Here is a 144,179-nt window from a genome sequence, read left to right as displayed (position 1 = left end):
CAGCTAGACTTGTAGCTGGTTTTCAGTTACCTAATCTGGAAAACAGCTTGCTTCTATTATTAATTTCAATAATATAAGACATCTTTGTGTATTCATAATTTACAGGGATGAATGTGAGATTACATGAAGATGTCAACCTAAAATTATTTTTTCAATATATACAACAAATAGTTGTGTCACATTTTGTGTGTGTCTTTCCAAATAAAGTGACCCAACAAACACTGATGTTTAGAGACTCTATAGGCAAATCTATGAGATTTGGAAGATTTTCACTGTGAAATCATCTAGTGACCTAGTGAGTGATAGTGACTACAGACAAAGTGCCCTTTGTCAGAATATAGGTGAACTGCTTTTGACATTTTGCTCAATATTTCACTTGCCATGTAAATCACTTATGAAGTTAGGAGTTTTTTTCTTAAAGAAACACTAATTCATTCTTATTTTGTGTGGTGAACATAGATCTTCAGTTCACGTCAAGTGGTTTTTACTGTTTGTGCATAAGTGTAAAGTCAGAATATCAGTCGCATTCAGCCTCATTAACTTGGATTAAGATAGGTAATATATGTAATTCTCCTTTGAGAGCCTCAAGAGGAAATGGCTTCAAGCTGCACTAGGGGAGGTTTAGGGTAGATATGAAGAAGAACTTCTTCACCAGAAGAGATGTCAACCATTGAAACAGGCTGCCTGGAGAAGTGGTTGAGTACCCATCTCTGGAAGTACTTAAGCCATGTAGATGTGGCACTTAAGGACGTGGTTTAGTGGCGGACTTGGCAGTACTGGGTTAGTGGTTGGACTTGATGATCTTATGGCCTTTTCTATGCTAAAAAATACTATAATTCTTAATTTCTTCACATGTGTGCATATGTGAAGATGAATTCTTTATTACTCCCATAATTTAGTGGGAAATTTTCTATGTAGTGATTGTATCAGTGGTTCCTTCCATGTAGTGTGCAGTCTGTACCTTTTTTTTTTTCTGAGTCCTATCAGAAGCTTTTGTTCTCTTCTGAATAGTGAAAGGTAAGGTTGTGAAGCCAAGAACAGCAGCCTCAGTCAATTAAATCCTACCTCAGCAAAAGCAGCTGCAAAAGCAGCTACACAAGCAGAGAGTTCGACTCTGATTAGTATCAAATTATTTTAAACACATTTGTAAGAAAAAAAATTTATAGTAAAGCATTCATAGGTTAGCCAAATCTGACTAACTTAAGAAGGATTGTACTGGTATATTCACAAGGATATTCAATTTTTTAAAAAAAATATTATTTGGGACATTATCTCCCGTCTGATCCTGGCACACAATAAAGACCCATCTAAACCCTGAAAGGACTTATCTTTTTTGATTTGAAGGTAAAAGATAAATGCATTTTAAAAGACTCATGGTAGATAATGTATTTAGTATTTAAAAAAAAAAAAATATATAGTGCTTTTATTTTATGCTCATACACTGTAAAGTACACTTATGTGATCTATAATTAAACAACCTCACCAGCAAAAGTCATTTTATCACAAAAGGAAAAAAAATCTCCTCCTCTCTTAAGATTACAAAATATCCATGTCTGTTTACTTTTAAACTGTACCTCTTGTGTTAGCCAATAAGGTTTTCAGCCTTCTTTTGTCTGACTTCAATCCAATTTACTTGCAGCTATTTTCATGCAGACGACTAATTCAGAAAGAAGGGGGAAGCTGAAACATTATCGATTCTTAACAACACGATACTCCACTGTTGTAATGCATCAAGATACATTTTGTTTAAATAATAATGACTTTAAAAGTGTGTTTTGTGTGAGAGTGATGGTTTCCTGCACTCTGTCCAGTTCTGGTAATACAGAAGTAAGGTTTAAAATTACCTGGAATTTGATCACTTCACTGGAAAATAGGTGTGTGCATTCAGAATACTATTTTCATTCATTTCTATCCAGAAGAAGCTTTCTTCTGCAAAAATAGTACAAAACCCTGTTACTCAATAGTACTTTATAACAGAAAAATGTGTTTTCTTGGGGCAAGTTGGAGGGACCTAAGGATAAAACAGAGAACCCAAGAACTGGATTATAACTTGACATGGTACTTAAATTCACTCTTCTAATAAGCCTAAAATACCACATCAAGGAGAATTTCAAAGACTGCCTTTTTACAAAGTCTGTACAGAAGTCTCTTTTTCTCAGTCTCAAAAGATTTCAAGGGCAAAAAGGCCAAGACATGAACACTGTCTTGTCTGCAGAATTCACATCAAACATAGCATTTAGGAACAGCTTTCTATTCCATGTTTTATGAAAGAGATTTAAACAGCCAGTGGTTTAGATTCCATTTAATTATTAAAGAAGACATTCAATCTTGAGTATTTTTTATGAAATCCTTTTGACAGAAGGAGAGCCCACTGAAATTCACTGATTATCAGTTTAATATTTGTGTACTGTGAAAAATGACTTTGCTTTGTTGATTATTACTATGCAATCGTGATTTTTCAAAACAACACTTTGCTTGGTTAGCCTTAAGGAGGAGGCTGCAAGGTTGACACCAGTTGTTACCTACAGGCCCAGAGTGCACTGATCTGTAAAGATATTACCAAAGAAAAATCTATATGATTCTATTAAATTAAAACTGATATCTACCTTATCATCATCATGAAAAGAAAACAGAAAAGGCCACGGAAGCAAATATCTCATTATCAAGTGTGGCAAAGATTTAATTGTGGTAATTTTTCAAGAATATTTGCTTACTGGGCTGTGGCTTTTATATGTCTCTGATTCTTCAAATATTTAAAGTCTGTGTTGCCTCTACAATAAATGAGCAATAAGTTCAGCAATGTCATCACACAACTTTTTTCCCTTTTTTCCCTCACATGAAGGGGGAATGCCCAGATTCACTGGAGCAGAAGCCGTTCTTTGTTCCGCTCAAGTAAAAGCTGTTGCAGGAACGGAGTTCAGAGCTGTAATCCAACCACATTTTAATGCTAAATTTCATTGAAAACAGGAAGCAGGTCTTGGAATTCTGAAACTATTTCTTTTTAGATGCAGTTCTTGTGTTTCTTGAATTAAAATAAATAAATAAATATTTAGGATACCCATGAAGTTGTAATACTGATTTAGTAAAGAAGTATGATAAAAACTTTGTTGATTAAGTCCTCTAAGTACTCCTCCACTAAGATGTGATGAAAAATGGAGATGTAGTCCAGCAAATACACATGTCCACATAGTGTCAAGATGGCCTGAGTTCTTTAGTTACATTTATTAAAATAATCATTAAGTTAGTGGGATCAAGGGTTAATTACTGCTTGTTGATATAAGAATGCTAATTTTATCAGATAGTTTGCATTATAAATATTGCATACTTTTATAAACATAGAGATTTATAATTATAAATTTTATGTATAATAGCTGCAAGTTTATAGTTACAATTTTTGTTTTTGTTGCCTATGCCCAAGTTTCTCTACTCCTTTCCCTTCCCTTCCCTTCCCTTCCTTTTTTGATAAAATATCAATACCAGTGTTTCATTTACTACTATTAGATTTACAACCCTTTTTCTACAGGGAAAGGAAAAGCAGTTTTTCGATGGTTCCCTAAATTTGCTGTGTATTGCATGTACATTTATTGTAATTCTGATGTATACTTAGTTTCTTGGTAATTTTCATCAAATAATGTCCCCAGACATAATGCAAGCTGAGCCTTTATGGCAAATCTCGGATCTGTGTGCTTTGCTTTGTTTTGTTTTGTTCAGTCACTTACTGACAGAGCATACCTTCAATTGTCGGTGAAGTGCAGGGTATTTCCAGAAAGCACAGCTGATTTTGCTTTCCCTACGCATAGCAGTTAAAATAGATTGCCAGCTAAGCTGGTGTGTCTTCAGGTGCTACTTCCATGACCATAAAGAGAGCTAAAAATGTCACAAGACAAAGTGCTAAGCAAATGCATTATTTAATGTGGATCCTCAATATGAGACTCTCGAGCGAAAAGGTTACACACGCAGAAGGCCATTCTAAAGCCCCCAGGTGGACCGGCCAGAGGAATCCTTCTTGAATGGTCCCTTGAATGGGGAGCTCTGGGGATTAAGTCCTCTCTTTCACTTGGATAAGGTCTGGCAAAGGAGCTGACTCCAGTGGAGAATGTCAAACCTGTTGGAGGTTACTTTGTGTTGCAAAGCAGCTGCATAAAAAGAAAGTTAATTCTCAGCTCCCCAGAAGTCATCTATACTTAGTTTCAGGAACATAAGCTTCATGTGGCCAAAGGCTAATGATAAAGTAAAGACATTTCCCAGATGAAAAGTAAAGGGCACAAACTATCTGCCAATAAAAATGAAAAAGAGTGAAAAAAGCTGAGAAACTTAGAGAGGTTTTAGTATTTCTATGAAGTCTGTATAGTTTTCTTTTAGGAACTTGCATCCAAAGAATTAAGTGTTGTTTTGTCTCCATTGCTAGATGTAAGCGAAATGCAATTTTTTTTAAGCAAGTGAAAATGTTTGTCTTTTTAAGCTTTTTCGGTGTAATAATGTGCAAGAATCTGTTACAAATGAGAAAATGATCAATAGTAACAGCAATGTCGAGTCTCATAGTTGTGTCTTAAAATGAAAATCAGTCTCCATATAGAAGAAAGAGTTGTCAAGACAATTCTCCTCTCTGGCTGTGGAATAAGTACATAAATAAGATAAAAGCATTGTAAAAAAATAAATTCAGTCCAACAACCATGCAATTTATTCTTAAAGTACCATAGTGAATGCAGAATTTTACTACCCTAAGCTGCCATATAAATGACTTTAAATCATATGGCTATCTTCAAGATTAGTAGAAAATGCTTCTTCATGGCCAGTTAAAATATATATTCGTGCATGTGTGTGTATATAAGTACGCATATTATTTCTAAAGTGATAAACAGCTCAAACTCATAGTATGAGTTAATTATGTTGATTCTCATGAGCCCAAGGAAAGCAAGTGAATAAACGATGAAATGTGAGGAACAGAGAAGGTAACAGGCATGATGGAAAAGAAGGAGGCAAGAGATGTGATTCTTTAATTTAGGAGAGTCTTCTATACATAACATTCTCATAAGCTGATGCAGTCTAAATTAAATTACCGTAAAGTAGGTTATGATACTGGATACTATTTCTTTATATCACTATATATCACTGAAATGGTATAGGAAGAAAAAGACACTGTTTCATAATCTGCAAGTCTGGACAATGTATTTTCTGTGGTTACATAAAAAAGAGTTGTGGTTCACATGCCATGTGTATGTTTTCTATCAGGTTCTTAAGATGCAAGTCTGAACCACATGTGAACAAATAGTGACAAGCTTCCTTTATAATTATGGAGAAAAATAGGTGTTTGTGAAGGCAGGTAATTATTTAAATTATTCTGACCAGTTTAGCACTTATAAGGCCTCAGAAGGATTATTATGCTAAGATCTACACGCCAAAGTTGAAGTTGTAGGAACAATGGAACAAAACTGAAGAGGAAAAATAATGATGAGGGGTTTAGGAAGAACAACCTGTGAAGAAAGGCTAAAATCACCACTTCATTTAGTTTAGAAGAGACCAAGAGAAGACTCTAAAATAATATTCAAACATGTGGATGATTATTAGAAGGATAATTCATGACCTCCACTTTACCTGAGGACAGAAAAAATCATAATTGACTTAATTTGCAGAAAGAAAGACTTAAATTAGTTACTAGGAAAAAATATTTCTTAAACTGTAGGGATAGCTAAGTGCTACAACAAGCAGCCCAGGGATACGGTGGAACTTCTGTTATTAGAACTTTTTAATGAACATACTTTAAAAAACTCTGTCTTCTACTACCTTTTTTGTGAATAGGAATGATTTCTGCATTCTTAAAAATGAGATTATTTTCCTTCTTGAAAAACTATACCTACATGCATGGCTTGAGTTATTTTATCTGTGAAAATTTTTCTCAAGGGAAATGAAATATTGTAAAAAAGACAATAATATTAAAATCAGAAAGTAGATCATGAGACCACTGAGACAAAGCTTCTAACAGGGATTTGGAGAGCACATTCTGGAGTTTGAAGAATTCAATTGTTCTTTAAAAGGTTCTTGGCCACTACTGTAAGATCATTCTTAAAGAATAAAATGACAACAGTCTATTTAGAGTTGAACAATTTTTATAATGCCAAAGATGAACTTCAGTGCCATTTTTTGTAGCTTTTCAAGTGAGCATTTAAGATTTTTCTTTCTTACTAATATGACATGTAAGTTTTTCTTGTTGTGTTTTATTTGCGTAATTGAGAAACTCGAGCTTTTGTTAAATTTATTAATTTTTTATTAATACTGAGTCAGAAATGCTCGTCAGTCTCCAAAAATTTCCAAGGGGAGCTACTGATATAAGTGAATTTGAAAAGCACATCTCACATGCACAATAATTTACTGGAGAGGAAAAAAAAAACCGCTCTGTTTTGTATCAATTAAGCTTATCAGTCCAGATGTGGTATGCAAGATAAACATACCTTTGTGCTATCTTGGCACAAAGCAATAATTCATTGATTGTGTTAATTATTGGTATGCTGTGCAACATCTCTCTTGGTCAGATAACCAGCTATGCTATTCAAAATCTCCCCAAGTATTCCAGGTCAGGTAATTGTTTGAAACTACTCTGGTGATAATATTTCATAGTTGTGTAAGAGATGAAAGCTTTGTGGGCTAAATTTGAAAGCTCATATCAGCCTTCTAAGGAAGGTAATTCAGTTGCAGTGCCTCACAGAGCTTGAGCTCAATCTTGACTTCCTGATGATGCAAACTGAGCAAGGGCAGAACAGAGAGATTACTTTGGAAAGAGAGAGCACCTGGTGTAGTAGGGCAGCTTTATGTGCCCCAAACATACAGCCTGTGAGAGAATAAGGGTAAAAGAAAGGAAATGTCCCACCCCCACCTTGTCTTTCCTGTATTCTGTGAAACAGAATGGGCAGAACAGATTTTCCCATTATTTGCCTTGTACTCTGGACAGTACAGCATTATAGACACATTTGGGTGAATTCTGTAAAAAACACCAGTAGTTTTCACAAAGAAATTCACCATTTTCAACCTATTTTGTTGCTGTTAAAAATTTTACACTGTTTGAAAAGGGTTTTTTATGCAATGTCTTCTCTTCATATTTTGTTTTTCTTTCCCTTTGTTCTTTATTACCTTCTTTTCTTTACGGTGTGGTTACTGGGTGTCTTGCTTTGTTTTTTTCATATCCCGCTGCCTGTTTGACATGAACTATGTCAATGATCAGATACTGGAATACAATATACATTCAGCTTGCTCATATGGAAATTGCTAATTTCAGCACAACAGCATTAATGGAAAATGTGTAAATCTGCTGTGTATACAGCTAATACTCTTATGTATAACCCATTCTGCACGAGAATCTCAAATTCTTTCAGGGCAGAAACCTACAAAAACAATAGCTTGTACACAGAGCAGAAAGAAAAAGGGACTGAAAAAGGAACAAAGAAGCAAGACGAAAAAATAATTGAAAAACAAGATGTTTTAAGGGCCAGATTTAACAAGTCTGGTTAGATCTGGAGTTCTCTTTTTTTGTTTGTTTTCTCTTCTCTTTATGAATGCTGTCCATTGAACAGTGTTTATCTTGGTTGGAGAAAATCTTAGCTAGTTTTCTACAAAGAAATCTGTTTCAAGGAGCTTGGAAGTTCTGGTTTTCTCTAAACACCAGCTGGCTTAGTACTAATCTTGCCTTATACCCTCACTTATAACCTACAACTACGTTTCTACTGTGTAAATGCTGATTACATGTCAAGATTCCTATTCTGATACATTTTTTTTTTCAGGAATATATTTTGCTCAATCACACTGTAAAATAAGTTGTACAGAAAAGGTCTCCTTAAACAAAGTAAATTTGTTGTTCTTGAAATTAACCAGCAAACTTAAAAACAGCTAGAGTTATACTTCAATTTTGAAAAGTATCACTGAAGAAACTAAACATATCTTTTCCCATCAACTTGAAATGCTATAAACTGGGAAAAAATTAAAAAGTACTTAATGAAATAAATGTCAAACTGTTTTTCCAAGATGAAGGGAGACATCACTGTTACTATTTTAAAAAGAAGACTCAAAAAATTGTCTATGCAATCTCAAAACCTAAACAGGACACTGGGTAAAAACCTGTTATTTATAAATTTTCAAAATTCTAATTGGTGTGGTATTTATTTGTCCCGACAGTATCTCTGTGAACAGTACAAGCACTAACAGTCCCACTGAAGTGACTTAGAGAAAGCTGAGGCTCAGTGCAGTTGACAATAAACCAATATTTTTATGTTGTCAACTTCAAAGGATTCAAAATTAATACAAGGTAAAAAATACGTTCCTCTTAATTTTCAAATAATTCAAAATTGGGCATTTGAATTAAATATAAATTATTGAATTAAAAAAATCCAGGTTTTTAAATTTAAAAAGCAGGTTTTATTACTTCCTAACTGTTTTTTTTTTCCTTTTTCCTTTTTCCACCCCCAGTGAGATTCTGCTCTTGATCCAGAAAGGTTTTATGAGAGTAAGTTTGGATTTCTAGACTTCTGTCTGCTATGGAGTACCAAAAACCAATGTTGGGCTATATTATCATCTCAGAAAGTTATATATGTAAGAGTCTCTTCATACAGCAGCTTCTCACTTGCAGTTCCCTTTGACATCTGAAAAAGAAATATAGTTCACATATCTCACTGGAGCAAAATGAGAATTCAGTGCATCACACCTGATAACTAAGGCAAGTCAAGCCCATGTACACTTCTTCAACAGAACAGATTGAAGAAGAAAGCAAAACCTAATTAGAAGAAGTTTCTACATCAGTTTTCTACAGATGGTCATTTATTATTAAAAAGAAAAAAGAAAATTATTGGCATTAGAGTGTAAATAAGTTTAGGTTGGTGTCTCATATTCAGAAGTGTCATTAACAAAATTAATGTCTAGCAGGGGTATTTTCCAAATGTTCAGATTAAATCTGAAGTTTTAATGAAGGCTTATCAGTTTGAAAGTGCTATGCTTGTGTGGTCTTGTAATGGTAATTACATTTCTCTTCCAAGTCAGACAATGGAAAAGAAAGAGAAAACAAAATAGTATCTAGGGTAAAAGACTTCAGATCTCCACACAAAGGAATCATCACTTACATTAGAACTGTCTATACCATTCACAAAATACTGATGCTGCTAATCTGCCCTAAATATTCAGCCTGGATTTATAAGCTTTTCTCAGAGATCTAAGAAATATCAAACAGGAAACAAATCCTGTTAGAGTGGGGAGGAAAAGATGTGCTGGAAAAGCTGCTTATCTCACCAAATTTATCACTCAAGGGGAAAAAGCTGCACCTCAGCTTTTGACAAAGAACCTATGCATGCATGTCACGCCAAAGTGCATGCACACACCATCCCCTCAGTTCCTCTGTGCCCTGGTCTCACTGGAAGAAACACCAGCACATGAGAAAATCCAAGCAGATGAACACAGGTGGAATCACAATTACATCTAACAGATCCCTTAGCTCAGATTACTGATCCAATAAATATATCTACTTTTTTTTCTTTCAACAAACCTTTATTATTCATTTTATTTTCCTGGACTCTTTTTCCTTTTGTCAGTTCCCAGGATCAGTGAAATCCAGAATTGATATCTAAAGCTATTGCCTGGGAGGCTGAAAAAGAAATTTTCTATTAAATGTTAAACTATGCAAGAGCACAATAAAATTAGTGCAATGGAGAAGGAACTGGTGGCTGTGTGCCAAAGGCATTTTATTAGGATCCTACATACATGACAATGACAAGACTGCCTTTAGACAACAGGGCTGCAAGTAGAATAGCAGGTTGGAGATGATTGGGTAGTTTTGGCTGAAGAGTCAGTCAAAGCTCACTAGATATATCACTTCCTCTCGTGAGAGAGGACTTGGGGGACCAAGAACTTCCATCCATCTGAAATGGAGTGGTAGAAGAAACGGGTGGACAGCAAAGAACATAGATGCAAGGAGAAATTAAGTCAAAAGACAAAAATTAATATGAAAGAGAGAGAAGTCAAAGAAGAATACCCAGAAGAAATGCTAACAGTAGTCCATAGATAAAGAACATGCTCTGGACTAACTCTGACAACAGGTTTCAGTGTAGAAAATTGCAGTACCAGAATCAACTACTGGTGCAGGAAATTCTGGTAGAAGGAGCATAAAAGGGAAAAAGGTCAGAAACATAAGTTGGCCAGAGAGAAATGATAGCAACGAAAGGAAACTTCTAGTCTTTTTGCTCTTCTATAAGGAATAAACTTAGAAAAAACAGACCAGAGGTCCTTCAATGAAAAATGCAGAACATTATGGAGTTAGCTCTGTAACAGGAGGAGTTTCTTCTGTGAAGGCAAGCTAAAAGTTAGGGTAGGAGCTATTCCTGACTCTGAATATTGGCAATGTATCCCAAGAGCAACAAGGCTGTGGAAGATAGAATATGAGTATGAGGAAAGTAACATTGATTAAAATATAAGGCAAGTAGTAGTGAAAGCTTGCAGTGTACTGCAAATTTTTGTTCCCGTGTAAGCCCATGAAACAAAATTTACTCTTGTAATCAGACTTGAACAGCAGGAACAACCCACAAAGTTAATGATGGACTCAATTTCATTTAGTCTATAATTAGAAACAATAATTATGATAAGCATGCCTGGGCTTCACCTTTTTCTCCCACCTTGTCCATTTATGCACTTATGTGTATGTAAATAGCTGGGTGCCATGGAGACCTGCTTGCTGCCTTAGTTCAATCCGCTCCTGCCTGGCATTTTATCAAACTCATAAGTTTATAATAGAAAGACATTTGGCTGAATCTCAGAGAGGAAAAAATTACTCTGACATGCACACTTCTCATCTTAAAATATGTAATCTATCGTACACTAAAAAAATACTATTTTTACAAACTAAACTGATTATTTAAGTATGCAACACGCTTGAAAGTTCCTTATATGGAGCAAAACTATTATAATAAAATGTTCTGCTGTAACTCTCTATTTTCATAAACTCTTTGGGTAGTCCAGCAATCAAAAAAGAACAAATTTATGAAAATCAAGCTTCCTTCACAACAATAGGGAAACAGAAAAGAAATAAAATTGAAAGATTCATCAAATAGAATGTTTGCAATAGTTGAAGCCAACTCTATTCACAGAAGATGATAATCTGTCCATTAAAATCTCCTTAATTTCTTATTATTTTATCAAATTCCAAAATATAATGTTGAAAAGGCAGTTTGGTGTTTCTGATATTTGAATTACAGTGTTTTACATTTTACCTTATAGAATCAATTAGAAAGCAAAAATGTTTCAGAAGTGACAGAAAGTAAAAGATTAGAAAAAAGTCTTGCAAAATGTGTGAACTTGGCTTATAGTCATGTTCCCCAAAATTGAATTGAAGGTAAAATGTTTCCGTGCTTCATGTATTCTCTTCCTAAACCTTGTGTCCTGGTTCTGGCCAGGATAGGGGTAATTTTTTGCAGTAGCCAGGAGGAGGATGGATAGGACCCAGAGGTTGATCTACACCACATCATTTTCCGTGAATGGGGAAGGGTTCATTTCTGAGTTGGAATTACATGGCTGCGATCAGGCTCCACAGTGAGCATTTTGCATGTGAAGCCCTTGCTTTTGGGAAATGCTCCCAACATATCTGACATAGAGGTCCTAGGATCATTTTTGGATTAGCTGGCAAGCCTGGCTCTAAAACACACAAAACATTCTACAATCAATTAACTCCTGAGGGATTTTATGAGAATGGTGTTATTTGGAGATTCAGTGAATGGTAATAGATGTTAGAAAGCAAATGGTTGACATAGTTTGGAAAATATGTATTTCTCAGAATGAACCTACTACAGTGCACAAGACACCTGGTAGTCACTGATTCATCTGTGGTTTTTAATGTGAGTTTTGTTACTATTCACTCATTACCATTTTGGAAAAGATTTGAACATACCTTCAGGGAAAACAATAGAATCAGAGCTATTTAAGATAGAATTGGGAACTACACTTGGGGTAAAGTGAGAAAAAACATGTGTAAAGCAAAATGAGGTCTGCATGAAAGCTGTTAGGCTCAAAGTGACAAACTGAATCTGCACACCGTCCATGTACTTTAAGTACTACTATCTTTTAGGAAACCCCTGTTTTGCACATCACTTATTCGGCATACAGGGGCTGTTTATGCTAGACAGGCTGATGTTAAAAAGCAAGGAGATAATAAAGATCTCTAAAATCCATATGTAGACTCAGATTTCAGTTTAGCATTTTCATGAAGAAAATTAGCATTCAACAGAAGGAAGATAAAGAAAGTTATGTAGTGGGCAATGTAATATTACTCAGCCTGAAGTTAAAGAAATTTACATATTTATAGCCTACTTTTCCAAAGTTTTCATGGGTAAGCTTTTACTCCAGGCACAGCTAGGAAGTCAGGAATGTACAAGAGAGCATCTTTTGAGACAAAAAAGACAGATGATCTGGACCTGGACAGTAGAAATGAAAAGTAGAAATAGTTCAAAGTGGAAATTCATGTCCTGTAAGAGGCATTACCATAACTTGAGCTGCCTAAAGATGAGGAGACTGATCAAATAAGCCATTCAGCCATCCTTTTCTTTTACAGAGGGTAGAGAGAAAGATGGAATTCATCCTTCTTGTTTAGAACACTCATTTAGAGCAGAGTGTATTAATTTTCCCATAAAATATAGAGGGACTACAAGCTGATCAACTTAGACGCAATGTTGTAACTTTTAGATACATATATATGTAATTAATGCTTTCACAGGAGTAAAAGTCTCACTTCACTTATGTAGTAAAGCCCATCATCCAAATGACAACTCTGGTTTCAATAGTTCAGGGGGCATTTAAAAATAAAATATCCACTCAATAGAAAATAAAATCAGGTATATTTTATATTAGATAACTTTACATTGGGATGCCCTCCAAACAAATCTATTAATGAGGTGGAAATTTGTGCAAGATTTATTTGAACAGCTGGGTCGGCAATGCACTTGCACTGGACATTAAAACTATATTCCTTAGCTGAAAATGATGAATTCATACCTTGATATAAATCAATATTATTTTTAGCTGTCGTAATGTCTAAAACAATACCACTTCCTTTCCTTTGCTGTTGTTAATTTGGTCATTTTAAATACTTGTGTAACAAGTGCTTCAAACTGACTAAATCCTTGATTAAGTTCAAGTCAAGAAAGCAGTATTTTTAAAAAAACATACAATACTACTAAATTTTTCCAGCAGTGGACACTGCTGGTATCAGTTACATTACATATCTGTGCTATGGGATTGTTTTGGAGACAATTCTACAAAGAATAAAAGTTTATACACTGTTCAGGGTTCATTAATCTCTACTGTATAAAACATTGAGCCAAATTCTGACACAATCAAATGTCTGGATGTTCATATCTTAGAGTCTGAGGACTCAGGAATATTTTCCCTAAGGGACTTCACGTAATTTTCATTTTCTGTGCACGTGTGTTATTTTCAGAAATAACTAGTGTAAATTAATTGCATTAAGTAGTTTGTTCAGCTCCCTTTCGTAAAATTTCAGGGAGTAAAGAGAGACCAGAGCCTCAAAATCTCCTGTAAAAAACTGTTCATAGAGTGATTGCTGGATAGCATAAGAAGTTTGTGGAAGTGCTCGCATGACCCACAGTTGGGATACCCCAGTGGCCCCACTGTCCCCAGCTGTTACAGCAAGTGTGTGAGTGTGCATGAAGCACATGTGCTCTGTGGGCCTGGGACCAGAAACAGAAATACCAAAGGAATCAGCCTGAAAAGAGGCATGAAGGCAGCAGGAAGAGTTGACAGGCAGAGGAGACCCTGGAGGCAGATGGGCAGCAGCAGCACCCAACCTCTGCCAGTCTGCCATGTGCTACTCCAGCAGAGGGAGTCTTTGTGACCCAGGGGCTGGGAGCAGAGTGGGCTGCCTGGGATCTGGGAGCGCTAGTGGTGTGTCCTCCTGGGGATTAGTTACAGGGCTGGGAAATGTGTAGCTACTTAATGCTCTGTAACTGTCTCGTATCGTGATTTATCACTTGTGTTGGTATTGATCTGCGTTGTTCATAAATCAATGACCTGCTTCGATCCTAATGTGGTTTGAACCATGCAAACAGACTGTTTCCCCCCTGTGACAGGATCCAACACAATTTATTTTTATTTTGCCCAAGGTCAGAAACATGGTTATTTTTACCTAGGCTCTACATCTTGGACACCTTTCCCTTCTTTCAGCATCATATCTTTAGGGAAAGGGACTGTAGGCAGAGCAGACAATCCAGAACTCATTGTTCAAACAGAGATCAGAAACTCTACTGAAAACATCAAAATTCATATTTCTTTCCAAATAGAAATTTGGAAAATTTCTAATTTGCCCACTAGCTAATTTGCCCACTATTCTATTTCTCAGTCTTCAATTTCTCACTTCACCTTTTTCTTTGCTTATCCATTTAGAAATTCCCTTCTTTTTTTCCTGGCAAAACAAGAAAACAAAAACACCACTTCAGAGACAACTTTGGCAGGAGCGACTCTTAAGTTCTGTCCGTTCTCTTCTCTGTTGACCTGATCATCTTTGTACAGATTACAATCTCCTTTAACGTGCAGCAATGTTCTAATTGTAATTTTTTTTATGGTAGAATCACTGTCATTTAACTGAAACACAGGTATTCCCATACCAAAAGGTGTGAAAATGTTCTTACAATAATAATTTACAGAACAACGTTGGTGAAGCATTATCCTTTGAGATGGAGGACCCAAATATGAAAATCCCTAGCTTGACGATTAGACCACATTTCTCATTTCAAAGGCAAATTGGTCTGCTACTAGACTAATATATAAAATATTATAATTCCTCTTTCTTGTTTTAAAAGAAAGAGTATTTAAATTTGTATAAACAAATCTCAATAGCTTAAAATTTCCCAGCTGTTCATCTCTTTCTACATATTTATCTCTCTGAGATGAAGGCAAACTGTTTAGTTAAGGTAGTTGATTGTTGAAAATTGAAATTGAATATGATACAAAAAAGATGAAAACAATATTATAATTTTTCTCACTCTTTTTCAAATAGCTGGATAATCAGGGAGAAGGATGGAGGAAGAAACACCCAGATTACATGCTCTCATAAAGCACATATTCAAGTTAAAATCAAGCAGATACTTAAGTGCTTTGCCTAATCAGAATCCAAATCTCTCAGAAGGAGGTAAGTATTTAGAGCAGGTAAGAGATTAGATTAGGATAGTAGACAAGTAAGACTGTTTAATTATCCCTTCATAGGCCACCCAGCACTTGCTTCAGGCTCTTTTCTTTGAAAAATTATTCATCTGGAAGATTTATTAGCTATTTTCTGAGTTTAAATTTTAAAGCTCTCCTGTCACTTTCCTGGAAAGTAACTGCATATGCAGCAATTGTTATAAACCGGCTAGTTTTTTCAGTGCGTCCATTCTAAAATTTTGCTGAAGGATTGAAACCTATGCTTTGTCAGCATCCTCTGGTATATAAAATCTCCATGAAGAATTAGCCTGCATTCTTAAAATTTGCATTTTTACAAGTCAAATTAGCCTCCAAGCTGCACCAAGACTAAAATTTGAAGGATCACGAGCAGAGGCAAAACAATAAATTAATGTATATAGGCAAATATGCTATGTGCCTGAAAAATATTATTCTAGCTACAGCTATAATGTCTTATTTTATCTTCTTTTTTTTAATTTAAGGCTTTGTTTGTTTGTTTGTTTTTTCCTTTTCTTTGCCTTAACATGCAGGTATTGTTCTGGTTTGTAGAGCTACTTACAGATGTTGGCACCATAGCTGGCTGGTCAAGCCAGTGGCTATGGATCAAGTCTATATTGGTATGGTTACAAGAATTCCTCTGATTTCAGGACAGCAGTAAAAAATTCTAAGAGATATGAGTTATAAAAATCAAAGTAAATCTGTATTTAGATTGTGGCATGGACAATGTAGTTTTGGTTCAAAAATATATGCATGCATGTCCAGCAAGAATAAGACCGAAAACAAAAGTTTCTGTATTATTTTCTTCCTTCTGATGTGGAAGAATTTGACACTATACCTGGTTGCAGAAAATCCAAAAGCCTCATTATTTAGATCTGCAAGACTTTGGCAATGGGGTCTACAACCACATGAAATGATCTCACTCAGATGACTCATAAAATGATTTCATGTGTCTTACAAGTACCTAGCAGAGGTAAGGACTAAAATCCATAGTTTTCCATTGACAGTTTACACAGGAACACTAACTAAAATGTCTTCTAAGCATCACCATCTCTATTGCTTCCATGGGTATTACGCTGTGTGGTAACGAAGAATATCTTTTCATGTCATATGGCATTCTGAGCAGCTTAAAAGGATATATTTACTAAATGGGCTCTTATTTTACCCTATATATTGAACAGTTGAATTTACAGGAGTGGCTGGTATTTTAGTGTGAAATTCCAAAGGATTTACTATTAGGAAAAGAACTATCATTTTTCTAAGATGACAGGATGGCCTGACAGACTGCCCTCACACAGACAGATCTGAGGAGCCTGGAGCTGATGGACCTTTTTACTACTTTGTCATAATTCAGATGAGCAAGTTTTAGAGTAAGGCTCAGAAATTCTTCTCTTGGCACTAGAGAGCAAAATATTTTCATACATAAGGCAAAGAAATATTGATTTATTGTCTATTTATAAGATGAGCATCACCTTAATTCTATTTCAAGAGTGTTCCTACAATGGACAAAGCAGTTATCTCCAAATCTGCTTCATGTCTGCAGAACCAGACATTTCACTGAATGTACAGACCACACAGAAATCCCACACAATAAAGTAGCTATCTAATCTTCCCATAAAGGAATACATACAGATAAAAATTGTCCCAGTAAGATTGATCCAGATCACATAAAACATTAATATAGTCAAAATCTTTTTAAGAGCTAGTAAAATACTGCCTAATTTTCCCAGAGATGAGCAACTGAATCAAGCCTCAAGTCCTTATTGGAAAGATTCAGTTAAAAATACACTCCTTTGATCTTGCATTTGGAAGTAGCTAAGCAAAAGAACAACATGTTGACATAGTATCCAGCATTAGAGAAAAGTAGAGAGATATCTCTGCTGGTCTCATAGGTTCTCTTTACAAAAAAAAAGAAAGGCATTTTCTCTTTATATCAGATTTAATTTGATTTTGTCAAAAGCTCTTTTTACTCACACCATTTAACAAATTTACAGGTCAATCATTTTGTGCTTTGTCACATGCAAAAGTCCAGAGTAAAAGTCATCTGTAGGAGACCTGAATATCAGTGTTTACTTAGAAGCCAACTAGATGAGAACTGTACACGCTCACTTCCACCCCTGAAACCTGCAGGGAAGTTGCTGCTGGTTTTGGATGGTTGGGCAGAAAGCCATGTGGGTTCAGTTTCCTATCTCAGGTGTCACTGGCCAAGGTCTTTGGGCATGCACTGTCATTTGTCTCCATGCATCTTTCGTCTCCAGAACCTTCCTTCATTTGCAGGATCCTTCCATCACCCACAGTTTTTGCCACCTTCTTTCCAGGCCCCTTTATTCTTTCTGAGACCAGCTCCTTTCACAAACTCTGTTTACATCACCAAAGGACTTTGTTTTCCTAACCATATTAATCTGCATACAAAAGAATAATATGTGATCATCCTTCCAATCAGTGATTCTTTCTCATGTTTCTTTATTAATTGGAGGCTTCATAATGTACCATTTTTTTCAGTCCAGATGATAGAAAAGTTTGCAGTCTACACAGGGTACAGCTAACAAGTAGGAGGTTTGTACTTGGGAGTTCAGGAGTCAAATTTTATATGTTAACACACACACATGCACATGTATCTACCACTTGTTAGTGTCCACAATTTCACTGTTTCATCATTTGCTTTGTGTGCTAAGCCTTTTATCTAACACTGGCTTTGTATCTTGCTTGTCAGAGGATGATCTGGCACAAATAATGAAAGACTGATCAGGAAGAGGAAGGTGCTACAACATTTCAGCATCTAGGCTACTCTGCAATGCCTGTTAACACCATTGCAGATACGGTTGCTTCATGGGAAAACACACTTTCTTGGAGAACCCTGCCAAGAGCATACATACATATAAAATACAGGAAAATTAAACCAATTAAACACCCAAACCCAAATCAGACCAAACCAACCAACCAAAGAAAACCTAAACAAACAAACGATAAACCTACAAACAAACAAAACTAAACAAAGAAACAAACTCCAAAACAAACTAACACTGGAATCTTTTTCCAGCATGAGTTCTAACAGAAACAGTTTTACTTGCAGATTCAACTCTCCAAAATCAATTTCTCTTGTGAAAACTAGGTGCAAATATTGGCTTTTGTGTGATGAGGGCTTATGTACTTCATTAAGATGCTGAACACTGTCCCTGAGTGCCAAACACCTCCTGTGAGTGATTTTGCGGTCACAATCTCACAGGATTTAGTACTACAGGCTTTACATTAACATTTGTCTCAATACTATGAGTCTTAATCTGCTGAAATTAAAAAACTCAAGTTGACTTGACTGAGAAAATGACAGGGCTTGAACACAAAGAAACAAAAGACTAGAGGAGCATAGCTGGTTAATTGAACACAGTTGAACACAGTAATCTGAAATTTCAGGGAAGAGATGCTTGGATTTGTAATCCAGAAGAGGAACATAAAATCTTTTTCACCTCTCCTGCACCCTATAGGCCCAAAACCCCAGAACACTCTTATAAGCTTGAGTCCTACATTAAAATACTAAAAGCCAGAAATTATATTTTCCTACATTGAAAGAACTCTAGAGACTCAGGGATTTCTTTTACATTTTTGAAATAACAGTTAGTTTGCCCAAACAACCATGGTAAGTAGATTGTGTCCTGCTTTGATTGTGAAAGCTAGGGGAGAAGGCATAGGGACAGGAGAATAAAAATTAAAAAAAAAACCCAAGCTAAAATAAAAGCTAAGAAGCAGTGCTTTGAACATAAGGGCAAAACCACCATATAGTCACCTAAAATGTTTTTAATAACCTTGGAAAATATGTCAAGATAAGGATCAGTGATGATCCTTTAGTATAGATCACGTATAGTTTTGTTTTACAATCAGAATTAGTGTAGAAAAAGGGGAATAAGAAGGCAAGGTGTGCCACAGAGGGGAAAAAAGTGAAATATGATCAAAAAGGAGAGCTCAACATTCCTTACACTTCTCTAAATGTATGATATTTAAAATTACATGTTTTAAAGTGAAAGTGTATAATAAGATTCTTACCTTCAAATTAGTCTTTTAAACATGAAATAATTTTCATTAACCTCTATGAGAGTACCCTGGAAGAAACCAAAGCTTGGCAATTCTCACAAAAAGGAATTATAGAGGAATGCAACTATAAATTTGAACTGTCACAAAAACAATTATCAAGAAGAAAAATAATAAAACCCCAATTATTATAATTTTAAGATGTATATACCTTGCTAATTTTTAAGGAAAAAAAATAGTACTAATCTCAAGAGAGCACCACTGTATGTGTTTGGTAATAGCCTAGAGAAAACACAGAGATAACATCTTTGCATGAAGTGATCAGCTCTAAAAAATACTTTCTCATGTTAGGAACTATATACACATGTCAAGTAATGTGCTAAATTTGGAGGTTTCACTTTTAGATGCCTGAAATCAGAGCGTGTCCTGTACCAAATGAAAAATCTGAAGATGAGCCATGAATGTGTCCAGCAATCGCCATGGCAGAACTAACATTTGATGAGAAATTATAAAGCCTAACATTATTTAATGCTGAACTGAACTGTCTTAGTCAAGGCACTAAAAATTTAGAACTGAAAAGTCCCTCCTCATTATCTTGTGGTAGAGTAGCAGTGGCATGATGCACAATGATTCCACAACACAAGGAGTCTTTCAATGTAATTAAAAGTCAGTAGAATGGAACACAATTACACGAATTTAATTTTTTTTAAGGCAGTGTGTTATCAGCCAAGGAAGTTCACTGTCAGAGAAAATCATTGAGACGTCATCTATGTCAAAACCTGGAGAAGACTACGAGAATTTTTTGATCAATTATAATATCTGTGGGTATCCACTGTAGAGAGAAAAGAAGATGCACTGGACGTTATACCACTATGTGTACATTTATCAAATGTACATGGAGTATTGCACACTGGCTAGACCCCCGAATAAATTCAAAAGGTATTGTGAGAGAGCTTCGGTGGATCGATGCTGCGTTTGTCCCTAGTGGGTCCCTCGCGCACCGCTCAGGCGGAGCTCTGCCAGCGCCCACGCGTGCTCACGATCTCACCTTCACAGGTGGCTGTGCACAGCCGCTCACACCCCCAGGCTGTGCACGAACCGGAGACAGAGAGGCGAGAGGGGCTCTCTGCCTGCAATTCCGAGGCGTTTAATGGCAACACCCTAAAGGGAACAGAGGCAAGAACGAACAACCAAACCAAAAGCCCGCGCCGGTTTTATCCTGAAAGCTCCCAAAGGCGGGCAGAGCATCCAAAACCAATAGTCTGAGGGCTAGGGGGCAGAGGCAAGGCTGAGTGACATAACAGGGGCCAGTGGGAAAAGGGATGGGAGGGGAGAGAGGGCCAGTGACCAGCAGAATCTAGACAAAGGGAGAACTTTCTAGCACAGTGTTGTAAGGGGAGACCACTTTTAGGGGAACTTGGGGGGTATAAAGTGGACTTAGCCACCGCAACAAAAAGGTAGGCACTAGTGTTTCATAAATTACGTACCCATAGGCATAATTGCTGTTAAGTAAGGCATTCACATACCAGAGTACTCATTTCACAAGTATTTAAATATCTGTAAGTTGTTTGTATTAGGTAGTCAAAGCTAGCCTTACCTTACACTAACCAGAGAAAGCAGCATTTCCAAAAAACACTTCACCTCACAGTTGCAATGTCTTAGGCTGACATTCTCCTTGGATCTCTTTAACTCTTTATTCAGAGAATCTAGTGTAATTATCTTGAATCTAGTCAATAAACTTTTTAGTGGCTGATAGGCATTAGACTAATATTGTCCTCAGCATCTGTGTCCTGTCTGCAGAAAGAGACAGACATTTCCAGAAGAATTTATCCCATTTTAAAATAGTTGTGTAAAGTAGATGATAGGATTTGCCCTCTCAGAATTCTTAGTTCTCTCCATGAAGCACAGGAATAGCCAAAATAACCAATTGTCATTTCTAAACTCTTAGAACATAAACCTTGCTAGAGAAGATCCCCACTCTTAGATGATTTGTTGAAATTAGATATCTTTGCTGACTTCGCAGACAAATGAACTTGTGTGAGGTAAATCAGCTATGATTTGACAATGAGACATGAGACCTGATCATAGTCTGGGATGTGAGATGTGGTACCTGATAAGTTAATGAATTACAGTCCCTGAACATTAGCATGCTGCCTACTTTGTCTCTATGCTGTGAGGTGAAGCCTCTCTGGAAGCACCTTCAGACACCATCAGAAGAAAAAGGGGAGTAGGACAATGATGAAATCAATTTTCTTGACAGTAGTAAGGAGTGCAAGCATATAGCTAAAGTACAGGCTCCAGTTTCTGTAAGAATTATATTCATTTTTGATTTATTTTCCCCTGCCCAATGAAGAAATTCAGGGAATGCTCTGTGGTGCACAGCACTGTGTATCAAATTTCTGATGTCTCACTATGATAAGTGTTCTAGTTTTTTCACGTATCTAAAAATAATGTTAAACAATCCTTAAAATACTGATAAAATGCCAGTCAGCAAAAACTGAAAGTAAAAATCTAAGTCAATTATTAGGTAATAGGCCCTGAAGATTGCAAAATGAAAATTTAAATCTATGTAATGCTGACAATGCCTAAAACAGACGGAGTCAAAATGACAATAGCATTGTTTTGGCGATTTTGATAGCTGATAAAAAATACATAAATATCTTCATAGAAATGTTACACTATGCCAGATCAAGATGGCTGAAAGTAACCAGGATAAGTAGGCTAATAAATTACTTAAAATTATATTGTAGCCTTACAAAAAGCAACATTTTCTTTAAACATTTTAATTTGCGTAGTAGAAAAGGAAAAAACCCTTCCAAAATGAGTCAATAAAAGTACAAAAAAGTTCCACCAGTGTAATTTCTAATACACATGCACAAAACAAATCTGTTGTGTCACAAAACTGAAGAATCAGTAGCACAGTGGTGATAATATAGAAATGTTTTTGCTATTGCTGAGCAGGGTTTACACAGTGCCAGGGCCTTTTCTGCTTCTTGTACTGCCACACGGGGGAAGAGGCTGGGGTTGCATGGGAGGTTGGGAGGAGACACAGACAGGACAGGTGACCCCAACTGACCAAAGGGATATTCAAGACCATGTGACATCCTGCTCAGTACCCAAAGTGGGAGGAAGAAGGAGGAGGAGGGGACATTTGGAGTGATGGGTTTGTCTTCCCAAGTCACTGTTACACATGATGGGGCCCTGCTCTCCTGGCTGAACACCCCCCTGCCCATGGGAAGCAGTGAATTCATTCTTTGTTTTGCTTTGCTTGTGTGAGCAGATTTTGCTTTCCCTATTAACCTGTGAGTATCTCAACCAACAAGTTCTCTACCTTTTACCCTTCTGATTCACTCCTTGATCCTGCTGGTGAAGGAGTGAGTGAGCAGCTGTGTGGGGCTTGGTTTCCAGCTGAGGTTAAACCACCACAGCCTCCTAGGTCTAAAAGCATCTGAGGTATGTTCTGAACACATGCAAACTGGTTAGGTGTTATCCAGAAGGAATCCAGCTTGTGTCCTTTAATCTAGCATTGGGAGAATGGAAAAATGGTGGTTGTGCTGGTTTGAGCTGGACAGAGTTAATAGTCCTCATAGTAGCTAGTATGGAGCCCTGTTTTGGATTTGTGCTGGAAACAGTGTTGATAACACAGGAATGTTTTCGTTATTGCTGAGCACATTTGTGCTTGCACATATCCAAAGCCTTTTCTGCTTCTCACGTACCACCCCAGCAAGGAGTCTGGGGTACACAAGGAACTGGGAGGAGACACAGCCTGCACAGATGACCCAAACTGATCAAAGGAATATTCCATATGATATGATCTCATGCTCAGTATATAAAGTGGGGGGAAGGACAAGGAAGAAGGAGAACATTTGAAGTGATGGAGTTTGCCTTCTCAAGTCAGTGTTAAGTGTGATGGGACCCTGCTTTCCTGGGACCCTGCTCTCCTGGAGATAGCTGAATGCCAGCCTGCCCAGGGGAAGTGATGAATGAATTGCTTGTTTTGCTTTGCCTGTGTGTGCAGCTCTTCAGCTAATAAACTGTCTTTTTCTCAATCCATAAGTTTTTCTCAATCCATAAGTTTTTCTCACTTTTACTCTCAAGATTCTCTCTCCCATCCCACTGGGGGGAAAGTGAGTGAGTGTCTGTGTGGGACTGAGTTATCAGCTGTGGTTAAACCTTGACAGTGGTAGATCAGCTTGAAAAGCTCAGTCCTGGGCCAAAATAATATGCCAGTGTGGGAACATCCATGTACCCTGATGGAACGGTCTGTTAAAGTAAGAGCACCAGCTCCTTACTTAGTTTATTCTTTTCAGAGTCCTGCATTAGTTCAAATATGGGACTGAAAGGTCTCCACCTTAGGGGGCATGTGGCATAAACCAATATTCTCCCAAACTCCATAAAACACCACTATTTATACGTCACTTAACACAAGCTAACGGGTAACTGAAAGAAACTAGACTGACCCTAATCTGTTCCCTCCAAAACACTGGTGTGAACTCTGCTACATTAAAGTTCTACTCAAGGAGTGCCAAGGTCATAGGTCTCTTTTGAAAAAACTAACAGTTGCCACATGAGGTCCCCTCTGGAGGCTATTGCCTTTGTTCCTTCCTTTTTAGGAACAGAATTTGCTTTGTGGATTTTATTGGCCCTAACTTCAGTGCAGCAGCACCCAGACATTTTTATGGATTCTGCACGTATCCCTTGGAATATTTTTTTAAATCTGTCCCAGTTTTGAAATGCAGCTTTAGCTTAAATCATCAAAGTATCTTCTCATTCACATATTTAAAATAACTTTTCTAATGCAAGCAAAATTAGCCTCTTTCTGTTAACGTACAAAGTGAAATGCAGGAAAGGGACAGATGAATAGTGAGTCAATAACAGAGTAGTAACTAGAGCCTTGGTTATCAACTTACCTCCACTGTGGAAATGGTTTTGATCAAGGACAGTTGAAACAAACCTACAATTATCAAGTAGAGAATGCAACTCACACAGAGAATATCTGGAAACATGGGGGAAATCACGCGGGCTATCAATTCTTTTATGTGATGCAGATAAAAAGTATCAAAAATATACACAATATCAGCAGCAGCAGAATAAAGCAGATAAGGGTTTTACAGATTCTTTCTGAGATGGATGCTGTCAAAAATCATAAAGTTTTGGAGAGGAAATGAAAATATCTAAGATCTTTATAATTGAAAGCAAACGTGGAGCACTGGGTTAAGATTTGATCTGGGACATTTAGTTTGCCTTTTTCTAAACAATTTCTTAAAAAGTACATGGAGAAATAATTTTATTCCAGTCAAATTAGGACTCATATAAGACATAAAATAAATTAATATTAGAAGAAATATATTGTCTTCATAGTGTATTGAGATGATTAAGTATTCAAATAATAGATTCTGAATATTTGGAGTTTTATATTGGGTTTTATAACATTTTTTAGAGTATTTTCATTATCAGATAGAAATATATATGCAGACTATATAATTTGTTGAGGTTTACAGTACTGGCTACATAATATTTTCTCCATATTTTTACATAAAAATAAATCCCCCCAAGTACAGTCAAATGGCATATAACTCTGATGCTATAATGGTGAAAGAGAAGTATATTAATGGCATCCAGAAAGGTCAGCGTGGCACTGCTAAGAAGGAAAGATGGATATGGAAACCTGAAGATGGGTTGATTCATTTCACAGAGGCAAATACTCAGTGCTGCATAACTGTCTCCTTTTAATTAGCTTGTCAAAAGATTTTGACAAAGACCTCTGGTGGATTACTGAGTAAACCTGAACTGCAGATTACCTCTACTGAATCATTTATTGTCTTTCAGAGCTTTTAATAGAATTGATCTAATCAAGCCAGTCCTGTTTTCTTATCAATTTTCAGCTTTTGGGGGGTTTTTTGTTTGTTTGCATCATTAGTTACTACAAGATTTTCCAGCAAGATTTCTTTTTTTCCTATCAATTCATCAGAGAACATAGTGTTTCCAAGCTTTTTACTGCTTTTTTCTTTCTTTAGTTTTAAATGTATTTTTATCTGAACGGATGTCGCTTCAGTTTAAGGCTATAACGTTAACCCACGTTGTTCTTGTAAGTAAACAGGCACTTACAAAGGAACCTAAAAAGTGTTAATTGTCTTCCTCAGTGCTCCATTTACTGTATTTTACATTATATTATCACCTCTGTAAGCACAACTTCATGTCACCAAAATTCACTGCAATTAATAATCCAACAGACATACACACTTTTGTTAGCTGGAATTTGACAGATATGGGAAGACAAATCAGGAATATATATTTATAAATTTTCTGACTTAGAATTCCAAGGACTGGGAGGAGTAGGGGAAAAGAGACTGATTGTCTTTCCCCATTGAACTTCTCCAAATACAGGTACTATACCTGTTACAGCGGGGATTATTGCAACAAGCATATATCAAACCAGGGGTCCCATGGAAAAGAAGTAGATATGGACAGATTCGTGGTAGATGTTTCAGAGATGTTTATTTCTCCAGCCACATGGCTGGGGCTCAGCTCAGGAACTCCGCAGTCACAGGACCCCAGGGTCCTTGGCCACACCAGGGAACACAAACCAACCAATGGGAAATGAGACTGACCAGGGGCAGGGAAACCCCGTGCCTCCCGCCAGGGCCCCTCTCCCAGGACTGCATGGCAGGGGGAGACCCCAACATATACCTACTTGCTAAAGTCATTCAGATAGTTACAGTCATCCCAAGGAACAATCAGAATGTTGGTGCAACTATTTAATATTGAGGTATTTTGCTCATCCTAAAGAGTGTAGCTGGGGGACAGAGTGTCTGTTGCTTCTTTCTGCTGCCATGCCTATGTGCTGGTTTTGTAAGTATCTAAAAGAAGGTTAGCACTGGAAAAATTACTGATGTCATAACAAGGGATGGTGCGACATGACACTTTCTGCATTGAATCATGGTCTACATGGACTGCGTATGAAAGCCCCTAAAATGTGCTGCTATCCACATCATCCGAAGCAGACTCTGAACTTTACAATTTAGAAATGTTAAATAATGTAAATCAGCCTCATCTCCAGCATAGTAATAATAGTTTGCCACATTAGGCATAAGAAAAAGAGCTTATCCCCTTGAAGAACATTTTCCTCAGTCTTGAATTAAATTGTTTATGTTTGGATAAATAATTTATTCATTAAAAATGCAGTTTTCATTAACTAAAAAAATAGTTATGTTCAACCTATTTAATATTAAATATGGGAGAGACTAGAAATTCACAAATCTTTTACAAGCCTTCAGCTCATACCATTTATACTTGGGAAACAGTTCAACTCTCTCCTGTGACCAGACAATTTGGGTCCGTGCATACTGTCACATGTTATGGGCCGTCCAGGGTGACAATGATGAGGGAGCCTTATTTTCTTTTTAGCAGTTATTCAAGGCACTGGGCAAACATGCCAAGACACTGAGGGATGTGTGTTCAACGCACACATCCTACACTTTGGAACATCGAAAGTGTGAAGAGTATAGAGAATTGCCAGCGGTATGAAGAGAGTAGACTAAATGAATGCTTCTCTTTCTGCATTTGTACTCCTTAGCATGTCATTTAGAACTATCTTTTGATCGGGGTGAACTGGATTCAAATTTCAACAGAGAGAAGAAGAAATTGAATTCAGTCTCCTGCCGTCTGGATAGGGGCCGTGACTGCTAGGTTATTCAATCAAAGAAGGGCATTGTTCTCACTGTATTTGTTGTATCTGAGTTTTGCCCCTCATTTCCCTTTCTCTCATTAAAGATATCATTTAGTATAACATAAATAAGACATTTTGCTTGTGTTTTCACTTTGAATAAAAAGCATGCACACAAATATTTATGTGCATGTATATACACACATATGGATACAGGTGAAATGTTTGTATATACTTGTGTGTATACACAGTTTTGTTGGTACAGCAGTAACAGCTCCTTTGTTCTGGTAAATTTTTAAATTAGCGAGGAAAGCAAAACGTCACTTATATGCACTTGTATACAAGAGCAGCACTCTTGTATATCCAATAATGAACACCGTCCTAAAGTTTCCAGTTGCCTAAAGAGTTTATAAAATTATATGTTGTATAACAAAATTATGTGCAATTATTGTGGTGTCCAAAGCCCCTAAGGATTGAATAATGAATTTTTAATCTAAAATATTTATAAAAAACAGTTGAAAGAAAAACCTTCTAGCATAGTTTAAGGTAGATAAGGAAACCTCTCTGAGGAAAAAAAAATCTGATAAAGTGAATGTATTTGGGAAAATATGTTTAGTGCAGCACTACAGTCTAAAATAGATGCTGTATGCAGCACATAAACATATTAATTTGTCAGCAGTTTCTCAGTGCCAAAATACTTGGCAAAGTTTTAAAAGAGCTATACTGTAGTCTGAGTGGTATGTTGGCAAGATGCCTGCGCTTGTTCTACTATTTCAGTATAGTTTTACTTACCTCATAAGGAAATAAACATGATTACTTTTTCAGTTATTGTAATGTCCATCTTGTCCTTTTCAAAAATGCCTATACTATTTCTTCCAAACATCTAGGTCCTGTATCAGCAGGTTAAATAAAAAATAAAAAATAAAAAATAAAAAAAAATCTGTCAACACCCAACCCATATTCAGAGTAAAGCAATTAATTTGATGGGTTGACAGTTGAAAAAGGTAGCTTCTGACAGAGATCCAGTGTGATGCCAGCCAGAATGATGTACAGTGTAACACTTTCCTTAAAAGGGAAGGTAAATCAGGCATCCCAAAGGCAAGTCCTTTGTATTCCATTGAAGCTTTTCAGTATTAGTGTGTCTTTGTTGTGTATTCCTGACAAGCTGTAAAGAGTTCTACTGTACCTAATATGTATTTGAATAGAATTCACAAAGGGCTGTATGCAAATCCCACAAAGGAGAGCAGACGAGCCAGGCAGAGGGCAAGGAAAGCAGCAATGCATTGCTCAGTCCCAGAACAGCTGTGCAGACCTCTGGAGCTGACAAGGGCAGTGGGGACAGGGAGCAGGTTAGCAGAGCAGCATTCAGGCCATTATGCTCCCTTCAAAGTCTATTAGTTACTATAGTAGTTAAAGCATCATAAATTAGTGCTGCTATTCTATTTTGTACAAATGCTTGTGTGTGAAAGGAAAATTATCACAGAGCTGGTAACCTGTGTTTTTTGGTTGAACTTTGGTTGAATACTTAGAAATCACACAGACTGGAAAAAACTCACTACACTCTTACTATTTGCATCTTGAAAACATCCCATATCTACTTTCTTGTGTCCAGTTCTCAGGAGAGTGAAGAGAGTAGTATGAACAGCCACCTCAAGGACCTGTTTTCTATGACAGACACAAGTCTTTAAGGTATGGAAGGGAAAATTTGTATGTTTTTCAATTGAGGGACAAACATTAGCCAGTATTCAGTGTAAATGCTTTGTACAAACACCGTCTTATATGAAAAAAACAAACCAAACCAAAAGTTAGACATGTGCTTTAAATGTCTCTGCTAGAAGACAAAACAGCTAAAGCTCTCTCAGAAATTGTTGTGGTGCATGAAGGAACGATTTTGAAATGGAATAAAGTTCACAGCCTGTTAATATCTCTGTCTCCTGTCTTACCAAGAGAATATAAATTGAGAGACAGTTGTGTTGCCCAGCAGATTCATGAAGAACCTACACAGTCACTCTAGGATGACTTTTAGCCTTTTGGAGACCATGCACTACCTCTTTTTGGCATAAGAGCAAGAACATTAGTGGAATTCTTTTATGGAGTCATCCCAAATATACTATGTTTCCCTTTCATGACAGACGTAAAAGACTATAAAGTAAATGGAATTTTAATTGCACAACGTCAAGCTGCATTTCAGATCTAGCCAGGAATAAATCTATTCCCTAAACTCTTCAGAAATTATTTCCAGGTGATAAACAAGTGCACTAAAATACTAGCTAACTATAAGATTTGTGTCTTATTGCAACTATGTTTCAGTTTACAGTATTCATTAGGAAGACTTAGCAAGATAGAGCATTGAGACTGATTTTTGCTAGCTTAGTTGTTCCTAGTCGGCAAGCAACCAAGGTTCATTAGAGGAATCATGGATGTACATGTTAATTGTTCCATACAATTGCAGATCCATGTGTAGGAAGTTACAATAACAACTTCATCTTTACAGATAGTATGCCTTCCACACTGATTAATGTTCTTGAATATATAAGCTTTGTGATATTGGAAGCTTTTGCATTGGGATTTTCCAAAATTTATACTTTGTCTTCCTAAAGTCTGGAGTGAACCCTCCTCTAAAGATTGTCTCCCAGGTCCATTAACTCAATGGACCTTGGGTTATACTACTGTTACAGGTATTGAGATTTGACTCAAATCATTTAATAAACCAAGATTGAATCAAATTCAGTATTTGAGTCTTAATTCCTTGGGATATTTGGCAGTGTACCAAGACAATATCCTTTTATAAACATTAGTGTGACAAAACTTTGAATGTATTTCTGTAGGGATTTTGATTGAGATTGTAAGCACTGATGGTCCTCATTTAGCAAAGAACTTAAACCCATATTTAACCTCAAGAACCTGAAAAAAGAATTTGTTAAAAGGTATGAGTCCCTGTGCACACAGACACACATATGCACACGTGTAGATACACTTATAATTTAAGGTCCTTGTTGTCTGTGTGTATAATCCCCTCTACAGATCTCAACACTAAAAAAAGTTTAGAAAAGGTTTACCAGACAGTGAATTGCTCAAGTTCGTACAAAGTTACCCAATACTCAACTATTTGAAAGTTAGAACATTAATATTGAAGACATCATACATCTCACACAACTGATATAATAAACCTCTGCATTACTCTCATCCAGGAAAAAAAAGAAGTTGTTTAGCAACCATCAACCTTAGCTCCTGCCTCCATGTATATATTTTTAACAAATTTTTACTTTTGCTAAACAAGAGTACTACAGAGGCTAATATAATTGCTGAATAAGTCAATCAACAGATACATTTTGGAATAAATATCATTCCTGTTTTACAAGAAAATTCTTGTTTAATCTGCAGGAAGATTCTTATTTTTATAATAGACTTGAATATATGCATAAACTTTTGGCCAAAGCTTAGCAGTCAACTAAAATATATATTTGATGATTTCTTTCTTCCTTCCTTTCTTCCTTCCCTTCTTCATTCCTTCCTTTCTTTTTTCCTTCATTTCTTTCTTCCTTCCTTCCTTTCTTTTCCTTTTTTTCTTTCTCTTTCTTTCTTTCTGTTCCTTTCTTTCTTTCTTTCTTTCTTTCTTTCTTTTTTTCTTTCTTTCTTTTTTTCTTTCTTTCTTTCTTTCTTTCTTTCTTTCTTTCTTTCTTTCTTTCTTTCTTTCTTTCTTTCTTTCTTTCTTTCTTTCTTTCTTTCTTTCTTTCTTTCTTTCTCCTTTCATTTCCTTCTTTCTTTAGCTTGCTTGATTGCTTGCTTGCTTTCTTGCTTTCTTTCTCTTGCTTTCTTGCTTTCTTGCTTTCTTATCCAGGAGAGTGTTATACTGGTTTTATCCTGCAGATGTTAAAATGTGCACATTCATTTTCAGTTAGAATGCTAATAAATATAATTTCTAGATAATACAGAGATTTTAACTGGTTTATTATTGAAGTTAGGTAAGTTTGCACATATTTTGTAATACCAGAATAATACACTCCATGGTAAAACTGTTTCAGATATATGCAGTGACTGCAAAGTAAACATTTTGTTTTGCAGTGTTTTAGAGAAGATGAGTAGTTGATTCTTCAGTGCAGTGCACAAAATAAAAGTACAATGATACTTCCATCATTATATTATCTTTTTGACCCCACTGCCTTCCTCTTATCTTGTGAAAAATCACCAGTTTATGGACTTTCTGACCTGGATGTTTAATGCTCAATATTCTGATTAGCAGACTTTAATTAACTTTGTTCTGTGAATTTGCCTACTCGCTTTTCATGCACATTTCAGTTTGGCATCCAGTGTTCATCACATTTTAACTATGTGCTATGTGAAACAAGCTTCACTTTGTTTGTTTTAAAGTTTACACCTGGTGACTTCCTTTGTGTGCCCCTTGGGTTTTCTGCTATTAAAATTTTTAGATAATAGTTGTAATTCATCATCATTACCCATTTCCTTCTCTGTGTGTAACTACCTCCTTCCCCTGTTGTCTTCCTTCCACTCTTGGAAGTATTACATTAATGCACTGCTCCTTGTAATGAATCTGTTCTTCAACTCTGATAGCATTCTGTATCTTTCTCAAGTTCTGCTGTATAATTTTTGTAGAACTGTAACCTGAGTTCCTGTGTTGTACAATGGAATAATAAATTGACAAAGTACTTTTTTCCATGGCTTTTCAGGTTTTTCTTTGTTTTTTCCTGCTAATCCCTTATACTGTATTTGTCCCTGAGCACATCAGCTCAGTATCTAGTGGTCTTGAAAAAGTAAATATCCATTGTGAGTATAGAGTCTGTGCCTAGGTGACACCTTATGTCAGGGGCTTTATGGTGTATGTGTTGTACCTGATGGTTTTCCTTAAATTTATAGCTTTGAATTTGTCTACGTTGATTTTTTTTTTTTTAATTCATTTTAATTCTTCCTCTTTTGATGAAAATTTTATATTTACTTCCTCCAGAGAAAGCCCTCAGGGACATTGGCTCAGACCATGACTACATTAGGTCTTGTCCATCTCTGCCCATGAACTGAGGAGATTTGATACACTGTCTAAATCTCAGAAGGCTTATTAGATCATGTCAGGTTTATGGTTTTTCAGGTACACTTCTATTCTGCAAATACCTTGCTTATGATCACTTCAGAGTGTAAAGTGAGGTCACAGTCAACAAAGTACAGCTGGGCCACTGTACTCCACCACTACCATTTGTGCACTTTTCTTGGTTTATAGTAGCATACATCCTATTTCAGCTGTGTTGCCATAGCAAGCAACATTACATATCCTTTGTTCAATTCACTCTTTTCTTATCTTTCCTCTCTCTCAAGCCATCAGCTCTGGAGAGCAATTTAGCAGGAATATAACCTTGATTGTGCTTGTGTTGCTGACACTGATAGGAGTGAGAAGAGTAGCCCCATCCTACCTTGTTTATTTTGGCACTTAGACAATACATGTGACAGACAAGCTTTTAAATTTCCCTCAAATGTTTGATATTATATGATTCAGTGCAGAGCTGCATGCTCACTTTTACATTTTATATTAGTTGTATTATTTATGTTCATAAGTCCATGTTTGTCCTAGCTGCTGATGGAATCTTTTGGATAATCATTTGAATGAGAAATTGGTTTGTTTGGCTGGTTGGTTTTTATCTCAGCTTTTAAGAGATATATATTTGTTACAAAGTATTTCTTTTCTACTTTCTGCATTGGAAGCTACTCGCACACATTTCCTCAGCATAAAGAATTGTTTCAGTGGGGTCACGGCGTCGGAGTTCAGCTGGCTGTCAGCATTCCAGCTGAATGGCATCTGCACTTACATCCTGCTTCAAGGGGAAATGCAAACAATCATGCTGCTTCAGGAACAAAAATCTCAATATTTATGTTAAAATCATTTTTGATTAAAAGCCAATTACACTGAAGATGATGCAAATCTGTCCTGCTTTTGTTTGGGCAAACCCAGAGATAAAAGCGCTGGATCGAAACCCACTCTTGTGCTCCTCATTGAACTATCTGTAGTTTTGAAATTTTAGCTGCTCTCTAACCCTAATCAGCCACACAGGATGCAAAAATATATGACCATATGAAGGAAGTATGCAGAAGCATGGACTGTTAGCTACCTCTAAACTGCCAGCTTCCATAATGACTGTCTTGGGCAGTTTTAGGGAGTTCCTGGTTGATTGTGTATCAGATTTGCAAGGGGGACTACACTTTAAAATCTGTAAATGATGTGATTTTGCCATTATCTGAAGAATAAGGAAATAAAATTTTCATCAGATCTATGAAATAACTACACTTTCTTGTGGTACATCCTAAACAGAAGAAAAAAACATAGTTTGGAGTGGCATCTCCATGAGATTTGTGTGGGGATCTACTTAGCTGAGTAATGAGTAGCATTCAAATAACATGAAGGATTTATAGCTTGGTCCTTTCTTGACTTAATAGTGTTGCAACTTACTCTTACACACAGAATTTCCCTATATGTCCATGTTGAAACTGTATATAGTCATGTTGCAAGGAATATCTCATATATAATAATAAAACAGGCTAATATACCAATCTCTGTATATTCAGTACATATTTTATAAAACAATACCATTTTAATAACTGAAAAAAAGTATAATAGAACACTCATGTCTGTAAAACCAAACGCTTCAGTATATAATTAACTTACTCGAATGCTTAAATACCTTTAAGTAAATTATTATGAACAGAAATGGACTTAAGCATAGATTGAGACTCAGGCTAAAACAATACATTCCTTAGTACATGGGAAATGTGTTTCAGTGTTCATGAATAAACATAGCATGCACAGTATGATACCACAAGAGAAAAATGATATAAGAGGAAAAGTTCGTCCTGCAAAATAAATGGCCTGTAATGTAAAATAAACACAAGACAGCAAATGGAAGAAATAAAAAATAAGCAAACTACGACTATTGTGTCACTGAATCAGGCAGACACATAAGGCATTATATTCTGTTTACATTTTCATGGTGTGATTTAATCAAGCTATCTACATAGCTATCAGAGTACTTTTATTTTTTCTTCATTTTTGCTATTAAGATCAGAAATGAGGGCTCCTTCCCTCCTACCTCCCCCCATCCCCAAATCGAATTGAGATTCCCATGTGGATCAGTTCTGTTTGCCATAGGACATTGTGTGTAGGCTAAAAGAATATAATGGCGAAAGAGATGTACCAAGATTTTCTTTATCTGATTGCTTATTTCATATGCCTATTCCAGAGAGCAAGGTCTAAATTCTTAATATATCACATTCAACAACCTGCAAAGAAGTTCACTGAGAACAAAAGAGAGCAAGGGAAGGATGAGACAGAAACCTTTGCAAAAATCGTTTTTGTAGGTAGTTCATGCACATACTAATTTCTGTTGTACCTCTCCTGATTCTCAGAGGCAGATCAAACTTGAAAGAAGACTGAATTCAAGTACTATTTTTGCTACTTGAACTGAGCACATTGCATGGCTCTTATCATCTTCAAAGGTTGCCTCCTTCTTTATGAATAATATGTCCTTAAAGCAATGTTGTCAAAATATAAAGGCAGGTAAGTCACTGCACAGTTATAATTGTTACTAGTAGTAAAGGGCAAAGGTGTTTGGGGTTTTTGAAATAAATTTTCAGATTAAATGGATAAGCCTTGGTCCAAGAAACAATTAGAAATTTTAGTCCAATTATTCCAATCACAAAAAACCTCTCTAATTAGAATTGATTATAAACTGGAAAGTTGAATTCAAATGCACTCAAACTTCATGGCATTCAAAGGTTACTTGAATATCAATTCAGATTAGATATTTCAGGAACTTCTCTGATAATGTTGTGAGAATTTCAAGCCATACAGATAAAAAAGCTCTTGCTATCCTCCTATTTCTTCTTTTTTTTTGCATCAGTTAAATTTGGTACTACATATCAGTGTGTGCAATATTTGCCTTGACTATTAATGCAGAGCTCTGGGCAAAAATAGTCAAATATAATTTTTTCTGGATTTTTCCTCTAATTATTTTCTTTTTCACTTGAAAAAAAAATATTTTAAAAAGCTGAAGGCTTAAAATGTCATCAGTAAATCTGCTGTACTGTGAGGCAGTAAAAAACCTAAGGGATAGTTTTAAAGGTATATCTGGGAACCTTATTTTCCTTTTCAGTGTGAGTTGGGATCCTAAATTCCTATTGGCCAAGATCTTATTCATATGCACAAATTTAGAATGCAGAATCAATCTCTTAAAAATGTCCAGGTCTTCTGAATTAAGACTTATAGAGCTATTGAACGTTGAGCTATTTTGTTTTAATCTTTTATGCAAACCCAGAATTTTTAAACTCTCTTCACATAAGTACACATTTACTTTCAATTAACCTGAGAACTCTATTTTCCATGACCAATTCTAATAATTAATATTGCCCTAAACATAATTTTCCTGCTCTAAATTTAACCAAGATTTCAGAGGCATTAAATTTAAAACTAACAGCCCAATCTCAGAAAAGGTTGATTACCTTTTCTGTTCAAGAGTTTTAGAATAGATATGTCATAAGAATTAGAAAGAAAAATTTAGATAAACTAGTGGCATGTGAAAAACTGAATATACAGAACCTACAGTGGTTTTCATCTTGTAAAATAAAAATAAGGTCTCATTTACAAAACAGTATTAGAGGTGTTTAAAATGTATTTGATTTCAACAGAAGAAAGCCCTCATCTACAACATAAGGACAGTAAACAATCCTAGATTAATGTCATGGTTTAACCCTAGCCAGCAACCAAGTACTACATGGTCACCCTCTCACTCCCACACCAATGAGATTAGGGACAGAATTGGAGAGGTAAAATGTCACAGTGGGGAAACTGCAACACACATATCAATCAATGAGGCCCATGGAAAAGAAATATATATGGATGGATTCTTGATAGATATTTCAGAGATGTTTATTTCTCCAGCCGCATGGCCGGGATCTGCCGAGGAACTGCGGCAATCACGGGACCCGAGGGTCCTTGCCCGTGCAGGGGAACACAAAACAACCAATGGGGAATGAGGCTGACCAGGGGCAGGGAAATCCCGTGTCTGCCCCCAGGGCCCCTCTCCCAGGACCACATGGCAGGGGGGAAGGGACCCCAACATTAAAAGGTAGATAACTCCTGGATTGAGATGAAGCCAGTTTAATAGAAAAAGCAAAAGCCATGCACACAAGCAAAGCAAAGCAAGGAATGAAGTCACTGTTTCCCATGGGCAGCCATGTGTTCATCCATCTCCAGGAGAGCAGGGCCTTGTCATGGGTAACAGTGACTTGGGAAGACAAACAACATCACTCCAAATGCCCCCCCTCCTCATCCTTCTTCCCTGACTTTAAACACTGAGCATGATATCCTGTGGTCTGGAATATCCCTTTGGTCAGTTGAGGTCCTGGCTGTATCTCCTCCCCGCCTCTCATGCACCCCAGCCTCCTCACCAGCGTGGCAGTATGAGAAGAAGAAAAGGCCTTGGTTCCGTGTAAGCCCTGCTCAGCAATAACAAAAACATCTCTACATTACCAACCCTGTGTTCAGCACAAATCCAAAGATAGACCCATTTATTCCAGCCACTGTGAAGAAAATTAACTGTACCCTAGCCAAAACCAGCACAATTAAGCACTTTAATATCTTTCTCTTGGTCTGTTCAAATGTTGTTCAAGAGCAATGGTGACTTTCAAGAAGTTGGATCTCACATCTGTTTGGATGATACTTTGAGTGGTTCGATGGGAGGTCTCTGTACTGCCTCATGCCTGCTGTTGTGATTTATAAACAATGGCACAGCTTGTTCAAGTCATGGCCATCCTTTATGAATTGCACCTAGTGTCAAAACACAGATTCCTTTGTATGTATTCCTCCAGATTCTATTTGAAGGGGAAAACAAAAACTAAAAAAAAAATGTGTACGCAGCATCATGCAGTCCTATTCACATCAAATACTCTATTCGACTTAGTTATTACAAATACTTGCAAAAACCTGAGGCACCTTCTGGATAACCATAAGTCTGAGATGGGGGATGAAACTCTTAAATTTGCTGGAGAACTTATATAGGCAGGAGGCATGCACTCAAACTGCTTAAAACAGAGGGAATAAAAACTCGAATGGTCTTATTCATCTCAGTTCTGCTTAGATAGCTTCTGCACAACAGATATTTAATAACACTCCACTCAGCTTTTCTTCAGTACATTAGACACATCAGAGCCAAGTCAGACTGTCTGTGAGCCCCTGGAAAGTGTTAATTGACAGGAACCTGAAGAGGTGAATCCTTAAGTTCACAATGCATAGCAGATAGCCTTTCACTACAATGAAGGTAAAGTAAAATTACATTTAGTGTTTGTGTTAGGTCAATCAAATGACTTCCCAATGGATTGTAAAACACTGAATGAAGCACTATGAAGCAATACTATAACCTCTTTGTTAGTGTCAAATTACCCATAGTTCAAAGAAGAAATGTTTTCAGAATGAAAAAGTTGTATATGCTGCCTGCCTCCTTTAAAGAAATAGAGTATAAAATAATACACATGGCAAAACTTGTTCTGACTAGTTTTTATTTTCCTAATTTTTAGTTTTGTTGCTATTTTCAGAATGTTGATGACTTGAACTTTATTTTTCTCATTTTTACATGATGCAGAAAGAATAACTCAAAGAATGAAAGCTGCTTTGCATGAGGTCTAAATAGAGAAGAACAAGGAATTACAAGTTGAACAAAGAGATTAACATAGGATAACTACAAAATTGAAAGAATAAATGTTTAGAAATACTTTCCACAGAATTCTTAGTCTTTCTGCCAAGTTTTGCTGGTTTTATTTTCATTTTATTTATTTTCTTTTATTTTGAAAGTGATCTCCTGACTTTTTAAGCTAATATTAATATTTTATACTTTTTATTATGGTCTTTAATTTTTTTTTTTTAGAGTTGTTATTATTAGGGTTATATAGGGTTATTAGGGTTATTTTATTAGGGTTTTTATTAGGGTGGATGCTGCATCAACCCATTGTCTGCCAGGGGACAGAACAAGGCAGGGTGTATTTAGGACATGGATAAATCCAGCCCTTCTGCATCCAGTCTTTACCAACCTGTAGGTCTGGGGACAGCTTCTATGCAGAAATGATGGTAATTATTATTCTATTTCTTCTTGAAATTATTCCATTTTTTTATTTGAAAAAAGGCAGAAGCACAGTGAAATAAGGAATCTCACACATGATTTTCATTTCAGGCTCCTTTGCCCGATGCTATATTGCAGACATCTCTAGTTATTTTAGCTGTTTTAGGTATGAAAGGGAAAAAGAAATGAGAAAAAAGGCAAAAAGTTTACCTTTAATATTTAAAGAACTTATAATTAATGTAAATAGGGAACAAGTAAATGGCTAACTGTAATAATAGAACATAAAACCTTGATTGTGCAAGAACTTGGATGAAGGGTTAATTCATTATTTACCTTCTATAGTTTAATTTGTATGGTGTAAAAACGAAGTCCAACACCGGCACCATGGCCTTCCCTGAACATGCATATAGTTTTTCCTATTGGTACATACAGGGTACCAATATGGACATTAGACTAGGGAGTAGACAGTCCTGGATCATGTTATGTTATGCCCCAGGAACCTGATACTTTGGCAGGGACTCAAGGCCTGTTCAAGTTCTCCATCAGCTCAAGGACACATATTGCATTTGTGTATAAAATGGGGTGAAGGGAAGAGCCTGGGAAATGAAGAGCTAGGTCCATGATGTGTCAGCATTTGCTTATTCTTTATATAGCATAACATATGGCAAATTCTGTTTTCTTCCCCTCCCATTCTCTGTATCGAAATTATTTTCTACAAAATGGTGAAAGGCATAAATACTCTTGGCTGCAAGCCTCCTCTATTGAAATGGGAGTGGTAAGGGGAGAGGAGGGTGATGACTGCAAAGGAGTTCCAATGTAAAATGAAGACATTATTTTCAATTTTTTTTTCTTGTCGTTAGAGTATAAAATATGAAGATTATTCAGGATGTCCTATTTTGATAATTATTCTCTTTGTTCATACTACTGTAATACAGCAGTAAGTGCATTATACTTCTTTCCTGATATAAGTCCATCTTTTATGCAAGCTAATAACTTCAATGTACAGTGCAGGTCATTCAAATCACTTTTATTATACAGAGCATATTCAATATAGCATAGAAATGTTTGCCTACTAAAGTCTCTTTTATAATGGATTGTATTGACTTTTCTGGTTTTAAACTAAATATCAACCATAAGGTAAGAGTGGGAGGGAACAGATGGAGAGTTCATTTCTCAAAATGTATTGGAATCAAAATACATTTTTTAAAATTCATACCCAAATGTGGCTCTGCAAAATTATAAATGATAACTCTACACTATTTTTATAGTGATGCATCTGATACAGTATTAACATAGTGATTGTGCAACAATGACAGTAAAGAAATAATATCTATGCAGTATTATTAGTGTCACTGTTGCAAATATATAGCTACTGTCTTACACAAGGAAACAGGACTGAATTTGAAAAAGGAACCTGTCTGTGTGTCATTTTTGAGGACTGGAACCACAATAGTTTTCAATAACCAGTGGAATATTTTATTAACTATGTGATCATTTATGTCATTAATCTTGCTCCCATTGCAGCGAACCTGTGTACATGTATTATATTGTTCCTAACTTATACTAACCTAGCTTTTGGGAAAAAACCCTTACAAAAGCATTTATTAATAAGTCTTTCATCTCATCTTTTTTCAGATGCATGTATCTTACAGTCTACACCTCAGATATTACTACTTTAGCCTCTTTTTCTACTCAGTGGAAAGAACAAGGCTTACACATATTAGGATTTGTTGCTTATCTATTTTACATTCGTAAACATATAAGATAATGTGAGTCACACATATAGTGTCAGTTTAAGTCCATTGACTCTGAAGGGAGTCTTGATGTCAAGCTCAAACAAAAATACTTACAAAGCAGATGCCTGTGTTGGATCAGATGAATTTGATCTTCTGCACCAGTAGAACAAGTCTTTGATAAGAAAATGGACAAATATGTGAGCCATTCCTGAAAAGGGCCAGCTTCAATGCTACATAAAACACTTTTTATTTATCCCATAGGAGTCTTATTTATGGAAACATTTGACTTATAGAAACTGATCTATAAAGTCAAGGCAAAAATTTATGCAGGAAATGGTGCATTTATCACAGAAATGGAGCAAATAGTTTTTGGCATCATTGCCGGGTTGAGGGATTCTGGGTGATATTTTTATTTAATTTTCATCCAACATCAAACTGAATTAAAAACATTGCTATTAGAAAAGTTAAAGGCAGAGATCATTTATGTGTTCCTCCAACCTCTGGATATAATCACCTGCATTTGTATTCTGTCAACAGATTGCTTCTCACAAATTATACATTCAGTCAGTGTCCAGCAATCTCTTCCAGTAATCTTTAGCATGAAAAATATACTGCACTGAGCTAAAAAATGGGTGGTTAAGTATCAAAATATCACATGGCATTTAGTGTCAATTTCATGATGCTTTGCTTGTATACATCCTTCATGCAAAGCCACTTGAATGAATTTAAGCTTTTTCTTTCTTCTTTAGTATGACAGTATCCTGGTTTTTTAAGTTATTTTTTAGGTGAGACTGAAAGGAAGGGTGCATACAGAGAAGCCAAAGAAATTTAATATATACTAAAAAATAACTGAAAGAGTTCCTACTCCTCCCTGGCAATTTGGTGGAAGGTACCATGTAGCAGCTTCCGAGATATTGTAAAACTGAGATACTGTATTCACGTGCTTCTACACAAGTCAGATACACCACCCGGGCTCCCAAAAGTATGTTAGACAGAAGTCAAGCACTGCTCTGAATACATGGCTTTCTAGCTGGCACACAGCATGGTTTTCCTTCTCTCCTAAGTGGGAAAGGCTGCCAGCAGCCCTCCTTGCCGCCAGTGCTGTGCGCACCTTGGTCACCGCCAGCGCACTCTGTAGAGGCAGGAGGCTCAGGTCCCCTCCTGTGCCTGGCTGTGTAAAAAGCAGCTGCCTGTTCTTCAGGGCAAGAGGTCTCACCTCTGAAATGTTCAAGTCTCTTGTGCTCCAGATATGATCAGAAAACCTGACAAGTCCTGAGATACTTTTTCTGATTAAAGTTTTATGAAATAGATTCATTTCCCAGAAATCATTCATTTCCATGATCAACATTCTCAAATAAAGAAGCACCTCGGGAAATTCCTGACCAGCTTCATTAGCCAATAGGCTTTGTCTGAATTTTGGAGTGATAACCTTGTAAATTAATTTTTCATTTTAATTTACAATATGTTTTTATTTTATGCAAGGAACAAAAGATGAGGTCTCTGTAGTTAATTTAGCACCTGTACTTTCTCAGAAATTATAATGAAACACTGCACGATTCAGCCTTTATAGGGCAGTGAATTCTAATCCTGTTAGGGTGGTTCTTTAATTAAAATGTCTATTAACTTTTCTGCAGTTAATGCAATTATAGATTTATTACATCTTGCCATTCTAGGAATAGGTTTTTATGATCCAATAATATTGAATTTACAAAATTCTACCTTAGGAAAAGAACAACTCAACTGAGTAACATATCTATAAAACTATCCACTTTCAGGAACAAAGTGTCTGTTTAAAACTACTTGAATAAACAACATGTAATTAAAGGACCTTGGCCTTACATCCTGGAATTACACTTCTCCTTAAAATGTAAAGAACTATATTATAATCTAATTTTCCATCATTGTATATCTTTTATCACACTTCCTGTGAATCTAGGATAGCTCTAGGATATTTTCCTTTACACAGTGTATTCTGTCATTTTAATTGTTAAGTATTCAGAGAACTTTCATAGTTGTGTTTCTTTTCTTTTAATAAGTGGAATACACCAACAATGCCCAACAAGTCTTAGGGTAATCTCAAAGCATATTTCTCTTTTCCTTAATTCTAAGAAAATCTTTAAAATTTTCTTTTGTCCCCATGCACTGTCATTTTATAAAGTACTGATCAAAAAGAGAGAAAATAGTGAAAAATAGCTAACAGGTTGTGCTACTCCCCTCCAGGATGAGGAGGGAAATTATAAAATCAAAAGCATCAAAGAGAAACATGGCTGAGATCTTACAGTGAGTGTACAATCTGACCTGTAATGCCCTTGTGGTCCAGTGTTTACTGTTAGCACTTTATACAGTATCAGCTGAGTTGGAAATTAATGTGTTAAAATGCTGGCTTTCAGGATTTTTATAGCTCACCATTTGCAGTTAATACATTTTGTATTAGTCCTCAGTGTGAAGAAATCATAACTCTATATACCAAAGGATAAATTCCAACTTAAATTACTGAAAACAGTACCTAGCAATTTGGATATATGCACTAAGACGCCTGTTCTATTACTTTCTCACAGAAAACTGAGCTTTCATAATATTTCTACCCAGACTCAAAACACTTTTTATTTCTAAAAATGTGATTTGAGGCAAAAAGGTGGGAAAGGGCAGCTCTCAAACATATCAGGGGCTTGATCCAATATAATAGTGAAGACAGAAAATTCTTTCACATAAGCTTTTAATAAATTTCCTGAGAGTGAATTGCATTATTTTATGAGTGTAATTTTTTCATGTTACAAGATTTAGCATAATATAAATACCAAGTTGTGCAGTACAATATACATGCCATGGCTGTGCAGCTAGTCAGAAACATAAGATTACACAGCCACGTGGAACCAGTGCCCAACAATAAAAAACTGATATTTTCTCATATTACCTAGAACCACTGTCTGGTAGATACTTGAATAGCTCTTATTCAGTCCAGGAAAGGAAATCTCTGATCAGATGTGTACTGAGGCTGGAACTGGAAAGACAGATATAAAGCTATATTTTATGAAGGTAAATTGGGGTTCTTTCCCTTTCTTAAAATGATAATTCAGAGTTTGGCAGTCACAATGTATAAAGTAGTTTTAGAGATCTTGAACAGGAAATTATTTTTAATGATAATTTGAGCTTTGGCCACCTTGGGATGTGTGCTTTTTGAAAAGATGTGTATTAATTTTTGAATACTTAGGGAAAATATACTCTCAGCTAAGTCCTTATAAATTGCTATGCTCTGACTGCAGAGAACAAATTAATTGTTCTTTCCCCTTCCTGTTTTTATAAGGGCTGAAATGGCAGAAAGTTTTCCTAAAGAAAAAGCAGAAGCAAAGAGAGTAGTAGAGTTTGAAAACCAGACAGAGTTTTTTAGCAATTGTGCAAAATGACACCATTTCAGTTTTGTTTTCAAGCAGAAAACTAAGAGCTGCTTTAGAATTCTGGAAACAGAACTACCCAAAATGAAATGTGTTCCCAGGGCTTTTTGTAGCAGAGGAATAGCAGTAAAAGACACAAAATGTTTCTGCACTGGGGTCTCTAACTTTGTAGTAAGGGAAAATTATTGAAACCTACTCCTTGATAGTGGGCAGGGTTACACAGACTCATGCATTGGTGGCTTTGAAAGATAGGGTCTAGCGGGAATGGGTAGGGAGTGGTCATGAGATTTTTCCTGATGCAGATGTGCTGCAGATGACATGGGAACAGGTACAGGAATCTTAAGTGTATGCCTTTGTTAAGAACTATTTGGTAATGCACTATGGTTTACAGTGATTTTAGACCATGGGATGTAGATATCGGAATTTTTTACAGTGGGGTAATATCCATGACAGAATCTTAAATATAATTCAATAAACTCACCATCTTTGTAGGCTGATGGAAAGAAATTACTGCTTACCACTACTTACACTGTGTCTTTTCCAGGAAGACCTCTCCTACAAAGAGATTTATCCTTCCAACATACTCTATAATAGCTCTGGATGTTGATGCTCAATGGAGTCCATAAGGACAAGCTGATAGGAAATTAAAGCATGATTAAGCTAGGTAGAAAATGTAGCTTAAAGGTGAATGGATTGAAATATCTAGCTACAGTGATCCTGTTCTTCTGCTTGCCTTTGTTCCAGGCTGTCACTAAATCAAGATAAGAAGCAGAAAACATTTCTCCTTTCTTTTTAATAAAAATCTTATAATTACTCTACTAGATTCAGGTGAGCATTGTCTGCTGCCTTTGCTTGTGAGTTAGGAGAAAGCTTGGAAAATCAAACAGCTCTTGTTTCAGCTGTGCAACACAGTCAACCCTACGTAATCTTTTCTGTGTGAATGATCTGTGATAGGTAGGAAACAGTGGTAGAGTAGGAAGAATGTGAGGGTAGTTGTGTATACAGTGTTGATTTTCTTTCCTCAACTTCATTTTACTGATAATGGTGGAAACCAATAACCAAATACCTCACCCATATTTCTTGGAAAACATCACACAAAAACTGCTAGTGTGGACTTTTTGTGATAGTACAGGTTTGTCATTTATGACTGCTGCAAATACACAGATAGTGCACTGCTAAGTGGTGAAAGGTCTTCTGCCTGTTATTACCAGCTTTGAATACTCATAGTGATGTGTTGTATTATCAGCAAAGCCATCTAATAAAACTTTCTATCACTAATTTTATAGATATACATTCTGCTCTTACATACTCCAATAGAAATGTAGTCTAATTCAATATATATGGAGCTGCCAAAGTTGTACAGCAGAATCTAATCTCCTCACAGTAATTAATATCTAAAATTAGAAACTAGCATTATCTAGGATTACAATATGATATTATTTTTTAGCTTTTCCCTTTTTATGAATAATTTCCGCCCCAATGCTTTAAAATGTGCAAAATGCCCATGAATTTAACTGAGTCAAGAGGAAAAAAAACAAGGAAAATGGTAGTAAATACTCATGCAAAAGACATCCAGCCTACACATGACAGCAAACTCATCCTGAGGGAAAGGACAAAAAAAAGAAAAATATATTAAAATCAGATGTTTTCATCTCTATGCAAAAGGTAAAAAACATATCCATATCATCCATTCTTAACGATCAGATTGTTCTTTCACTGTTGTGTGTGCTAGGTAATGTTTTTAAAGGCAGCATCATTATATTTAATTTTGCTTATGGCCATAGATAAGACTGATCAGAAAAATGTTAGTAACTTTACTTTTTTTTCATAAAAACATCAACAGGAAATTCTTATAAAACTTTGCTTCTTCTGTGACTTACAAGAAAAACAATCATCTCATTGACTACAATGTGAAGATATTTTTGTGTAATAAGCATATACAGAATATATTAGGTCTAAATTTTACTAGGTTTTAGTAATACTGTTAGGCTTTTCACATTTGTTTACCATAGCTCACTTTAATCTCTCTCTAACTTCTTTTTTTAATGAAAAATAGTAAGGAAAGGGGTTTAGAAATTCTGTAATTCTGTGTCTTACAGACGAAACATGTTTACCTTTACTCTCCAGAACACTTAGGACTTTTTTGATAAAATACTACAGGAGCTTTAGATGTACCGCCTCCATGGTGATTGTTTCACCTAAAAATCTGGATGATAATTGCAAATTTAAAATTTTGCCTATAGTATCCTGTGAGATCTCAGTGAAGATTTCTTCCCTGGCTTTGTAGAGAAAATTTAGTTCTAGGATATCACTAGTTCCTAAGTTACCTGTTGCAACTTGCATTTTATTCCTATTTCATTGCTATTTCCTATTTTTATCCTTCAGACTGTGGGTTGTGCATTGTGAAAAGACCAACTTCTCTTAGAGTTGTTGTTCTGTAGATTTCCATAATTTCATTTCTTATGTCTAATAGCTGCTCTCATGCTATATAATACATTTCATGTCTTGTATTTTTGTGAGAAATTTATCTATGCTTGGATTGCTCAACAAAAATTCCTACCATTTTTCTACTGCTTTCTTTGTTTCTGAGGGGAGAGGGTAAAAAGAAATTAAGTTTGCTTTGTAGTCTCTTTTTGGTGCTACTACTGATTTGTGTTCAGTGGGAATTACTTAACCCTTTAGGTCTAAATATTAGTAATTTACATACGAGCTAAACATTTTATTCTCTTTTTATAGTCAGTTAAAACAAGCTGCTTCTGGTGGAGCAAAATTCATGTCATGTCTCTCTGACAACTAATTTAGCCAAACCATCCTGGAGAGGTGCCTATTTTTCCCCATTGACAAAAAGAGAAGCAAAGTTTAGTAAGGTAAGATTAGGACAGCTCAGACTACACATATTTAATCTTAAGGGCTCACTTTTCTGTGGCATACTTTGTTATAATCTTCCTCAGATACATAAATATTTAATAGAAATTATCACATGTGGGAGAAAAGACTAAGGCAGATAATTAAAATATGTAGTGCATAAATGTTTCGAGTGGGTCAGTTATGGCACCCATAGCTGAGAAATGGAAAACCTCAAAAAAAGAGAAGAAATTCCAAATCATATTGCTATAGAATGCACAGCTATAAAAATGTGCCTATTTGTCAAAATAGTAAAAGTTTGAAGCAGAACTGATCAAATACAGAAAGATTTTTGCTAAGTGCTGAAACAGTTGGAAAAGTATTTTTTTCTCCCAAGTCCTGCTTTTAAGTTCCTTTGATACAAGGTGGCACAAAGTCAAGAAAGAACTTGAAACAAGCTTCACATTAATATTTGAAAAAGGGCACCCAATGTGTTTGATGTGGCGCCCTTCATGCAAATCATGCAGTCTGAGAGAAATCCCAATAGGAAATATGACTCTTTCTTCTTAGCACTCGCTTTTTTTTCTGGTTGATAATAATGAACTTTTCACACTCCCCTTGCAACCCCCCTGAGCTATACAGAAATGAAGTTATTACTCACTAGGTGATGCCTATTTGGGTAGGATTTTTTGTTGCTTTTTTATTGATTTTTTTGTTGTTGTTGAAAGTAGAATCTCAGTTCAACACATATTTTGTACTTATTTTTCACAGACTTCTGAACGATAAAACCCAGGTGCTTTATCAAAACAGTAAAATACCTGCTCTCTCCTATGATTTTTAAATGTGAGGAAATGTATACATGATCAAAAATGTCATGATGGTATAACATCATATATTGATTTGAGCAGGGGGGTGTTTAGGTATAGCTGAGAGTATTGAATATAGTGTAATTTTTAATCTTTAATATAATGGGTTTTTTCAATTTTTTTCAGTGTTAATTGTTCTAATAATAGCAAGTTACACCTTCCAGAATTCTCCATTTAAAGTATGGAGGTCAAGCTGATTACAACCCATATAAAATCCATAACAGTGTGGGTAGCAGCATTGATCACATTCCTGCCTTTTATTCTTGTTGTGCATACCTCATTCCTATGTATAGCAACTAATGTATCTCCCACATTACACCACCCACACACTTACTAACACTTTCTGAAGGCATGGGAACCTTTCTCTACAATTTATTTCCAGATTACATTTTTAAAAATGTCACAGATTGATTCTGGAAATTATTGAAAGCAGACCTAAAAAGGTCCAGGTTCTGCAAGAGACCCTAAGGGGAAAGAAGCCCCCCAGTGCAAGCTTCACATAGAAAAAAAACCTCATATATTTCTGATAACAATATTTTCATTGCAGATATAACTATTGTATTATGAGATACTGGCGTTCAGAAAAAATGATTAAGATGGTCTAAGAGATAAATGTACTCTGAAGTAGGTTTAGTTTAAGGATTTTTGTAATATTTTCTGAAAGAAGAATTTTGCCATGCCCTTGCAGCTGAGTCTGCAGGATTGCAGGCTTTGGTCCTCATGGGGAAATTCAGCCACCCTGGTGTCTGCTGGAGGTACAACACAGTAGCAGTTCAGAAGGTTTCTGGAGCACACTGATGATTTCCTGACACAGGTGAACCAATGTCCCGTGAAAGGACATGTTCTGCTGTAGTTCACACTTACAAACAGGGAAGGACTGATCAGGGGGCTAAAAGCCTTAAATGCAGTGATGGTGAGACAGTGGAGTTCAAGACACTGAGAGGAGGGATCACAACCCTGGACTTCAGGAGAGCACTCTGGTCTTTTCAGGGATCTGCTTGGAAGAATCCCATTACAGATAGTACTGGAAAGAAGAGATATCCAAGGATTGTCCTCTAGCTGGTTCATGTCCTCCAAGCTCAAGAACAGTCCATCCCTGTACACAGGTCACGGAAAGACAGTGTCAGGAGACCTGCACGGACAATCAAGTTGATCTTGACTGAAAAGGGAAGGGAAGGGAAGGGAAGGGAAGGGAAGGGAAGGGAAGGGAAGGGAAGGGAAGGGAAGGGAAGGGAAGGGAAGGGAAGGGAAGGGAAGGGAAGGGAAGGGAAGGGAAGGGAAGGGAAGGGAAGGGAAGGGAAGGGAAGGGAAGGGAAGGGAAGGGAAGGGAAGGGAAGGGAAGGGAAGGGAAGGGAAGGGAAGGGAAGGGAAGGGAAGGGAAGGGAAGGGAAGGGAAGGGAAGGGAATGTTGTCTGATCGACTTAGACAGACATTTAAATCTGGTCATGCAGAGATAGGATTAGAAAGCCAAGTTCAGACTAAAGAGGAGTCTCTCAAAGTATATGAAAGACAAGATGGACTGCTACAATTACTTTAGCAACAAAGGAAGATTAGAGAAAATCTGGGTTTACTGCTGAATGGAGCAAGGGAACTGTAAAAAGGACATGAAAAAGTCTGAATTTCTCAAGTTTTTTTTCACGTCAGCTGTTACTGGTAAGGTTTGCCTGCAGGAATCTCAGGCCACTGAGACCAGTGGGAAAGTATGGAACAAAAAAGATTTATCTTTGACGTAAGAGTTTCAGGTTAGGATATATTTAAACAAAGTGGGTGAACTAAAGTCATGGGGCTGGATGGGATACACCCACAAGTGGTGAGGTAGCTGAAAAAATGTTATTTTGAGGACATTATTAATTATCCCTGAAATGGTATGTTGATTGGTGGAGATTCCTGACCGTGGAAGACAGCAGATATCACTCCTATCTTCAAGCAGGGCCAGAAGAAAGATTCAGAAAACTTTACACTGATCAGCTTCACCTTGATCTCTGAGACAGTGAAAGAGAAATTGATAGTCCTGCAAATAGTTTTTAAATACATAAAGAACAGGATGGTCTTTGGGAGTAGTCAGAATGGTTTTATGAAGCAGAATTTCTGCTTGACTAAACGGATAGATTCCTACAACAAAATGGCAGGTTTGGTAGGTGAGGGGAGAGCAGCAAATATGGTTGATCTTGACTTTTGACAAAAGTATTTGGATGTTTTCTTCAAAAACATCCTTAGAGACATAGACTGATGAAGTACAGGATAGATAAAAGGACAGTAAGGTAAATTGAAAGCCTTCGGTACTGATGGGCTCAAGCATTTTTGGCCAGTGGCACAAAGTCCAGCTGCAGGCCAGTGACTAGCAGTATATCTGCCCCAGGGGTTAATGCTGGAACCAGTACTGTTTAACATATTCATGAATGACATAGGTCATGGAAAGAGTCCACCCTCAGTCAGCTTACAGATGATACAAAATTGAGAGGAGTGGTCGATAGCTTAGACAGTTTCCCTCAGGTAACTCAGTGGACTGGAGAATGTGGCAAAGAGTGACCCCTTGAGCTCTAACAAGGAAAAAATCACAGCTGTGTACCTGGAGACGAGCAAGTCCATGGACCAGTACATGCTGGGGGCTGACTGGCCAGAAGGCAGCTTGGCAAGGAAAGACTTGGGGCTCATGGTAGACACCACGATTACCTTGAGCCAGAAATGCACTCTCACAGCAAAAAAAGCCCAGGAGCATCCCTGGCTGCATTAGGAAGAGCACTGCCATCAGGTCAGGGGACGTGCTCCTTCCTCTCTGCTCAGTCCTAATGAGACACATCTGGTGTGCTGGGACCCCAATACCAATTGGACAAAACAGAGCAAGTTTAGCAAAGAACCATAAAGATGGTTAGGAAACTACTCTATGTGACACATAAGTAGAGGCTGAGAGAGATGGGACTGCTCAGCCTGGAGAAGGATGAGGGGGAACTGATCAATGTGTCTAAATATTTGGTGGGGGAGCAATAGAGAAGATGGATCCAGGCTCCTCTCATAGGTGTCCAATGATAGGACAAGAGAGACAGGACAAACTGAAACATGGGAATTTCCATTCAAACATAAGGAAAACACCACTTTATTTTTTCCTTATAAGGGTGCTTAGACTCTGGAATAAACTTCCAAAAGAGTTTGTGTACTATCTTGAAGGTATTCAAAATCTTGCTGCACAAAATCCTGGATAGCTGATACCACTGAGACCAGGGGCCTGGACTAGGTTATCAGCAGAATTCTCATAATATTGCAGTTGAACTGTGATTTGGGGGCATGTTCCAGCTAAGAAAAAAATCCTTCATTTCCTAATGTCTCAGCCTGGTGACTAATTAGGATATGCTTGATTGTGGAGAGGTCCCTCTTTGGTTAAACTGGCTGAGAGTAAAGCATGGACTGATTCAGAGGATATAATACAGGACAAAAAGTAAATGTTGAAGTGGGTGGAGCAGGACAGAGAGATGATTAGAGAGGAAAAAAAGGAAGGTTTTTTTTTTAAGAGAGAGAGAGAAAAAAAGATTCATGATTCAAGAAGAATCATGAATTGACACAATCGGGCAAGGGTGAAAGGAAGGATGAGAGAGCAAAAATGAAATAAAAGTAGTAGTACTGGGGAAAACTGCCATTGGAGGAAATAGAAGAAAAAGAATGAACAAAAGATGATGAAGCATATTCAATCATATGTTAACAAAAAAAGTGAAAATATACAAGAAGAAAAATAGTTTGACTCTGTAAGTGTGGGTTCCTACGCTGAACATTAAAAAAATCATGGCTTTTAGGAGGAAATAGAGAAAAAAGCTAAGTATCATAATAAGCTTGTGTGATGACATATTGTGTCTGTAAAGGAACATGTTCGAAGTGTTAATTATCAATTTTAATTTATCTCTGAATGTATATACAATAATAGCCAAGTGTGCAAAAATTATTTGAAACGTAAATCCTGGGAAGGGTTTGAAAAATATCCTTTCAACTTCAAAAATTGAAAAAAAATCAAAAATATCTTTTTAAAAATATTAGTAGAATTAGTAGAATTGACTTTTACCATCTATCTATGTTTCTTTCCTTAACTTGTCACTACTGTAAACATGAAAAAAAACCAAAGAAAACAGGGGAAGAAGGACATGTAGAAAAAGGGGAGAGAAGCCAAAAAAAAAAAGGCTTCAAAATGCTTAAACATTTTCATTTAAAAATAGACCAAAATGTGTATTTTCCCCCCTCTATTTTTTGCTAAACAAATTACACTTTTTAATTTTTCTGGAAGAAATTTTAAAAAAACAGAAACATTAGTTAAAATATTTACTGAGATCATAGATAAACTTTATGGAACTAAGTAATATATTGAAATAGAGTGAAATAAATGAAAAGGTAAAATTAAAGTGTAGCAATATCTATCTGTGATCTTTTAAATTTATTTCAGTTATATCATGTTGTAGTATATTAATTATGTGTACAAATATTATCATTTAATTCAGGAAGTTGTCATAGCTGCCTGGTACAAATTTCTCACACTTGACTGTAGCCAAAGTTTTGTATTCTTCCTAAAATATCACAGAAATTATTACCTAAAATTGAAATAATAAATTAATATTCTATTGATTTCTGACTTTAGAACATTTATAAAACAAGATAAAAACATTAATAATTCACAAACTTTACTGTAAGATCTAAGACAATTACTTCTGATACAATTCCATTTTCAGTTTGTTCAACCAGATCATCACTTCTTGATAAACCTCGAACTTCATGTTAATTTCATACTTGTAAATATCAGTTTAGTCTATTTCCTTTTCTTTTGTTCTCTCATACATAGACTTAATATTAGTTTATCAAATCAATGAAACAAATTAATAAATGAAAAATCACTATGAAATTTTGCTGCACAATTACTCTCTGCTCTCACATCTACTATTTAATTTATGTTGTATTATTATAAAAGTTGAAGCACCCCTAACATATTATGACAAACATTACCCTGCACCCTGTTTCAACCCCAACGGGAAATATGGGGCTGAAATTTAGTTTTCTGTTGATGGAAACTTTCACATGAATAAACATGAAGAAGTTATTAAAAAGAAGAGGAGAAATTTTGTCCCACTGAAATCAGTGATTATTATTCTATTTCAAAAAGGGGAATTCGTTGTTTCTGGCATACTTCAGGTAACCATTCTTTTGAAATAGTTAAGTGACTGGCATTTATTACTGGAGCACAGATGCAAGACACTAGTCAATTACCTAAGAGAGACTTAGACCTTGAGAACTGAATTTTGTCTTGAGGGACTATTAAGGACAGATTCTGCAGAGGAAGGAAACCCACTTCTCGTTGAGGAATATTAGTTTGTTTCTTTCCCTCTTTTTTTTTTTTTTTATCACTGTCATTTTCTTTTTCTTCTTTTTGCTTTTCATCATATTTTTGTTCCTCCTTTGGACAGTAGACTGGAGCACTGGACTGCAAGGAGCTTGCTGCAAGCTGAAACAACACACCCGCTGTTCAAATTTTTAAATGCAGTTTTACTTAAACATCTTCAAACTAAAGAAAACTAAACATTGTACTTCTGGAACCCAGTGACTTTAGCATTCATTACAGACACATACAGTATAAGACTGGGAAAAAAGTACTCTCATCCAGAAGGGAAAACTAAATAATGCAAATAGATATTTCTCTTTTGAGGACAGTTTCAGTCATGTAGTACTTTTGTCTTAATACAGAAAATAAGTATTTCAACACGAAACAAAATTGGGATAAGGTGTTTATTTATATATATATATATATATTTAATTTTAGAAGTATGTAAAAATGTGCTGAATAAATGTTCACAGTTCTCAGTTCGCACACAGTTACATTGTTTGGCTTCTGCTATATATTTTTCTTTGCCTCTGTTAACACATCTAATTAACCAAAGAAGAGTGAGCTCAGTATTATAGTTAAGCAGACAATTTGAAAATTGCTTTTGACAAACTGGAGATTAACATGTCTTTTCCCTGATTATTTGCACTAATGAAGATTGAGCACCTGAATGTTCACAGAGTGAAAACAAGTGAGACACAGAGACAGCAATAACATGACTGAACAAAACATTCTTATGAAATCACAGTCTGGAAGGTCGATGCAGAAAGAAAGTAAAAGGATGATTCTGTCATTTACTCAGCTGTGGAAACAAAATCACTGTCAAAAATATGTACATAGGCAAAAGGATGTGCAGCAAATCTTAGCTTTGATTGGGGATAAACAGGCTACTCTGCTTAAGATTGATGTCAGAAGTGGAGCAGAAGGATGTGAATTCTTGTTTTACACAGGGCACGCATGGTGGAGAGAATTCTTAATAAAAGAAGGAATAGTAGTAGAAATCTCATTTTGAACAAAGTTTCCAAGCAACTTAGTCTTGAACTTAGCTGAACAATGACAAACACTCAAGTTTTCAATAAGTTACTAAGTTTTGAACACTTTCTGATTAACAAAAAAAAATATATATATATTGTTAATCTTTTTGTTTATCTCTCCTTTTTTTTTGTCTTCTCTGACTTCTGTGAGCTGCAGAGGATGGTACGGTAGAAATGGTCTCCATGGGGTTTGGAATCTGGCACGTGTTTTCAAAGAAAAACAAATTAGATCACTAGGGGATGTCTCAAGAGTAAAAGTCTTTTGGCCAAAAGTTCTTTCTTATTTATTTTGAGAACATGTTTGGAATGAAAAATTTTTGAAATGATAAAGGACCAATGCCTGTGCTTTCAGAAAATAAAAAGAAAGAAGCACAGATTGATAGGTTAATCTGAAATTCTTAAAAATATGAAATTTTATTTTCAAACAGGCATACTCACATTTGACACATCAGCCTAAATCACCTGTTTTCATTTTTGTGGGGAAAAAGGAGAAGAGCTATTTGTGGCTCCTCTGTGATAAATATTAGTCAGATACTAGGAAGGAAGATATCCCTAGCTGGAGAATATGTCTGCTTTTTGGTCCAAGAGGATAAGCACTTTGATTTCTTCAGGGAAATTTGTATACTGAAGTGGGAGATTTTTTCTTTGTTTTCCCTGAGTCTTGTAATGTTATTGCAGCCAAAGGAAAAAAATGCTTAAAATAAAGTCTATGGTTGCCTTATTATCAGTAAAGGCCAGATGTGATAAAAAGGTATAAATGATTACAAGTTACATATTCCAATGAGAATGGCTTAACTGCTCTTTTTGTCACTTTCGCCTCCATTGTTTTAAAACCAAAGATAAGCATTGAGATTTCCATCTCTCAGAAGAGCACCCAACAAAGCACAGTATGGACTTAGACATTGTCTCTCTCTCTCTCTCTCTCTCTCTCTCTCCCCCCCACCCCCTCTCTCTTCACCTTTACATCTCTATTTGGGCCATAGCAAAGCTAGAATGAAATATTCATATCACAGAAGGAAAGCAATTAGGCATTCAATGAGCTTGCTCAGAAAAAAGGAGGATGCTAGTCTTGGTTTTTAACACTGTTAACATATCTTGGATGAAAGTCTTAAAATAAAAAAAAAACCAACTCTGAAAAAAGAGAAGAATAGAACTTGCAAAGGGCACGGAGCTGCGGAACATAAAACTTCTTTTACAGAGTAGCTACTGCCTGAATGAACCCCATATCTACCAACCATTTCCCTTATGGGTTCTGAGAATTAATCTCTTCTTACTCTGTGTTTGCCTGACGGGGTTTTCTGGATCAGGGACAAGTGTTTTCTGAAAGATCCACCCTTCTTTCTCATTTGGGAGACTGAGTTTTGTACTTGTCTTTTCCCGTACCCCTTCACACCTCCTCCATATTTATGCAGCAAAAAGAAGCATCTGGCCCAGACTAACTAAACTGTGCGGTATGTGAGGGAGTTCTGCCAGCCTTGGCAGAAGGAGTCACATAACTCCAGCTGGTTGCAATAGCTTTCTTCGTCCAAGAGATATTTATTAGTTATAAATAAAAAGTCTGATTTCAAACCCCAAATAAACTTAAAAAACTGTTACAAAAATGTATGACCATGAAACAAGTTTTCAGCAAAATATTTCTGGTTTTCATCCACATTAAAAAAAAATCCCGGACCAGAGGGTGTCAGCTTTTGAAGCCTTCTTCATGAGGCATGATATCACAGAATTTTAATAACATGCACATTCTTCATCCCAGGGGATACTCTCAGCTTTTTAAGAGAAAAACTGGTCTTTACTCTCTGAAGCTCATTGACTGCAGATCTTGAGTTGAAGTATAAGGGGAGGGGTGGGTATAATGTATAAATTAACATCTTTTTCTATTTTATCCTCTTTAAAAACAATTTCAAAACATGACCAACAGTAAATTACCTCAAGCCTGGCTTCAAGCCATGGAATGCACAGAATAATATCCTAGAATGTCTCATAAACAAACAAAAAGGAGGAAAACACCACTTTGAAAAAACTAAATCAAACTTCAAAGACAGCAGCTTCCATTTAATCTGTGCCTGTGTTGACCCAATTTAAAGTTATTCTTTACTTATTTTCATTGATGGTGATTGAAAATGAGACACATTCATACACAGAGCCAATTTTTTTCCTCTTTCTAATGTAATTTTCTTCAAAATACATGATTTTTTTTTCTAAGCAGCTGTAGCCAAAAAACATCGGATTTAATCCTTTCCTCTCAACACCTACTGTAAACCAGTAAAAACACCTGTGAATAAACATGGCACTTTCATTTATTTTATGTTTACAAATCAGGGCCAAGCACCAGCAGAGACTGTGTTTCAGCATCCAAGCACGGAAAGTATGAGCCGCTGTGCGATGTGTGGCAGGAGCTGAACCAGGTTTGCGTGCAATATGCTGTTAGGGCAGATGCTGTGCTGCACAGGGAGCACCCAGGACTGGCTGGAGCAGTGGGACAGGCTGTGGCTGGTGACCCCACAGAAAGCCTTGGCTGCACCCTGACAGTGGCTAGCTGAGCAGGGATGTTATCCTGCTTTAAATATGCTACAGAGCTCTTCATCTCAGTGACTGAGAATTATTGTTTTGGTATGTATCAGATGAAAAGACAATTGCAGTGTAAGTACCTGAGGCTTAACTTTGTACTAGAGCTTGCTATATCTGTGAATAACAAGTTCACATTTTTTGAAGAATTACATGAATGTATTACTTTATAGTACAGTAATCTCAAAAGGTGCATCTTATTTACTATGTATCCTGGTACAGTGAGATTAGTACCTGTACCATCTGAACCCACCCTCTGAAGTGAAAGATTGCTTTTTGCCTCTGTGGCTGCACGGTACCAAGCACATGCTCTCTACATCACTGTCATCACCTTTCCTCCTCTCAGTAAGCAAAGGGTCACTAATAGTGGAATAATGTACTCTAAGAGGGCAACAATATCTTGGTGCAAAAGTATCCAACACATCCATATGGTAAGGGTCTCTAGCTGGGCAGAAAAGACTGAAAAATAGAACATAAGGCTACAACAGGAGAGCATTCATTAGTGCCTCACAAAACGCCCTGACTCTATGATGGGCAATAATGAACTTGGATCTCTCCAATTTTTTTCAGACTGTTGAAAAAGATGTGATGGACCTTCCTAGGGGCATCTTACATTCAAGGAGTTTCATAGTAGATTTAAAAAACCCCAACAAAATAAAACTTCTAAACCATACAAAGGTATTGCATTCAAAAATTCTTTTACAAAGGCGTCTAGCACTGAAGTTCTCAGTCCTGAACTTAACACAGAGAACCCCAAGCTCATGGACCAAAAATCAAAGTATGTTCACTATCCTTAGACTAACATAGATTTTTCATAGAATTTTTAATGAATTATTTCTGAAAATAGTGATTTTGGAGAGGGTTTGGGTATCATGATGAACATCAAAATCCATATGATTTCCCACTCTGGTATAATAAGTATAGATATCAGTAAGGCAAATCAAAACAAAAGGTCCTATTGTCAGTTTTAATGACATTATTAACTGGTGAGACAGTTAATTGGACACCACACCCAGATCTGTTGCCTACAATTTGCAAAGTATGTTAATAGCTTGAAAAAAATTCTAAATCTATATAAAATTATTCTGTAGCCTGGAGTTTATTTTTTATCCAGAAAAGGAAAAGGGTCAATCACTATCCATGAGCACTTCCAGGAGGCACAGAAATCAGATAAGAGTGGTATTTAAAGAAGCAAAGTCATAATAAGACCTGAGGACTGGAAGCCAATAACATCCAAATTCACATTTTAAACTCTAAGGGCAATTAAAATTTGGCACAATTTCTGAAGGTTATGACTGTCCAAAATGCTAATCATTTTATTGGACAGAGAGCTTTTCCAAGAGTTATATTCTAAGACAGCAAGAAATCAAGAACTTGGTCCCAAAACCAGTCAGTAAAATTACGTGAATGTGTTGTATGGACAGTCAACCTGAACATGACAGTATCTTTTGGCCTTAGAAATATATCAGGGGATGTCTTAGTTACGCTGAAGACAAAGACTTGTTTTGGTGGAAATTGGTGTAAACATAACCTGCATTCAGTAAAAGTCAGAAATAATAAGTAACAGTTAGAAATTGGGGGAAGTGGTGGTGTTATTCAAGTAATGGTTTAGCACCAACAAAGTTGTAACAATTAGATTTGCTATGAAATTTCAGTTTTCTAAACTGAGCATATACCCAGTAGTAAAAGTTTCTTAAAATAATTCTGCTACGTTTGAAAAGATCTCTTCAGTACAATTGTGCTATCTTCATGTACAGTTGGAGATTGCTGAGGATATTGTTGATGATATCTAAACAGCAAGAAAAAATATAATTCCATTGGATTCAGATATGCTGGATGCACCATTCAAACTGTTACTTTTAATACTTGGTTATGCCAGTTTAGAGCAAGTCTAGAAAGTACATGTAGAGAGATAAAGCAGAGAAAATTCACATTGTCATGAACCTGAAACCTGTTCCATTTGTTTCATTACTGGGATGAATATTCAGGCTGCTGGTTTTGTAATGTATAATAATTTAGTCATAATAATAATAATTCTAATGATAGCAGTTTATTATCTTTAAATAATGAGTTGGTGAGTCCTTCTCAGATGATTATTTTATTCAGGTAAGTTCTTAGAAATTTTTCAAAATAGAGTCACAGAACTAGTTCATCATATTGGGACCAGTGAGGGTGCAGGGTGTGAACAAAGCACGCCAGGCCAAAATTCAGGCCAGGTTGCACAAAATTTCACAGGAATGACTGAGCTCTTTGCAGGACTGTGCTGTTCTGTACATCCTTTCCGGGCAGGAAATTGTTATTTGTTTGTCACAGATCTCCCAGAGTGTAACACTGCAAACACTTACAGCAAACTATGAAATAAATCAATAATAAGGTAATCATGTTATTTAGAGGGCAATTTTTGTGTTTGAGGGTTTCCTCAGCAAATGGCAATAAGTGTCACAGTGTGAAAGATCACAGAAATAACAATGGCAGTCAGAGGAAAACAAGACATAAATGACACTGCACTGATGTGGAAGGTTCTAAGTTCACCCAAATTAAAGCACCATCAGGAGATGAGGAAAAAATATTGCAACATATACCGCATGAAAAGGAATTGAACTGATTTGTGAGTCCACAAATTATTTAAAAAACACCATTTTGTCTTTTCTTTGGCAGAGTCCTGTTTTCTTGTAATTTTCTGCCATTTTCTGAGGTCAAAATGTGCTTACTCAAATAATGGGGACAAATAACACTACATCTGTGGCTACATCAGTAAACCAGGACTGCACACAGAACCAGGAATTTATTTACTCATTGTCATGCAAATGGTTTCCCTACTTGTCCTTAATATTTCTCATGTTCAGGAACTATATTCCCAAAACATTAGCAGTAAATATGTCCTGAGTAGCATTTGTATTAGAGGTAAATGCAAAGTTCATAAATCGACTATTTGATGAAATTGCCAAGAAGGTAGTTTAGGTAACTGGCATTAAGGGTGGAGGTTTAATAAACTTAAATGCATACACAAACAACAGGAGATAGAAAAGGATCTTGTTTTCCTGCAATGTTTGACTTCAGGAGGTACAAGGCAGGGAGGGGAGCAGGGTGAGGAAGGCCTTTCAGGGGAAACCTAATAGTTAAAGTACCAACAGGCTTCCAAATTCTTTCAGATACTGGCAGTAAATGATGTATTGATTTTGCTGTTAAACTGCACAGATGTAACCAACACATTAGACATGGAAGATAAAAGCAATGACTAAAAGCACCTTATTTCATCTGTCACACCTGAGACTCTGCCTTCTTCAGACCTTTAGTGTATTAGCACAGAAAATCAATTAGGTAAAGAGCTAAACAAATGAAGGGAGAAAAAAAAGGCCTCATTCACAAAGAGTCAGGAATGTCAGCAAGCCCTGGAGACTTCAGCAAAGTGTAAGATATCTCCAAATAAACCACAACAACTTTTTTAAACTTTTGTTTTAGTAAGTGATTAAGTACTTCTTGGATGCCCAAACAAGCATCTATTAGGGCAGGTCTAGCTAGTGATCAGTAATCACGAGCACAAGATTTCTTTTTACTGAAAAGGAAACGGGGAAATTTATTTCTCAGTTTGTGTTGTTTTGGATGTCTATAGTTCTTGTCATCTTAATCAGTGTTGAATCAGTTGTTCATCATTTACATCCAGAAAGAAAGTTTTTCTGAGCAATACCATAGTACAAGGCATTGACAACAAGTATTTCATTAGGGTCAGGGACATATTACTGAAGCACAGTGCTGTGATACACAACATCTTGTTACTGCTTTCATACCATCAACAACTTTCAAACCATCTCTGACCCCAAAATATAGTAAAATTTTTCTGTTGCCATATATAGTTTGCGCCCAGAGAGCAGAGCAGGTCACAGATGTTTCACTGATTGATTCATGGTGAATAAAAGCCCACAGTGATACAATGGAGATAACAAATTGAGATTTGTCAGTGGAACAGGACTCAGAAGACCTGGATTTGCTGGTGGAAACACATACAGGTGTGCCCTCAATTTCCCATCTACAACACAGGCACTTTCACCCCTTAGTTCTGTCCTCCTCTGTCCACTGATGTTGCAAACTCACTGACGAGAATTTTTAAAGATAGGACTTATTCAGTGCCAGTAACACACAAAGCAGATTTGTGATTCCAAGTGGAGGCCAACAAGACTTAAATAAATAATTATTTAAAAGCATGCAACTAAACAAGCCTCAAATTTAGAATTTAATACAGGTCCCATTATTTTTTTTCCTCCCTTAGAATATTTTTCCTTGTATGTGGATGCAAATCTCAAACTAACTTCTGCATAGATGTATATATCTTTTTGTGTGTAACATCTGAAAAAAACATACCTTTGTTATTGAAAACAACGTTTTGTTTTCAAGCATGGAAAAATAATATTCTTTTTTAAAAGAATCCTCAAAAAAGAAATTAAAATAAAACTGGATGCCAAAACTGCCAAGCTGTGAATCTTCACACATTTCATCAGTGCCACCTAGTGGAGACACCTCCCCATCCCATAGGAAACACTCCTCTGCCTAAACCTTTGCTCATCTAGGGATGGGTTCAACTTCTGCAGGTTTACAAGGCAGCTTTCTAAGGTGTCTGGGCTATTTCTTCAGACAGCTAAAAGCTGCTGGAGAAGAGGAAAACACCATCCCAGCTCCTGGTACTTTCCCTCGAGTCTGAAGGACTCAATTATTTCAAAAGAGACGAGAGATTTTTCATGTTCCACCAGCCCAAAACATGTAAATTCAAGATGAAATGACAAGCAAAGCAGTACAGAACCCTAGGAAGATTTGAAAACTTATTGCCAAGAAACATCTAAAATACCTATAATTTTCTACTGTACTTTCATTCTTTTTCTTTACCTTTTTTTTTCTTGAGAGACAATAAAATTAAATTATTCTTATTAACAGAAAAACAGGCAAGGTGACACTTATCCTGAAAAAAAGTGTCACATACAGCTTTTGCACCTATATTTCCTGCTTTCTTTTTTGCTGTCGTATGTTCTTTCTTTTTTTTTTAATATCTGTTTCACATCCAGTTTTCTCCACCTCCAAGGCCCAAACTGAGTACATAACTGTAACAATGGGACCGTGGCATTAAACAGGTGCACATATCTCAGTTTTAACCCACCAGCACAGAAAGTTTCCAGCACTGTTGGAATTGCATGACACATGGGCACTGTAACTACATAGATGCACATATAGTTATACAAACATTCCCTGACACCAGATTGAAAATTATACTGCACCCTCCTGAACAGTCACCTTAGGAACAAAGCAGCTGAAGAGCCATTTTGGAAAAATACCATGGTGTGGCATAAGAATAGCAGACAGCACTTAGAAGCTGAAGTACAGTAGTTTTGTGCTGCAGAGCAGAGTCTGAAAGAGCATCATAAAAAGGAATCATAAGCTTGTGTATGTAAGAAATGATGCTCTAATGGGTGTCAGCTGTTAGCAGATTCCTGTCATTCAAACAGTTTGAGTTAGTTCCCCATCATCTCTCTTCTCTAGGCTGAATTACCAAATCATTATTTCTATGGAAAATCCTGCAATTCTTTGACTAAAAAGTAAGAGCTCTTTTATCTCTGTGGTTTGAGCATATGTACATGCTCCTACACACGCACGCACACAAAAACATGTATGCACATAAGGCTAAGATGGGCTTCTAGCTACACTGAAGCCCACAGCATTTTTTTTCTGGTGTCAGCAGAGACAAAATCCCACCCCAGGAACTCAACAGGATTTTCTTGGTGACTATATTTTCTGGGCCAGAAACTGCACACAAACACAACCAAATAAGAGAGGATGGAAATCTCTAGGTAAGTGAATGAATAAAGCAATGAAGCCAAGTAGTTCAGGCATGATTTTAGAAAGAGGAAGGGTGTCTCCTTCTGCACTGTTGAATCGGCCATTAGTGTCAGAGTGGCTTTTAAATTTAGAGTAATTCTTTCCGTCTCTGCACTACTTGAGGTGTTCACCCAGTGTTTGCCTGTGTTATTAAAGGATTGAACCCTGTCAGAGGGCAAAAGCAAATTACCTGCAGGGAGTCAGGGGCCAGATGAGATATACCTTCACTGTGCTCTTTGCTTTAGTAACCAGTTGTAAAAGACTACAAGGTAGCTTTTATGTAGATGTCACATCATTCACTGACTGGAACACCCAACTCTGATAATAACATAGGAAGCGGGGGTGGGCAGCCATTACTAATTCCTCCCTTATCCAACCTTGCTATTTGAATTATTGGCTAAATTGCCATCTCCAGAAATTAATTTTTCTGGCTTGCAGGTTCAAGAAGTTTATTTCACATGTTTAATTGTATATGTTATTACCTATTGTTATTAGTGAGTGCCTATTTTGCCTCAAAAATTTTTTCTTGCATTTCATTAAGTATTTTGAAATGCTTGATAGTCGCTATTACATATCCACAGGGTAAACAACTATGAAAACAATATTTAAGCTTTATTATCTTTTAAAAAAAGAGATCATTCATGGTTTCCCTACAAAAAAATAATTATACAAAGCTCAAAACCTCTCATGTTAATGGTTATGGCATCTGGAGGAAAAATAATCAATTAACTCAAATACACATGAGAAAATGTAAGTAAATTGCTGGATATGAACAAGACATGCAGTTTTTTGTTGACTTAAATGTTTTTGTTAATTCTTCCCACTTTGACTACAAAAATGTTTTAAATTAAAAGTTTGTAATGATTTGTAAAGAAATCTTTTCTTGCATAAAAGAATGTATTGATTAAGTCATATTAAAGTTACTGTTGAAAATACAAATGTATTTAAAAGAACACAAGCTACAAACTGTTGTAAAAAACAGCAAAACAAAACTTATATCTGTTATTTTTTCATACCTTTCTTCAACTTCAAAAAAACCCCAAAAAGCTTCATTGATCCTAGTTTTACATGCCATTAAGTAGGGAGCTAGTGAGTGCAGGACAAAGATATAGATGCTTTGTGATTCTCTCTAAGCACATTCCAGCACATCTCAGCTGCATATAGAATTCACTCAAACTGGAGCTACATTGCCCCTAGCAATGTGCGTGCATAGCATAATATCACAGAACAATTTCAATTGGTTACAACTATTTTTCATGTTTGTAGCTCGTTAAAACTGTCAGCTATTAAAAAAAAACAAAAACAAAACAAGCTATTATTCCTTCCTTTCTTTTTTTTTTTCCCTTGAAATCCATTCTGAAAACCCGTTCTCCCTCTATATTCCCATGCACGGTCTCCTAATGCCTTTCCTCAACTCCACAATGTCTAGGAATTTTCCAGACTCTTCAGCCTTTATGCCTTGCAGCTTTATTTTCAGCTTTCCATTCAGCCACCTCTGATCCTGTATTTGTTAGCTGGGAATTTAAGCTATCCATAGACTTATTTTCAAATATGAAGATCGGTTTTTACATGGGTTGTATAGTATCTATTCAGCTGTTTATCTTCCAATCTTTCTTTGTACTGTGTTGCATCAGGAATATTCCAGCATTATTCAAAGGAGCATTAGAACCTGTTTATCTTCACATGCTCTCACTGCTGCTAATTTTACATTCCTATTTGCATGGTATTACCTGAAGAAAAGATTTTACTTAGTAACAAGATGATGCTTGAAGCACTCAGTCCTCACTGGAGAAGACCATATAAATTTAATTCTGCCAGTATGAAGTTATTTCAGAAGAGCCATCTCTGAACCATACATGGGCTGATGTTAGCACTTCTAAATTAATACGTGCTACTTTTTTGCATTTCAACCATTGAATTTACTTTTCACTTTTTTTTCTTATTTCTGACCCTGATACTATTTCCTTGTGTAGTTCATGCCTATCCGTTCATGAAGATGTAGAAGTTACTGGATGAAAATTTTCAGGAAACAGATTTTTTTCATTTTTGTCTGACTGATGAGCACTTGGGAAGTGGAAATAATGCGTTTTCTTCACCCCATGCTGGCATACTGCAGAATTCACAAATGGGAAGAGAACATATGCCCTAGCCAAATGCCAGCATGTACAGATCACATTTGCAGTTGATGTAGCTAGAATGCCTTTAAAGCTGTTAACAATATCACCCTGGGTATGAAACAGGTTCCCTTTGAGGCTGTGAGGGACAGTTAATTGTCATCTGGCTTTGGCAAAAACTGGATTGCTTTCAGTAGGTCTGGTATATGTCTGTACGGTAAAACCACTGGGCACTGGCACCAGAACCAGCAAAAGGTTTCTGGCACTTCAGTCATTCATAACACCTTCCTTCTTACCCAATACGTCCCCTTTTCATCAACCTTCATGCTAAATAACAGGCAATCTTGGGAGGCCTCTAGCTTCTTTCAGAGTGAGTATGGAGGAACAATTTAGCCTGAGATCTTGTTGCAGCCCCAGGAAAGTTTTTATGGTGAATTGAGCCTCAGGTCTAAGGGTGTAATATTACTTTTGCAGAAATCTCTGATGACTAAAGTATTCAGTCTGACTGTGCTGCATAATCGTGATGAACAATCATTCTCTTGGCTGAGAGTTGTATCTTTGAATAGGTTGAATTTTTATGTTATTGAGGTTATGTTGGACTCCTGCTTTTGCCCCTGAAAATAGATTAACACCTCTTACAATTTGATCATTTTTACCTCAGCTTTATGCACAGGTGGGTCAGAAATCAGATAGAAATAAGAATGACCTCTTAATTTAGCATTCACAGACCTTCTCTCACTGTCCTAGACTGAAGATTAGGTCAGGTTTTCTCTACAGAGCTGTTTCAGTAGTCCAAACATTTATGATTAAGTTAATTTTAAAACAGAGATTATCACAATCAAAACTTAATAGTTCTTATGGAAATGCATGGAAATACAGAAGCTGAAGACACTAATATCTCTAAAATATGTCAGATACTTTAAAACACCAATCAGAATCCTCAGCTGAGGTCATGCTTCATATCAGATCTGGTGTTTCATTCTAGTCTATCTGAAATGTGTTTTTCATTTCCATCATATAAAGTTAAATTGTTTTACTTAAAAAAATATCTTCAGTGATGGAGATAATGAAATATAAGAATATCTATAATAAAGAATGACAAAAGAAAAAATTCAAACATACAATGGCTCTAATTCAGACTGAATATTACAATAAGATATAGAAAATTAGCGGATATTTGATCAAATCTTTGAAAACAGAAGCTCATCTTATGGTATTATTGAATTCTAAATTATCATAGGTTATTTCTTTTAACTTGGATCCATCTCAACTATATGTATTAAAGGAAACCTAATTAAATTACACCTGTGATACCTCAGACAAAAGGTCTGAGATATCAGCACAATTGTCACTATAAAAATAGTACCATAGAGTCACCAAGACCAGTAACCAACACAGAAATATTTTATAATAAAATTAAGTTTCGTTCATTTGTTACCATTATCTGTGGTTACTCCAGGAACCAGGGGCGACCATGAAGTCTATTCAAACTACTAAAAGGAATCAATCAAACCTGACTCTTACCCAGGCTTTCTGATCATATACTATCACATGACAGACTCATTTTCAGTTCATAGATGTTGCTGAAGCCTTAGGTTGTAGATTTTCTGAAAGGACTGGTCTTTTTATACAGTGCCTATAATCTACTTGCTAAAATGCAATTTTCATCTCAGCTTGGGGTTCACAGGTTCCTTATTCTGGTTATGGAGATCATTTTATTTAGCAGTCAGTTTAAATCTACTTCACTTCTGTAGTTATTCAGACTGCTATTACAGTAGTGTGATCCCCTCACCTTTCAGAACATGTATTTTCATGTTTTAGTTCCTGACCCACTGTTAGCTACAGTTCTGCAAATTGTTCTCATAAAACTTCCTGATAATATCGTATTTTTGGCTGCTCAGAATTTTCCTCTCATCTTTCATGACTAAATTGTTCCTGATGCTTTTTAAATATACATTTATAAATATATATATGCTTGTGTGTGAGTTTGCAAAAATCATTTCTATTTTGAACTCTGCAGACTTTGCAATTTTCTTCAGTAAAAATATTGCTTATGAAAAGCATCTCAGCAATGCTGGCTCATAAAGAAAGCAAGCAAGCATGCAAGGCTAGAACACTCAGTTCCCCTGTTCATTTATACATTTAGCATACACTTATAGTCAGCGCTCAGATATGGAGATGACTGAACCTAGTGGTGTTTGCTTTCTCTTACCACCTCACAACTGCCAGGGGATACCGATAAACTGCTCACCTCAACCATTCAGGGAGAGCTGGATCTTTAAACTGGGATTTGGGAGAAAAATAGGAGGGCAAGGGAAGAAGATGGATGATCACTGGGTTTAGTTGTTTTATAATAAACCCTGCAGAGCAAAAGTAAGTGTAACTGTTGTTCTGTAAATCACATATTGGGAGAAATGCTTTGATTTTTTGAGGTAAACCCAAAGAACTCTGGCTTCCTTTCTCCAAGTACTATCATTTACACTTCCTTTTTTTTTTTGCAGTGTGTCAACTAAATTCTGGGCCTTGCACAATCACAAAATTAAGTTCATTTTAAACCTGACATCCATGAGACTTTTATTATATATAATCTAAGACTGCTTTTCACAATTTGCCAGCCATTATGCTTTACAAAGTTGCCTACATTCAGTTGTCATCATTTGCCTAATGCTATAACTGAAAGATATCTAAAGCAAAAAAAAAGAAAAACAAAACCAAAATCTTTTTTTTCTTTGTTATGGCTAGGATTCCTAGACACCACTAAACCAAAAATAATAAATAATTACTTCAAAATACAGAAACAAAATTCTGTGCTTGTTTTCTATCACCTTTCTTCAACTTCCTAGTAATTGTATCCATGATGACTTTCTGCACTAAGTTAAAGAATGATCTTGCATCAGTATGCATAGCCACCATAAAGGCCCTTGCACATTCTTAATTTAGCTCTCTTCAGAAAAGCCAAATGCAGATTGAAGAGATGGACAGAGAAGAGCTTTGTAAAGTTCAGCAAAAGTAAATGCAGGGTCCTGCATTTACCTGGGGAGGAATAACCCCAGTCACCAGCAGAGGCTGGCGCTGACCTGCTGGAAAGCAGCTCTGTGGAGAAGGACCTGGGGGTCCTAGTGAACAACAAGCTGTGCATGAGCCAGCAGTATTTCCTTGTGGCCAAGAAGGCCAATGGTGTCCTGGGGTTCATTAGGAAGAGTGTTGCCAGCAGCTCGAGAGAGGTGATCCTGCCCCTCCGTTCAGACGGCAACATCTGGAGTGCTGTGTCCAGTTCTGGGCTCCTCAGGACAAGAGAGACAGGGAGCTCACAGAGCAGGTCCAGTGGAGGGCTACAAAGATGATGAGGAGACTGAAGCATCACTCTCATAAAGAAAGTGGACTTGTTCAGCCTCAAAAAGAGATGACTGAGAGGATGGACCTCATCAATGTCTGTCAGTATCTGAAGGACGGTGCCAAGAGAATGGAGCCAGGCTCTTCTCAGTGGTGCCAAGGAATGGGGCCAGAGGCGATAGGAAGAAGATGATGAACAGGAAGTTCCACCTGAATATGATGAATAATACTGTGCAGGTGACTGAGCACTGGAACAGGTTGCTTAGAGAGGTTGCGGAATCTCCCTCAATGGAAATATTCAAGAACCATCTGGGCACAATCAGGTGCCATGTGCTCTAGGGTGACTGTGCTTGAACAGGGAGCTTGGACCAGCTGGCCCACTGTGATCCCTTCCAACATTACCCATTCTGTGATTCTCTCATTGAGCTCTCTATAAAGGATTTTTTTTCTATCAATTGAGCTAAATCTGTAGTTCTTTCTTTCTTTGTCCCATTTTCCCAGTTTAGGCAACAGAGCTACATTCAGCACCTCAGTATCAGTGTCATCAGTGATGTGCAAATGTGGACTCAACTTCTCACCCTTGGTCTTTGATTCATGCTTCTTACAAATGCACAGATCTTTTTTGACATTTCATTTGAACAACTGTTAATCTTGAATCAGTTGTCCAAAAGTTGACTTCTCTGGGCAGATCTATATGTGCTGCTGTGGTAATATGAAACTTAGCTATTTAAAAACATTCTGAATGTAGGTCCATCTTGCAAATAAAACCCATTTGTATTTCCTATGATTGTTTATATTTTGTTGTTTTCTGTACTTTTTAAACTGCAAATATTTTATATTGTAGGCAGTCACATCAGTGTCTCAGAAGTCCAGTAACTCTATGATGTCCATCTTGCTTGGGGGAACCCCACTGTTTTTTGGTGACAAAGTTCAGGCAGTAGTCCTAATCCAGTTAACAAATACTTTTTTTGATACTTCCAGGAGTTTTTTTAAGTCTGAATTTTGCATTTTGGTAACCAAAATTCTTCATAACATTTTTAAAATTGTACACACTCACCTGCTTACATCAATATATCATTTCAATTCATGCAAGAAAAGAAATGTCAGCCTTATGATTATTATACACCCACTTTTTGCCACAGAAATTTTTAAAGGAAAGTTGTGCAAGAGTGCAGTATGAGTGAGACAGCATAAGCAGTCTTGTAAGATAAGTATTGAGACTTTGGAGTGCTTCCAAGTAGGTTGATCTTGAGTATAGATTATCAATACCATCAAAAGGAGCATTCTGGAAGAAAGCGTATACCTCTAAAAGCTCTGTGCTCTAATTAAGCCAAACCCTGGGCAAGATGGAAGCAGAGAAATTCACTCTTAACAGTGATGTGAGGGACTCTTCTGTTCTGCAGCATTAATTCAATGGAGTTCAGACTGGTTTTTTGGGTCCCAGCTAATAATGTTAGTCTTGGAAATTAATCTGTAAAGCCAATAAGCTATTCCCAAGAATGGAAATATGAATTCTGCAAAGCCGATTTCTCAATTCATTTTTCCTGTAAGAAGAAATGGAAATTAATGCAGTTGTTTACATGTACTAAATATAATATGCTAATGGACCAGTCATAAAAAAAAACCCCCTCTTTTGAAAGACATTGTATAAGTGGAACTAACAAAGTAGGTTTTTACATAAAGGAATAGGAAAATAGGAAGGTTTTTCTCTTTCTGCATATACACAGACCAAAAAGTATATGCTCTTCTCAGTAGGAAAACAAAAACTAATTTGTTCTTACTTTAATATAACACCTGAATTAAGAGCACTCTCCACTGCTGGTGAAGTCAGTCATTTAGCAGTGTGTGGCCTCTGAAATCAGAACAATGCTTTCAAGAAGAGTTTAAAGAGACTTAGTGGTACTGCTGCACTGTTAGTCAGAAATCTATTTTAAAGTGAGCATGTAACTTTCAGTCAGTGTATATAAATTCAAACAATTGCTTCATTTGAAGCTTCAAGTTACACAAATCATCAGTGCAAATTTCTGTACAAGCACAGAAATTTCCTATATACCTGACTGACGTTGTGTTCACGCAACAAGCTCCATGTCTCTTGTGTGTGTTGATTAACTACACTTATCTCCACAAGCCAGAATATGACTGCTCTGTGTAATCTGTTTGCAGGAGAGAGATTAATTTTCATGTTTTACAAGCCATGAAAAGCTACATTTTTGTTTTTATAGGTTGGGTAAGTCACACTTGATATACAATGATGGATTTATATACTACGGTTTTCAGGATGAGAAGATATTTGGAGCAGAAATACTATAGATCTATATTTAAATGGAAAAATACATTAACAGGTAGATATTAATCTAAGAAATGTTACAAAAATTGATAGATAGGATTTAGTTTTATTGGTTTACCTGCTACATTTGAATCTCCTTTTTTTAACCAATGCAAAGTTATTCTATTTTTGTACGCTGAACAGATATATTTGAGAAGAACAAGTTCATCTCTAGAACCAGAAATGTTATGTTCACTAGAAAAAAAAAAAAAGAGGAAGATAATGCTGGTTACTCCTAATAGAAACACCAGACAGGCATTACATAAAGTACTTTATCCCAAAACATGTCCATAAACTTGTTCTGTATATGCATTATACTTTTTTTGTGTCTGCCTTTCTGGCTTGATTTCCTCTCATTAGAGGTCTGGCAAGGATGAAAAGGATACTGAAATTCAGAACAAGTGACAGCATCACCATTATATAAGAATTACACTTTATGCATCTGTCCATATTGTGATGAACAGGCAGTTTTTGACTTGCAGCCTATGAATTTAAAGATCTATTACCTATATATATTTTTATTTTTCATTCCATAAAATTAATTGTGCATATGAGTTTAAGTAATAGATTTGGAGAAATACAGAATATTTTTCATACCATGAGGAATAATTGTTCATTTCTCCCAGAATAATTCAGATTATGTTAGTTTATGTTTAAAAAATATTAATTTGCCAATCAATAAAAAAAAATGTTTGCTTTTAAGAAAAGATGGAATAATGGTAGACACTCCTAAATGGACATGAGATCTTGAGTAATTTCAGAAGAGATTAGGACAAGAGAACTGAGGGAGAGCATCACCCCCAGGAGATGTCAAAACTTTTAGCAAACAGAAGCAAAGGGCTTCAGTTTGTGGAGGGAGGCAAGGGACACAGAGAATTTAATTCCAATTTGTCATGGGACAATGGTGCACAGACTATAAGAAAAAGAAAATGATAAGAGAAGAGCAAGGGACATTCAGCAGCAATTCAGAAGGGAAGGAAGCCCTTCAGAACGGAGGATGATTCAATATCTTACCAGAGCCAGAGTTAAAGGAGATCATGGCCATTAGGGGCTAAGGCTTCAACGTGCAACAAGAGGAGAAAGGATGATAGGGAGATGATTGGAAAAAAGTAAAAGAATCTTGGAGGGGAAGAGATGTTGGAATGAACATGGATGACTTCAGTGCAATGTGACATCCTTTATAAGCTGACATTTTATGAATAAGATCTTTAATGTTAGTCTTCCCAACAAAATGTACTGTCTTGCTGAAATTAGGACAACTCACTTGCAGACCCATATTAATTACCTTTTACGATGTTCACTGAATGTGTTTAAAGGGTGACAGCAGTAATGAGTAATCAGGGGTAAAATTGGAATATAAATACTTGATATTGCACTTCTTCTTAGGTGTTGTATCATCACATATTTCCAGACTAAAGCTCGGTATACACTGCCGCAGCTTTCAGTTGTTTTAAAGACCTATTAAGAATAATTTAATGGGGAGAGAATAACAACAAAAGAAGCAAACAAGTTTCATTGTCCTCTCACGTTACTTATTGTGGATCACTAAGGGAAAATAGAGCTAAATCCTCATTCAACAGAAGGTGTTAAGGCCCTTTGAACTTGGTTGAACAGGTTTATACTGACACTAATGAACTGTATTCTTTTTCCTGTAATTTTATTTTGCCAGTCTTTCTTTATTGCCTCAAACTCAACCCAATCTTTCTCCATCTTTAAAACTTTTATTAAACAGTGAAAGAATATCTCCTCCTTTTTCTGCCTGATGATTTGAAGGAATGTCGTAAAAAGCATTCCAGAGCATCAAAATGACTGAGGTTATCTGATAGGTTAAAAATATCTGCTGTGTGTTCCTCTATCCCTCTCATATAGAATAAATATAAATGAGAAACATTATCACATATTACCTACATTTTCTTTCCTTTCACTTTAATTTGGGTGACAGTGATAATGAAGGTTAAAAAAGCCAGACTGTTTTTTCAGCCAGATTTTGAAAATTCTATTAGTTCTTAAGTAGTCTGTAAATTTCTATATTCAAATAAATGCATTAGAAATATGTGTGCATATGTGTTTTGAAATTTTGTGTGCATATATTCATTCACTGGTAGCCAGTCAAAAAATTCTTTGGAAGAGAATGAAATCTTATGTCTTACTTGCAGTTCTCATGCCCAATGCTAACTTTAACACAAATCAGGAAGAGTTCTGATGAAAAAGGTGTTGCATTAAGAAGGTAAATGTGAAGTTTGGTTTGTGTTGGTTTTTTTGTACCTGGAAGCAGCTTTTACTGAATGAGGGAGGTGTGGAACTTTGAAACTTAACCTGGAAATGAATTTAAAGGAAATATGCCAAATAACCCCATTAGAGACACCCACCATGGATATAAATCTCACTGCTTCGGGTGAAGAAGTGAGGCTGCTGATGAGCAACAGGTAATATGGCCCTGCTTTGATAAAAGGGCTGGACTATGTTGCCTCCAGAGAATTCTTTCATCCTAAATTATTCAATAATTTGGTGATTTAAGAGTTAAAGAAAAAAAAAAGAGAGAGACAATAAGTAGGCTTTAGGTCAACTTCGTATCTCAGATATTAAGATATTCGAAATCTTATACTAGTAATTGGAGCTACTCATCCACAGCTAATCAATGCAAGAACTTTCACTGATTATGGAATAGTTTAGATGATTAATCTGGAAAAAAAAATGTATAATTTACAGCTAAAGTGAAAGCAGTTGAATCTTACTTCCCCTAAAAGCATTCTTGTCAGTCCTTTCACCAACTTGGGTGTGTTTTACTACTAACAGCATCTTAATTCCAGAGCTTTCCTAAACTGGGTCAGCACAAAACTACTCTTCTTTTTGATTGATTCATGTTTATACCATTTTTATTACAAAATATCTACCTGATTTCATAGCTCAAATTCAAAAATATCATTACCAGTTCTACTATCAGCTGATCCTCCTACTGGTGATGAGGTATATATGACCTTCTCTTCCAGCCAGAGGATTTATTCTATCACTGACAGGGCAAAAAGCAACCACATACAAGTGATCAGTTCAGGCATTTGGCCTATCCAGATTATATTTATGTCCATACTATAACTGAATACTAATATCTGAAAATATATCCTTCTTTCGTAGGGGGATGTTTTCTTTATGTGTAGGAGTACATACCAAGGAGACCAAGGGATACTGTTGCAGTACTATCCATTCAGCTATGTTTTGTGCATTATCTGAAAAATTTAATTATTTCAGATTGCTTTGTCCCATTAGTACTTCATTCATCTGACCACTGTGATAGGCTTTCTGCATTTTTGCTGATAAGCATGAAGTGGTTCCTGGAATAAGTCTAAGAATTTTTTGGCTGGTATTATTTAACACTATCCAGGATGGATTCCAATATTCAGAGTGTTTTTCTGCTTTTCCTGGTATTCAAGTATTTCAGTATGTGCTTGTTTGACATGAACACCATGACTGTGATGTTATTGTTCATAAGCATTTTTTGATCCTTACAAAATGGAGCAATATGCCTTCCTACCTCTAAGCATGGAGAAAAGGATTGAATAAAGTGGTGATACTCATTTCCTGATTTCCAGATGACTGAGTTTTCCAGTGTCACTAATACTCATGCACTTACAATTTCACTCAAACAAATCCCAGTCTTTTCTCAAAGGACTTCTCCATTTCAGCCAGTGTGCACTCCTGGCAGCAGTGACTGGTGATCAGTTTGCAGCAAGTCCTTTGCATCATTCCAAGGGAAAAAGAAACATTTGCCAGAACACATACTTGTCTTTCTGACTTCCAAATCCATGGGAGATATAAATCAATACAGTGAAAAGAATTGTTTAATTTCTTTGATTTGCCTCACAATTTTCTGCCAAAATAATAGCTGAGGTTTTCTTACTCTTCACAACTTTATATGTATTAAAGCCATTACAGACAGGCAGCCTAGTGCTTCCTTGGGACAAGCGGTTAACTTTAACCTACTTTCTTGATATGTCTAAATTTTTATAACATAGTGCACAAGTCAAAATCAGCATTGTTTCATGATATGTGAGCCTCACCCTATATATATGGTGTCTTTATTTATATGAATATATCTATTTATATACATATGGATATTATCTAAGATAGATTTTAATATCTAGATTGTGGCACCTTGGAGACACTATAGATAAAGATTCATGTTTTTGCAGGATTACACTTCAATTTGAATGTTCTTGCAGATTTCTAAAACAGAAATTAAAAATTGAGACAGAAATTGAAGCGGTAAATATACCATCTTAATTTCTGGTGCCTTTTTCTGGAGTTAAACAATACCTAGGTCTCACTTATAAAGTATTACTACAAAAGGTCATATAACTATTCCGAAGGATTTGGGAAGTTTAGCTATTGCAAGACTAACACCATTGATTATACAAAATCTACTAGTGCTAGAAAATACAACATTCTGCTAAGCTTTCTGGATGCCTCAGACACGTCTTGCTGTTGAAAAAACAGAGCAGAATTGGGGTTTCTCTACATTCTCCCATGGCAATATATATAAAAACATAATACTTGGAATTTCCTGTATATATCATTTAGGATATTGCTCAAAACCTCACAAAAAGTGTTTTGCTTTTTATTCTAGATGTATATTGCCATTTTTGGAAAGTGTTTTTACTTATAAGTATTAAGCACAGAAGGTCCCAAGAATTCACAGCCTAATAGCACATCTGTTCTTTGATTAGCATGGCCATTTTCTGGCAAAAAGGAATACCATTAAGAAAAATGAGCATCTGAAGAATTTACTATATTGTGCCCATGTCTTGAGGTGAATTTCTGATAATATTGTATTCCCCTATTGTCTGCTTATTGCCCAGAAATGGGTCCTGCAGCTTTAAGCTGGGTCCAGGGGAGGGGGGACGGAAGCTGAGCTAATTCATTAGTGTGGTTTGCATTCAAGGACTCACACACATTTCCCCGTGTTCTCACTGCTGCAGAGCTGAGGGAGCACCTTCCTGCTTTATAGCCAGCCTGCTAGTTGAGGCAAGAAATTTTCCCGGGACTGCATACCGAAATCCTCCGGAACTTCTTCTTCTGGAACTGTTGGGCCCAGCTGTGATCCAAGAACCGGCTCATTGGACCCCATGGGGACGCTGCATCCCGGCCTTGGGCCTCCGGAGGGGCCAAGCCAGCTACAGACAGAACTCTAAAATCCACCAGCTTTCTCAGCATCAGGGACGTTTATTATCTAGCATTACTCATTATTTTTCTTTGCCCTGCCGGCACTCTGCTTGTTACATAAATAGTTTTTTTCACTTTCATCCAAGAAATTTCTTTCATATTGGTGGGGAGGGAGTGCTGAAATCCATCTTCTGTGGAGGAGATGTCCCTTCCAGGGCATTTCCCACTAAACTTGTCTCAAACTGAGACAGCACATCACATTGGCCAATTGCCAACCACTTAATATGCCAATATTTTGAAGATACAAGTTAAGGTAACAGATTTTCAGTCTAACACTTATTATGACAGAATGTTTATAAGATTCTTCCTAACAGGTCATTAAAGATGCTACAAAAACCTCTGATGACAAAGCCAGTCAGTGTAGCCAGAGAGGTTATAAACACTAGTGTTTTTCCAGGGTGACAAGAACCTGAAAAAGAGAAAGGCTATGAGATGAAAAAATACAAAGTACAGAGACCAAAATGACAGTATAAACATTGTGAATTAGACTCTGAGAAAGGCCACAGTGTGTGCCAGCAAAGTGAATTGCTGGCTATCAAATGCTTGGAGGGGGGGGAGAGAGGGAAAGGAAGAAAAAAGAGGTGTATAGTTATAAACTGCTTAAGGGGAACTTTTCTCATACTTTGCTGACCTGGCAGAAATATTCTGGGTTCCTAATGGCAGCTCTTTTCACAGCTCAACAGGCACCAGGTTTCCCATTATGTATGAGTTCTTCTAGTCTTCATTGTGCCGTCTGGAAGTGACAAGAAGAAAAAGAAGCTAGCTTTGACACATCTTCCCCCCTCTCCTCCCCCCCCAAAAAAACAGTCAATGAACATTTGATGGGTCATTTGTTGATAGTCAGGAGCTATGGCTAAATAAATTTGTTCCATATTTGCCACTGGTAATGGATGGATTTAGAGGTAAAATGGATATAAGAAGGGAGCTATAAATAACTCCCACCATCTATGTTATTTTACTACAATACTGGGGAAAGAAGGAAAATAAGTTGTAAAAGACTAGAGAACTTTGGGAACAATGATAAAGAAAGCTATCAATAATTGATCCACTGCTACTCTCATAGTGACTTTTTATAAGACAAGAAAGTACATGCTTACATAAAAGTAATAATAGTATAATAAAATTTCTTGTCATTTAATGAAATTATTGATGTTAGTTCTTCCCTCAGATATGTACATGAGTGGTATTTTCTTCAAATGGCAAGTTTAAGATGTCAACTTTATTTTCAAAACAACTTTTGTAAAATTTCCATGTATAAATGAAACACAGAATCTCCGAAGAGGTCAGGTTGGGAGGGATCATGATGATTCAGCTGGGCCAGTCTCCCTGCTCAACCGCAGTCACCCTAGGGCACATGGCACAGGATTCCGTGCAAGCAGTTCTTGAATATCTTCAGGGAGGGAGACTCCACAACCTCTCTGGGCAACCTGTTCCAGTGCTCAGTCACCTGCACAGTACAGAAGTTCTTCCTCATATTCCGGTGAAACTTCCTGTGCATCATATATGCCTCATTGCCTCTTGTCCTATGTCTTGGCACCACCAAGAGCCTGGCTCCATTCTCTTGGCAGCCTTCCTTTAGAGACTTTCAGACAGTGATGAGACCCCTTCTTGGTCATCTCTTGAGCCTGAACAGGCCCAGTTTCCTCAGCCTTTCCTTGTAAGAGAAATGGTCCAGGCCCTTACTCAAATTTGTAAAGGTCTGCTGGACCTGTTCCAGGAGCTCCAGGTCTCTCTTGTACTGAGGAGCCAGAACTGGACACAGCAGATGTCCTCAGATGCCAGATGTGGCCTCATCAGGGCTGAGTAGAGGGGCAGGATCACCTCCCTCGACCTGCTGGCAGCACTCAAATGAAGTCTTTTCTCTCTTTAAATCAGCAGAAGTCTCAGTATCTCAGACACAAAATACCACTATTTTGCTATTTAAAAATTATTATAATTTATTAAACCTAGTAAGTTACAAACACAGCATATGCTGTGGAATAATTCATTGATTTCCTTCCACAGAAAAGGACAAGGATAGACAAAAATTTTAATAGTGTATGATTCATGAGAGTTACAGGATTGAAGATGATTAGTTGCAAATTTTTTAACTAAACCACGAAACATCTGATTAACAAAATCTTGAACAAAATGTTCAGTATGAAAAGGTTAAAAAAACAATCTCATTGGTGGACTGTGTTAAGTAACATGTAGTAGGGGGTTTGCTTGTTTGTTTCAATCTAATCTTCATTTCATCCTCAGGAAAATAAAAAAAAAAAAAACAAAACAAAACCCACTAAGCTCTTGGTCTCAACAAGTAGTATATAAGACTTTAAGACTTTATGAAAAAGAGTTACTTTAAGTATATGGCTGGAATAAATTTTTTTCTGATAGGGAATAGGGAGAATGAAGGTGTTAGCAGAGGTGTGAGGAAGGAGAAACTGTGAGTGTTAAAATTATGAGAGAGAGTTAAAATCTTATTTGCACTCACAGCTGAATAAAATATAAATAAATAATCTAATTTGACAAACAGAAGAATTGCTTAACTAAAAATGGTGTAGATCCAAAATATTTAATAAAACTTACCTCTGCAATCTGATAATTAACTTTCTAAGCCATGTCAGAGTTTAAATATGGCAAAAGACTGTCCAGAACAAATACAGCTGTACTCAGTCCATAAAAAACCACAAGAATACTAAAGCAAAAACCTGCTATGATTCTGAAAGCACTGTACACCAAAAAACATAGGACATCTGGTCTTTAGGGAGCAAAACCCAATTAACAGTAATGGAGCATGCAAATTCATGCCAGCTGAGAATCTGACCCCAGCTTTGGTCAATGAATTAATAATTTTTTTCCTCATTTTTATGATTATATTTATGTCAGCATTTTAAAGAGAAAATAATATTTCTTCCATTAAAAAGTTCTTTGTGGTTTGGCTGACTTCTCTGACAGTGACATATTGAGGACATTAATCTAGGATTGGTTTTGTGGTTTTTTTTCTTCCAGAGGTCCCTACGATAAGCAACAGCAGGTTTTCTGCTAAATGTCCTAATGGTGAGCAATACAAGTCCACTTATAATGGCTCAAAATAAATGAATGAGTTATCACTCGATGCAGCAAGGAAATGCAGTACTATCCTACAAGTGGCATAGCTGTCATATCTCTCTGCATTATAATGAATTACTGACACTACATAAAAATAATTGAATTATATACATTATAATAAAAATGTCAAAATATCAAAACATTAACAGGCATGGTTGAAATAAACAATTTATTGGCCACAGATCCTTCAAAGTGAACAGCAACACAAGAACGAAATAATTAACCATTAAGCCGTGAGTCATAGGGTGTTAAAGAGCATACATGCCTTTCTTAATTTTACCATATAGTGTGTATAGTCCCCATTAAATTTAATGACAGAACACCCATTAACATAAACACTTGAAAGTGTTTCATGCACTGTATTTGTGAAGTTTGGATCACATATATCAACTGTATTAAATGTGGAAAACAACTGATGTGGAAAGATTATACCAAATTTCTATGACATTTTTAATAATTAGTATTATGTTCTCTGGCCACTAATCTGAACACTGAATCTCAAAATGTAATCATCAGGCCTTCTCTGCCTCTGTTAGGGTCTAATTAATTGTTGGACTAATACAAAAGTGCTTTAAAACCACTGATTAACTTTTGAGCAACTTCTCTGAGTCTGCATCAGTTAACAAAAGTACAAAAGCCGTAATAATATCAGGAGTAGCAAGAGAAAAGAAAATTGCCCTGCAAAGAACAATAAGATAAAAAAAATTTATTTTCTGACAAATATTTATTGAAATTACATTTGCTGAGCTCCCAGATGTAGTAGCATAGCACAACTCTGTATACAAATATACCATTTAAGATACATTATCACTGTATGCATAAATTTTGGGGGCTTGTTCCTTGTGTGACTGGCACTTCATCTGACCAGTGTTTTAAACTGCATTTTATTTCCACTTATTTATTGTTTTTGGGATGCCTTGATAAGAAAATTGACTACTTCAGATTTCTTTTCCCTTTGTGAAGTGGAATGAGTTCAGAATAAAGGCAGAATCATATAATCTTCCATATCTTCTTTGTGGGTAAAATAATAATATCAAAAGTCTCACAAATGGCTGGAAAATATATTATTGTAAATTTATATCATTACGTATAGTATGTATATATTAATAATATATAAAAATATTATACTAATTCACACAAGGCTATAGGGAGTGCATGCCAGAGAATTAAAAGTAGTTGTGCCTCGTGGTCTGTAATGCCCACAATATGTGTAATAGTTTGGAACTGCAATTCCTTCTACTTTTTTTTCATTCATTGATTCTGGACATCTCTTCATATCAAATATAATATCACTGATATGATCTACAGTATCTCTTGGTCATGGCAGATAATAAAATAATGTTATAATAAATAGGCAGTCATGAGTTGTCCTATATGGTTTTTATTTATTGTTATTAAGCTATTTTTCAAATTGTAAATACTGTCAGATGAATTAATTTCAGAAACTGAGTTCTGTAATTTATTTTTCCAAACACTTTTATTTAAAATAACTTTTTTAAAAGCTTCTCTGGGATTAAAAAGAATAAATTACTTTCAATAGCCCACATGGTAGAGAATCTCACATTCTCATTAATGGTGATCCAAAACTCTCTGAGAAAAGATCTGCAACTGATCCGTGAAATAATATATTTTTCTAATTTTAAATATAATGAGAAAAAAAATTCCAATCTATGAAAATTGCAAGCATTAATAGTGATCCTTTGGTTCAAAAAGGTTCAAGGATTAACAGTTGGTCCATGGGACACCAAATAACATAATTTCAATATGCTATTTCATATGTCATTTTACCTGCTTTTTTTCCTTTAAATTAGAGATTGACATAAAGAAAGAAATTAGGACCACAGAAGGTAACTGGATTGGATGATCTAGTCTAATTTTCTGAATATTCAATCTTTCATTTTTATCAGGTTACCCTCATTATGCTTTTAGTTATGTAATCTAGTTGGATTGGGACACACTGCAGTCCCTGTGTATACATAATGGCAGGACAGATGTCTCAGTATGCAGACAATTCTTAATTCCCACGGTGGTTTATATCATTGCGATTTTGAAAGAGCAGCCAGGAGGAAAACATCATACAAGTGTCACAGGATGGGAACATTATTTGGTAAAGCACAACAGCAAGTTGAGCAACTATTTCGAAAGGGTACTGTAAGTTTTCTGAGTATGTTATTTCTAGGGCTGTGTGCACCTGGTAATTTAGAGTGATGAAGAGTTCAATACATCTTTGTCCCAGCTGATATTTATCTATCATGCAGTGTGTGACTAGATCCCAGTGGAGTATATATAATAATTAGACCTACACTCTACTTGATTCACTTGTAGGTTAAAGGGCACAGTCTGAAACTCTGTTCTGTTAAAAACATATTAAATATGATATTAGTGGTCTAAAGCTATATACTTCCCTAGAGACTCCCACTTTTAATAACCTCCAGTATAATAGATAAGGCAGAGGGCAGTAATCATTACTGAAATGGATTTTCTGGCAGAATTAGACATCACCTCCAGGAATCAATAATCATTTTAAGCTAACGTGGTGATTAAATGACCTTCCTTTTATTTTCCTTCATGTTGAGTTGGTTTTTATCTTGATTTAGAGCCACACAGCCAGAACAAAGATAAACAGAGGACTGGCAGCATTACAGAATTGCAGTGAGGCCTATCCCTTATACAGGTAAAAGCATTTTACTGTAATGAATGCATTTGCTGCCTAATCTGTGACTTCTGAAGAATTACAATAAAAATTCTAGATGCAGAATATATTAATGGATTACACCCCAGGACAGTTCTTGTTTTTAAAATATTTTCACCATTAGCTTGGCTGCAGCAGGTGCTATGCTTTTATATTTAATAATTTATTGCTCTGGAGATTCCTTGAGGATATCTGTGTTGAATCGTGTCCATTAACCTTTTCTTCTTCCACATCCTCCTCTGCATTTTGTGAAGGAGCAGTAGATGACTACGTTCCTTTCTTTTCTCCTTAAGGAGGGAGATTAAGAAGCAGCAAACTTCAGCATGTTATGTTTTGATGAGCTACATCTAACCAGATAAGATTGTTATAAAGTTTACTTTAAATTCTTGCAAGGTTTAGTTTCACTTCTTGAAATCCAAAGATCTTCATTTTGGTTTGGTTTTTTGTTTGAGGGGTTTTTTATATATATATATATCTTATGAAACATACACAGGTTTTCTGTGATTTGTGGGGTGTTCTGGTTTGGTTTTGGTTGGTTGGTTGTTTTTTGGGTTTTTTTTTTTTTGTTTTAATTTGCTTGTTTCAGATACAGGATGAGAAGGGGGTTTGAGTCTAGATTAGAAGAATGCATGGTGAATGTTCACAAAATACTGTACAGAACAGAAAAGCCTGGAAGGACACTCACAGAAAACCTCACGAAAATGATTGCATTGTCTGTACCAGTTTGAACAACCGGGGAGGAGCACATGATAAGAGCATATAATACAATGCATAATCTGTAAGGACAGGTGTGCTTGCAGCATACATTACACTCCGTTAATACAACTGTTTTTTGAGCTGATTTTTGAGCTCCTTTTAAATCTTCATTGTTGGGTTTGGTCATTTTTTTCCAAAGGCTTATCTGTAGAGCTAGGAAAGCACCTATGGAATTGAGTTTAGATTGCACTGAAGAACCAAAAGTAGCTGTTTAAATCCATTTAACCCATGTGGGTTTCATCTCTATCCTTTTTTAGGATAAAATGTGTGTGTATTTCAAACATCTTTTCTGGGATCATACATGTCTGATCTGACAGCAAAAAGCAGAGCATTGTGCCCTTGGCAGGGAGGAGTCAGTCCCAATGAGGCAACTGCAGCAGAAGGAGCACGTGGCTGAGTGCCACTGCTCTCCCTCATTCATTCCTTCTCCAAACTCCCATTTACTCTTACAAAATCTTGCGATGCCTTTCACTCCCTGACTTCACTGCTTTTCTCCTCTTACTGTGTCAGATGTCATGAGAGCTCCTTAAACTACAGATAATGCTCTGAGGTAGAGGATTAAGACAAGATAGACATTTTTTGTTGCCCACAGGTAGGAATTGGCAGCTTATCTTTACCAGTGGAAGCTTCCCGTGGGGCAAGCAGATTAAACCAGATGAGAAAGTAACTGTTACAGTTTTGAAGGTCTTTGGATCTGATGGACAGTAGATGGCTGTGCAGGCAGCAGTGTAATGATTTCTTCCTTCCTTTTTTCTTTCACAGAAAAAGAGTCTAAAGGATGAAGTTCAGCTAGTTCTGTCACACGCAAAGATTCATGACCCAGAAGTCCCAGGATTACAATTATTGCTTATAATTTGAAATCCACTCCCTTCTTTACATAATTTTAGATATTAATTTAAAATTAGTCCATATCGGTACTATATTCTTATAAAATACTCATGAAAGTAATTATTTAATTGCTATGAACTAATCAAATAATAATTACATCGGGCTTCATGTTGCCCGATTTCAGACATCACAGCTAACCATTGAAGTTACTCCCATAATCAATAAAGAAAAAACAATTACCACATTAGGGTGGGAAGAATTCACCCACTGACCATAGAGCCAGTCCCGAATTTTAAGTGTAAAGTAGACAGCAAAGTTTTAGGGAGTCAAAGTCAGGTGAGAAGAATCTTCACATGTAGATCTCCATATACTCCATTCAGGACATTTTTTTTACATGTCAAGAACATTAATCCTGGTAGTTTCCTTTCAAATCCACTACTCAAAAACTTAACAGACCCCAAATTTTTTATAGACCAGGAAATCTTTATAAGGTCAGGAAATTTAAATGGAAACTATGAGAGCCATACATCTAAAAGATATATTATAAATATAATGTCCTGGTCTAAAAAATTTCAATAGGCAAGACTTCTTATGGTTCCAAAGAAACAAGTCTGTCCAATAAATTATACAGATATCTTAAATCACTAAGTACTGTTAGTTTTCTTGTAATGAGATAAAAGAAGGAGTCATGAAAGTATTTAATTCGATCCCATTCACACACATCTTTTGTACAAAATTATGAAAATAAACCAGTAGTCATTAATCCATTAAATGCATGGGTCACTATAATATCAAATGAATGCTATATTCCATTATTTAGATTTTGCAATTTCAAGACACTTGTGTCACTGCCTCATCCATGCAGGAATTCACACGGCCTCTTACAATACATTAGCCAAAGGAAATTAGCTTTATTTAACAACATCCACTGTTCCCTCAACAAAGTTCAGACAGGTCACTTCTGATCCCCATTATTACTCCCAGCTTCCCAGCTCTGCTCACTGCTTCACAGCACAGCCTAGGATAAGCATTGCTTGTCTAGCTCAAGTGCACCACTTGACTGTTCAATCCTTTTTGGAAAAAAAAAAAAGGTGATTAATTTTGTAAAACAAATATTGCATCTGAAATGTAACATGAGTCCATGCTTGGTGGAAACATGATCTAATTAGTAAAATAATTGCAAGTGGTTTGATGCCAATAAGTCACAAATAATGTTACTGATTCTCAAACTTTTTTCTACATTGTTTATTCCTTATTTGTCTCATTATTTTTCATTTCTGAAAGTATTAATTTTTAAGTGCTTTCTATAATAACATTATAGTGCAAAAACTTAAAGGAATTAATGGAAAATCTGAAAATTGTACTAAATTATTATTTATTAAATTGTTATACTAAAATAATCTATTTTTTCATTTCTGCTAATACTACAAAACTGGAATCTGCCTGGCATCAACAAAATACCTTTACATGCCTATGGAACCAAAAGGAGGCTAAATTTCTGGAGATGAGGTCAGATTTTTAACTTTTTTTTCCCCACAAAGAAATAAAATTGGTACTTCTTGCAGTAAGAATGCAAATCAAGTTGCCTTCATGACAAGTGTATAAGTGAAGTGCATGTTCTGTGCTGTTTAAAATATTAACAACAAATAGTAAGGCAGTTCTGAAACTTAAAACCAATCTAAAAAGTACATAGGAAGACTTGGAGAAATAAAGAGCATTTGATACCTAATTAGGGTTTTCACATCTTTAAGAAAAAATGTGGACATTGCTAATAACAAACCCAAGCAAACCCATTGTTTACTATAAAAGTAGCTATAGAGGATTTTTTTGTCTTCTATCCCTTTTAAAAAAAAAATCTTGTTATTTTCTATTTTCTTTCATTTCTCAGAGCACAAATCCTCAATATTCACCACACATTACACAACAGCTATTCAGAGGACTAATATAGTCATTAGGTATTTTGAAGCAGTTTAATGTGTGGATTTTATTGGGAATACATGTAAACACAGTGGCATAAGTTGATAGAGAAAGCGTTTTTGTATAAATATGTTATGCATTAGTGGATAACTGATTTCAGCTGCACTACAGTGAAGATCCTATCTTCAAGTGTATGCCATAAACATAGCGCCAAAAGGCAGGAAGAAATGTGTCTGGCAACCAGACAGCAGCCCTATTAGGCACTTATCCAAAGCTTCTCAGCATCCAAGAAAAGAGATAGACATTACCAGCTGAAACACTATTCCTGGTCATTGTGCTGTTCTAGATTTCTTCATTTAGGTGAACACCTGGTGGCCTATAGTCAAAAGTACAATTCAGTAAGAACCATACTTGTCAGTTTTGTTCCTTATTCTGCTGCCATATGATGAATACAGACAATGAAAACACGTTTTTGATGCCATTTCATGGTTCCTGATTCAGTCTTCTTGCAGTTCCAGAGAAAGGACTGTTCTGAAATGAAATTTAATGGCGGCAAAATGTGGACTGAGTCTTCCACGAAGTTTGAAGCCAGCTTTTAGGAAAAAAAGTTCTTTTGGAGTATGCATAGTATACCTGCTTCCTTGCAAAACTGAATTAAACAAAATGACACAAGCCTCTGAGGAAGCTCAGCCTATAGCTGATGATCACTTTTGCTTCTATAATATGTAGACAAAAAGCCATCTCTAAAACTCTCAAATCAGCTGAAAATTTGAAAGGGGCAATTTTTCTAATTCCAAAGCTTAAATCTTTATTTTATTTGAATGTAGTCTAATCATAATATCCAAAGAGAAAGTGTTGTCAGCATAGTGAAAATTAGGTTTTATTAATCCTAAAATAAGAAGACGCATTAATAATTTATGTCAGAATTATCATTTTATGTCAGATTCATTTGCACTGTGTATGTCAACAGTATTTTTCCTCCTTGGCTCTAATAAAAATTATTTAAATATGTATCAGAATACAATAGCATAGTTATGGTAATTACAGAGACATGAGAGGGGGCCTTCTGAAGTATCAGTTACACTCTTGCAGAAACTGTGTTCAAGACTCTCTGGTCACACAACTTGATTTATCAACAAAATAGAGAGTGTCTCAATCTCCTCTTTGCAGCTAGCACCTCAATTTATGTCAGGCTTGTACCCAAATCCTGACACCATTTAGTTTCTCACAACCAAATTCAGAAGAGTGTTAGGAACTGCTGACGTGCACAGAGCGGCAGATATGTAACTTCGACTCTTATTGCTTGCTTTCTAGAGTGCTTTAGACTATCCTTCTCCTCTTCATAACTCTACTGCATCTGGTGCAAAAGCAACATAAACAGCCTCTTAGTATCCTGCAAAGAATGGCAAATCCCCCTGATTCTCATTCCTCCCATTCACATGACACTCTCCTACCGCCAACCTGCCTTCATCAGCTGTTTGCTCTGTTAGAAAGAAATGTGAAACAGAAGGTGGGCAGGGCAAACATTTGCAGGAAAATAATCCTGTCAGCTGTCTCTGTAAGATTCAATAGAGCTTTTTCTCTGAGAGCAATAGAGGCTTGAAAATGCATTCTGTTTTCTGCTGTCAGTTGGAAACGGTGCCGTCAAAGCTTTTGTTATGATGGTGACAATTTCTGAGTCGTCTGTGTTGACACAACCCTCACACTGTCCTTGGCTAGGTGAGTCTGGCGCTCAGCTCTGATGAAAGTTCCAAACCATTTATTTCTTTCTATGAATGACAAAAAGCTGCAGCCTTCTTAAATCCAGTGGTGGGCTTAGAAAAGTCAGAAATTATTTTACTGTCAAGATATAAGTGAGGTATAAAATGCATCTGTGCTCAATACTAAACCAGATAAGGCAGGGCTAGGATAACCCCTAAAAAATGTTATCTAAATGTCTCTTTCTCAGCTGTGTTGTTCATCCGGTTTGGGTTTTTTTCTTCTTATGGAGAATATTCATCACAACTAAATTTTTTTACACAAAAACATACCGGTTCTGTTGAAATTTTTGAAGAGAAAGGTTTTTCCTGAGACAGCTGGTTAGTGGGTGTGAGTCATGGACAGCATACAGAGAGAAATACTAGGGTGTTATTATGATATTCTGTTAAAAAGTAAGCAAAAGAAGTTCAGGTTTTGGCTTTGTTTTTCCTCTCAGTGACAGGTCACGGTTTAACCTCCAAGCTGCTGCGATGTGGGTATTGCTCATGTTGGGCCTATTCATTTTGTGTAAGTAAACATTCAATAGTAGAAAGAAATGGACAATTATCTTTATTATTAATGCTTTTACTGTCAGACTCTAGTCACTATTAAGGCCCTAACTGCAGGTTTCAAAAATTCTTCAACAAAATCTGTTTTATCTCAGGATTAAATTATTGAAGGGAAAAAAAGAAGTCCAAGAGGCTTGCAAGCTATCCCTGTCAGCCACATTTAAGATCATATGTTTCTGCAGCACACTGATAAATCAAAACTTCCAATTCCTTTAGTGTGAGTACTGCATACGTACCTCTTTGTAGAGTTTGGCTGCTAAAGAGTATAGAGAATTCTAATCCTACTGTAGGAAAAAAAAAAAAGAAAAGAGAAATAAACATCCTTAATTAACACTTCTTGCACAAGATCTGCCAACCTTCTGTGCATAGGCAGTTAATAAAAAAAGGCAGGGAACTGAAGGAGTAGTCCATGCTCATTTATCCATCTAAGCTGAGACAAACTAAGAGTAGATGGCAATTGGGCTTTAACAGAACAGCATTTTAATTGCTTATCAGGATAAGAAAGGTGAGTGGGTAACCACTACCAGTGAGAATTCATTCTGTTCCCTCAGGAATCTGGCTGTTTCCTTTGGCTGCATTTTTTATTTTTTAACATCATTGATATATTTTTATAAGGTTAGCAGGTTGCAGTTAGCAAACTGTTGAATTCAATTTATTTTTGTTTTCATGAAAAACTTTATCCTCTGAGAATTCATTTCACAGGATTTCTCCTCTTCTTTTCCAGTGACTGACAGCAGGGAAACTTGGTTGAATGACCTTTTTTATTTAACTGGGTTGAGAGTACACTCATATACTAGAAAGAGAGTTTGTTTCATTTTTTCCTGCTATGGTTCTACTGTGAAGTTAAAATTCACTAGCTGAATTAATCTTTGTTTTGAGATTTTAATTATGTTTGCTGTAGCAATCTGCCTCCTCACCTTGGTCGGGCTACATATTTACAGAGTCCATAGCTTCTAATGCAGCCAAAATACCTTTTGAAATCAATCAGTTTTGCTTGAATGAGTAGCACTAAGAAAAGACATTTAAGATTTAAATGTAGTCAGCACATTCTAAATATTGGAGTTATGACACTTTGTTATAAACTGGTATATATCCTAATCTTTTAAATAAATGTTTCAAGTGTAATCAGAGCAGCTTTATTACACCACGATCCCTGTTATGACAAATCACACCTTCATGTACCAGTGTTGTCATGTGCAATTTTTCATTAGATGTTAAAGCAACTGGATCTTTAGGAAGCCAGTGAGATCTACCAGTATGGAAAATCTCTTCATAATAACACCACTTTTTAAGCTCATTTCTGATGGAAATAACCTTGGCATGGTTACTTTTGAGAGGAGCTGCAGATGATCCTAACTCTTTGCTTTCTTTAAGTGTTGACTATTTCCCCCTTCTTAAATATGAATGCTTGGAAGAAGATTTTTTTAAAAAAAATTATTTATATTTATTTTATTGATTCATTTCATTAATTTATTTGTTTTTCTTATCTGACAGGTGTTCATTCCAGGGGCAAGCATGTGTGTCGGAGTGTGAGGGAGATTAAGGTGCCTAAACACTATCATCTAATGCAGCTTGGGAGTTTCGGCTATCAGTGAGGTAAAATATCTTAGATTGTCTAAAATCACACAGGGCTACTATGTTCAGGCAGGAAAATCTTTTACACAGGGTCTTTCATGTCTATTCTTTTGTCTTCTTATTCACAGAGAGCATAGTTTAATAATTTGGCTGGTCATTAGGTGAAAGGTTCTTGTAGTGTTTCCTGCTTCCATGCCAGTATTCCCATCACCTCACTTTTGCAGGGAGGTAGCATTAGCCATGTAGGTCCCAGTGAAAGCTTGTTTTTACTGCCCCAATATTTTGTCCTGAATCTGCCAGCACCATTCAGAAACATAATCTCACTATATATTGGATCTCTGTCATTTGTGTGCTGGTTCAAAACATGATGTGGTAGTGAATCTGTATGAAGAGCTGGGCTTTGTGAGTCTGTAACAAATGAACAGTTTTAAGTAGTCTGTTCTGGATCATTTAACAGAACACTCATCAGCTTTCTAACACTTTTGCCCATCTAAGAGGGCTTTGCCTATCATCTCTGATCTTCAACTGGTACAATATACAAAGGAAAAGACTACATGTGCTGATTGCCTGTCATCCTCTTTAGTGCTGTCAGTCTTTCCTAAGCCCAGTTTTATGATGCAGCTGAAAAGGCCTGATTCTGCCAAATAATTTAGTATCCACTTCAACACCATGAGTTGGATGATGCAGCCTTTTCTTAATTTCTGGTATGGTTTTCATATCAGTGATGCTGATAGAGAAATACCCCAAAATTTTGTGTCTGTGAGAATGCTATTCTCATGCATTCTGAAATTTTTGGAAAAGGTGATTTGAAAAAATGTTTCTGAGGATCAGGTTGCTGTTCAATAAGTATTATGTCATGATGCTATAAAAAGTTCAAGGCAAACTTAGAGGCTTTATATTTTATGAGACATCTATTCAGGAAATGCATTTTATGATATATGTCTTATGGCGTCATGAAAGTGCTGCCGATAGAAGGACATGTAAATTGGAAAGTATACAAAAGTTAAAAAATGAAACTATGGCAATGCCCATGAAGGTAGATAAGGTGCTGAATTACATTTCAGTGCAGCTACAGTTTGATCCATATAAAAACTGAAATGAGAGAGAAAAATCTTGAACACAGTGAGTTCAGAAAAAACAGCAGAAAATGAGAAAGGACATAGATGTGTCAGTTGCTGAACTAATTTTAGTTCCTATTCTGGATGCTGGCATCTAGAAGATTGATGAATGCTCAGCTGAATTTTGTCTTTGTTTTTTAAAGCCCATATATTTGTCAAATAGCTTAAATAGCAGGTATCTTTGGTGTGAACAAGGTAATAAGGAACACATTTTACTGTTTTAATTTTCCAATTTAGTAGCATTATTTTTGGCTTTCTAATCAAGAGTTTCAGCATTTGCATCTCTAGATCATACTTGCCTGCTTTCGACTTTAAATTTCTTCATTTTTTTTAAGACTGAAGTTAGGGAGGCTGAGAAATATGAGACGCTTTCTGCAGGAAAAAGGTTGTACATGCAATAAGACGTTCAGACAAATCTCAAAAGCCCATAAGCCAAGATGAATCTAGGAATATCAAGATTTATATTTCCTGTTTTGCTCCAAGGGTCAGTTTAAGGACAAAGTGACAGCTTACAAGACAACATTTCCCTAAAAGACATTGCCTAATCTGGTGAGAAAACACATCTTGCAGCTCTTGTTGCTCCCTGGTAAATTGTATACACACTCAGGTGCAAGCTGGAACAGTCACAGCAGTCCTGGTGGCTGCTGAATCAAATATTTTGCAGGGGTCTCTGAAAATTCTGTCCCAGCTACAATTTCTTCACTTGGACTGAACAGTCTTTGAAATCAGAAATCAATCAGAAGTAGAGCTTTCATGTCTTTTGCTTTTCATTTGCCTACATTTTTATCCTATGTTAAATGTCAATTAGTTGAAAATCTGACATTATAAAACCAGCCTTAGCAGTTTCCGAGGAAGGTAAAGGAAGGGAGACATATGACTTATTTGTAGTTACAAAACACTTAATTGCTTTTGGTTTTCAGTACTGGTGCTGTACTGCTGTGTGTGTCGTCCTCTGAATGACTTTTCTTCTTATGAAACACATAGAAACAGAGACTGTAGCAGGGAAAAATAATTTATCCCAAACCATGGATGACACCTTTCCTTTGTGCTTTCCAATTCTTTGTTTTTAAAGGCTGTCTTAGTAATTTCTGTTATTTGTTTTTGCATTTTCCTGTCCAGTTGAACTCATTTGAAGTTCTGCAGTTTGGCTGGAGTCTCCTACATGTTTCTCCAGATCTTGATAATGTATTTTGGATCTGTGAGCTGGGGTTTTTCATGGCTGATCTTCTAGAGATTTCTTGAAACAATCTATTTTAGCTAGCACTGCAGAGTACTATTTTAATTCTTTTAGCCTGCCTTTTTTTTTTCCTGACACAGTGACTTGTTTTAGTTATTCCATGAATGTTTTCTGATCTGACTCCCATTTCATTTTGAGCATTTCCTCCTTGTTTCTGATGTTATCACCTTTGCAAATAGATTGAGTTTGATTTAACCTCTACACACACCTCTTCACCATACCCCCCAAGAGTTTCAGTTGAACATATATTTTCCTTTCTCTGTGTAGGATGCTGGTGTTTCTCAAGGAAAGAGCCAAGCTGATGAATTCAACATTTCAGAGACTTCCTGAGCAGTTTTAGCAATACCAGACTCCTCCTGTCAGACATTGACCTTGACTGAATTTGGAGATTCCTGGGTTTTTCCTGTCTTTTTGCAGGGCTGGTTTTAGGCTTCTCAGCAGGGCAGATCAGGCAGTGACTGTCCTAGGCACTGTCCTCAGCAAGTAACTATATTGCCCAACTGACTGGGGCTATTTGGTAGCTGAGCCCACTCTCTAGTCCCATTCAAAAACTTGCCTGACCCCTCTCAAAAAGAAATGCTATAGCCAGTTCAACCAAGAAAATACTGAAACAGAGGATGGCCAGTTGAGAGTTTATTCCTCTCTTTAAGTAAACCACTGTGTATGCCCTCTGGAACCAGCAGCAGCAGCCAGAGAGGGGTTCAGAGCACAGCCAGGCATAGACTCTTGTTGCTGGGATTATGGGAGCCTGCAGCAATATGATCATCTCTGGACAACCAACTCCATCCCTTGAAATTCCTGCAGAACCCTGCTTGAAAGGGCTCACTCCTTCTATCTCTCTCTCTTAAAGCCATGCTTTGCTGTGATCCAATCATCCTGCTGCCTCAGGCAGCAGCTCCTCCACCTGTATTACAACTCTCTCTGCTTATCATTATTTTTGGGGTTGTTTTTGTCATATGTGAACAATAAGAAGCACAGTAAAGATCAAGGAACCCTTTTGCTATAGATGTTGAACACATTTAGGTAGCAAAAATCCACCAGGGAGTTTATAACAATATAGGAGGCTTGGGACAAGAGGTAGATACAGACATACAACAGAGACTTCAAGAGCAATGATCTGATAGGCTAAGAGCCTACCAGAAAGCTAAGCATGGCTTTGTCTATGTCTTTAATCCAAATTTTGTTTTTCCACTTACTTCTTATGCAGTAAGTCTGTTGATCTTCCCATCAGAACACGGCTCTGTCCATCCTAGCTGTGTCTCCCACCCTGGTGTAAGGTGGCATTGCATGGTGCTGAGCTGCATTTGTCTCTGACAAATGAAAGTTTGTGTTTTCTTGGGAAAAGGAGCTTGTCTTCACTGTAAGTTTCCATTCTAGACAAAACACTTAAACTTTCATCTGCTTTATATCAGCAGTTCCATCTGAACCAAAAAATGAGCTAGAACTATGCGTTTCCAAACACAATAATCACAACAGTTCAATTTCCCTTGCTATAACTTCTCTGTGGTGAGCTTCTCACATAACCAAAGGATAGAGACCTTTTCTCAAAGTCTCTCTATCCAAACACAATCCTGATAAACCTCTCTAGTGAGCCCTTCAAGAAGCAATGCACTTTACCTATGAACTTGGAATTACTATGATTAAGGCCCCTTGCTTTCAGAAAAATATTGAAGAATATATATTTTTGAAGTAGATCAAAAGGTAAAATAGCTTTAAAAAACACAGGGGCTAAGTTCAGTTCTACCATATCAGTTCTACCATAGTCCTTTGTAACCAAGTTAAACAAAAAAAAAAAAAAAGAAAAAAAAAAGAATTAAATATGGAATTAAGTACTCAGGTAGAATTTATGTGTCATTAACCTCAGATTAAATTCTATTATCAAGAAAATAAAGCTTCCAGGGAACGCAGTACATTTTTAAAGGGGAAATGGAGGGCAAATAATATTTCCATAATTAAAGTCTTAAATCAAGTTAGAAAGACTGATCCAAATAAAATTACCTACACATTGCAATATGAATCAAAAGTTGTAGAAAACACCATTCAATTTAGTCACTAATTGTAAGTGATTATTGCTTGAGTGATGGTGTTAAATTCTCAAGTTAGATTAGAGGTAGAATATTTTAGACTTAATGTTACGGCTGGCTAACAGATTTTTTCTTGCTGCATGTGATAGGCATACTGTATTTAGTGCAGGGGTTTGAACTTCTGTCTGCTCATTTTAAAAGAAGTTAGTAGCAGAAACAAGGCATTTTCTGTGAGTGATCCTTCACAGAGAAAGCCATTCTCTACTCCCTCTCATGATTCACTGAAGGCAGACTCGTTAACCTTTCTTAGAGTTTATTAAGGAGCTGGCTTTTATTTCTCTGGCTGATGATGAAAGGGGTAGGAAGGAATGTCTGCTGGTTACATACAAGACATTCTTATTTATCATCACTAATATTCCCTTTATCTTGACTGGAGGAATTTTTATTTCTCCTTCTTTCATATTTCAGTAGAATAAGGAAGCAACTGGAACAGCACCATCAAAGAAATTTGGATAAACTAAAAACAACTTATCAGATTTTTAGAATAGTACCTTACAGATCTATTAGAAAATACTAAATATTCAAATCAGGATATGGAAGTATGAACAGTTCCACTACTTTCAAAGGCTTTTGTGTCATGAGGAAAAAAATACATATATATATATATATATATACACACATCTGTGTGAACTTGCACATACAGAGTCTCAAATATACAAATGACTACAGAACCTTCCTTGCATTATCAGGTTCTGAAAATATATCTTAAGTGTCTTGTGCTATTTGTCTACAAAACATTAGTTCTGGGATAAGGTCAATGCACCAGAAAATTGGTTTCTAGGTTTCAGATACAAAGTAGCTGCTCTTCATAATTTTAACACTGAAATAACCAAACCAACAAAATAAAACCTAACAAAAAAAAACCAACAACAAACACAAAAATACTTCTTTTTTCCTCGTGAAATAATTCAAGTAGGTCCAGATGTCAAATTAAAGCTGAGAATATTTTAAAAACAAGGAATTTGTAACATCTTCTCCAAAAATAGAAAATAAAATATTTTGCAGGGTAGGAGAAAAATACATTTATAAATTTTGATCAAACTGAGGTCTAACATGACATAAAAATATAAAATACAAATATTTGAACATTGAAATATCTTATTAAACAGAAAAAAAAAATCATTTTTAAATGATATATTTATTAGTAAAATTATTTACTCTCCATAACCCCAATTTCTACCAGTATCACATTACATTATTAGGCATATTTTCTATCTGACACTGAGCAACATACAGTGAAAAATTGCACTTGTTACAATGTTGGATAGTCCTGTTCCCAGAGATAAGGTATTTGACGACTCCAAAAGGGAAAGATCAACATAAAATGCTGCTTCAGAACAGTTTGATGTCAGTTTACTAATCATAAATTTGAGCTTATTTTCCATTTTACAGAATGTTAATAAATGCTAAGTAGCTGGCTTGAAATTTCAATTATTTTTTCTGAAGGCACATTCATAGACCTCTTTAATTTTTATGTTGGAGAAAGCACAAAAAACCAACAGTTTTAGATTCAATCTCACTTAGAATTTGTCTCTCAAAATGAACCATAAAAGTATGCTCTATTTTCTGCATTTAAAGCCCTACCAAGATTAAAGTTTTCCTCCACAACTTCTTACAAGTGGTGATTATTGAACTTTAGTCAGTGTCTCCTCTTAGGCAGGAAACAGTTAGCTTTCATATAAGTAGGAAACTTCAGCATTTCTCTTGAAATTTTGGTTTAAAAATTAGATATTAATTTGATTTCAGCATTAAACATTCAAATTATTGCATTGATTGATCTAACCAAATTTTCTTATTAGAACTTATACCCAAGAAGATAGCAAACATCTTAAAATTTATGAAGATTAATCATTTTTATAATTAATCTAATGTTTTAATTTTAATTTTATATTGAGTTTGCCTTGATTAATTAGATTTTGATATGATTTTGATCTGACAGTCCTAGTGAAGCTTAGTTTTGAGGAGATATTTTTGAAAGAAAGAAAATTAATAGGAAAGAAAAGAAAAAAAAAGAATTCTACACTTTTCTTACAATGAGCAGCATGGGTCCATAGCTGTGCAGGAACTGGGTGGATACCAGGTGGCCAACTTAAAAGGCTAATCTGTTTTCCCTAATTAGTCTTTGGTTCTCACACATCTACCTCCTGTAAAGCAACAGGGTGCAGCAGAATCGGCACAAGCACATGTCGGAGCGGAATTAGTTCTGTCACTTGCTGCTCTTAGACGTGTTAACAATTCACTTCTTGTTTACGGGTCTGTGTTCATCTACTGCGGCATCCTGACAGCAGCCGCTGAGCCTCTCTAATCTGTATTTTAAGTCATTCTCATTCTTAACTTCTCCATTGGAAAGCAACTCTCCCACAGGGTTTTTGGTTTCAGGTTTTTTTGTTGGTTGTGGATTTTTACCTGGCTTGAAGAGTTTCATGAGACACTGCTATCAAAAGTGCTCACTAAAAAGTGACGGGAATGTTCTCAACACTCTTGATAGGATAGTCACTGCCTCCCATAGGTATAAATTTTCTATCCAACCAAATGCCAAAAATTCTTTGTAATCCAAGCAGATTGATATGCTTAGAGTACTGTTGTTCAAACCTGACTTTAGCACTATATTCCCTTTATAAACTGTCACTCTTAAATCCTAAGGGCATCTGTCCTGAACTGTTTTGACCTTTGAGACATTTTAAGGTTTTAAATTTAATAGAGGATACAAACCATCTGAGAAAGTGAAGACCATGGGAAGTTTAATCAGCCCCTTGATAGTCCTGCAATAGGAACATCTTCGCAAGTACCTCTCTCTGGCACTTCCACAACCTTAGCATTTAGACCTTTCATGAGCTCTTGATTCACTTTTAGCTCCTTGAGTGTTGAACTATGAAGTGCTTTTTTTTCCTGTTGTTTTTTTTTTTTTTTAATATATAAACTGCATTGATTTAACCTTTTGGCAGCCCACTCTTTAACTGTATGTGGAGGATTTCACCAACCCTATATTTTCATTCAAACTGGCATCTTCCTTGACATCTGACATGACTGCCCAGACTTCAGATACTTAATTGCCCAAATGCTCAGCAGGGATGAACAGGAATAACTCCTCAGACTTCAGTGAAATGATGTGAATTTAGACCAGCTGACAAAGCTGGAACTATATGGACATTTTGAGATGTTAGATTCTGTCTGCCTCATATGTTGCTTTTTTGGATGAACCCATTCCACATGCACCCTTACCAAACTCATACATAATTTTTAGTTATAATTTTAGTTCAGTACAGTCCTAATAAATAATAAAATGGAGACATTTTTTCCCTTCAGTCAGCATCAGCCTTTACAGTTTTGGATGACCTCAAAAACTAATTCTGTCCTTTTCTATACACATAACATATTCACACCCTAATGGCCTCATCATCTGATTTAGGGCAGCCAAAGGATTTTAGTGAGATGATACTCTGGGATGTTCTCCAATTTTGACTGATTCTCTGGAATTTTCTCAAGGCCACAGACAGTTCCCAAAGGAAATCAAAGAGACTTTGCCATATAACTTCCTCTTTAGTCTTTAAGTTTTTTATAAAGCAATGTTTTAGAAAGAAATTATATTTCTAAGCTTTTACCTTGACCAATAATATTTGCATAGTCCTCAGATGAAGCTTACACAAAGGAGAAAACCTTTGTGTAAGCAGGCGTCATTACTTTATCAAATAGTGAAGATAAGAAATCATGAGCTTTTGGATAAGAAATCAAGACATATTTTTGATACTTTTGAAAACTTTGGTTTCACCAGGTGAGCACCAAGCAGGTCTCTAATCATTGCATTACTGAAAGCATTGCTTAGAACATCAGATGTGACAGAAATGTTTCTTACTTGCCTGTATGATATGCTCAATGATTTCAAATCCTCTGCTGAATATTGTGTTGATTTTCACTCAGCATTCTTGCTTTATGAATCCTCTTATACAGATTTTCGTTGTCAGTCAAATACTTAGTTGATTGATGCTGAACTAAAAGCTTTCTTTCCTCTTCCTTTCCCGCAACTGTCCTGCTAATTAAAATTGCTAATGAAGGTGTAATATGGGAGCAAATTTTTGATGAATTTTTGGAACCTGCAATAATAACGTTCTACCAGGAATTTGAGATTCATGGTAAAGTGACAAGAATTGTATTGTGAAGTCTAATTGTGGTAATTCCCTAGACTGGGAAATATAATTAGAATGTACCAGTCATCATCTCAGATCACTCATTAGCAGTGACAAAAAATTTAAATAAAGCTTTCCATATCAGTTGAAAAATTGGGCATTGTAATTATGGAAGCCCTTTATTTCAGACATAGTGGATTTTGTAAAATGTAGAGGACTAAACCCAATGACCAAAAGAAACTGTTAGAGGCCTTCTCTAGCAAAAGTACAAGGGATATTCCTTGATGGACCTTAAGAAAACTGAATACAGCAAATAACTTTTACTCCTACAGTAACTTGAAATGCCACATGCACCGCATGCTGCAGTAAGGCTGAGTGGCCTTTCACACAGCAGCTATAACATTGAGAATAAATATGGTCCAAGGATTTTTAAATAAGAGAATCTCTCTCCTATCCCAGCACAAACTTCTAGGCTAAGCAAGAGTCAGCAAGGCTTCTGGCTGTACAGCCTCTGCTCTTTGAATCTGCACCAGACCTGGTGAACCTCAATTCCATTTTGCTAGTACCTTAGTGAGAGACAGACTGGTGTGATTAAAGTGGTCACAACAGACTAAAAGTATCCTGGTTTTGCCCTGTCTCATGTATAGTTTTTTTCTGATTTTATTTTTTCTGTTTCCCTGTTTGAACTACACAATTTCTAATTTGTGGTGAAGTATGTGTGATAATGGTGACCAGGACAGGCTCATCCCTACTGGACACCACTAACATTTAAAGCTGAATATTTTTACTGAGAGTCTTTCTTAAATCTCTACACATAAACACCAATATCCTTAGGGCCAACAGAGGAGGAGAACTTTAACAGGAATATTAAGGGACAGTAGCCTGAACCTTCAAATAAACTTCCCTACACTTGTCTAATTCTGGCCCGAATGTGTGGAATCACATCCAACATGGATCCCAACATGTCTGCTTGCAGAGCAGAATCAGAATATGTCACCTAGAAATGGCTGCAATCATCTCCCCTGATTTTTTTAACATTGATAAACAAAGATTGATATGAGTTGCAAATGGAAATGTATATACATAAATATTGGAAGAAAAAGCAAAACAAGGGTTAAGACAGTGGCACGTAATGTTAACAAAAACCACTGTTCACAGCAATAAAATTGAAAAATGTGTCGTTTCTACCAAAACTGGAAAGCCTGCAGTCTATAAGGCCAGAGCACAGACAACTTGTTGGCAGAAGGATCTGTTTGTACTGTGACAACAGGAGATTGAAAACAAAGCTACAGCACACCACACACACCATTATTTCTTGTTTGACCAAAAAGAACACAGGCTGGAACCATAAAGATCTGTGTATTCCAAACAAAGAAAAAGAAGCAATGAATGGCAACCTTGGCTAATATTTATAGGGGTTTAGATAAGCTGAGTTCTGATGCAAAAGAATCACTTAAGTAACTGCTGGCATCTAAAACATATAAAAAGACTAACAGAAAAACGAGTTTCTCATCACTAATCAAAAATACCACAAGAGATGTGATGTGAAGTCAGTAGCTGGTATACAAATGGTCCAAGCTAAACTGCTAGAGTGAGTCCCCAGCTTACAAAGGCAGGAGTGTGAGAATATAAGTGGAATCACTTAGAAACTTTTCGAAATAAATGTCACCTTCTTCTTCCATAAATTCTTACATTAGTTTTGTTACACTATTTCCTACACAGACTCCCAGAAACCAGAAATGAAGATCAAAATCTGGTCCATGGTCTCATAAGTGACATTTTAAAAGTGTATTTTGTGCAAGATTCTGTAAAATATCAAATAAATTAGTGGTATTGTCTCTGAGTTCTGTATTCAGCTTTGAGATTTATATATATTTAATCCCTAAGTGACTTTCAGGGACTCTTTCATTTATTACGGTGTTTTCTTACTTTTCATAAAAGAGAAAATATTAAATGCAAAATAGAAAAGTAAAATCTTAGCAGGAAACTAGAAGCCCTATCAATTCCACTTTTTAAAAAAATTGCCAAAAACCAGTGTGCAGTTTCAGATAATTACATGTAATCCTTAGTAATCCTCCGCAGACAGCGTGAACTGGCAGTCATTAGTATGCTTTGAGCCTATTATTTTGCATACACACCAGGATATTCAGGATGTTAGTGTCCTTGCTGACTTTCTGACTAAAACATGGAAAATAAAGTAAGATCAAATAATTTCAAAACTTCAGTTGAGAACTGGGAGAAAAAAAGAATAGTAAGTGCCATGAAGCAATAGCGCTTTTTTCATCTCAAAGACTTAAGTAAAAATAAAATGCAGAAGTCTGTTTTGGGCAATCTTCTATTTCAAATCCAGTGGATAATTGAGTAGTTGCTGTTCTGACAGTTCTAAAAGAAATAAATTCAGTTCAATATACTTGATTCAGTTTAGAGGCTAGGGGTTTTTTTCACCTTTCTTGAAAATCAAAAAAAATGTTCAAAATCCAGAGAAGAGTATTGTCTCAAGTGCACACATTTTAAAAAGAAAATTTTGATGGCATTACTATACCATTCAGCATTCATTTTTCATTCCTGTTATCACAAATCCTGTGATTCAGGCACTCATCTGGGAAGAGGAAGTAGGTGGCTACCACATTCTGAATTAATAAGCATTCAATTAATACAAATTGAAACAGTTTCACACTCCAGGCTGCTCTGTAACTTGCTGACTAAGACATTTTGCTGAGAGAGGGAAAATTTCTGTCAAGGTTTGTGTTCTGAACTAGGAAGAGACTGAACTCTACAGTAGTCTGTCCCTTCAAATGAACTTCCCTAGACCTGTCTAATTCTGGCCTGATTTTGTGGAATTTCACCTGAATCCCAACACATCTGCTTGCAGAGCAAAATCAGAATATGTCATCTAGAAATGACTGTAATCACCTCCTCTGATTTATTAAGCATTTCATGTATTGTTTTTCAGCTGAAAGTATATATTCAATCTGAATTTGGGAGTAGTTTCAGGTAGTAGGAAAAGTTTTGGTAAGTTTTTTCCAAACCAAAAGGAAAAAAAAAAACTTTTTATCACAATGTGTTGTATAGTCAAGAAAGCCAAAATTTCCTAACACAAAACTAAAATGTGCTTTAATTGCTAAAATACTAGCAAATGCAGAGACTTAATACTGCAGAAGTCTTTTCAGGTCAATCTTTTCACCCAATCAACATCACCCTTGAAGGCATTGTGACCATTGTATTCTAACATATTAAACCTTGACAAATCCTTTCTTATCCTGTTAAGTAGTCAGAGTAGTGCTTTGGCATGATTTTGGCCTGATCAAACCAGAGTCCTCCCAGATGTGGCTTGAAGTTTGTACTAAAGCCAAGAGAATTTCCAGTTACTAGCTTGAATGCAGATGCCATATTCTAAAGGGTAAGAAAGTTTAGTGATGGCTAATTAGCCATGGCTTATTTGTGTTGGTTGGCCACAAAGACAGAATGAAGGTCTTGACAGTGTTTAATTTACTGCTTCTGATGTAGCTCTGTGTCCTGCTTTCTCAGAACATGCCTTTTTTTTTTCTTTCTTTTTTTTTTTCTGCCTGGAGGAAAAGGAATTTATCTTGGTGGAAAAGGAGAAATTTGGTCATTTGTACTGGATTCCCAGAAGTACAGTTGCTCCATCAGAGCAAGAGCAATTAAAATAAATTAAAACAAAGAGCAATTAAACCTCTCTGCAATTGCATAGAGCTGAAATCATCAGGAATGCACTGATTTTTCACAGAGTGTGTCAGTAGGTGTTTAACACACCTGACATATTTGTAGAGTGCAGAACTGGGTGCACATGTATGTATTCAGTGTTCACATGGTTCATGCAGAAAATGGTAAATTCAACAATCTAGCATTCTACAGTTCACAGTATGTTCATCCATGTTTCTCCTTGGGACTTTAGGGACAGCAAAAAAAAAAAAAAAAAAAAAAAAAATTGACCTGAATATTTAGATTACAGTTTAAAAGGTTGCTAGTGAAACCAATTCAAGGTGCAAAAGCTGTCATTGACTTCAGTGAGACCCAGATTTCTCTCTTTCTGTTACTGCAGCTGTTACTGTGGATTTATGCTGAAGTGGCTGAAGTGTACAAAGTGCCTTAACTGCAGTAGGTTTGGGATTATGTTGACTGTGGAAAAGTGAAAGGAGGTTGTGGAATATTTGGATTAGAAAGGTGTTTGGACTATGCCACTTGATGAGTGGTGGAGGCAGGTGTAGTGTCAAAAAAAAGTATGTGTAGATAAAGAAGGGAAACATCCCATCATTCAGAGTAGCTGCAGAGTAGCTCACTGTGCCAAAAGAAGGTGAAAAACAATTATGGTCATTGGCATATATCTTTACTTAAGGGAGTTCTGAGTAGATTGACTAAAACACAGAGGGAAATAGAAGATAGTCTACCAACCCACATATAATCAGTCAAGAAAAGTGCACATTTTATGACAATCAAGCTGATACTCTAAAGAGTGGTTAATATTCATCATGAATACAATATGACTATGTATCATGACACTGCATGGAATTACTTCAGTATATGAAAATGCTTCTTAAGCCATATTAAGTAACCTATCAATGAAATGTGTCTTAGAAAAGGTAGAACATTAAGGGTGGTTTGATAGCAATGCAAACATATTCAGCACTTGATTCTTTGGCACATTTGAGATTAGTTCCCACGACAAATTAAATTCTAAAACTCTTTAAAAGCCCTTTAAACCTGTGTTAAACCAATCTGACTAGAAGGTATTTTTTAATATGATTGAGCTCATAGTTTAAAGTACTTCAATACAATTTCATATATCATTAGCATCACTGAAAAGATCTGATTAAGGTATATTTAAAGTTTATAATATTAATTTCTTAAAGTACTTGTAATGTGTTGTAGTTCAATATTATTACATAGAATATTACAGAAATCAGACAGATATATATATTATGCTAATTCTGAAGTAATGTTTCTTATTTCAAACCGTATACACTGGCTATGTACATCTTTTCTTTTATTATTGAGTGCTCTAGTGAAAGAAGCATTTTACCACTGGTAGGACTCAGAGCTGTTGCAAGTGGGTTTTTTACAACTGCTAGCAAGCTAGTTCCAAATTTGAGTTGATGTGTCTCTTTGCAGATAGAAAAAATGCCTCTATATGTAACGTTCAATTATGGGAAAATACTACCATGGAGAAGTAAGTTTAACATTTATACAATGTCATTTATCAGCACAAATAAGGGAAACATAAAAGTCAAAACAAAGCCAAACCTCTGGAAGTGGACTATTAAAGCTTAAGTAAAGACGGGTGACAAAGAGTGAAACAAATAATGGAACGCCTTTGTACTCTGAGGAAGGAAAGTGATAAAATTCATTTAAAAATGGTCTAAACTAAAAATGGGACCATCTACAGTACACAAACAATTTGAGCTATTAGAAATTTGGAACATGATTTCATTTTTAGCTTGGTTTTTTTTTTTTTTTGTAATGATAATCTGAAAGTCCTGGAAAATGAACTTTAATTGTCTATTCTCAAACAACATATTGTCTTTGTCTAATTAAGCAAAACTGAATGTGCTCATAAAATCACGAATTTCTTGTCTCAACTCCCACTATGTTTACAACAATTAAGAAACACGTGCAGCAGTAAAGATGCTACTTAAAAGGAAAACAACAGTAGATTAAACTACTAATCTTTGATTTCATGTATCACACCTTTTAAATGCTAAATGATGTAATGAAACACATTAATCTGACAATATCCTCCTATTCCCTACTAACCTACTTTATGAAAGGCCTCTAGAATTTGCAACAACTGACATTTCCTGACAACTAGGATTTCATAATATTTCAAGTATAGTGATTTAACAAATTTTTATTTGCTGACCTACAGAAAAAACAGTCATTCATTCATTGCAATAAATGTATGTGGTCTTATTTGCATGATTCAGCTGTGTTGCATTTTAGAAATTTAATCCACTCTGACTACACTTAGGATTTCCTTAAAGTTTTCACTCGGAAACAGAGGACACGTGGAGTGTGTCTGGTGCACATACAATTGGTGTCTTATGAACTTGCTAATTAAATCATACTTTCATTGACTTATGGTGCCTCACTGTGTTCTGACAAGGTAGATCATTTTGTGTTGTGCCTATGCCTAACTTTAAAATTACTGGATCTACCTATTATGGATTACCAGTTGTAATCAACTGAGTCTGATGTTCATTAAGCAGTTGCAAATAATTAATCCACATTAGTCTGCATGCATATCATATCCATGTGGGATATTTCAGTAATGCACCTACTTGTTTTCCAGTAAAATACTGGGTTTGTACTGCTGTACGAATGGCCTGACTTGTAATAATGTGAGTTCAAAACCGTAGTTCTCTCTCAACGCAAACTGAACTTAATTGCCCGTGTTGTCAGTTCATTATCACCTTTAAAGTCCAGTAGTTCACAAATTGTAATCCTTGTTTTATCGCAGCAAAACAAACACATAACGTAAAAACAAACCAACACAACCACGGGAGGAGAACGGAGGGGAAAGAAAAAACACAACTTTCCCGCAGTAAAACAAAAGCAAACCCAAAACACCTCTCAAAGTATCTGCATTTAGTCTGGTTTCTGTAACATCTTCAGCTACATTTCCCTTCCAGGGACGCGGCTGTTTGTAGGAGGTTGTCTACCCCCACCTAGTGGGCAGCGTGTTTAACCACCCGGCGAAAAGGCTCTGCCAACATCCAGCGACAAAACCGCCACGGCAACTGTTGCTGTTATACGTAAATAATTAACACAATTTACAGCATCTGCGGGGATTAAATAATTGAGACCCCTGAGTTCTTCGGAGAGCTGTGATCTGAAGTGGACTTTGGTCATAATGAGCGTATTTCTGTACATTGTAGATGGTGTTTCTGCTTTGTGAAACTCAATGCCTAAAAAAACTTCAGGCTTTCTCCCAAAAGTATCTCACCTCTACTTATACCTATACATATTCGTCACAAACTGTGTGATTAAAGGAGAATGACAGAAAAAAAAAAAAATTAAATAATACCCTTCAAGATTTCACTGCAGCTTTCTTTTATCAAAATTCAGACCAGAGTAACAGAATCTACCTTAGTGATTACCTCTCATTTGGTCTGGTGAATGAAATGCAAAATCTGCAGTATAAATTAGCCAGGGTTTAGAAAGAGCCTTGCTTATTAAAGTGAGTGCAATCTGCATTGTAGAAGCACAATCAGGAAACTGTGGAGATATGGAAATCTTTGAATTCCTATCTTTTATCTCCTCAAGCTGAAGGTGAGTTCATCCACTTTGAATACACAGGGTAAAGCATCCTTTCGAGGAACTGAGCAGTTCTTATTCTCTTTGAAAAAATAATAAGGAGAGAAATGGAGGTGATGTTTGCTGGTTCTACATTGCCTTGAGAACACTTGTCGAGCAAGTAAGACTCAGATTTCATTTTCTCTTTGTTCACTGAGTGTTTTAAACTCCACTCACAAGGTCACTTGTCTTTCACTTGTTCTTTTTCTGGATTTCTGAATCAAGTATTCCTGACTGCAGAGCAGCACAGCTTCAAAAGGAAGAGTGACGAGGACATGGAACACCCCGGAAACTCACGATCTTGGTATTAATGACTATGTCTAGCCTACTAAATTAGGCAAAGGCAGGACATGGGCTCTAACACTGGCAATTTCTTAAGCATAGTGTTCTATCATCAGCCTGCTTTGAGTATGGTTTTTGGCCCACATCAGCCCGTATCATACTGGCACTTTCCTAGTCACAATCCCAGGTGTAGCCACATGAGGGTTTATTACAGTTAAACAGCATGAATGGGACCCCTAAGAGAGTATCACCATAAGGACATGTGTTATGCCACACCACTTACCCTGGGGATCCTAGTGCATTCTATTTATTGGTTTAGAACAGAGAGAGGAGATGGAAGGTCAGATCTTCCCAGGCTAAGGAGAGCTGTACCAAGTACTGTGATGCCTGCAGTGTGGTCCTGCCACTGAACTATTTTCCTGAAAGGCAGAATTTTTACCTGCTTGTATTTTAAGAGAAAAGCATGACCTGTGATATGAACTGAAGATGAAAACCCTAAATGGAAGCTGAAAACCCTAAATCCCAGTTGCACAGAAGCCACTAAGCAAGATCCTGAAGAAAGGCACTGCAGCTGCACCTCTGTCTTTGATGTGTTTTATTCTAAGATGCTAAAGAAAGCATCCCAGAATTCAACATTCTGTGCAGCTTTCTCTGCATCAGCCTCCGTCTAATTGCATCTCTTCCTGGAGGGGAAAGTACAGGGATACGTGTAACACCTCAGTTGGAAAACTGAATTATAGTCTCAGAGTTGGATGCCTGACTTACAGATTTTATAGCTCAAAGTGTCATGAGATCTAAACCTACTTACTCAGCTGAGTAAGTAACTATGGATATTCTGAAAATAATGACAAGATATAAACTTGAAGATTTAATGGTGACAATATGAAGGTTTTCAAAGCATTTTTTTAAAAAATATTTAGATGCTAGCATCTACTTGTAATATTAAGTGCCTAAAAGCTTGATTTAGCAGGTGCATATTCCCATTTCTAATGGATCAGTCTTAATTTCTAATATAGGAAATAAATTTAAAAGATCAACAAAGAGTTCAAGCCTTTAGCATTCTTTCACTTTTATTTATAATTTTTCATCATTTCACCATTTCCTTCAAATTTACTAGAAAACTGAAAGAAAATATTTAGCCATGTAAAAAAGGAAAAGTAGTCTGTGGTAATGGGTTTTCAGGATGGTGAACAATATTTGAAATGTAGAGAATACTTAGATAAGAGAAGGGACAAAAATCTTATGCTCAGAGTATCAGTTGCATTCAATCTATTTTTCATGATGCCTGTATTTATAATAGATATACAGAGGAGAATAAATATGCACTTTATGCACATTTTTAATATTATTATATTATTTTATCATTTTTATTGTAATATTCTGATGCTATATTATTATTCTAATTTTAATATACACATTTTTCTGCAACAGCAGCTGGCAGCAGTCATATGACAAGATACAGATTTGCTTTACATTTTCATGGCTTTAAAAATTCACCCTTGCCAAGTATGGCAGCATTCTGCTCTGGAATTCTGCCCATCCATTCTGACAGACAAAGTTTCAGCTTGCACCTGAAACATGACTTTGATATAAATATGAATAGGCTTTGTTATTTTTCTGTCACAATTTTAAAAAAATTTTTAAAAATTAAAAAAGAAAAAAAAGACCAACTCTAAAAATACTTCCTAAGGATTTTTCAGCTTCAAAAATGCTATATACCTATTCAGCTTACAGGATGTATATTCTCAGGAGATTATGGGAAATGTTCATCAGTGGAAGGCTATCACAAATGACCTAAGTAAAATTTTCACTAAGTACCTTTTCTTATGTTTGGTTTGAGGAACAGGCATTCCCAAATGCCTAATTATACTCGAGATGCAATTTCTGACCTTTATAATTGCAAATCATGTAACACTTGAGGTTTAACCTACTGATCATTAGTAGATGTCATACACAATTCTAACATATATAATGTGTGTTATTTGAAATTTGTCGAGACTTTGAATATAAAGTTAATAAAAATAATTTAAATGTATTAAAGAAAAAAGCATTTTCAAAACCTACTTAGGAATTTATTTTAAAATTACAAAATCTCATATATAATTTGTTGATGTATTCTGAAACAGTGACAAAACTTCAACAGTCTTTTTTAATATGGTGTCTGTAAATGTTAAATTCAGGCTACAAAATATTGACACTTTTTCGTGTTACCTCCCTTGTCAAACTGCAGACCATTGGTTAGAGGCCATGAAATTATTCCGTCAAGAAATGCTGAGTACCCTTTCTTATCATGGGGAAAAAAACTTTGCAAAGAAAAAGGAATATAATTCTAGTAACAATAAAGTATCTCTCGATTGATTTGAAGACCCTGCAGTAGGTAATGAATTAGAAGTTCTCCATTTTGCTTTGGCCTGTTAGTCATACATCAGTGTGCATTTCAAGAAATTGAATTCTCTTGCCATTCAGACTTTAAGCAAAGGGAACTTTGGCTTAAAAAACAATACATAATATAAAAAATTTTGACCACGTAAATCACTTATTGACCTAACAGTCATTGTTTGAGACAATGGCAAATACTTGAAAAGTAGAACTCAATATAACATATAGGATCATGAGAACAGAGATTATGAGAGTTTGCCTGTGTGAAGGCTGATGTTGAATAGCACTTAATAAGGACTTGAAGATTTGGTGCATGGACATTTAACTTAGAGATTATTAAATTTCACTTACTGAATGTTTTATCTTATTATAGGTTTGCTAAGAAAGAAGTAGTATAATTCTTAAAATCAGTCAAGAGCACTCAAGATTGAAAATTCTGTATCTGTCATATGAAAAAAAAAACAGAAAGAAACACCCATAAAAAAAAAAATATGTGTATTTCTCCATACTTTTTTGAAAAAACAGTAATACAGGAGTTTTGTGTGCACAGGTCTTTTTCCCTGTTCCTCCAGGTTCCTACATCACTAAAACGATGTCACAGTCAGCTGCAGGCCCTTTTCTTTCTGGCAGGAAAAAGACTAGTTTGATTTCCTACTCAAAGAAAACTGCTATTGGAAATCTTACCATAACAAAAGGGGCTAAAAAAAAAGCCAAGTGCATCATCACAGCCCATTAGAGAGGATTATCTTTTTCTTTTCTAAGTGTGTTAACTTGCTTTCATCAGAGATCTGCAGAAGTAAACAGCACATCGAATACCGTGGTAAAAACATTCAAAATAAAAGAGAGAGGCAAGGTGCCAAGTTATCAGGAACAACATCAGTAACATTTCTTGCAAACATTACCAGCTTGGTTCCCTGTACTGCACTTACTGACTAGCAGAGTAACAGTAACCTGAGGGAAAGATAAATCCTTCTCTCACATACCTCTAAAGAGATGCCAGGGGAGAGAAGACAGGCTTTGACCTAGATGATTTCCATCAGGACAACAGGGAGCAATAGGCTGTAGGACACTCTTTAAGGTACAAAATGTCCAGGAAGAAGCTGCAGTGACTCTAAGGACTCTAAAAGTAGAGGACTGGAGGAAGCAGAGAGGACAGATGTGTTACTTCAGTTCTGATAGTGTATCTAGGTCTTCCTAACCAATAACTAAAAAACAAAGAAATTCAGGCATTATCAAATTAAATCAAAAAATGTATATCATCTGATGTGTAGATAACACCTTTCTCTTATCAATAAAAAACTTGTTCTCTTACTCTCTGTGGTTGTCAGAGACAGAAATATTATAGTTTATGACTTAAACATTTTCTTGAAGGACTTTTAAAACTGTATTACAAAAGCTGCAGAGAAGACTCCCACACCCTGAATGGGGCCCTGACTGAGGCCTGACACTGCTCGCTGATGAAGATAAGGTAACAACTCAGGGCTGGGGACATTCACTGAGCACAGGCTTAACACCTCCAAGGTGGAGACCACAGCCCCAGGGCTACCAGCTGCCAGGCTCTCACAGACCCTCACACCAAGGGGTGGAGGGACCAGAGGCTTTGGGTATCTTGGAAACACCTCTGGTCAGAGGCCCAGTGACCGCCCATCCTCCACTGTGCAGAGGAGCCCAGCTGAGGGGTCCTCACTGGGGGGGAAGCTTATCCACAACAGAAGGGGGTGACATGGCCCATCACAGGGGCCCCCCTCAAAGGGGGCACCAGAGCACCAGAGATGATGCAACAGAACCTCAGTGTTGCAAGGGACAGTGGGACAGTGTGTCAAGTCAGCCCCTGCAAGGGGAGACATGTGGGCGTTCCCATCTGGCCCAAAGTGTCTATTAATCCACAGGATTCTGTACTCTTTGGCGTGCCTCTGGTGTGTGGCATGTGGTGGTATGTGGTGGTGTGTGGCAGCGTGTGGTAGCTTGGCCATGGCGGTGATGGGGGACCCTCATCCCCAGCAGACCAGATGGAGGAGAGCAACAAGAAGTCGTTGGGAGCCTCGGATGGGTGATCTGCTTCCACCTAACCCCCGTCACCTCTCCCTGTCCCCCCACCCCCCACGCACACTTCTTTTTCTATTTCTTTCTTTCTTTTCTCTTTCCTTCTCTTTGCCTCTCTACTATTAAATAAAATACATCAATTTTTTGGCATCAATATCTAATCTCGTTTGGTTTTAATCTCGTTTCTGGGAATATTTTGAACCTTCTAAGTTATTTCCAGTTTATGCACAGAGACTTAGCTTGCCTTGCTTTTCTGGGTTTAAACTGGATCATAACAGTGGTAAACCTTCAATTTCTGCAAGCAAAGACGAAAAGAGAATCTGCTGCGCTAGTGATGCTGGGGATAACTGGGGAGGGTGAAAACAAAGGAAACTAATGCATACCAGATTTATATTCAATGTGGGCAGTGATATTGCACCAGAGAAACCTGGATTTTCTCTTTGAATAGATATGAGACCACTTCAAAAGTCAGTAAGTTTCAGCTGGTACTCTGCGAGCCACCTGAACAAGTATGGTATATGCACTTAAACAGGCAGACAGAAATTAGACATTTTTCCTGACTTGTATCTGGAGCAAATACTTCTGACCTGGCAATGGCACCACAAAAACAGTCCATCAGGAGTCTTGTCCTGAATGTGTCAAGTACTGTTGCACTTGCCCCCATTATCCCTGCCCTATTTTTTAATCTTACTCTTTAAATAACTTAGTGATTTTTAGCTCTTTTCAACAGCCACCAATGAAGAAACTCCCTAGTATTTTTATTTGCATTATCCTCTGATATGTTCTTGAAACTCAAATTAAGGTTTTTAAGAGTGCTTTCTGTTGTGGTTTGTGTGTATGTCTCATGTTAAACTGCACACTTCATCTAATATTTCTCAATTTTCATAATTACATTTTAACATTCAGGTTTTCTGTGATTTTTTCCATATATACATACCAGAGACACCATGGAGTATAGGTGACGGGGATATGTTAGTTTTAGACTACATTAAGGCTAAGATAAGAATCCTGTCAATATAAAGGTATCTTGCTTTCACATTGCCGCTTGGAAGTTGGGACTTACATCTCCATGCACCATAAATTACTTTTATCCACACGTATTTGACAAGTGGTATGTCTGGAAATAACTCTGTAGATTAAAAAAAAAAAAAACAAACAAAAAAAAAATCAAAACATAAGCTGATAGGTTATTGTAAAACTAAGTAGTTATTTCCTTATTCATTAAGAAGGGAAAGCATATTCAGTGCTGGGTGCTCTGCACGTGCAAGTACAGCCCAGTACTTATTTCCAGTGTTTAACAAGTATGATGCATCAGCTCACTCTCACAACCCTTCTCAGCTGTTTTCATGTTGTGGTCCTATCTTTGCATGATTTCCATCCATGAGGTGATATAACTCCTGATTTAAGTCACCTATGAATCTTCCCATGAAGGTTTATATTTGTACCGTCACGATCACTAGGTATTAGTAGAAGCAGGGGTGAACCTAGAGTTTCTTAGAATGTCTGCAGAAGATTAAGTCATTTTAAAAACATGCTGCTGCAGCTAAAGATAGACCACCCACATCCTGCATTTTCCCTTGGCCATGCTTGCCTCCCAGCCCTTGCCTCCTGAAAAAAAAAATTTAAAATTAAGAAGTTGTCAGTGTAAGAAAAGCAACAGAAACATACAGTCAGGGTACAAATTAACTGGGAAAGAGTTGGGTGGACACTTCCATGACTGCTCCAGAGCAGGATTATGGTAATTCAATAAGATTGTTGCAGGTTTTTATTTAAAGCAATATGAAATTCAAGATAAGGAACTTTTAAGGGAGCATTTCACTATTTTAAATTTACTACTTTCGTAAAACGTCTGCTCATGAAGTTTCCTTCAGTTTTCTGTTTGCAGTCAGAGCCAGGGTCTCCTGGAGGACCACCAGCCAGTGCCACTCCCAGGAGCAGGGCAGCCAGGAGGCACTGGGCACCTCACTGGGCATGGGGAGAGGTAAAGGTCAGGCTGAGACATGGGCCCACAAGTGGGCCTGGTGTAGAGGGACTGTGCCCAGGCAGGACAGAGCTGTGGGCAGCTGAAGATAGGTGCTGCTGTGGCATGGGAAGGGTGGGCAGGGACAGCAATAGCTAGCAGTGGGCTGGGATACCCTCATAAACAACAGCTTTATCTACAGTAAATATTCAGTGGGTGAAATTGCAGCCTGTGCATTTCAGAAGAGGGAGAAGCAGAGCAGCATGAGCAGGTCAGAACTGAAACCTTCTGTGGGTGTCCTCACATGTGAGCTGAATTCAGCTGTCCACCAGTGAGGGCTTTATGAAGAAATGAAGTCACACAATCCTTTTTGCTAGAATTAATTATTAAATTGTTAAAGTGCTGTACAGAACTCATCAATACCCTTTTTGATTTTTCTCCTTTAGGCATTAGGTATAAGGGAATAAAAATTTAGACAGATATTGCTGCTCATGGCAAACTTGTAGAAGGTTACTTGTTCTTGGGCTAAATCCACCAGCTTCTAGGCAGATACATCAGCCAAAGTCTTACACGAGCACTTGTGAACAGCCCTTATGCTGACTGCCTTTGTGGGCAAGGCCACAAACCAGTGGCACTGGCAGCCTTTGGGCTTTGACTGGTGAACTGAGATAAGTACCCTGGTGAAGAACAAAATGAGTGACCATGCACCCTGGAGCCCACAGCCCCTCTGTGTGACTGCAACTACCCACCTCCCTCTTCCTTCTTTTCCACAACAGGAGGGAATTTTTTCTGTCTGGTAGCTCAGTCCTGCTGTGTTTGGGGATGCTGCCTGCTCGGGGCTGAACTGCCATCACCATCTACACAGAGTGTACTGCATAGATTGATTGTAAAGTCATAGATGCATTTGTTTGGGAAGAGGGAATGTTAAAAAAATTGCTATAAATATAGAAGGCAGGGGGAGAAGTCTAGGGGCAGAGTTATGCTGTTGTTGGGCAGGTTTTTCTTTTCTGTCACTACTTGGACAGGAAAGGGAAAGAAAAAAACAGTGAGAAAAGATGCCCACCGAGAGGGAAGATGGAAAAGAGAAAGCAAAGAGCAAGTAAAGTAGTAGTCTATGAGTTTCTTCTCTGCTTTTTCTCACAGAAAAGGAACCACATGAGGTAATGTGAAAAGCAGCAGCACCAACTAACCATAAAAGAAAAAGGTCTGGCTGTAGCTTGACCTGAAAATAATGATAGGTGATGTAGACAGAGTTTAAGGCACAGAAACAGCAACATCCTGGAGGTCTAATGTGAATTTTCACCGTGGGGGTAATGACATAGGGGAACATATACAAATAAAGAGCATTAAGATTCTGTGGCTATGACAACTGTCTTGGAGGGTGTCCAGCAGCCTCCTTTGGGCTCAGTAAGTTCAAATAGTAAACCTTGCTGTGCCTGGACAGTCCAAGCAGACTCCCAGGAGTTCCTTGAATATATAAGACATAGAGGAAAAACAGAAGCAATGGACAATTCATATAAAATCACAGTCAAAACAAAATATCAGCATCTCTTTTCCAGATATATTACTCTTATGAGACACCAGTGGGCTGGTATCCCAGTGTAGTTAACATATACAAGCAGAGAGTGGAAGACACAAGTCAGATCCCTGTTCTAAATCAAAGACAAATTACAGAATCAGAGTCGGTCTAGATACCAGCATGAAGCTAAGCATTTGCTTATTAAGCACCATAATGGCTATACTTCCTGTTAGAGTGGCTTCCCTACATCCTCTGTAAGGACTGTATATATATTCTGTGAGTCAGGAACTCATGCACTGGAATGTTCCTTTGGGTTTTATCTGATATATTCACAAGAAAATGTGGTGATTTCAATTAGCTGTTAAAATTATCCAATTATTTATACGACAAGAATTGGTTTCCTTCCACCATCACAATTCTTTAGCCTTAACACAAAATTACAGGTAAGATTACAGGTGTTGGTATCTCTTCAGTTCTCTTTGAACAAAGAACTCTCTTCAAATAATTGAATTAATGTCTCACAGTATTGGGGGAATTCTTCAATTACCAAATTGCTGGATGAAATATATATTCAATTAGTCCACTTTTCTTTACCTTTAGGTTTCTTACAAGAGCCCAACACCAAACATTTTATTTTCAGTTCTGATGAAACAATGCATTTAATATGAAATTAAACAAAATTTTACATCTCTCTGCATGATAAACAGAGCTTTTTGCTGTATTTAAGAAAAAAAAAATAAACCATGTGACAATTGTGCTTTAACTAACAAATTGTGGGTGTTTAAAAATAGCACAGTGAATCAGAACAGAATGTTTGTTTTTAGAGCATCTGAAAGATACAGCAGGGTGTGCTGTTTAGAGTGTGTGCAGGTGTGAATAATTAAAAACCCACCATGTTTATGTGTCTTTGATTACACAATCATTCTCATAGCTACAAGTGATTCTAATCAGCTACACTGAGAGGTGAAGGGACTTTATAAATAGCATATAAAGTAAATTTTTGTAGCCTCAGCATAGTTTGGGTCCTTTCTTAGCATGCAAATTGCTGAACAATAATAAAACTTTAACAATAGTCTTCACAGGTTTTCAGAACCTCTTTTTCTTCTCATTATATTACAGCCTTCAAAATAACTATCCTTTAATGTTAAACAGTTGTACAATAGTACTTTCCTTCCTCCCAACTGATTGAAAACACACACTGACATTTTAAATGTCTTAATGAAAATTTAATTATAGCAAGCCAGCAGATATCTATTATTTCAATAAGCACAGAAGACCATACTGAGTAAAGTCCTCTTTTCTATTCCTCTAAAGACGGAAGGAAGAAAACCCCAACAAACCTATGACACAGTTTTGTATGTCTTTATCTAATCCAAAGAATGATGCCTCATTCACAAACCAAAGTTTCTTCATGAACAGTACAGTACTGGTGACATGCTACTGTACTCACAGACAATTTTTAGACAGTTCTTTTTGCCTTTTCTTAGTTCACCTGGTCTTGATTCTCCTAGTTCTTCTTTAGTGAAGAAGGGACATGCTGATCTGTAGAACTTCTGAGTTTCCAATGGGTCTGCACTCACCAGTTTTGTACATGAGGTTTTCTATCTACCCGTCTCAGCTGTTTTTATTAATGCACCAGTATTTTGAGTGTCTCAGTGAAATAAGGGATCCAATGTCTCAACCACTTTATAAGTTGCTCATGCCTCAATGAATTAAATTATCCCAACACACACAAAGGACACAGCAGTTAGAAAACTACAAAGGTAGAAGGAGAAATGACCAAAATTGCAGATCTTTAGAAATAGAATTTGGATCTTGAGATATGTATTCAGTGTCAGGTTGTCTTGGGGTGACTTTATGATGTGTATCCCCTATTTCTGCTCTATGCCCAGAAATTAATTTTGTGCCTTTCTGTGGCTTTAAATTGAGCCTGAGAGGGGGGAGAGAAAAAAACCCGAGTGAACTCTTCAAAGCAGTTTGTTCAAGGACACAGAGATACAGACTCCTCTGCTTCCACGGCAGCAAGCAGCAAGAGCAAAGCACGCTTTTTTTCAGCCAGTTTTTCAGCTCTTTTTTGTCTAGAGGGAGACAGAGAGTTGAACTTTGTTTTCCTGGGACTTTGGTTTTTTCCCTTCTTCTCTTCTGGACTGTTTCAACATCAGAACACATTGGGAGAATTTTCCAGCGAGGCCCCGGAGGTGGGCCCATGACCCAGCTCTGAGGAGAAGGAGAGAGACCGCACCTAGAGAAGGACTCTGAAATATTCCCAGGTTTCTCTCCACAGCGAGAGGTTTTATTATTTGGTATTATTATCCTTTTCCTGTGTGTTTGTTAAATAAATAGTTTTTATCTCTTTTACTTTCCTCTGAGGAAAATTTGTTTTTTCCCGAACCTGCTGGGGGAAGGTGGTTGTAACCTGCCTTCTATCAAAGGATATTTTTCCTCCAAATTTGTCCAAACTGGCACACAGGTGTCATCAGTATTACAGTATAAGTTATCCATCTAAATTCAAGTCATTAGTCGTAAGACCTAAGGGTCAACAAAGTTTTCTTATATAGACTTACCAGGTGGGAAATAATAAAACAGGAGACGATCAACAGGAAAAATTAGTTACCTCCTCACAAAAATCAGGAGTTAATCTGGTCCTTTTTGCATCTCAAATTCTTCCAGGTATGCTTGCCCTCTCCAGGATAAGACCTTTTTAATAAAGTGGTAAGAGTGGGCTTTGGTAAACTTTCAAAATAGAACAAGACATTTGTATGGGAGAACATCAGGCTTCTTTATGCCTTGTAGATATTTTTCCAAACCAAAGAGAGGTCAGATTGCGTAAAGTTGTGAAGTTAAACATAAAGGTTTTGATTCATTCCCCCAAAATCTAAAAGACAAAAAACCTGCTACTCAAGATTTACACCAATCAAGTAAGTTTCAGCTATGGGTGTGCAAAACAATACCTTAGCTTAAATGTGAATATTGGTTTTTATTCGACATTAGAAATTAATTTACAAAAGGGAGGGAAATATAAAGACTCTAAGGATGTGATAAAATTAAGTGTTATAGAATCTGTTAATAAATTAATTTAACTTGCTACCAAAACTATTTAAAAATGAATTTTTATATTACTCATTTGATAAATCTGTGCTATACTGCTGTAACTGTGAGGCAGCTGCTTTCCTTGTTTCACGATACTGTATTACTGTCATAAATAACATAATGACCTCACTGTTCATCTGTGAGTTGTGAAGATAATGAGTGAGTCCCATTTGCATTAGGTCCAAACCCATACAAGCATAAAAAACTCAGCTAAGCACCAGGACTTCAGGAAAACCTCCATATGTCCAAATTGTTCCTTCACTTGTGCATAAAACTTCTTGGATATAAAAGGGAGGAGGATAAGTGGTGAAGAAAATATTTAAAGCCCACGATGACCCATTTGAGCCACAATCACATGTGTATCACATGTTAAGAGTTTGGAACATTCATTGGTATGAATGAGTACCTGTCCTCCTAGTGTTGGATGACAGTGCCCCAACTTCTTGAAGGGTAATGCAGCACTTTTCTCAACAGTCTCACATGTCTCCTTTCCCGTCTTCCTTAGCCAGTTGAGAAAATAATTACTACAAAGGTACAAGTGAAATATTGATTCCTGAAGCTCTTGCTCTGTCTACATGTTCAGCTGTATACAAATTCAGAGTTGTTTCCCTCAAATTTATTTGTTTACTTTTGAGCTCACAATAATGATTTTTATTTTTCATTCTTATAATATCAGCAATTGTTTTTACATTCTAGGTCTCAAGAGAACTTACAGATTCCATATAAGTCAGAACTAAGTCAGAATTGTGACAGAAGGAGCATAGCTGTTTCCTTTGAAGTGGTGTCCTGGATTTAGAAACTGTCAGACGTGAGCTATAAGCCTCCTTCTTTAATATTGAACAAAATTACTGAAACAAAAATAACTCTGGTTTTCATTACAGAAAAACAGTACTCTCTTTTAGGGTAATAAAAAAGACAAGATATTCATGGTATGTCCACTTAAAACTGCTTTAAAAAGATTATACCAAAAGTATAATGTTCATCAATATCTTAATAGAAAATAAAATAAAAGATATTCATGTCAGTAGTGAAAGGTAATATTTGGTATCAAAATGATAATTATACAGAACTATTAGAAATAATGTTTGTCTTTACATTACTTCAATAACACTACTGTTTAAGTCAATCTTTCCTTAAGTTTGAAGTTTGGTTTGGGGTTTTTTGCATATCCTCTAGAAAATAGAGATCATTCCCTAACAATTCTATGAAACTTCTACAGGAAATATGATAGTTATTTCTTAGTTGTTCCTTCAATTTTCATAACTAGTATAGAATTAGTTTATTAAATGCATATGTGTAGACAACATAAGTGCTAAAGAATACAAAAACAGTAGAAATAACTGCAGCCACATCCCAGGACTTAAATAGAGCAGAAAAAAATTTCCCATGAACATATACCATGAGGAAAAATTATTTTTGTCTACATTTCTTAAAATCAATTTTCTTTGAAATTTTACTTTATTTTATAATTCCTCTTCAAAGTATTCAAACACCAAAACAATTTGTGTTGGAGAACCAAGATGATTATTCTAATGAAAGAAAGTGGAGGAAAAAAAATCAAAATGGGGATGTGCTGGTTTCACCTGGGGTGGAGTTAATTTTCTTCACAGTGGCTAATAGGGGGCCATGTTTTGGATTTGTGCTGAACACAGGGTTGATAATACAGAGATTTTTTTTTAGTTGCTGAGCAGGGCTTCCACTGAGCCAGGGCCTTTTCTGCTTCTCATACTGCCACACTTGGGAGGAGTCTGGGGGTGCTTGGGAGGTTGGGAGGAGACACAGCCAGGACAGGTGACCCCAACTGACCAAAGGGATATTCCAGACCATGTGACATCATGCTCAGTACCCAAAGTGGGGGGAGAGGAAGGAAGAAGGAGGGGACTTTTGGAGTGATGGGTTTGTCTTCCCAAGTCACTGTTACACATGATGGGGCCCTGCTCTCCTGGCTGAACACCCCCCTGCCCATGGGAAGCAGTGAATTCATTCTTTGTTTTGCTTTGCTTGTCTGCATGACTTTTTCTTTCCCTATTAACCTGTCTTTATCTCAACCCAGAAGTTCTCTAAGTTTTACTTTTCTGATTGTCTCCCTGCTCTTCCTGGTGGGGGAATCAGCCAGTGGATGCATGGAGCTTGGCTGCTGGCAGAGGGTTAAACCATGAAACAGGAGGGTGGAATCTTAAAAATAAACTTAGGGGTTTGGCAGGGTTTGTTTTGCTAGAAAAAGAACAAGAACAAACCCATTTTTCTTAATGTCTTCTGATTTAGAGGGGTGGGTTTTTTATTTCTTTATCACATGAGAAATAATTGATGGTTTTCAAGCTGTTCTAGTCTAAATCTCTGTTGAGCTGACCTGTCTAGGTGAAGAAACACTAGCTTAAGGAAAATGTTGTGATAACCTGGCTAAGTTTAGTCACTATCCTTTGTATGGATGCCCAAGAAGCTTGCTCCTCTGCCCCCTGAAGTAACATTCAGATGTAGAATCTGTTCAAACAGCAGCTTCGCAACGCTGAAGCTTCAGAATTCAAATCCTAGAAGTGTCTTGAAGTATAATGGCTGCCCATATTTCCACAAGTTATATCCATACATTTCATACAGTCCTTTACTTCTGTCAGTGAGCATGCAGTGATATTACCTCAGCTCTTGTAGATTCCATAATCACAGTGTCTGAACATAACCTGACAGAGAATTAGAAAATGTTGAAGTACTAGTAATGAGTTGTCTAAATAAATACCTTCAGCTGCCACCCCAGAAGGATGTGGGATGTGTAAATTCCAAGCAGATGTCTTGAATAACCCAGAGTATGTAAAATAGCCTATGTTTAGGCAATTCAGTCTGTCCTCACTAGTTTGGGAATGATACACAAACCATATCAGAAAGCAAACACTAAGAGAGTATGTTTCTACCAGCCCTATTTTATCCAGCAGACTTTGGCTGGACAATTAAAATTTTAAGAACATGAGGTCCCAATATCTTTTGCTCTCTGGGGTAGTCACACCCTAACATTTTCTATATATGATAGCCATTCCACCAAGAAACAAGCCTGGGTCTAAAAAGTCTCTTTCTATTCCTGCTATGGAAGCTCCCCATATTTATGTGAATAAAGTAAATATTTACTGGGAGAAACAAAGAGAAAATTTAGAGATTGACCGGGAATCCATTCAATCTTTCTTTATGCCAGTGAATATTCCATTAACTTTGCAGTACACAGTGACTCCACAGAAGAGACTGAAGTACATACAGTCATACACAGCTACAGCAGTCTAGCCTTGGAATGAGTTAAAGCTTCCCTAATCTGAGAACAGGTTCCCTCAGGGAGTATCAATCCAAAAGTGACATGCTTACTAAAATGAAAGAGGGGAGAAATAGGGTTCCAGCATAAATCCTTTTCTGGGGCTGTCTTTTGCCTAAGAAGATCTCACCTGGTTTGGATGTTTATCTCCTTTGGCAGAGTGATGGAGATTATATGTTCCAATAGGAATTCTCATACAGCAAACGCTATTGAGTTAGTCACAAGTGTATGAAGATGAAGGAGAAGGTCAACATGTTTTCTACCACCTGTCATCTTTATCTTCTGTTACTTCTCATAGACTAAAGTAAATGCAAACACATTATAAAATTTACAGTTGTGAAAGTAGATTATCTACATCAGATGTTTTACTTTTATCTACATCTGGTATCCCTCATCACAGGCAATCCATGTCTAAGTGAGACAGTGTTTAACAGCCCATCTTTAGTAGGAAAGCATTCTGCTACCACAATAAATTCTTCCTTATTGTATAATGAGCTCATATGTGTACTGTTCATATAGTCTTGCGCTGTGCAGAAAGCAAATTAAGCAGCGCTTGCAGCTGTTTTCATCTTAAAAAAAAAAAAAAGACATAGACTACCATTAAGAGAAAAGGACAGTAAATAAAATCCAAATCTGATTTATGTTATGATTTTAATGTTATTGTTTTTAAAGTTGCCAGAAAGAGCCATTCACACAACAACAAAAAAGGTGCACATTGAAAATACCCATCCTCAGATTGCCAGTGCTTCTCTAACACACACATCCAAGCCAAAGTCAAATATCTTGCTGGGACAGCCTACATCAGGATGGAATTTAGCTCATTTCATTCATTACAGTTTGAGTAAATGGTTACTGTACTGGGAACCCACTCCTAAGGACCAAATGAAACATTAACATGATTCACTCCTGTGGGCACATCAACTTGTAAAGATACTTACAGCTTTGTGACCAGATCAGTAGTCACTGGTATACAGGAATGGTAGCCGTGTCCTTTGCCACCCACTGGCAGATTTCCAGAGTCAGTGTGGGGTTTGCTACTTCTTTGCCGTGCATAACCCTGGGTGATGCATAGGTTACATATGCATTAACAAGCAGCTACCCAAAGAGATTAGGTCTACACAGAGGAGCAACTGCTGGTAAGGATCCAGTGTGCACAACACATTACAGGAAATTTTACTTCTGACTTGCTGCTTTGTGGACTGAACAGTCAACTGGGCATGAAGTGTATTAGGCTCCCAAAGTCAAAAATCTATTTTAGTTTCCGCAGAAAGAAGTCTAAATTACGTGCCCAAGATCTTCTTGTGCCACAAATGAAAGCAAATACATGTTCTCGATCCAAACTAAGGCGCTACTTTAAAGCTACTTTGTATCTCAGCAGAGGCATCTCTTCAATTTACATGAAGGGAAAGCTGTAACTTTACAGCTCCCCTTCTCTGCCCCATTAATGCTAAGGAAGGTCCTAAGGCAGATCATTTTGCAGCAACTGACTTCATGATTGCTTCTCATAGAAAAGAGCACTTTTTACAGGAAGGGATAGTTCTGGACTCTTGACTCCAGTCCTGTAAAGGTTATTACATCACAGGTTACTTGTTAATGAATCAAATACCATTTATTAATTACTTTTTGTCCTGCATATTCCCCTTGGAAGTTTGAGGTACAGGATAACTTAATTTAGCACCACCACTGTCCACTAATGAAATCAGCTGTGCTTCTGGTTCCCTCAATATCCCTCATTCCCTCATTTCCCACATCCTTATACATACACAGTCACACCATGTCCTTCCTTCCTTCCTTCCTTCCTTCCTTCCTTCCTTCCTTCCTTCCTTCCTTCCTTCCTTCCTCTAGACTTTTGCTAACCAGATTTACATTTTGTACGCCATACTTATACACTTGACTTTTAGGGACTCTAGATCATCATAGCAGTTGTTTGCGTTCATTGAGGTTAAATTTACTCTTCTTCAACAAGGGTGACTTGCATGACAGAACTGCTCACAGTATCTGTTAAATTGTGGGCTCTGTATTTTGTTAAAATTTTCCAAAACTAACTGGAAATATTTAGACTGACATTACCTAGGATCACATTTCCATTTTCACAGCTATATGACATGTGTAGCTCATAGTCGCCCTGTAATCAATTACTGTGAAAAATTCCTTTTCTTCCATATTAAATTACACCTGCTAATATTTGCAGAGTAACACATAGGTTGTTATTATTAGTTCCTAAGAGTCTTCTGAAATTCTTACCATTAAATTTCATTCATAAGCATTAGACAATGTTTTTCAGTTTCTTTTGGTACTCCATCCAATCTTTCATTGTAGTGGTATCTCTGAATTTAATAATATCAGCATATTTGAGCAACACGTTTCTTCACTGATGTTAATATTCATCCTATTTTGATCCTTGAGGAGTTCTGACAGTAATATAATGTTCCTAATATCACTGTCTATTTAAATTTTTCATTTTAGCTAGTTCTTTCTTACGTGTTTTTCTGGTTTAATTAATGATTGTAGTTATCTCTGCTATGGAACTGATATTTTACTAAAGGTCCAGAAGTGTGGCATCTCCTCTGTTTCTTTAATTTAGAAAATAAGTTTATTAAAGAAAATTACCAGGTTAATTTGCCAGTCACTATGACTACCAAGTGATGTTGCAACTTACTTCATCTGACTGAGCTGATTCATTATTATAATGCCCACAGTAGAAAAAACAATCAATATTTACATAGTACTGTGAATTTTTTAAAAGCATTAGCAATAGATATTTGACACAGAAAAAGGAGAACACTTTTTAGATATGATGGACTTAAAAACAAGAGAAAAATTACCTAAAGGTAGTGTCAGCACTGAGAACGAAACAATTGTTTTGGAGACCCAGATTCACATTCAGATTTTCATTTCATGGAGTATACTATGCACAAAATTTAATAACATGTTCGCACTTTATGAATTTTATGGTAACTTATGGAGTTGTGAAAGATAAGCATAAATTATGGAAGTGACTGTGTATACTCTTGGCAGAAGATGTTGAACCCATATACTTTTATGGTGCCAGGATGAAGTGGGAAGTAAAACAGAAATCATTAGAATTTGTTGGACTTCATGAATACTTGCTAGTTGGTTTGAAAACAGTATCTGTCAAAACTTTTTTTTCCCCCATTTTCCTAGCAGGGCTTCTAACAGAGCCAGTACCATGAAATTCTAATATTATCCTATTCCTTTGTCTCTGAAATTGTCTCTGAACAGGTATGAATAGTTATACAACAGCAAGAGCTGAAAGTTTTTCTGTTTAAGGAGTAGACTTAAAAAGTCTTATTCTGCTTAAGATTCTCTTAAAAAAACTCATGCAGATAAAACAGTAATTTTATAATATTCTACTCAGCCATTCCAGTATAGTTTCTTTCTATGCATATTAGCTGGGACTATGAACATGTAAGGTTTTAAGAATTCACCTTCTACATTTCAGTCCAGCAAAATATTTTATGATGTCATGTTACAAGTAATCATTACTTCATTATTTTATAGTATAAAGCCACAAATTTTGGAAAGATAATTTCACACATGCACCTTTCATCTTTGACTCTCTTTGGGATGCTTTTTTCCTTCTTTTTTCCCTTTTTCTCCTAGTAACTGGTACTGTGAGTGTTTGTTCAGCAGATTTACTGACTTCGGACCCAAGTTTCTCTTGCTGCACAGCTCCAAGAAAAGTCTGACTCCACTATACTCTGCTACTAAAGTGTTAAAGATGAGCACTAGGGTCCCTACTTAGCTGTCTCTTTTTCAGATTTAGCAAAATCAGGTGTTAAAGTCCCACCTTATAAATCTCATCTGTATGTATCCACAAATCAGTGAAATGGCAAGAACTTCTTCTCCTAATGCTCATTTGTCTTACATATTCTGATTCTCTTCAATCAATCAATCAATAAATACACAAATAAGAGTCAGATATCAAGGTGCTCAATTGGAATTACAGAATTTTCTGAGAAATGTAAGGAAAGTATAGAATGTGTGAAAAAATTATAATCTAGGTAAATTTAAAGGTGGTAATAAATCTTCCTTTTTTGATCCTTTGTGATAACAAAGTAGTCTATTGGCTGCATCTGCAGCTTTTCTTTTTAATTGCAGTATGACATAGGATCCCTACTTAACAATGTGCAACGAACTTGAAACAAGTCTAATAATCAGTACCATCAAATCAAGTGTGGCCAGCTGAGACACTGACTTCATTCTCAACCCATGCCATGTTAAATTCAGATGGGAAGGGGAGGTGATGCCATTTTTTAAAATCTCGATTTGAAGTTTTCCAGAAAAAAATTCTAGCAAACCTTTTGCACATCACCAGAGTGATAATGAAATGTGCTAAAACTAATGTTCATTTCTCTTTTGATCTTTGAAGCAGAAGAGGTGACCAACAAAATGAATAGCTATAACACTTAGTGACTCCATGAAAAATGGAAAATACATACAATTTAAACTGTGCTGAATGGAACACTGTATTTATGCTCTAGTAAGAGCGTTTTCTTTTAATGTAAAAATCACAATCCTTTACACAATATCTATGAAAAATAAGAGCCGGTAAGTGTTTTAAATCTGTGCCAGATTTATCATCATTTTTTTTTAAATAAGGAAAAGTCTGACAAGTAGTCAGCAGCAGACAGTAGTGGACCCAAAGTTAAAAATGTATGTATCAAGCAACTGCAATTTGACTCAGTGTTCAAAACCGTGTATAACAGAATGTGCTTCACACTCAATTGGAGTCAGTCAGATCACATCATGGAACACAATACCAGAAGAGCATCAAGACCTGTTCAAGAAAATATACCTTTTTGCTGGATGGAAGGGGGGGGGGGGGGAGGGCGGGGGAGGGTGAGGGGAGTAGAGAGCGAAATGGAACAAAGCAGAAAACTATTTATGCAAAACTTATTTGTCTTCCTTAAAACCATAGATAAGGACAAATACTGAAACTGATGGCAGAAAAGTTGTTAAAATATTTGACTGTCCTCATCTCATCTGTGTGCATATCTATCATCCAGTTTAACATCTTAACATGATTCGTAACAAGAAGTTACCATCAGTATCTCATTTGCTTTGAGAAAGCAGTCAGCTGCTTCTTAAACTGCCTCTAAGATGCAAATGATGCTGTTGGGCAGATGTCTTTCTTTGATCCAGCTGGCTTAGTATCTGATATTTCTCCTCAACACTTTCATAAAGCACATGAGTCTCTTGCAAACCTACCATCATCGCAACACTATGAATACCAGCTCCATTATTTTTGACAAAAAAAAGGTGGTAGTAAATTGTTTCAGCAAATTAGGGAGTATTCATATAAGTTATGTAACTGGCAGATCAATGAGGGCCCAAAATTTTCAGGAAAGCATAAACAGTTAAACAAAGTAACCTTTTCTATTGCCGTAGACTGATCCAGAGGAAGAGACCTGTTTTCAGATTGATTATGTGACCTTTACTTGCCCTTTCCAATGAAGTTACTTATTTGCTAAAACTAATTTCACTAGTGGTTTCAACTAATCTGTTAGATTTCCAATTGGAGAAACAAAATAAGAGGAAGTACTCTGAGATCATGCATCAGTTGGAAGACAGAAAACTCAGTAAGGTAATTCTAATAGCTGCACTTCCCAAATCATGTTGTGGAGAAAGATCTATGATACAGATTTGTTAAGGTTTGTTGTTAGCAGAGCTAACCTTCAGCTGTTCTTTGAACTTTATTTCTTTAACCTTTCAGATGTGCATGTAGAAACTCACAGGTACTTACAAAGGTGGCAGATGAAGGAATTAATCGGTTGCGATCTTCCCCTGCGATATAATGTAGATGTGTCACAATCTCTGATCAAGCCCACTAGATAGCTTGCGCTGCTTTCACAAAGGTTTTTTATTTGGTCAAAAGTCAGTTCATCCTGTGAAAACAGACAGACAGTTCTGCTTTTGTTCAGACTTTCCATTTCCAGAAATGTTTGGGGGAAGATAAAGAAGTGTCTAGGACATCTGTTTTAGGCAACTGTAAGTAATTTGGCCTAACTCTGATGATACTCTGTGGTCTACCATATGCAACGCCTGAAATCAGTGGGACTGAGATATCTTCTGGCTTTAAAAATCTATTTTCAGAAATCCATTATGTTTATGAAGGAGAACTATTTAAATATGATACAAGACTTTGCTTATGTTTACCATAAATGTTCTGTATTTTGCATTCAGGCAGCAAGATCTTTGTCGTCAGCTTCTAATAGCTGTTTGGACAGATACTTCCATGAGATTTCTAAATGTATTAAACTGAAAAAGGGATGTATTTATTGAAAAATTGCATTCAACAAGGCAATTTTTTCTTCTTTTCCCCTTATAATGGTATATTGCAAAGCCATGAATGTTATAAAATTATTCTGCGGGCTAAAGTAAGCATGATAGTCTCTAAAATGAAAAATTTTCTTTTGGAGAGATCATATGGTTTAAATTATAATTTCTAGAGGAAATAACTGAATCTTTAGGGCCTCTTATGCTGTGTATTTGGGAATTGTTTTCCTATCTAAGGGTATATCTGAAAAATGCCTGTTTTAAAGCAACTTATTTCTTGCTAGATGTTAATTTCTTATTCAGTTTAAGAGACATTTCTTACATTGTCAGGCACAGTTTAGGAAAAAAATAGTTTTTAAAAAGAAGAACAAGAAAGGAAGAAGTAAAACAATAACACTCAGAAAAAGACAAGAAGTCTGATGAAGATCTGGTTTTAATTATATGCAGAAGACAGCATGCATTTAACTTTAAGAGAATGTGTATAAATTATTTGCTTTTCACAATGGTGGCAACAGATACCCAGGTTAAAGGGCTGTAAAGATTTAAGGCTACTGATTAAAACTCAGGACACAGAATGTGTAAAAAAATACTAAAACATAAATCAATGATAATGAGTCATATGGTGAGTATCCAAGGGAAGCACAGAGAAGAAAGCAATCTACTTTACTACTTGAAAACTTAGAAGCTTCTCAAATATTTTTACTTCTAAGTATTTACATCAAAATTCAAACAATTCTTTAACCAGAAAAAGCAGTTCCTAAATATTGTGATATGTTTCATTTTCTTTTATCTCTTCATAGATTTTGTAGCCAATCTAAGTTACTTCTCCCAATTCCTTCTAAAACAATGGAGAGAGGCAGCCATTTCCTCTGCTGATTTCCTCTGGTTTAAACACCTGTTTTAGAATAGGATGAAATGGCTTCCAGAGGTGCCTCTCTCTCTAATGACCTAGTTATACTGGAGAAACAGTGTCCCCAGTTTATACACAGGAGCTGAGAAGCAGAGAAACCAAGGTCACACATAAAACAGGGACCTGAGCAGGGTTCAGTAAGATATTTCTTAGTGCTATCAATAGGCTCCATGTACTAGATCAGCAAAATACAAAATTAATTCCTCTATTCCTTTTCCTCTCTTTCTTTTGCACAATTACCCTATTTTACAAAATATCTTTCTTCATATGTAAAAAAAAAAGATTCTTTGTGTTGTTGCCTGCCTTAAAATTCCTGTATTAGAATCTTCTTTTCCTAAAAGGAGACAATTATTTTAAAAAAAGAGTGAAAAGCACAGTCTTAGAGCCCAAGGAAGCTAACTGTCTAATGGCTTATGGATAAAAATAAGAGGAAAAGAAATAAATGAATAATTAAACAACAACAACAAAAGCCACATCCAAAGGTGGCTTGGTTGAGTGAGAAATACATATGTAAAGACATGGAAATATGTATTTTAACTTTTTATGCAGACAGATTGAATACCCAAAAGGCACACACATGAGAATTTTCTTCTCTAGTAGAAAGTTTAGCTCATCTGTCAGATCTTTAGTCCATCTGTCACTGAAGAAACAACGAAAAACCTTCAGCCAAAATGATTCAGACATTTCTAAGAACACATGAAGTGAATGTATTTTCTTTGCCTATGTTAAAAATATTCTGGAAGATTCTTCTTGAGAATGTTTAGCAATTCTTATTTCAGGGTGACAAGGTATGCGTTGCTGACTGATGGAGATGATCTTTCTGTCTGAGATGTGTCTTTACTGCTGCTAAAAATCCATCAGAGTGAAGTCAGACTGCTCTGAGTTTGGGGAAAAGAAAAACAAAGCTTGCAAAAGTTTCATAGGTATTCTGTTCTACAAAGAATAAAGGAAGGAAGGGACACTGCTCGACATTTCCACACTCTGCAGTGTTTGATTTTGCCGTATGTTCTCTAATGTCTTGTCTTTATATGTGTGATTGTCTGCATATACACACAAGTGTGTGTGTGTGACTGCACTGCGTGTTTGACACTGGTACTTACTTAGTTCTTTGTGAAAAAAAAAATTCAAGCTTGCTTTTTTTATGTGTGCAGAAACAGATGTTACTGTTACTGATGCAAAACCAAAATATATCCAGGAGCAGTAGCATTTTCCTAAAAGGTGTATCTTATATTTTATTGAAGTTACCATGAACCAATTTCTTTATTCAGGGTGTACTCCTAAGTTTGGCTTTTTACTGTAAATATTGACAGGAGTGCATTTTTCCCTCATGCACACATATATTAACAAGAAGTGAAAACTCCACCAATGTTCTTGGTACACTGTTTGAAACATGTAACATTCTGTCATGTGAGTTTAAAAAAATAGTGTTTGAAGAATTCAAAAACTGCACAGAAGAAAACTCAGCATATTGCATGCACATCTATTTCAAATGAAATGGTCTGTGAAAGCATTTTAGAGCTGTCTGTTTCATACTAAGGAAGGAATTGTGATATTTTAGAATAAATACAACTTTTCGTGTCGCATCTTTATTCTTCCTTGGCCAGAAACTAGCACAACTCACAAGCCAGTCCTAAACCAGTTTCAGGTTTGAGCAAAGAGAAGGAAAGGAACCAAAGAATTACTTAAATGTAGAATATCCACCAAAGACACTCCTTTATTCATTGCAACAGAGATCACTTAAGAGAGAAGACCAGAAAAGGCCTTGTATTCAGTGGCAAGGCTGGCCTGTGTTTTACAGAAGCTGTGCCTATCATTTTCATTAAACATAATGAGAAGAGATTAGCAAGTGGAGAAGAATTTACAGGTAACTTTTTTTCCCTCTACCAAGAACTGGCTAAGGAAAGGACAGGAAAATAACTGCTGACAAACCCTGGCATCCCATGCTTTCCTTCCGAAAGGACAGGAGACCAACATCCAAAGTGCTCTTACCATGTCAAAACATTGTGTGTTCTGACAAGCTCAGGAGCCTCACTGATCCATATTCACTGCAGTATCTAGAATGGTTTTATTTTACAATATCATCATTGCCCCAAAGCCAGGCAAGTTGCGTGTTCAGATTAAAACTACACCCATTCCTCTGTGTTGCTGCACAGAAAGGGTTCAAATAAGAGTATGAACAGTGGATTAATATACAGTTGTCTCACATTAACTGAATGGAGATAAAAATAAAATGTATTTGTTTATTCTGATCAATAAAACCCTGAATAAAATTAGCTGTTGTTTTAAACCAGTGGTTTTTATTTACTATAGCACAGTATTATTTCCAGTAATGTTCTTCTTTCAAGCACAGTCTTCAGAAGATTTTTCCTCCTATTTCATTTATCTATGTATCTGCTATTGTCCCTTTAGAGCATTATAAAAGCTGGTTTATTTACAGTTCTGGCCTATTTAAGAGAGCTCAGCCAGACTGTCCAATCTAGACAAGAAATTTGATTCTTATTAGCCAGAAAATGCCATGAATATGTCTGGTTTTCAACATTTTACTTTAAATTAGCCACATGACAAAGGATCTACAGGAAGATGGAGATTTCTGCTGAATTTCTACAGTGCTAATAAAAGATGGCTTTGCTGAAGTGCAGAATGATTGAGTTGTCACATTTTCTTTTGTTTGATTGCTAAGACAAACAATGAAGACTTTTATATGCAACATCTCTTAATATGTAAGGATACAAAGCCTTCTTCTCTTTTTAAATTATGTTACTGCCTTATAATGAAAAAAACATGAAAATGAGGAGGAAAGATGTCATTAAAAGATAATTGTTTTATCTGCAGCTTAATCCCTTGAATATCAGGCTGCAATTTCCCTTCAGGAGATGAAATACTTTGAAATGGTGCTGCTAATTTGAGCGGAATATCAGGACATTAATCAAACAACTGTAGTGCTGCTTTGCTGGGTAGGCACGACAAGTCTTTATGGAATTGAGCTGACAATCTGAATTTCTGTGGTATCTGAAAACACAAATAATCCAGTGGATAGTTGAAAGTCTACACAAACTGAGGTGTGGGACCATCACATTTACATGTGTATTTAATTCCAAGGTTAAATCATTTGTGGAGAATTAAAGCAGTTTCATTTGTAGTTACTATGCTGAAAATAAAATGCTTGAAGCCTTGACTAGCTATGTTCTCTATTATGTAATTCAGATGTCAAAATAGAACTGACCTTAGCATGTATAAAATAATTCACTAAAAGGTCATCTTTCAATGTGTTTTCCTATTGCAGGTAATCAAACCAGAGTATAGCAGAATTTTGTTGGAAACTGATGGTAGAGCAGATATGGAGCAGGATCACTGGGATGTGATGATGTAAGTAGTCCTAATGAAATACCACTAAAGCAACTAACCATTTAGAATGGAAAACAGACTCATGGGATCTAGGGTTTCACTCATGGTAAAGCTTGATTTTCTGGCTCAGTAGCTGCCAGCCACATGGGTGGTGTTACATCTACCTGATACAGTGACTGAAACACACTGCTTCACTCTGTTCTCCCTCTCTATTCCTTTTGAATTGTCAGGGTCATAAAGGCAGCCGTTTTGTGCTGCATAATTCACACTGTGTGCTTTTCTTAAAATGCAACATTACATTTACATTCCCAGATTAACATTCCTGGATTTGAGAAGACGGTAATATTCTTTAAAGTACTCTTTTACGTGACATATTGTTGTATGTACTCAGCTTCAGCCTATTAAATATTTTTGCATATAAGTGAACAGGGAGCAAATGAAAAAGCTCAGTATAAATAACAATCTGCCTCATAAGACCCCACGCTGACTCAGAGATCAAGGCTCTGATGTAACAAGGCAGGAAACAAGCATATTAAGAATAATACCACAGCTGCTAAATTCATGAAGATCTTTCAAGGGGTGGGGGGAGGGATTATACCTAGATTATCACAGAAAGTCTGAGTTTGGAAGGGACCTCTGGAGGTTGCCTAGTCCATCCCTCCTTCACAGACCAGGGCTGGCTAGAGCAGGTTGCTCAGCAGTGTATCCATTTGGGTTTTGAGTGCCTCCAAGGCTGAAGACTCTACAACTTCTCTGGAATACTTATTAATTATCATCCTCAATCTGTAGTATTACCATGTTTGTCAATCAGTACAAGTTTGATGAGGTCAAGAAAGCAGAATTAGCCCTCTGAAAATGACAGAAGTTATTTCACCCCAACAAGTCTGCAATTTAAACTTAAGTCATATTTAAACTTAAGGCTTGGAAAAGGTTTGGTAAATTCACTCTTTTTACCTTTTTTTTTTTTTTTTTTTTTTTTTCTTTCTCATCCATTTCACAGTTTAAGGCAGAACCAGGAAGAGAAATATAAACTTTATCAACTGCCACATTCCTAGCCAAGCAACATAGTACCAAAAGCAAGCAATCTCCTCAACATTTCTGAGAGTCTATTCAATTCACTTGAGAACTCCAGTTTGGTTTGCTAAGCTGTACAGTTCAGATATGGTTCATATTTTCATATCTGAGCTAGAAAATTTATTTTTACAAGCTGTTTTTACCATTTGTTTGTGTTAGTTAATGATTTTTGGTTTTGTATCTAGCCTTTGAACACAAGTTTTCTTCATTATTAGTAATTTTAATATTTACAACAAATTTTCAGCAATGTCTTTTAAAATTAATCATATTATCTAGTTACACAGATCTGATTTCTGTAATAAGAAGGAATGGTCAGGGTCAGTTTTTGATGAATGAGATAGAGTTTAGTTGCAGAAAAAATCAGACTGCAGGTTTTCATAAAAAATGGCACTTGCAGCTGAATAGTTACACTAGTTGCTATTCTACATGTTCAAATCAAGGAATTCTCTGAAAGAAAAGCAAATTAGCAAGAAATGTTCTTGGAATTTGCAGAATTACACTTACTTCAGTGAACTTTTGATCTGTTTGCCATTTCTTGAGCTTATAATCTCCAAACTAGGGCTTCCAACCTAAATCTAAGTTTCCCATCTGCAGCTCTCAGAATCAGGCCAGCATGAATCAAAAGGAACCAATTACTGCAAAGTGTTGCCATGCCAGCAGTGGCATTCACTTTTCTTTAATATTTTCACTAACCTTATTTCCCCTGTGAGCAAAATAGCTGCTGCTGTTTGTTCAGACTTGGCGGCCGTGGTAGGACTAGCTGTCAGACAGCCTGAGCTCCTCTTGCTAATTTCAAGCTCTGTTGAGCAGTACTGTGGTGGCAAGACTATCACTCAGTGTTTAGGAGCAGCCCTAGCAGGATGCGAAAAAAAATAAAAAATAAGGAAATATATAGATTTTGCTCATCAGGGAAAAAAATGTAAGAGATTTTTATGGAAGAATTCACTGTTACTCTCTTCTTTAAGCAGAAGTGACTAGAAGACACTGAACAATACCTCCTGACCACATATGGCAACATATGGTATAAGTCAAATTACGATGATTAGAAATGTTAAGAAAACCTGAATGAGAATAATTTAGCCTACTGAAATAATTAATTCTATAATATCAAACTAGAACATATCTGAGCAGCATTGGTACAGAAATATATAGATAAACTTAGAAATAAAGAAACTGGCATGGTGCTGTAGAATATACCTACCACAGACCACTGACCAGGGTCAAAAACTACATTATTGACTTTTTGATTCCTTTTATTTTTCCCTTTTATAAGTGACATAAATTATATGTAGCATTATTGTTCACAGAGAAAGTGCACAGACATCCTAAGTAGACCCACTTCCAGGCCATTAGCAAATACTGCCATTGGGGAAAACCATTTCCTAGCAGGAGGATATTGAGTTCCGTAAGGGGAAATGCCCAGCCATGACCCTGGAGAGAAATAAGCCCATGCACCAGTAAATGCTGAGGAGCCAAGCAGCTGAAAAGCAGCTTTGCAGAAAATGGGGAGTGTGCTTTGACAGCCAGTTGAACATGAACCAGTGATGTGCCCCCACAGCACAGTAGGACACAAGCATCTGTACCTCCATTTGGTGATCAGAGACATTGTGGAGTCTTGATCCTTGGAAGTATTAAAAACTTACTGGACATGGTACTGGGAGACCTCCTGGTGGACTCTGTTTTGAACAATGGGGTGGATACCTGATCTTCAGAAGCCCCTTTCCACCTCAAGTGTTCTAGGATTGTGTGATTCTATAAAAGGCTGAAAATATTTAGCCAACATGATTTGACTAGATAGAAAGGTATATCCTGGACTTCCAGAGCAATCTCATGAAGCGATGAAGTGAACAATAATAGTACATAGATCATGTAGATAGACAGATGTGTCTGTGATGACAACAGTGAGAGTATGCTGACTTAGTATAGCAAAGAACACCATGGTCTAGACAGTGGAATAATGGTCATATATGGCTTTTATGGCTTACATTTGTAGCATGACATGGGACAGGAGAATAGAGATTCTGGAGCCAAAGTTAAATGAACGGGTGAGAAGTAAAAGATCAAGACTGATCAAAGTCATGCACCAGTCTGGACGGATTGAGTTTCTCTTCATCTGTAGACAGTTGTGTGAGGAAAATGTAATCAAACACAATAAACTGGAAAAAAATCTCATCAAGTAGGTGGATGTCTGCTTTATAAAACTGCCTGTTATTTCAGATGAGCTATATCTAAGTGAAAATAGAATCATGATGCTGAAACTTAAAAGTTTATGGGGAACTTTTACACTAAGCACTATGAGAAAGCTCAGAGCCGCAGAAGAGCACGCAGATTCCTTTGAAATAAACTTTTTAATTAAAGATGAATTTAATGATATTTAATTAATTTAATTAATTTAATGAAAGAGGAATTTAAAGTCAAGGTTTTTTTCTAAAAAACCCACCTCCTTTTCAGGATGTCATATGTGAGGAAAAAAACATCCAAAAAAGGAAATGAACACACTCACCTATTTAAATGTTTGAAGCGTAAAGCATAAAATAGGTGAATTTGTTTGCCTGATTTTTAATGAGGATAATAACTTATGAACACTTATAAACTTGGGGAAAAAAGCTGATCTTTCAAACATGTCGTGTCAGGCTGCAAATTACTTAAACAGGCCAGACAAAAGTTTTTCTAGAGCAAACAAGTAATGAGTAATAAGCCACGATTTAAAAAGCAATAATAATTAAAAATAATACTTAAACAGAACGAGAATGATGGTTAAAACTTCATATTAATTTTCAGCCTTCAGGCACTACTTGTAACTAAGAGACCAGAGAAGCTGCAAGAGCAATAAACACTGTAATGATGGGAAGTTGTAGTTATTTCCAGGAAGATTTAGGTAGACATCTGAACAAATGGTGTCAGATCAAACTTCAGATTATTAAAGTTACTTTATTAGACTTCAGCTTCTTGAAACAGTTACTCAGAACATCTACTCTTGGGAGTAACCAATAATTCTTATGAGATGTAGGTTGGACTCATTCCGGAATGTACCTCTGAAGGAGCCTTTCTCAGGGTGATACAATCTAGTTCAAAACGATGGCAGTAGAGAAACATACACACAAAATAAACCGCTGCAGAGATGTTCACTTTCAAAAAGAAAAATTATGCAAAACCAGAACACTTGAAGTAACGTAAAAGAATCAGCCAAAGAAAAAATCTTCTATAGATAGTATGGAACTTCCTTCAAGACACCGTATTGAAGGGAAAAAGCAACTATAAAATCAGTCTGGCTAAAGAATAGAAACAGTAGAGAATAACAATAGTTAAACAGTAAAAATAAAATGGATAACAGCAGTAAAGAGTTATCTTTCAGAAAATTATCATTTTGTCCAGATAAGGTGAATGGAAAAGAAATAAACTCTGGCAAATTAATTCTGAGACTTTAATAAGCCAAAAAATTTCTTTGAAGAACAATTTTCCAAAGGCATGCAGTTATTACTTAGATGTTTTCAAACACGTTAGAAGCAAAATACTTGACACAAAGTCTGCAGGGTCAATAGGCACTTAATATAGCAAAGGAAGGTGTCTTGGTTTTGAAAGACAGGTGTCTGCTAAGGAAGATGAAAGCCTCCCTTGAAATGGCAGATGTAACTCCTTTCCCTCTGAGTTATTATAATTTTGAAATCAAGGGCCTTTAGGCAAAGATGTGGGAAATAGGAATAACAGTTCTTTACTATTATATATCTATATGTGTATAACCAGTCAAACAAACAGCAATAACCATGGCAGTAACAGCAAACAATCACAAACCCAGTGCCAGCCTTCTCGGCTGTCGGGCCCTTTCCCCTCGGGTGCAGTTCCGCTCGCAGCCGGCAGGGGCGCTGGCGGCTCCCGGTGAGCAGGGCAGGTGCGATGGTTCCCCCGCGGCTGCAGGGGGCGCTCCGGAGCGAGCTCGGGGAGCACGCGGCACTGGCGGCCTGGGATCCCGGGAAGGGATGGAACAAAGGCTTCACAAACCCCAGACAGCTGGCCCTGGTGTCCAGCTGGAGCCTTGGGAACAGCAGGCCGGAACGGCAGGCTGGAACGGCAGGCTGGAGCAGCAGGCTGGAGCGGCAGGGATGAGCACAAATCCCGGGTGGCAGACGCGATGTATCCAAGCGGGGAACCCCCCCAGAGGTCTGGGCAGGCAGGGCGAGCACAGCCACAACGCAGCAAAGGCTCGAATCAGCGGCGGGGCAGGGCGGCCACAGCCCAGCCTCCAGCGGGACAGGGAAAGTGGGCTGGGGGTCCTGGGATCTTTTCTCCGCAGAAAGAAAAACAGCCGAAAAACACCAGCAGCTTCTCCCTCCAAGAACCCCGAGAGCGAACTGACTCCACACCCAGGTGAAACAAAGGAGTAGCCAGGCCCACCCCACCCCCAATGGGCAGCTCTTTTGTCTTTCTTAAGTACAGCCATTTGTCCCCTAGCAACATGCATATGGGAAAAAATTCCTTTAACAGGAAAAAACTAGGACTAAACTAAAACCCCAACTGAAGGGTAGTTAATATAGGAAAGGAACCACGGTAGAGAATCTGAAGCAGTGATTTACATCACTTTTCACGACAGAAAAATTTAGGGAGGGTCCCATGTGAGAGCTCTTCCTTACAAGAATATCTTGGAGCAACTGTCTCAAAGTACATTCTCAGCTGAATGTACGAACAAATAAATAAAATAAATAGTAACTTCTTGTTAAATTTAGGTACTGTTTAATTCTAAACATTAAGGGAACTCAAAATCAAAGTTTCTTTAAGTAGTAACTGTGTTATATAAACAACCAATTAGCTGCAGAATTGGAGGAATGAATGGCTAAAATTACAGCAAATTTGAAGAAGTGCTTCAGGGCTAGTCAAACTACTACAGACTAATAGTATCAATTTCAGAAATAGATTAATTGTCTAAAATTATAATAAGAACAAAGTAAATATTCAGTTAAATAAACTAAGATAAAGAATCAATCCATCTTTAACTATATTTCACAAACCTATTCAAGTTCTCTGAGTTAGTCTGCAGACGTGCAGGATGATTATCCATTTGTTAAACACACTAGACTTCCAAAAGCCTTTCATAAGAAAGTATTGAGAGAAAAAAGTTTGCTGAGTATGCATAGTTATGCAGCATGGTAAAAATGAAATGTGATTGCAGAGAGATGCAGGGAGATCTCACAGTGCAATAAATAACCATTATCATGTAAAATTCCATGAGTAAACCAGTATTAGGTATTGATGCATAATCATGTGTTCTAAGTCAGCTGTTACAGAATCATAGCATCATTTACGTTGGAAAAGACCTTTAAGATAATTGAGTCCAACCATTAACCCAGCACTACCAAGCCCACCATTAAACTATGTCAGAGCTACATCTACACATCTTTTAAGTATCTCCAGGGATGGTGACTCAACCACTTCCCAACCTATTCTAAAGCTTGACAAGTCTTTCAGTGATTACATCTTTCCCTAATACTCAATCAAAATCTCCTCTGGTGCGATTTGCATCTGTCCCCACACTTGTCCCTATCACTTGTTTATTGGGACAAGAGACAAACTTGCATCTGGCTACAAGCTCTTTTCAGGCAGTTGTAGAGAGCAATAATTTCTTCCTGACTTCCTTTTCTCCAAGCTAAACAATCCCAGCTCCCTCAACTTCTCTTTACAAGACTTGTGCTCCAGATGCCTCACCCGCTCTGTTGCCTTTTCTTTAGTCATACTCTGTTCAGCCGGGCTGGTCTTCTTCCCCACTGGTTCATATTTTGGCACATGTAGACAGCCTGATCCTAGCCTTTAAGATTTCCTTCTCAAAGAATGTTCAGCCTTCTGGGAATCCTTTGCCCTTCTGGACTGCCTCCCAAGGGATTTCCTCAACCAGTCTCCCTCACAGGCCAAAGTCCGCATTCTGGAAATTCCCCTTCTTAGTTCTTCAAGAATTGAAGACTAGATCATTTCAGGATCACTATGCCCCAGACAGCTTCTAACCATCACATCACCCACAAGTCCTCCTCTGTTTGCAAACAATAGTTGGCTTTTATCACTCTGAAAGGAGAGCTTGGAGTCACTGTGGATAGATTTATAAAGCTATCAAGCTCAGTGCTCAGTGATTTACTGCACTGAAGACATATTACATTTTGAAAATTATTGGAAAAAGATAAAGCAACAAAATAGAAAATATCATTGTCTGTGGAAACCTCTAGAGAGGTTTGAAGTCTGTATGGAAATCTCAAAAGGGACAGTCCTTGAAAGGCCTAAAGAAAGGGCAGACATAGATCATCAAGAGAAGGTTAGGTTTAAGAGAAGGGTAGGTTTCACATTTGAGTGCCCAAAGAATATTGCATATAAAGCAAATGCAGCTTTTTGTTGAAAAATATATAAACCTGCCTTTACAAGCTCAGGATCTCAGATTTTTCTACAAGAAAGAGACAAACCCAAGCAACCAAATTAATGTCTTTTCTCCAGGACCAGGGCTGGCCTTTGACCAAAGAATAAAAAAATTCTAATATGTCTAGCCAGGAAACATATAACTTTCTTTGAGTAAGATTTAGGATGTCTGTAACTAGAGTTTATGCCTTATTAGTCTAGAATGTAATTAATATGTTGTGATTATTGTGCAAAGAGTGGAAATTTAGAAAGATAATATATTTTAAAAAGTCATAAAAAGTTGAAATTCTCATTAACTCTTCTGGAGAAGACCAGAATATTTAGAGTGGTGTACAGAAACAGACAAGAGACAATTTAAACCATATAAGGATGTTAATTTAAAGAAGAAAGAGCAAACAACTTGAAAAGCAATCAGTACAATTTCTTCATCAGCCACAAATCTGATGATACATTTGATAGAGCAGGATAGACTCAATGACTGCTTAAAGATCCATGACTACTCTGTGGCCTGAAATTCAGCAGAACATTTTCCATCTCCTAGAACATTTTCTATATTTGTCATGATCAAATGTGAAAAGCATCCAGCAAGCACTATAAAATCATTAGATGGTTTTGGCAGAAGGGCTGGAATGGAATTGTTGACATTCAATCATTCAGTCTTCTTTGAGTAAAACACCTGTATGAAGCCCTACACAAAAAATGTGTATATCCGGGAATGTGTGACTCCTCTTGCTTCAGAGAATCTCTCCTTTAATGAACAGTTTCTTAACTACTTGAAATCAAGTTCATGGAATAAAAAAAGCTCTCTTTAGAACTGGCAATACACAAAATAGGAAGCTTCTTTGATCACATACATTTGAGTTTCCCTTATTAAGAACAGAATGCTTGAACAGGATGTGTCTGCCCTAGTTTAAGCATTTAAAACTTAGCCAGACAAGTTTCAGGTAATCTCACAACATTTTACTTACCATTAAAGGAGAGAAATGGACACCTCCATAGAGCAATTCAGCTTCTCACTTTCCCTTATTTTAAAATCAGGTTTTGGAATGTAATTAATAGATGTCTGGAGGTGTCTGTTTCTCTTCACTGAGCATGACCCTTAAGTTATTAGACCTACGTGGCTAACTTTTAGATGTCTAAATTTATGGAGAAGAATCCCATCTTTATTACTTTTTCTATTCCCTTAGGAAATATTTTTTTGCCATTGTGCATCATTCATATAAAGCAAATTATTTTCTATTAACTTTTAGAGATAAAATGCACTTCTCATAAACTTCAGCCAAGAAAGTTTTGGTTTAATGTCATACTTCTCCAAAAAGTTATGTCCAGGTGGAAATATGAGTTTATTACCAAAAGAAATTTTGCAACCTTAACTTATAGAGTTTGACTATAATACACGTATAAGAACAAATTATGTTTTGTTACCAAGACAACAAAAGTAAAAAGCAAGGAAACTAATGGAAGCAATTTACAGCTCTGTGGGACAGCCAGAGATACAACACATTGCATTTTTTAGAGAAGAAAACAACATGATCCATCAAACTTTTTATTTTATTGCAAGAATAGACACACGACATGACAATAAAGAAAATCACGCTTCCAATAACCCTAAGTAAGGCTTATTTAAGGATCCATCAGATAAGTACGTGAAACATATATTTCAATCTAAGAATTCCATCTCATTCACTCCTACCTACTCCATCCCAATACTAGGGGGATGAAAATGCTAAGTTTTGTTGTAGTTAATATTTTTTTATTGCAGTGGAATCCGTGTTGCTTTATTCTTTCTTCTTCCAAACAGTTTAATATTGTTTTCAGAGACATTTAAAAATTATAACAGGATAAAGTGATCCAACATTTTTATTGCAGAGCTATGCTGAAGTGTACTATACAGCCTATAGGCTTGGGACATACACACAAAGAATCCCCAGTTGAACGAAAAACAAATCAAAAAAATCCCTCCTGTCTCTAAGAAAAGATTAAACACTTTTCTTAAAAACTTATGAGCAAATCATAACCTCTGATTTTAGCACAGCTTCGCAATTACATGTAAAAAGAATAATAGACCCAGTGGCAGAGTTTGTGTTCCAATAGTTTTCACAGTCACAATCACATTCAAAAAGGTCAACAAAAAGGCAAAGCTACAGCTTGAAAATTTTCTTTGAAAATGTTGCCGCAGCATCTAAAACATTGACCTTAAATAGTCTTGCCTGGGTCATAAAGCACTACCCAGAGTACTGCAATAGAACCTATCACTGAAAATTCTGGGGCTTTCTGCCACTAGCTTCCTAAAATACAACATATCAAAAACAGCAACAGCAAAAAGTAGCTCAGAGTACACACCTTTCCTCAGGACTGACAATATGTTTGCTGGGTGATGTAAAAAGAGAACTAGATTATGAAAACATATTTAAAGGTACTATATGACTGTAGTGGTAACAAACTGGGTCTCAAATATGTATGGATTTTTGGGGGGATTTGGATTAGATTTTTACTTTACACCTCTAGTGACTTAAGATCTCATTGCCGTTTTTTGACTGAAAAATAAGTCATAACTAAGCCCATATGAAGCTGATGTCTACAATCCACTTATAAAATCTCTGATATGAATTCACCTGAACTAAATCTGCTTAAATCTTAGAAGTAATAAGATAGCAGAGATATAGAAAATTCAAGTACTGTTTTCATCCCACGGAGTTCAGAATTACATTACTCTCAGAATATAATTAACTCTACTGTATTATATTCTAAATAGCAGGTTAAGAGAATAGAATTCATATTTAGCATAAACAGAATGAGAGCAATGACATGTGCTATGTTCACTAAAACATCAACAGAAACTGAGCTACTGAGGAAAATGAGGATGTAGGCAAAATCCATAGTCTTATATTAGGGAGTGAGTTGAATTATAAATAAAATTATAAACTAGAAATTAATACAGGAATCTGAAAATTTGTAAAATCACCAATTATTAGAGGAAGCAGCAGGAGAAGCAAAGAATAAAAAACTGTTTTTCTATAAAGAATAACAAGTCACTGGGGCTATGCAAGTCCTAGGCCTCAAAAAGCAAGAAACCAAACAACAGAATGGGAATATGACATCCTAATGGTGGGATTCACCTCAGTTAATTTAGTCATCTAAAATCTAGGCTGTTTTGTTATCAGAGTTCCTGCCACTGCTTATTGAAAATGTAGGCTGCTCAGAGGGCTGATCTCCATGTATTATTATATTGAGGTGAATTACCCTGATGTTCATCTGTCATTCCAGCTGCATATGGAAGAAGGCTGGAAAATCCTGTGAAACTCCACTTCTGCTTTTTGAATAGTTAATATTTATGTCAGTTAATCCAAAATAAAATTTTTAAAAATTTGCAAAGAATATTTTTTTCTTAATATCTTGCTGTAATCTGTGCACAAAATATTGTCCAAAAGATTAAGTATCTGAGACACTTCTATTAAGACAAATTCTGTGAATCCACACCACAACTCTAAATGAACTGCACAATGAAACCAAAGGGACAATATTTGCCAAAACAATTAAAAATCAGAGTCACAGACTGTAGTTCCAACATTTAAGGGAACCAGGAACAACTTTCCCTAGACCAAATTGCTCAAAGCTCCATCTAACTTGGCCTTGAACACCTCCAGGGATGGTGCATCCACATCTTCTCTGTGTAATGTGTTCCAGTGTCCTCACAGAAAAGAATTTTTCCTAATATCTAATCTAAACTTACTCTCAGTTTGAAGCCATTCACCCTGGTTCTGTCACTTCATGCCCTTGTAAATAGTCTGTCCTACTTTCTTGTAGTCTCCCGTCATGTATTGAAAGGCCTCAATCAGGATCTTGCGCTTCAGAAAAAATATGAAGGGATATTTTTATAAAAAGATGCTGCAACAAAAAAGACATTATGCACCCAAAAAACAATGACAGTCAAAAAGGCTGGCTATTGAAACTTCTTTCGTCACTAGTGCTGAGCAATAGACAGTGATGGAAAGACTGTATTTATATTATCTAACAATCATGTTAGTTAGAGGAAAGTGAAAATGTTTTCAGGAAGTATTTTCCCTCATTTATACAAATGCAAATCACATATTTATGCTTGTTGTTCATGGTCTGTAAAATCCATAGACAGAATAAACATTCAGACCTAATATGCTTATTTTAAAAGTAACACAAATTTCCTGTATCTTCTGTGTTTGGGGACTTATTTGTTTTAGGGGTTTTTTTTTAGTGGAAGTGGTGATTTGAAAGTGTAACTTTTTTCTTTTAATTCTGGTAATACAAAACACAGCAGTTCCTGCAAACTGAAGTTAATCCTTGTCCAATCTGTGACATTCACCCCAGGCCTGAAATTACCTTTGCCCAGAGTGGGAAGATGATTTCTCCCTATGAGAGGTTTTGAGGAGTTTCTTCTGTCATACAATGACTCTTATTCCTGTACTGATAGAATTTCTGGTGAATGCCTGAAATCTCTTTAACCTCAGATTCCACTAACATTGCATCAGAATGGCCAGCTGTGAGCTAGATCACCTGAGTCATGTGTAATGTGGCATCAGCACAGGTACACACCTTTCATTCACACAGCTCATGCATGCCTAGGTGGTTTTGCATGTGGCAGTATTATCCACCTCACATCTCTGAAGTCTGAACAGTGAAAAAGTGTTCCAGGATGCAAACATCTTCACAAGAAGCATATATATGTATATATATATATATATATATATATATATATATATATATATATGTGTGTGTGTGTGTGTGTGTATATGTATATATACACATACATATATATATATGACATATATATATGTATATGTATGTGTATAACACAAAAACTTAGTCTTCTTTCTTTCGTAAGTGTGACTGTTTGAAGGCACTGTTAAAAAGGGTGAAATGTGACAGCCAGAGACTAAGCTAAAAGTAATTTTATTTTCAAATACAAATAATTAACAGCATCTGCTCTTTCATTTCCCCCATAGAACTTCTCTTTTGCAATATTGAGGGTCTCTCTCTTGTTATGCTGCATCCTGCCAGACTGTGAACAGGCCTACAGACAAGCCAGCAAAATTCAGCAACTCTCTAGTAAGCTTATTAAAAAATAAAAAGTCCTAATTAATAATGGTATAGGCTCCCCTGTGAAATCTACTGTCAGCAGTGAAAAGGACAATGACAGTGTCTTTTCACAGGCTCAGTCTATGACACAAAGCAGCTGACTAATGATCTCATTTCTTTTAAAGGTGTAGACCAGATATTCAGCTAAGATATGCTGATCTATGTCCTTTCTTTCAAAAAACCTTTATCAGCTTGTATCAACTGAAATCTGACCTTTTTTTATGTCAAAATAATTTGTCCAATCAGGCACACAGCTCCACTTAGTAAAACCTGAAATCCCTCTGCTCTTTTGTGGCCTCTTCTCTAAACAAACACAGTATCAGCAAGAAAAAGTGTTCTGGTGTTGATTTTTTATTTTTATTTTTTTCTAGATGCATGAACTATAAAAGAAACAAACAATAGATACAAAATTGTCATATGCTTTTTTTTCCTAAGGAGTGCACCTCATTGAAACATTAGAAATCATATTAATTGCTGACTGCAGAGAAATCTGGAATTACTATCTTACATAGAGAAAATATTTTGTGGGTTTATCCTTGTTTTCTTTGATATCTTCCTTCTGGTTTCTTTTCCTTGATTTACCTTACCTTATCTAATTAGACCAAGGCAATACATTGATTAATGAGCATCTCACTGAATACATCTATATGAAAGAATAACTTTGAAACTCTTCATTCTCTAAACATGTTCATTATATTCACTTTAGACCATGTGTTTCAATGGCAAATTGAATCACACTAGTGAGCTGAAGGCAAATTAGTAAAGATCATTATTGGGCATTTCTATTATTCTTTTTACAGAATTAAACTTAACTTGAAGTCTTCATTATTGCCCTGATGGCAAAAAGCACTGAAATCTTATTCTGGGTACAATAAATATCATTTGATACACCTATCTAAGTGTGCATGCTTATACATCCTTCAATCGATAGCAATCATTTTATTTGCCCAGCTAAATACATTCAGATACTTACTGATTGGGTTTTTTTCCTGAAGAGCATATTATATTTTCTATTTAATGGCAATTTCACTGTTTTTACTGAGTCCTTTTCCTGTAACAGTCAAACAAATGTAGAGAATTTTATGACACTAAAAGGAATATTTTTACATTTCCATATATGTTAGACAGATGTACAAACTCTCACACTGAAATGGCAATGTTTTCAAATTAGAGTTATTTTTCCCTTAAAAAAGGACTGTTCGTTATTTTCCTGTACACACTTTACTCAATATGGCAAATTGATACGATTTTGAAGATCACTTACACTGATATATATAGAAGAGACAGACCTAATAAAATGTGTAGCATCATCCTGTTGTAAGATTTTATGCAATTAAAACTTACAAACTTTAGAATATCAAATTTTGTAGTGCAACAAATCTAGAATCCACTCTCTGGATGTGTAAAAAAACTAGGGCTTCAGGGAAGGGTACATCTGCCCTGGACTCCAAACATAAGACCCAGCAGCAAGGCTAAAGAGACAGATCTTTGGGATGAGGAAAATGGGAAAGGACACTTAGTCCCCTCTCCTTTATGCTACCAAGCAGGAAGAGAAAGAACAAGAGAGCTATCCCACAGCAGAACATCTATTAACAGCCTGAGAGTACTCAGCCATTATCCTCCTCTCAAGGTAGTGTAATGCCCTCTGAAAGTTGAGAAAGCATTTTAGAAGAAGAAAACAACATCAGCGCTTTTTTTAATATTAGCTTAAGACCTACCAAACTGAATTAAAGACATTTTCCAAGACTCTTACTTTGCTCTGAGATACCTGGTTGGAGAGATTTGTTGGCAAAATTTACTGATTTGCTGCCATTATGACAAAAGAAAAAGGCAGTAATGACAGGTCTAGGGACAGTTGTGCATTAGCCTGTTTGTATTTTACCAGACATCTTTGCTATGTAGTCTCTGAATGTTAGTGACTTGTGAAGGACAGTGTCCTTGGGTTTGTCTTGAGAAACATGATTGTTACCTGTACAAGTAGAGGACATGGAAGAAAAAATCTATCTATTTTACACATTGTTTTAAAGCTGTTTCTCAAGAAACAGTATTTGAGTTCTTTCTTTTTGTGCTGGTTAAAATATACTCTTTTCCAAAACATGTGCAGATGTTGACACTCTGCTGTATTATAGAGCAATTCAGCATTAAAACAAGGCAGTAGAAGAAAAAGTTTTTAAGTGAAAATGTGGTTTGAAGTATTTGAAGGTCTGAGGAAAAGGGATTTTTCTGTCTTTATTTTTAATTTGAAAAAGAAATTCTTTTTTTTCCTGTGATGGTCTACTGAAACAGATTGAATATATGTCAGAGCATCTGTCATTGCTCTATCATATAAACAGAAAAAGGCTGTCACTTATTGCTAAGATGCCTTTAATTTCAATAATGTTCATACTTTTTCCAAAAATATGTTTGTTTGTGTTTTACTGCAAAAATATTGTGAGCTGTTTTCTAAATCAGACATTTTAATACCATATTTAATCACTATATAATTATGGTTTTTTCCTGTGTATAAATGGGTGATAAAAAATAAGATTATTCTCACCTCTACTGTCAATCACAGTTAGTTCAAGTAAGAGGCTCTCTCTCTGGTTAAAGGGAAAGAACATATTTAGAATATGTGTCAGACACCTGTATTAATTATATAGTGTTGGATGGCATTTAATTATAGAATAATATTAGAAAGCATTGACTATTTTCCAAAAACAAGCCAAGTCTCATCCCTAATGAAGTCAACTGGAAGTATTGATTTGATTTATATATCTTTGACTGATTGTAATTCTCTAGAGGATCAGTCTCAGGGCTTCTCATACCAGGAGCTGCTTCCAAGGTTAT

This window comes from Coloeus monedula, assembly GCF_965178545.1.
Source record: "Coloeus monedula genome assembly, chromosome: 2".
Classification (NCBI taxonomy): Eukaryota; Metazoa; Chordata; class Aves; order Passeriformes; family Corvidae; genus Coloeus; species Coloeus monedula.
Note: the sequence above shows the minus strand (reverse complement) of the source record.